This window comes from Rhinoraja longicauda, chromosome 5, assembly GCF_053455715.1.
Source record: "Rhinoraja longicauda isolate Sanriku21f chromosome 5, sRhiLon1.1, whole genome shotgun sequence".
NCBI classification, from domain to species: domain Eukaryota; kingdom Metazoa; phylum Chordata; class Chondrichthyes; order Rajiformes; family Arhynchobatidae; genus Rhinoraja; species Rhinoraja longicauda.
Genome location: NC_135957.1, coordinates 61420942 through 61565120, shown reverse-complemented (window position 1 = coordinate 61565120; position 144179 = coordinate 61420942). Strand labels below are relative to the sequence as shown.

The following is a 144179-nucleotide window of genomic DNA, read 5'->3' as shown; positions in this document are numbered from 1 at the left end:
CCAATCTGGTTTCCAAATTCTTCTTTACCTCAATCCTATTTATGTCCCTGTCTTCTTTATTCTCCTTTCAAATGTTTCATCCCCGACCACCGTTTCTAAAGATTTTATTCTGCTTAAATCCCTAAGTGTCTTATCTTCTCTACTAATGTATCCTATGACAAGTGGCTCACCAGCGTGGTCCACACTTCTTTCTGCCATCTCTACAAGCCATTAGACAGGAGAGTCATGGAAAAATTTCCAATTGCCTGGATGTACAACTCCACTGATTTGTAAAGGTTCAACACAATCCAGCATAAAGTAACCCAATAGACTGACACGCCAGTCACTATCCTAATTATTTACTCCCCCCAGTGTCATTCCCATTAAACTGCACTTACTTACCACGGCTTCTTCAGGTTCTTCCAAAACCTGCAACCTCTATCACCAAGGAAAAGATCAGCAGATATATCTGCAGGTTCTCTTCCATTGAGATGTAGAAATATATTGTCGTACCTTCATATTCTTTCATGCTAAATCCTGGAACTTCTAACCCTCCCTCCCAACTCTCTTTTGAAAAACATCTTCACTAAAGGCCTGCAATGGTTTAAGAGGTTGGCTTGTCATGATCTTTCAATTAACTAGGCTTGTCCAATTAATTCTTACCTTGTATACTATACAGGGTATAATATACCTTGTATACCCTATATACTAAAACTCTTGTTTGTTTGTTTGTTTGTTGCTGAACTACAGCGAAAACGGTACATGATAGTGCAACAATTTTAGGCCCACCTTACTCACCGTCGTCCCTTTTGTGCTAATGGAAGAAGTTTCATTGAAATCGGTGTTATATTTTTTAAGTTATTTGCTTTTAAAAGTTTAAATCTATCTCCTAGGGAGGGAGAGGGGAGGGAGGGGATGGAGGGAGGGGGAAGAGGGAGGATAAGGGGGGTTGAGAGGGATGGAGTGGGGGGAGGGGGGAGAGGGAAGGGGGGGGAGGAGAGGGTGCTGCACCAATGCAGGAAAGATTTGGGTCCCAACGGGTCCACTTGGTCTAGTAAATAAATAAAATCTTGCCTTTTTAATATCCTACAGCCTTCTTCAATGCCTTAACTTCACCCGAATTTTAATATCTGAACATTTGGTCATTAAGAATCCACTCCAAGAAAATCTTTACCAATTCCTCCTTATTTAAGCTGCTCATAATAATGTGTCCATTTGATCAGGTTTTAGTTTTTTTGCTTAATTTTCACTCTTTGGATCAGTGTCTGTAATTCTCATGTCCCCTCATTCCTTTTTAACATTAAAGAAGCTATATAAAGGGGGTAAAACATATTTTGCTGATTGACAAGCATTATATTCTGAAACTGATGACAGTAAGCATGTTTTCTGACGCTTCTTGTAATTCTTGCAAGCTGGTTGCATTCATTGAAAGACAAGAAATGTTTCAGTCATGCATTCTGTTTTCTTCTGTATCTGCAGCTCTATTCTTTGAAATGTCTCTCACCCAACCTCACTTGTCATTTAGTATCTATTATTATGTCTTCACTAACTGAATGAATGCTTGCTCACCACAAAAGATTTGTCTTCTGGCGCCATCACTTGGCCTTGAGAGAAAAGGCGTGCAGATTCTCTGGAGGTTTTGCAGTGACCAGCCAAATCAATAAAACTTTCCCTGGTGCCATCATTCAACGGCTTCTCAAATGATAAATGTTTTTTATTGCACCGTGTTCGATCAGATTTCTATTAGCCACACAAACAAATTCATGGAAAAAAAATCTTCTTTATTAGGATGTTCACACATGTCAAGTTGTTGATGAATCGCTGCTGCTTATCATTGTAAACAGAAAAATGGATAGCCAGAGAAGATTAAAAAATCCATAGTTTTTAATCTTCTAAATATTGGTCAAGACAATTGTTAAGGAAAAACTCACAATAGAAGACAGTTTCATATTGTAAATTAATCTGCAGTTCTCGTAAGGAGCACAATCTGAAAACGTAATGTTTTTCCTCCAGAATGATCATATTCAGAGAGGTCTATCAGTGTCAGATGATTTTGTGCTGGGAGATGGAATGATCTGGGCATCTTTACTTTTTACTGGTACAGAACTGATGGACTCAATGGTTTCTTTCCACATCGAATATTTTCCACAATGCACTGTTCTAAATTGACAGGGATCACACATTTTTGAACTGCTTCAATCTTGCTCTTGTTATTAATTTAATTTGTAGCTCCTTCCGAGTTGAATTTTCTGAGGAGGTAACATGGAAGGTGAAGCAAAGAGGAAGGGAATATTGAAACAAGGAGAATATCTGTGACAGGATGTCAGCTTGGGGAGGTAGTGATTTAAGCTGATCAGTCTGGAAAAGATGTATATTTGAGAACTGAGGAGAGAAGTGTTACTGTAGCTCTGATGCTCACAGTTCCAGGTATCTTGACTCAATGTTTGAAATTTGCTTTTCTTCCAATATGGATGTAACTATTTCCAAATATGTATAAAATAACCATCTAAATTTTGAGCATTTCTGTTATAAATGAGAGCCTGTACTATCCAGAATAAATGAAATCACAAAAGGTTATGTTAATAATGAAAGAGAGCAGCAAAATGCAAACCTTAAACTGGGAGAATCAATTGGATCTTCCTGATAGGAGAAAATTTGTCAATTACTGGCATATGTGACGATATCAAGAGAAAGACCTGGATTATTCTCTTCCCTTTGAAGAAGCATTATTTCAGAATTAGTATAATTTCTGCCCTAATGTTTTTTGATATTGTTGTCCAGAATTTTAGTGTTCTGGATCTGGATAAAGAGAAATATTGCAGCAGCAAGAGGGTGCCACCTTGTGGGAAGGATTACCACGTTCTATCTTATTGTGGAAGGAAACTACTGCCAACAAGCTGCCTTCGCTCACTGTTGAAACACGACGTGAATCAGACTTAACTTTTCTGGAATTAGTGCTGTGTACAAAGTTGGCTTAATCCTAAATGGTTGGATCCTGTGAGGCAGTGACATGTGCATGTGTCAGAACAAGCATGACCCTTGAAGTAGCTGAGAAGCATTTTGACTAAACAAAATGATTAAACTCAGGCTGCCTTTTGTTAAGATTATGAATGTCCCTGGCATTTAGAAACATTCCAAATCTATTAACAATCAATTAAAATAAAAGTTAAAGTTACAAAGGGAAAATAAAAATAAAGCAGTCATAGAATCATATTGTGTGGGAATAGGCTCTTCAGCCCAACCCCCATGCTGTCAAAGATACCCTGTCCAAGCTGGTCTAATTTGCTCACATTTGCCCAATATACTTTAATTTTTGATAAACTCCTTCACAATCACGTATTTTAGTGTCATCTGCAAACTTACTTACCATGCCTTTTACATCTTCATCCAAAATCGTGGCTTTAGTTGACAAATAACGATGCACTCAGCTCTGACTCCTGAGCCACACTTCATCGCAGGTTTGCAGTCTGAGAAACAACTTTCCACCATCGCACTATCATCAAGCCAATTATGTATTGTTAGTTATCTCTCTCAGGATTCCATGTGATTTAAACTTCCAGAGATGGTGGGGCCTCTGCCACCCTCACCACTGCTCCCCGACAGATTCTCCCCCTCAACCCCCCAGGTCCACTTCATCTGCCCTTTCTTTGTCGCGCCTTACCATCAAGGCTGAGCAGGTGAGGAAGGAGCTGAGCAGACTCTAATCAGGCAAAGTCACAGGGTCCCGATGGTGTCAGCCCTAGGGTACTCAAGGCGTGTGCCAGCCAGTTGTGCGGAGTACAGCATATCTTCAACCTCAGCCTGAGCCTGGAGGGTTCCTGTGATGTCGGAAACATCCTGCCTGGTTCCTGTAGCAAAGAGGATGCGCCCCAGCTCCTCCAATGACTACAGACTTTGGCGCTGATTCACACATCATGAAGTCCCTGGAGAGGCTGGTGCTCACTCACCTGCAACCCCTGGTTAAACCCTACCTGGACCCCGTGCAGTTCGCCTACCAAGCAAAGATGGGGGCTGAGGACACCATCATCCACCTGCTCCATCATTCCTATGCTCACCAGGATAAGCCGGGAAGCATTGTGAGAGTCATGTTTTTTTACTTCTCCAGTGCTTTTAACACGATCCGGCCTGCACTGCAAGGGAGCAAACTGACGAAGATGCGGGTGGATGCTCCATTGGTGTCCTGGATCACTAACTACCCGACTGGACAACCATAATATGTCAGGCTACAGAATTGTGTCTCGGACATGGTGGTGAGCAGCACAGGGGCCCCACAGGGACGGTCCTCTCTCTCTTCCTACTTACCAATTGCACCTCAGACTTCAAATATAACTCTGTCTCCTTCCACCTGCAGAAGTTTTCAGTTGACTCTGCAATTAGAGGCATAGAATCATAGAGTGATACATTGTGGACCAGGCCCTTCAGCCCAAATTGCCCACACCGGCCAACATGTCCCAGCTACACTAGCCCCACCTGCCTGCGCTTGATCCATATCCCTCCAAACCTGTCCTATGCATGTACCTGTCAAACTGTTTCTTAAACAATGGGATAGTCCCAGCCTCAACTACCTCCTCTGGCAGCTTGTTCCATACATCCACCATCCTTTGTGTGAAAAAGGTTACCCCTCGGATTCCTATGAAATCTTTTCCCCTTCACATTGAACCTATATCCTCTGTTCCTCGATTCCCCTACTCTGGGCAAGTGACTCTGTGCATACACCCGATCTATTCCTCTCATGATTTTGTACATCTCTATAAGATCACCCCTCATCCTCCTATGCTCCAAGGAATAGAGACCCTGCCTACTCAACCTCTTCCTATAGCTCACACCCTCTAGACCTGGCAACATCCTCGTAAATCTTTTCTGAACCCTTTCAAGCTTAACAATATCTTTCCTATAACCGAATACAATATTCTAAATGTGGTCTCACCAACGTCTTATACAACTGCAACATGACCTCCCAACTTTGATACTCAATACTCTGACTGATGAAGGCCAAAAGCCTTTTTGACCACATCATCTACCTGCGACTCAACCTTTAAGGAACCATGCACCTGCACTCCTAGATCCCTCTGCTCTACAACACTCCCCAGAAGCCTACCATTCACTGTGTAGGTCCTGCCCTTGTTAGACGTCCCAAAATGTAACACCTCACACTTCTCTGTAGGCTGCATCAGTTGAGGGGAGGGAAGCTGAATACAGAGGTGTAGTCAACGACTTTGTTGAATGGTATGGGCTGAATCACCTGCAGCTCAACACCGACAAGACTAAGGAATTAGTGGTGGACTTTAGGTGGCAAGGAGCACCCCGTCCCCTGTCTCCATCAATGGTGTGGATATGCAGTTTACCAGGGCGTACAAGTACCATGGAGTATGCCTGGACAGAACTGGACTGGCCCAGGAACGCTGAGGCCCTGTACAAGAAGGGACAGAGCCAGCTATACTTTTTGAGACGGCTCCGCTCCTTCAACTTCTGCAGTAAAATGCTGCAGATGTTCTACCAATCAGTGGTAGCCAGTGCCATCATCTTCGCTGCCATGTGCTGGGGCAGCAGGGCGAAGGCTGCGGACGCCAATAGGATCAACAAACTCACCAGGATGGCTGGCTCTGTCCTGGGGGGTGGAGTTCGATTTCGTGGGAGGTGGTCTTGATGGGGAGGATGCTCTTTAAACTGCGGAGCATTTTGAACAATACAGCTCACCGCCTCCAAGATGCAGGACAGAACGCCACAGGAGATCCTTCTTCCCTATCAAACTTTACAACCCCTCCCCCTTCTCTCGTGGGGTAGACTGAGACTGACTCCCCTCCCCCATCCCCCCAATCTTTGCACATCACCCAAGCCTTTCCACTCATCACTTTAATTTCATGTTTCATGTATTTTGTGTTTTTATGACTGATGGCAGATTAATTTCCCTCCTGGAATAAATAAGGTTCTATCGTATCGTATCGTATCGTAGAAGCCTACCACGTGGAACCTGAAAGGCCATGCTGAAGCACATCTACTTCACTGCCTTCATAGACCTTCTTATTGCATCTTCAAAAAACTGAATCAAATTCATAAGACATGATCTCCCACATACGAAGCCAAGTTGAATACCATTCACCCTCAGATTTTCTTTAAACCTACTACCTCTCACCTTTAACCTATACATTCTAATTTTAGACACCCTTACCATGGGAAACAGATTCCTGCCCTAGCTTACACTACAGATTTTCTCTTGCACCTCTTTCTTCCAGTGTCAACCAGAAATGCACAAAACTCTCCAAGTGCAGCTTAGCCAACGTTTTGTGTGATTATAACATAACATAGCAACTTTTTATTCAATGCTCAGTCTATGGAGGGAAATATTTTTACCATCCTGTCTTGCCATTATCAGGGTACAATATACTTATACCCCAAGGTATGTGCGTGTGTGTGTGTTGGTGTGTGTGTGTTGAACGACATACCCAGGACCATTCCATTCACAGAATGTGTTCTACTCTAGTTTCACTTTTCAAAATGCATTATTTACATTTGTCCGAGTTACATTTCAAATGTCAATCCCTTCCGCACTTTCCCAGTTGATCTAAATCCTGTTGAACAGGCAACCTCACTATCCATTTGTTTTATTCTCATCGGCAAACATACTAATCATTCTCATCCAAATAATTAATGTATATGACAAATAACAAAAGGATCAATCCATGACCACAGGCCTTCAATCTGAAAATTTACCTTACACTACCATCCACTGCCGATGACCAGCTAACCAATTGACCATCTCACCTGGGATCCCATGTGAACTAGCTTACCATTAGTAATCTTGTCAAAGACCTTGCTGGAGGTCACATCATTCCTCTTGGTCACCTCTTCAAAATAATCAAATTTCTAACACACAATTTCTCACGCAATGACTATCCCTCATCTTTCCTTCCCTTTTCAAATGCACACATGCTGTCACTCGGAGACCTTTCCAAATAACTTTCCCAAAATGGAAGAAAACATCTTCAAACCGAACCAAAAATCAAGAAATTTAAGTATTTTATTTATTCTTGATTGTTGCACTAATTGTTCTCCTCCGGATCACCGGCACTCTCTGCTGCAGTGAGGGATTGCAAAGGAAAGGCTCAGGTGAATATACATACAAGGTCCAGAATTGATGTCCTAACATCCATGCTGGTTCCAACATTAAAACAAGCACAGGCAAAAATGTCACAGCAGCACTAAAAGAGGCCACTGGAAGGTTCATCCACTGACGCAATATGGATAGAGCTCAAAAGTAAAAAAGCTTCATCCCCAGGGCCACAGCTGCTATGAACCGGTCCTGTTGAGCCGGATGGTCACATTGCACAGTGAACCGGCACAGATCTACTTGCACTTTATTCTGTTTTAAAACTGTTACAATTTGTTTCATTGGGTTGTTTAAATTAATACTGACTAGCTAATTAATTTATTGAATCGTATGGAAGGCGCATTCCCAATCTCGTTGTACCCCTGTACAATGACAATAAAGATATATTGTATTGTATTGTATTGTATTGTAAGGTGCGATCACTCTAATGGCATTATAGTATGGGCCTCCAATTGCCAGCTGAAGATGGAGGAACAAATATGTCGGCAGATTACAAAACGATGTAATAGCAATAGGGTTGTCGTGGTGGATGACCTTAACTTACATAGAACAGTACAACACAGGAACAAGTCCTAGGCCCTGTGCGCCAACATGTTGCCAAGACCAACTCTTATCTACCTGCTCACAATTATATCCCCCTCATCCCTGCATAGCCATGTGTTTATCCAAAGTCTTTTAAACTATCAAATCTGCCTCTAACCCCTGTAGCGCGTTCCAGGCAATCACCATCCTCTGTGTAATAAAGTAGAAACATGGAACTGCAGATGCAGGGGGTTTACAAAAAGATACAAATTGCTGGAACTCTTGTGTAAAAAAACTTGCCACACACATCACCTTTGAACTTTATCCCTCTCACCTTAAAGCTATGCCTTCTAGTGCTTGATATTTCCATCCTGAGAATTAGGTTCTGTCTACCCTCTCATGATTACACATCTATCAGGTCACCACGCAACCTCCAGCGTTCCAGAGAAAACAATCCAAGCCTGTACAACCCCTCTCTGTAGCTGGGTAGGAAAAATGACTGCAGATGCTGCTTTAAATCGAAGGTAGACACAAAATGCCGGAGTAACTCAGCGGGTCAGGCAACATCTCTGGAGAGAAGGAATGGGTGAAGTTTCGGGTCGAGAAGAAGGGTCTCGACCAGAAACGTTGCCCATTCCCTCTCTCCAGGGATGCTGCCTGACCTGCTGAGTTACTCCAGCATTTTGTATCTACCCTCCCTGTAGCTAATACCCTCTAATCCAGGCATCATTCTGGTGGAGCTCCTCAGCATTCTTTCCAAAGGCTCCACATCCATCCTGTCATGGGGTGCCAAAAACTGCAAACAATACTCAAAATGTGGCCTAAAAAAAGTCCTATAGAGCTGTATCATGACTTACTGACTCTTATACTATGTCCTGAACAATGAAGGCAAGCATACCAAATGCCTTCTTAACCGCTGTATCCACTTGTGTTGCCTCTTTCAGGGAGTTATGGACTTAGAGCCCAAGATTGCTCTGTACATAAATGCTGTTAAGGATCATGCCATCAATTACATATTTCCCCCTTTATTCAACCTCCCTTTGACATCCTTCCTCACAGTTCGTGACCATAGCAATCTTGGAGTCATCTATATATTACAAACCAGCACAGATCTCTGCGGAACTCCACTAGTCACAGTTGTTTTGCTTGATTAGAGAAAAGATGATCCAGAAAAACTATAAACTGGTGAGCCTCATGTCAGTGGCAGGGAAGCTACTGGGGAAAAAAATCTTCAGGATAGGAATCACTAGTATTTCAAAGAGAATGGAGCAATCAGGAACAGAAAGGACTGCAGCAGGTCATGTCTTGCTAACTTGAGGGTTTTTTATGCTGATGAAAGTGATTGTCTAGGGTATGGCAGTGGATGTTGTCTAAATGGGTTTTAGTAAGGCATTTGACAAGGTTCCTCTTAGGCTGATCTAGAAAACTAAGATGCATGGGATTCACAGTGATTTGGTAGCTTGAATGTAGAACTACCTTCATTAGAAAGTGGAACCTTCTGGCTCGTGGTCAGCGACTTGTGGTGTTCTCCAGGGATCTGTGTCAGGACCTCTGTTATATGTGATCTCTATATAAACTCTTTGGATGTAAAAGAGGATGGTTGGTTAATAAATTCGCAGATTACACCAACATTGGTGGAATGGCAGAATAAGGAAGGCTTACAGTTATGGGCAGAAAAATAGCAGATGGAGTTTAATCCAAGCATGTGTTTTGCACTTTGAGAGTGCAAATTCAAGGGGAAAGTATACAGATAATGGCAAGAACCTCAGTGTACAGAGGGATCTTGGGAGTCCAAATTCTTAGCTACCTGACAGTGGCAACACAAGTAGATAAAGAAGGTTGCATTCATCAGTCCAGGGAGTATACGAGAAGTCATTTTGCAACTTTAAAGGACTGTCTGTTGGCTGCACTTGGAGTATTGTGTGCAGTCCTCGATTGTTCAACAGTGCTTTATTTGCCACATATGCAACTGCAAAAATTCTTTTTGCAAATATTATACATGCAAGCGCCTGAAAAAGGGTCTCGACCCAAAACGTCGCCCATTCCTTCTCTCCCGAGATGCTGCCTGACCTGCTGAGTTACTCCAGCATTTTGTGAATAAATACCTGCCATTTTTGGAGCCATCATTCAAAGTCCAAAGTCCGGTTGGCCCGCGCGCTCGATGTACTGGAGGAGTTCCTGTGAACCGATGTCCCTCTCCTCTCCCAGCCATCCTTGTATCCCAGGGGCACCTCCTACAGCTAGAAGCATTACCCCGGTTCATCCTCCTTCCAGCCCGTTCCTCGTGTCCTACATCTCCAGTTCCTTCCCAGTCCCGCCGACTGACGAGCCTTTGGACGGGTCCACGGTTGCGCCAACCGACGGGCCTTCTGCCGAGGCCCCGACGACCGACGAGATGGCGGAGAAGAGATTAACGAAATTGATGCCTAGAGGGTATTAATTATAAGGAGAGGTTGGACAAACCTGGATTGTTTTCCCTGGAGTGTCGAAGGTTGAGGAGCAACCTGATGGAGGACGTAAAATAATGAGAAGCATACATAGGGTAGACAATCAGGAAAGGATCACCTTCCACCCCACCAGCCAGCGGATCCAACATATCATCCACCAACATTTCCCTCACCTACAACGGGACCCCACCACTGGCCATATCTTCCCATCCCCTCTCCTCTCTGCGTTCCGCAGAGACCGTTCCCTCCGTAACTCCCTGGTCCACTCGTCCCTTCCTACCCAAACCACCCCAACCCCGGGCACTTTCCCTTGCAACCGCACGAGATGCAACACCTGTCCCTTTACCTCCCCCCTCAACTCCATCAAAGGACCCAAACAGTCTTTCCAGGTGAGACAGAGGTTCACCTGCACCTCCTCCAACCTCATCTATTGCATCCGCTGCTCTAGATGTCAACTTATTTATATCGGCGAAACCAAGTGCAGGCTCGGCGATCGCTTCGCTGAACACCTGCGCTCGGTCCGCATTAACGCAACTGATCTCCCGGTGGCCCAGCACTTTAACTCCCCCTCCCATTCCCAGTCTGACCTCTCTGTCATGGGCCTCCTCCAGTGCCATAGTGAGGCCCGCCGGAAATTGGAGGAGCAGCACCTCATATTTCGCCTGGGCAGTTTGCAGCCCGGTGGTATGAACGTCGACTTCTCCAACTTCAGATAGCTCCTCTGTCCCTCCCTTCCCCTCCTCCTTCCCAGATCTCCCTCTATCTTCCTGTCTCCACCTATATCCTTCCTTTGTCCCACCCCCGACATCAGTCTGAAGAAGGGTCTCGACCCGAAACGTCACCCATTCCTTCTCTCCCGAGATGCTGCCTGACCTGCTGAGTTACTCCAGCATTTTGTGAACAAAAGGATTGTCAAAGGATGGAATTGTCAAAGACTAGAGGGCAGAGCTTTAAAGTCAATGGGGGAAAAGTTTAAAGGAGAGGAGCAGGCACATTTTTTTACTCCGAGACAGATGGGTGCCTGGAACGCACTGCCAAGGGTGGTGACGGAGGCAGAGATGATAGTAGCATTTAATAGGCTTTTTAGATAGGTACATAGATATGCAAGGAATGGCGGGTTATGGATCACATGTAGGCAGAGATTAGTTTAACTTGGCATCATGTCGGGCCATAGATATTGTGGCCTTGCTCCTGTGCTGTAACAATTTTTGACTGAGTCACGGCTTTGTACGCAGGCGCCCCCGCATTAGGAGGGATGGTGACCCTATTTCCCATTGAAATTGGAATTTACAACATGCACTTAAACTTGGTGGCCTTGTTACAGACATATTGAGAGTAAATAATATGGAAAAGGATTTCGGAGAGGGGGAGGGTTAATAAAACTGCTAGACAGAAAAAAGAACATATGACTCTTAAAACAAACAGTCAAAATAGCTGTCCATGTGCCAAGAAATACGAGTTGAATAAAATAAATGACAATTTGCCTTTTTTTTTTAATTAAGTTTTCCCCCAAAAGTTCTGCAAGTACAAATTTTATTTCATATCTCAGATTTTTGAGTACTGATTTGTGAAATTTCCATAAAGATGAATTGCCATAATCTGAATGGCTGTAATGTGAGGGTTGCACATGCTTCAACCATCCCAATTCTATGCCTGGACACCAGACTTGTTTTAAAAAAGCAAGCTGGGCTTAATTGAACTTTAAATAGAATGTACCACATAAATATTTTTATGAACCAGTATTACAATAATCATACTGGTGCCTTTCTGTCTTTGTTAAACTTTATCGGAAGAATCATAAATGGCTGAAATAAGATTAGGAGCCAATAAAACATTAAGTAAAAGAGATGTACCATGATGGCATGCCAATCATTTCAATTGCATTCTTTTATGCAGATTTTAGCAAGACCCAAACAGATCCAGCTTTAAAGTGTTTATTCCAGCAAAAGAGGTAATGCATGTCCTTCTTATTGATTGATGACTGCCATTTAATTTTGATATGAATATCTAGAATCCATCTACAAATTCTTCATCAAGGCAAAAACGAAATTGTTTCTCGTCTTTTTCAAGGAACGTTTGGGAAAACTGATCCCAAATTTCAGTCACATAGCTGCAGTGAGCTCTCATTGGATGTGACTGAGAAACCAGATTGTCTTCCAGTGTCTTTACACTGTATATCGTTATCGTTGTCTTTGTTATCGTTTAAATGTTTCTTTTGATTTATTTTTAACTCTGTATATGTGGGGGGTGGTGGGGGGGGTGGGGGAAACCTTTTTTTCCAATCTCCTCCTCAACGGAGATGCGACCTTTACCGTGTTGTGTCTCCATTCGTGCTACGGCCTAACACTGTGGAGTCAGCGGCCTCCAGCTGGGATCGACCTTGAAGACTCCGGTCGCAGGGCCTGGACTTACCATCTCGGAGGCTTCGGCCGTGGGCCCTGCAGACCGCAACATCTGGAGTTCACAGGTCCCTGGCTGGCGACCGGCTTTCGGGAGCTCCAGCCGTAGCAGCTTCGACCGCCCCGAAGCGCGAGGTTTGATCGACCCGCTCGCAGGCCCCTCATCGCCCTGCGTGGCCTGGCCGCGGCACTTTCCATCGCCCGGTGGGGGCTCAGGACCTTCATCAGCCTGCTCGGCTCGGCCCTAGGACTTTCCATCGCCCGGTGGGGGCTTCAAAAGTCGGAAGCATCGATCGCCTCGTGGCACCACGGGAGAAGAATGAGGAGGAGATAAGACTTTTCTTTGCCTTCCATCACAGTGAGGGTGTGCCTGGAGCAATCACTGTGATGGCTGTTTGTGTTAAAAATTGTAATTGTGTGTCTTGTGTTCTTTATTGTCTACTGCCGGACCCTGACGTGAGAGGACGCTGGCGCTATTTGTTCACCGCTTCTCCATCAGGATAGTTTGTCTTGTTGTTTTTATGTCTTGACTGTTTTTGTAAAGCGTCTTTGAGCATTTGGAAAAGCGCTATAAAAAATAAATGTTTATTATTATTATTATTATTATTATTATTATAATGTTATTGATGGACAAACAGAAAGGTATCCAGGTCACATTGCTAATTTCTACAGAGAGATACAAGCAATCAACGTAAAACTACAATTCTCTCTCCACAGATTAAATGCTAATTCTAATATTTTTGTTAGAGGGAAGCAAGAATTGGTTTGATGAAGAAATCAATAGGCTAATAATATAAAGGTTTTAGATAAATAAGATCTAGCAGTCTGACGGATTCTCATAGCGGCACATGATTCACACTATCAATTACAAACCTCCTGTTAAAGCCTGTTTCACTCATGAGGAAGAAACCATGTGCTTGCTGAGCCGCTTCAACCCTCAACAGAAAAACATTTCTGATCCAGGGATCATATTTTACTGACTTGGGACTAATTCAACAATTCTCTGTTCAGCTCCTGGGCTCAATGAAAATTTGTGGTAGAGATAAAATTGGTTGTGTGACTCATTTGGTCTACGTCAGTGCACAGTGGTACCTCTTGGCAAACTACCTTGCTCTGGGCTTCTGACCTCCTGTTTTATGTCAACCATGCAGAGCATTTCAATCACTGTTTTAATAAGTGTAGAAATACCACCTGCCAGCTGCTTCTATAACATGCAAACTATTATTGCAGTTAGCTCACAAGGCATGAACATTCAATTTGCTCAAAACTGATATTGTTATGTAACATTCCCGACAGTCAAAAAGAAGCCATGCTCCTTTTTTTAAAGACCTTTCCAAAGCCAACAGAACAATGCAAATCAAAGGTAGATACAAAATTCTGGAGTAACTCAGAGGGACAAGCAGCATCTCGGGAGAGAAGGAATGGGTGACGTTTCGGGTCGAGAAGTCTTCAGTCTGAAGAAGGGTCTCGACCCAAAATGTCACTCATTCCTTCTCTCCCGAGATGCTGCCTGCTCCGCTGAGTTACTGCAGCATTTTGTATCTACCTTCGATTTAAACCAGCATCTGCAGTTTTTTTTCCAGAACAATGCACATGCTTTATTTTCAGTTCCACCCTTGCATTGTTACGTTCCAGTATATTTGGAAAGCCTTTGATCTTCCCAATTTTTGTATATTTTCTTTTTCTGATGTAATGCTCCCTCTCCCCACACCCCCTCCCTCCCAGTTTGCCACAGAAACCCCATTTGTACGTGTAAATGGGGATTTTGTTACAAAGATGTAATAGAGCAATGGAATCACTCACATAATTCATTTCACTCTTGTACTTCGAATACTTTAAATGGTTTGCCTAAATTACAGATGTAAATTCATATTTTATCTTTCACAACATTTGAGGAATCAGGGAAAGAAAATTGACTTTTGCACTGGTTTCTGAACAATACATCATCGATCTAGAGCAAGTCTGTGTCTAGTATTAGTATTTTAAGACAATTCTTAGATCCCATCTCATTTTCCCAAATAATCAGATGGTGGACTAATACAGAACCTTCTGATAAAGACCTATATTGGGAAGCCACATAGATAATATGATACACAAAAAATCAATAAATTAATAACCTTAAATGCAAAAATTGATCCATGAACAAAAAACATATGAACAAAAAACATATAGTAGCGTGATCAACATTACACACATTGTTAAATCTAATAATTTAATGAAGAGATAATCAGGTAAAGTACAAAAGAGGTTGTTAATTTGCTATCACCCAGTGTTATGCTACAGCCAAGACAAATGCCCATCTGAATTTTTCATTGGAAGAAACTAAAAAATCTCAAATCATGACGGGTAGAATACCTTTGCCTTCTCATTTAAATGACAAAATTATGATCCAAATGAATAAAGTAGGTCAGTTTCCTGCCACAAGTCATCCTTTTTTGAGTATAGATACAGCCAAATTAACATTGTCCTGGTTGGTGGGTACTGCAAAGCAATGCAAGATTAATTTATTCCCTTTCAATTTATGCTGAAATTTGTCCTTGTATCTGCTTGGAGTGCATGGACAATATGCTGATGGTCAATGGATAACTTCCAAGTGTACCTACACATTTATTAACCCGAGTCCTAAACAAACTGGTGAAATTATTCTTTTTTTGTGTGTGTAAAGCAAGTCAAGCATATCTGAAAAGGATAGCAGCAATCCGTATATTAAGGTTGGACTATTCCAAATTCTGTTGTTATCTGATAATACTGCATGGTTCTCAGCACAATATTCAGCTGGGATGCGCAATTCAAAGGCAAATATCTTTTGATAAGATCACAGCAGCACAGAAGGTGATCAGTCGTTTTATCAAGCCAGGGTAAGTGTTTCTTTGTATAATCTGTTCATCTGAATTATTCTATCCTTCCCATTTCTCATTCTCACACTCACTACTTGGCTAACTTTTGAAAGAATGTATAGACTTTGCAGCCAGAGTGGTTTATAACAGAATTCCACAATGTCCAACACTTTTGTTTAAATTAACTCTGTCATTTATTTTATTTTTGTGATTATTTATATTCCTGTTCTTTGGTTTACCATATTGCTGCATTATGGAAATAATTTATCACTACTGTAAATAATCTGTCACATGTTTGAAGATTTGTATCAGGACACCACTGACCTTCCCAACTCCATAAATGAAAGCACTAATTTCTCAAATCTTTTAATGGGAAACCCCTCCTTCCCAAAGTGAACATGTGTTACACACTTTTTTTTTAATACATGGAGTCATACAGCATGAAAACTATGCCAACCAAGATCCCCCATCTACACAAGTCCTAACTGGCCGCGTTTGGTCCATATCTCTCTAAACCTGTCCTACCTAAAAAGCAAAGGAAATGTTGAACTGCTGAACTGGGCTTTAACTGAAGTCTTCTGCAAGTCCAACATTGCTTTGCGTATTAATATGGAACACATCAACAATTTAATTTATCTTTTTCATGGCCTTTCATATTATAATGACCCAGAAAATGTTTTTTTTGTTGTTTTTTTTTTGACCCATGCATTTTTATTAATATGCTGTCACAAAATGCTGGAGTAACTCAGCAGGTCAGGCAGCATCTTGGAGAGAAGGAATGGGTGACGTTTCGGGTCGAGACCCTTCTTCAGACTGATGTGAAGGTTGGTGTGTGTATGGAACAAGCTGCCAGAGGAGGTAATTGAGGCTGGGACTATCCCATCATTTGAGAAAGAGTTAGACAGGTACATGGATAGGACGGGTTTGGAGAGATATTGTCCAAGCGGAGGCAAGTGGGACTAATGTTGCTGGGACATGTTGGCCGGTCCGGTGTGGGCAAGTTGGGCTGAAGGGCCCGTTTCCACACTGTGTCACTCTATGACACTATGACATGTGCAATATTATGATTTGGACATTTATGTGCCAAGTAACAAGTTTTGAAATTACCAACTCCAATGAAACAGTCTAACCACCTAGACTTGGTGAATGACAAGTGAATGACAAGTTTTCAAAGATCAACATCCTGAGACAATAGACAATAGGTGCGGGAGTAGGCCATTCGGCCCTTCGAGCCAGCACCACCATTCAATGTGATCATGGCTGATCATTCTCAATCAGTACCCCGTTCCTGTCTTCTCCCCATACCCCCTGACTCCGCTATCCTTAAAAGCTCTATCTATCTCTCTCTTGAAAGCATTCAGAGAACTGGCCTCCACTGCCTTCTGAGGCAGAGAATTCCACAGATTTATAACTCTCTGACTGAAAAAGTTTTTCCTCATCTCTGTTCTAAATGGCCTACCCCTTATTCTTAAACTGTGGCCCCTGGTTCTGGACTCCCCCAACATTGGGAACATGTTTCCTGCCTCTAACGTGTCCAACCCCTTAATAACCTTATATGTTTCAATAAGATCCCCTCTCATCCTTCTAAATTCCAGTGTATACAAGCCTAGTTGCTCCAGTCTTTCAACATACGACAGTCCCGCCATTCCGGGAATTAACCTAGTAAACCTACGCTGCACGCCCTCAATAGCAAGAATATCCTTCCTCAAATTTGGAGACCAAAACTGCACACAGTACTCCAGGTGTGGTCTCACTAGGGTCCTGTACAACTGTAGAAGGACCTCTTTGCTCCTATACTCAACTCCTCTTGTTATGAAGGCCAACATTCCATTGGCTTGCTTCCTTTCAGTTTATTCACAAAATGCTGGAGTAACTCAGCAGGTCAGGCAGCATCTCGGGAGAGAAGGAATGGGTGACGTTTCGGGTCGAGACCCTTCTTCAGACCTTTCTGAAGAAGGGTCTCGACCCGAAACATCACCATTCCTTCTCTCCCGAGATGCTGCCTGACCTGCTGAGTTACTGCAGCATTTTGTGAATAAATCGATTTGTACCAGCATCTGCAGTTATTTTCTTATGCTTCCTTTCAGTGACTGATGCACTAGGACACCCAGATCTCGTTGTACGAGGATCAATACTGACAAGCAACTTAACCAGAATAGACACAAAGTTGTATGGTGACAAAAGTTGATCAGAGACTCCACAGCTTTATGGCAAAAAGCCATTTTAAGATATGCAAATACAAGTCAGGAATATGATGCAAGGCCCTTCAAATGTTTGGATGAGCAGAGCACCAACAACATTCAAAGCGTAACACCATACAGCCCAAAACTCCCTGCTCAATCGTTTCATCGTAATAATTCACTCCCTCCACTAGCACCACATTGTTGATTGTAATGTATGCAATTTATAAGACAGATTTGTCCCTTATCTCATTCCAGTGTAGTTCTACCATGCAGTTATGTGCATTTCACAAAATCTTAAGTATAAGAAAATAACTGCAGATGCTGGTACAAATCGATTTATTCACAAAATGCTGAAGTAACTCAGCAGGTCAGGCAGCATCTCGGGAGAGAAGGAATGGGTGACGTTTCGGGTCGAGACCCTTCTTCATTTGTGTCTTCTCAAAACAATTCTTGCATAAGAATCCTGTGACCAGGTGATTGGAGATTGACTCTTTCAATTTAGTCACTATCAATCCTCTTGCTCATTCTCAGAATTTAACAGATCATTAACATCCTTGTAAGTGGCAACTTCCAAATGTCTGTTAAGGAATTATACACTGTCCACTCTTCTGCTCTGCGATGGCCGAGTTAAATCTGTCTGCCGTAAAATCTATATTGGTGGGCAATGAGAGGTTCTGGAGATAATCCTTTGCTGAATGTGGTTTGGACCAGGCTGAAGGAAATTGTCAGTTTATCAATGATGGGAGAATGGATGGAGGGGACAGACAGGTAAAGGCTGGCAATCTGACTTTTTATCCTACTGTTGCTATTCACCAAGTAAACCAATAGCAGTATAATCACCAATGGAAGGAACCATGCCTTTTGACGATGGACAGTGAGAAGAGCATCACAAGGCATTATTTTCCACCAAAGCACCCCAAATTAAATCAGTCAGTGTCGCAGCTGGCAAATGGTAAATACGCAACTAAATATTTCATGACAGAAATATGTACAAGTTCTCAAGTTACAGCCATTCTTGTTTGGAGAAAGAAAATAAAGATAACCCAATGACTGACGCACTGCATGTAACTGGGAGATGAGAGTTGCAAGAAAGCACTGTGATCTTTCTGCTTGTTCCAATTTATCCAATTTTGCCTCTTTACTAGTTAGAATTATACAGCATGGAAACAGGTCCTTTGGCCCAATTTGTCCACACTAATCAGTGGGCACCCTTCATATAAATCCCAACTCCCAATACTTGGTCCATAGCCCTCTATGCCTAGGCAATTCACGTGCTCATCTTGATACGTAACTGCAGTCAGTGATCCAGCTTTAGTCACACTTTCAGGCAGTGCAATCCAGGTACTTACCACTTATGGGTGATTAAGGTCCCCCACAGAACTCTAAATCTCTTCACTTTTACCTTAAAACCATGTCTAGTTTTACCTCTCTGACATAGGGAATTGTTTCTTGCAATGTACCATATTTATATCCTTCAATTTTATATACCTCATTCACATCCCCTTTTAACCTCCTCACTCCAAGGAAGACATACTAGCTTCTCCAAACTCTCTTCAGAACTGAACTGCTCCATCTCAAGCAACAACCTCGTAAATCTCCTCTGTACCCTCTCCAATAACATCACATCCATCCAGTACGTTGGTGATCAGGACTGCTGCAGTACTTCTGTTTTATAATAGGTTTTATAAACTTCGAACAGAACACTTTCTACTTCTGTATCAATGCCATGCCAAATGAAGGGCAGAATCCCATATGCCTTCCTAACCACATTATTTACCTGGCTTGCTACATTTAAAGATCTATAGACTTGTAATCCAAGGTCCCTTTGTTCTTCAATACTGTCTGAGACCCAGCCTTCATAATATTGTAGGTTTATTACTTTTCTGATTTTATTTGAGAGAAGTTTAGAAAGTGAGAGACATGGATTGGGTAGATTTATATAAAGGGTGGCTCAAGAAGGCATTTGCACCCAAAAGCAGCCACACCTCATGACTTTGACAGGGCACCTAAACCAGTTGTGGGAAGCCAATGGGTCTTAAACCCTTGGTGAGTTAGGGCATTGTTTACCCCAACATGCAAAGGCTGTCTGGCAGGCTGGGAAGAGGAAAATAACAGGGTGATGCAGTGATCATTAAGGCAGTTAATGTAGGCAGTTCTGCAATGCATGAAAGACGTGGCCATCTGCTGCAGACAGAGTTATGAGTCATAATGCTTTGTGTCATTGGACTTTGACCTCTGGGACCGAGAGGGTGGATTGCACATCCTCACCAATGAAGATTGCATAACTGACATCACCGATCTGGATGGTCAACTGAAAAATATGGTAGATAGTCGGAGTCTTTCTCCCGAACGATGAAAATACCACATAACAAGGGCCATAGCTTTAAAGTGAGCGGGGGAAGGCTTAAAGGATATCTATGAGGCAAGTTTTGTTTCTTTTTACAGAGTGGTTGGTGTGCACTGGTGAGGGGATTGGTACAAGCAGAAATCATAGTGATATTAATAAGGCATTACATTATGCAGGCACATGAGTATGCAGGGTTTCAGGGATATGGATCATGTGCGGACAGATGGGATTACTTTAGTTTGATATCATAGTGTAAGAAAATAACTGCAGATGCTGGTACAAATCGAAGGTATTTATTCACAAAATGCTGGAGTAACTCAGCAGGTCAGGCAGCATCTCAGGAGAGAAGGAATGGGCGACGTTTCGGGTCGAGACCCTTCTTCAGACTGATGTCGGGGGGCGGGACAAAGGAAGGATATAGGTGGAGACAGGAAGACAGTGGGAGATCTGGGAAGGGGAGGGGAAGAGAGGGAGAACGTTGGAGAAGTCAATGTTCATACCACTGGGCTGCAAGCTGCCCAGGCGAAATATGAGGTGCTGTTCCTCCAATTTCCGGTGGGCCTCACTATGGCACTGGAGGATGCCCATGACAGAAAGGTCAGACTGGGATCTGGAGGGGGAGTTGAAGTGCTCAGCCACCGGGAGATCAGATTGGTTAACGCGGACCGAGCGCAGGTGTTGATATCATAGTCAGCACAGACATGGTGGATCAAAGGGCCTTGCCTTGTACTGCATTATTCTCTGATCCTGTTATTTCTCCTTTGAATGTTTCCCACGGTGCAGATAGATGCTCCCAAGATTCCTTTGCCAACTCTCATTATATTGGCCTTCCCCGTTTGGCCTCCATTGCTTTTCCTTTGCCACTTAAATATAGTTATGGTCACTATCTCCAAAATGACCCACTCCTCCCCCATCTCCCCCCCCCCCCCCCCCCTACCCAACACTTCCTCGACTTGACCAGCTACACTCCAATCACATCCCTTGATGATCTACAAATTGTGTGAAAAAGCTCTCCTGGGCACAGTACAAAGATTCCACCCCTCTGAGAATTTAATGCTACGGCCGTCCCAATTAATATTTGCAAAATTGAAATGACCCTGTACAATAATCTTATTTTGATTGAATCATTCTCACGTCTGCTTACATAACTGTTTCTCTATCTCATATTGACTTTTGGAAGGCTGCTGTAGACCATCAAAGTGACAACACATTTTTTGTTTTTTTTAAGTCCACTCATATGGCTTAAAAGTATGTGTGGGGCAAGTTTTGTTTCTTTTTTCATAGAGGGCGGTTGGTGCAGTGGAGTGGGGGAGAAATGGTAGAAGTCGGTAGAAGATAAGAACATGCAGGGATGGAGGGATATGGATCACATGCAGACAGATGAGATACTTCCCTGAAAGTGATTTCACAGGTGGATAGGGTGATGAAGAAGGCTTTTGATATATTGGCTTTCAACAGTCAGGGTATTAAGTGTAGATGTTGGGATGTTACATTACACATTCGTACAACACTTTCGGAGTTGTACAACACTTTCGGAGTACTGTGTTCAGTTTTGGTCACCCTTTATAGGAACTATGTCATTAATCTGGAAAGATTACGAGAATTTTGCCACGACTTGAGGACCTGAGCTACATGGAGAGGTGGGGCAGGCTCGGACTTAATTCCCTGGAGCACAGCAGGCTGAGGAGTGCTCTTATAGAGATGTATAAAATCATGAGAGGATTAGATAGGGTGTTTCTGAGAATGTTGCCAGGACTTTCAGGAGAGATTGGGATTATATTCCTTAGAACATAGGAGTCAAAAGACAATAGACAATAGGTGCAGGAGTAGGCCATTCAGCCCTTCGAGCCAGCACCGCCATTCACCGTGATCATGGCTGATCATCCACAATCAGTACCCGTTCCTGCCTTCTCCCCATATTCCTTGACTCTGCTATCATTAAGAGCTCTATCTAACTCTCTCTTGAAAGCATCCAGGGAATTGGCCTCCACTGCCTTCTGAGGCAGCGAGTTCCACAGCTTCACAACTCTCTGAGTGAAAAAGTTTTTCCTCATATCCGTTCTAAATAGCCTACCCCTTATTCTTAAACTCTGGCCCCTGGTTCAGGACTCCCCCAACATCGGGAACATGTTTCCTGCCTCTAGCATGTCCAATCCCTTAATAATCTTAAATTTCAATAAGATCCCTTCTCATCCTTCTAAATTCAAGCCCAGTCGCTCCAGTCTTTCAACATACGACTGTCCCGCCATTCCGGGAATTAACCTCATGAACCTGCGCTGCACTCCCACAGTAGTAAGAATGTTCCTCAAATTTGGAGACCAAAACTGCACACAATACTCCAGGTGCGGTCTCACTAGGGCCCTGTACAACTGCAGAGGACCTCTTTGCTCCTGTGCTCAACTCCTCTCGTTATGAAGGCCAACATTCCATTGGCTTTCTTCATTGCCTGCTGTACCTGCATGCTTACTTTCAGTGACTGATGAACTAGGACACCCAGATCTCGTTGTACGTCCCCTTTCCCTAACTTGACATAATTCAGATAATAATCTGCCTTCCTGTTCTTACTAACAAACTGGCTAGGGGTGGGATGTGGAACAAGAAGTCTGAGGGGCGGATGTGGAACAAGATGTCTGAGGAAGAGGCAGGTACAATTAACATTTAAAAGATACTAGCCTGAGTGGACCCTTTTGGTGCCCAAACCTCTCCTGCATTGGTCTGGCACCCTCCCCTCCCACACTCCCCCTTCCACCCCCACCACTCACACACTCAATCCCCCTTATCCTCCCCTCCTCACCCACTGCATCCCCCCTCAACCCCTCCCCTGTCACCCACTCCATTCCCCCTCAACCACCCTTATCCCCCCCTCCCCCCACACTCATCCACTCCATTCCCCCCTCAAAGCTCGAGCCCAAACCTCTCCTGCAGGCCCGGCAACCCCCATTGGGTCCAAACCTCTCCTGGGGCGCGGCATCCCTCCCCCAACTGACGACACTCACCCACTCCATCCCCCCTCAGCCCCCCCCCCCTTAAAACTCGCCGGGGGCGGGTGAGGGGGAAGAGGAAAGGGGTGAGGAAGCCACTCACCCCAGGCCCGGGCGGCCATCGTGTCGGCCAGCAGCAGGAGAGCTCTCCTCCCTTAGTCCAGTGAGGTCCCCCAGTATCTTTGGAACACCAAGAACTCCTATGTTAGACTCCTGTCTATCAATTATAGCTCCACCTTCAACACAATAATCCCATCCAAACCTCTGGCCCCAGAAATCAGCATCTCCCTATGCCACTGGATAATCATATTTCGAATGCCAAAGACCACAATCAATAAGGATAGATGATAAGACCTCCTCCACAATCAAAACTATTGCTCCACAAGGATGTGTTCTCAGTTCCCTATTATACTCCCTATGCACTTGTGACTGTATGACCAAATTCCACTCCAATTACATTTACAAGTTCAATTACATTTACAAGTTCTGTGGTGGGCCAGACCATGAACAATAATGGTGAGACAGAGTGCAGGAAGGGATAGGGAACGGAGGAACATGGTGTCAGGACAATAATTTCTCCATCAATGTTAGCAAGTTGAAAAACCCAGTTCAGAAAGCCCCATTTAGCATCAATGGTGCCAAAGTGGAAATCGTTGAGAACTTCAAGTTCCTTAGCATTAATATTACCAACGGTCTGTTGTGGACCAACCACGTTGATGCAACAGCCAAGGAAGTACACCAACACTCACACTTGTTGAGGAGACTGAGAAAACTTGTGAAGTATCCAGTTTTTCTTACAAATCTCTGTGCCATAGAAAGCATACTGTTGGGCTGCATGAGAACTTGGTTTGGGAACAGCTCTTTAGTTGTCAAGGCTGTGAGAAATAGTCACTCTGCACAGGCGCCCGGCGCAGATGCACCAACCCCGCCTAGCGGCGCCATGCGCAAGCGCACCTCACTCAAGACTCCACACGCACCAGACTCCACTCCGCCGGCAGCCGGCGCACGCGCACCAACAAACCCCTGCCGGCATCCGTGCCGCGCCTCCCTCCCATCTGCCGTCAACCAACTCAGGCGCGTGCGTGCGCGCCTCCCTTCCACCTGCCGGCAACCAACTCAGGCGCGTGCGAGCGCGCCTCGGCCGGCCGGCAACCCGACGCAGGCGCATGCACACCCCGGCGATCTCCCTCGCTCTGCCACTGGTCCGACTTGTGCCCGAGCGAATCGCGTCAGTTCCGGCAGCCGGCGGCGGTGCCCGGATGTTTGCGGGCCGGATTAACCCCGGAAATGCCGGGTGAAGCCGGTGGGAGCGACCGCGACCGCAGGCGCAACGCTGCAGCAACTGCTATCCGGGGTCGACAACCTCCGCCACTCGCAGCGGCGCCGAGCCCGCGCAGCTGAGTGCGGTAGCACCAGGGGCAGGCAGGGCAGGGCGGGCGGCCTGCCTGCGCCCGGACCCGGTCCCCGTCTCCCCAAGCAGGGATGTCGGCCGAGATCATCGATACCCCGCAGGCGTTGCATTTCGAGGAGATCGACTACAATGAGATCGATGTGGAGGAGGTAAGAGAGGCAGGGGACAGAGTGAGGGCCACAGGCAGGCAGGCAACGGCGGTGGGCTGGGCAGGCCAGGCCAGGGAACCCCTGCCCTCCTGCACCTCCGTCCCAGCCCCTTGCCTGTCCTTTTGAGGAGAATAAGGAAACGGGTTAAAGTCCAGTGGTGAACATTTTAATCAGTTTGTAAACAGGTTGGAAAGGCACATCCTGCCCTGTGTAATGTTGTGTTGCTTGATCTGGTCATCTCATTCCAATACAGTGCACTGCAAGAGTTGGAAGAGTTTTATTGTATGGCTGGTGTTTTAAGCAGTGTTTTTGTTTTAATTATTGTTTTCATCCCCACTCCATTAATAATGTATAAGTATCTTTAAAATTGGAACTGGCCTGGTGGGACACACTTTATTTTACTGTATTTTCTTGTATACTTTTGATCACAAGGGAATCATTATCATTGTGTTCAAGTGTTTCCAATATGATTTCAAAATTATTTTGTAACTATTGGTTGTCCAAGCCAAAAGTTTATTTAGTAATGATGTGTTTTATGTGCGTTGTCATTAAGCTGTATGCAAGACAAAAGACTTGTCAAGAAGTGATAAACTTTAGTTTTAAAGTTAGATACATCCTAATAAGCTTTGTGGTATAAACTGTTAAATCAAATCATCTTACTAAAATGTTTACCTTGTTTATCTAATTGAAGAAGTAATATGTAAATATCTAAATTGTATGAAATAAAGCCCAAGAAGCCTTGACTTACTCAGGTCAAGCAGCTTCTATTGTGACAACCAGTGTCAATGTTTAGGGTCAGAACAAGTTGAGCAATAAGTCATCAACCCAATGCATTTAATTAGTATCTCTATCCTCCAATAGCATCTGACCTGTTGAGTATCTCCACCTCTCTGCTTTTATTTGAGGTTTTTAGCAGCTGCAAGTTTTTTAATTTTTAATGCTTTAAAGTTGGTTGTCCTTTTCATGTGATATTTTTATACTGTATTTGGAATGCAGTATAGTTTATTGAATGTGCAGTTAACAATTTATTATTGTTCTGATTAAGTTTGGTACTTGTAAATTAACGTTTATTTAATTCCTCCTGGGATAATGAGAGCATCAAGTTCACTTATCCTCTGTAAATTGCATATTTATTGTATGTTTAGAATGTATCAGCATGAGCCTCAGGCACTACATGTATTAATTAATTGGGTTAATTATATAAAATAAAATAAAGGAGGCATCAAACTGAATCCTGTTACTTTATCATCATTTGGTTGTAAAGATCAATACCAAATTTTGAACTATGCTTCAAGTTTTTTGCTGAGAACTGTCTATTGAGACTTATTGAAAATAATAGTGAAGGAAGGATGTGGCAATTGGAGAGAGTGCAGAAGAAGTTTATCAGAAAACTGCCTGGATTAGAGGGTATTAGTTATGGGGAGAGATTGGACAAACTTCGATTGTTTTTCCTGAAATGTCAAAATTGATGTACAAAAGGATCTTGGGGTCCAAGTCCATAGACAGTCAAAACCATTTTCCCCACAGTTGGGATGTCAAAGACTAGAGGGCAAGTTCAGAGGGTCAAAGCTTGAACAAGATTTGCAGGACATGTTTTTTTCACACGAGATATAGTAGGTGCCTGGAATGCACCACCAGGGGTGGTGGTGGAGGCAAATATGATTGTGACATTTGAGAGGCTTTTAGATAGAAATTTGGATTATACAGGGAATTGATCACGTGCAGACTGAGGAGTTTAGTTTAATTGGCATCATGTTGTGGCAAAGAGCCTGTTCCTGTGCTACACAGTTCTATGTTCTATATTTTTATGTGATAACAACTAGATAAAACCTAACTTATAATTGACCCAGTAAAAATATGAGAGCCAAAAAAATATCTAAAGATTCCAACAGTTTCAAATCTGAGATGAGGTGCCTTAATCTAAAAATTGGTATTGTTGCAATATATTACAAAGCCTAATCCAATGCTTATCTGATAAGGATTTCCAGTAGAGGTCTCTGCACTGCAATCGGGAAAAGGAGCCCTGGACTGTTTCACCTCCTATCCCTAATCCATTATCCTAGTTGATTCTGAAACCCTGACTCTCAATCAAACATCTGGTAAGATTAAACATTTAGTCTTTTTATACACAGGTATTCTTTTTTTTTAATGCATTTTAATGGCTTGATGTCCCATAAAACTGTACTTGTTTGAAAGGCCAATTTTCCCGTTTTTACCTTATGCCAAAAGCCAAGTGTATTTGGCTGAGTTAACATATAATCCTTAATATTTACCAAGAGAATATTAAAAGGGTCGCACCTCATTAATGTCTCATAACTGTTTGACCAAAGTAGACTTTTTATATAACGTTCCCTTTCTAGCATCATCCTAACATTCTGTTATAATGATGATATAAATGGGGAACTTTTCTTGAAACACAAGAGCTGCAGATGCTGGAAACTTGAGCAAAAAACAAAGCACTGAAAGAATTCCTCAAGTCATGCAGTATTTATGGTGGAGCGGGCAGATGATATTTTGGGTTGGAACGTTTCCTCAGACGAGGGTGTAGAGGGGGAAAGCTGGAAACAAGATGTGGAGGTTGTGCAAAGCCTGCCAAGTTATTCATAGTCATAAAGTCCTGCAGCATGGAAATGGGCCCTTTGGCCCAACATGTCCATGCTGACCAAGATGCCTGCTGTAAGCTAATTCCATTTGCCTGAGTTTGGCCCATTGTCTTCAAAATCTTTTTTATACAGGTGATGCAGGGGAGGTGGGGTGTTCTTAGCAGATGGAGATAGTGACAAAGAGTAGATAAGAAAAGGAGACAAAAAGGTGGTAGACAAGGAAAGAAGAAGAGCGTGATGTAGAGACAGGGAGGGATATCCCGTAATTGTCCTAAGAGGAAAAATGAAAAAGATTGTGACTTTCGTTTCTGTAGTTTGGAAGAATGAGTGAGGATTTAATTGAAAAATAAGTTACTGGGGATAGTAGGTACAGCGAGGATGTTTCCTTTGGAGGGGAAAGTTAGAATTGAGGGGTATAGTCACAGGATTAAAAAGTTACCTAACCAATACTGAGATCTGGAGGCAATTCACTGAGGGTTCTGAATGTTTCCCCTTCTTAAGCGAGAGAGTTGTGAATGCTGAATCATTATGCATATTCATGGTTGAGGTAATTTTTTTAATTACAAGGGAATTGAAAATTACAGGGATTGGACGAGGAACTGAATTTGAGTCTGTCTTTTGAGTGATGGAGTCTGTTTAGGGGGCAATATGGCCTCATCATTGTGTTATTGTTGTCATATACTTTATTCTTCTACTTGACTGCAGAGAATCGAAGGGTAGAGTTTGTGCAATGTTACACAAACTATTCTCAGTATACAAAATATATATTAACCAATATTGATACTACTTTAAGTACAAGAGGAACTGCAATATACAAGAATAAAATCTCATCATTAATTTCAGAAAAGTCATACTGTATCTCAGAGCAAAATGAAATATGAATTGGTTCAAGAAAGTAATTATTTAATTCCTAATTTTCTTTTAATTCGATAGTAAATTTATATAACAAATTAGTGCCTGAAGTCGATTATCATGGTTCCGGAGCCGAAAAAAGCAAAGATCTCCAACCTGAACGACTACCGCCCAGTTGCCCTAACGCCGATAGTCATGAAGTGCTTTGAGAGGCTGGTCCTCTCACACATCAAATCCAGCATCCCTGACTCACTGGACCCACATCAATTTACATACAGGGCAAATAGATCCACAGAGGACGCCATCTCTCTGGCTCTTCACACTGTCCTGACTCACCTAGAGAGACAGGGCACGTACGTGAGGATGCTATTCATAGACTATAGCTCCGCCTTCAACACGGTCATCCCCACCAAGCTCATCACCAAACTCCACCAGCTAGGCCTCAGCTCGTCATTATGTGACTGGATCCTGGACTTCTGCTGGAACGACCGCAGGCAGTGAGAATGGGCCCGCACCTGTCCTCCACTATCACCCTGAGTACCGGCACACCACAGGGCTGTGTTCTGAGCCCCATGCTCTACTCCCTCTTCACACACGACTGTGTTCCTGCATTCGACACCAACACCATTGTCAAGTTTGCAGACGACACAACGGTGATCGGGCTTATCACCAACGGGGATGAAACAAACTATAGAGCGGAGGTGCAGAACCTGGCGGACTGGTGCTCGGATAACAACCTGTCCCTAAATACCACCAAGACCAAGGAGCTGATCATCAACTTCCGTAGGTCACATAATGGGGAATATGCCCCGATCTCTATCAACGGGGACAGTGTGGAGAGAGTGTCCAGCTTCAAGTTTCTGGGCACTCACATTTCGGAGGACCTAACATGGTCCAATAACACTGCTGCGCTGGTCAAGAAGGCACAACAAAGACTGTTCTACTTAAGAACACTGAAAAAGTCTGGTCTACCCCAACAGCTGCTGACGACCTTCTACCGCTGCACCATAGAGAGCATCCTAACGCATGGCATCCCTGTGTGGTACCTCAGCTGCACGGAGGCAGAAAGGAAAGCTCTACAGCGGGTAGTCCATAGAGGGCCATCGGAACACAGCTACCAGACTTGGAGGGCATCTACAACACACGATGCCTCAGAAAAGCCACCAGCATCCACAAAGACTCTTCACACCCCTGCAACAGTCTGTTTGAACTCCTTCCATCGGGCAGACGATACAAGGCCTTCTACGCCCGCACCTCCAGACTCCGGAACAGCTTCATCCCCAGGGCCATAGCTGCTATGAACCGGTCCTGCTGAGCCGGATGGCCACAACGCATAGATCAACTTGCACTTTACCCTGTCTAAAAACTGTTACAATTGTTTCGTTTCGTTGGGTTGCTGTTAATTACTTAAATTATTGCATCGTATGGGAGGCGCATTCCCAATCTCGTTGTACCCCTGGGTACAATGACAATAAAGATATATTGTATTGTATTGTATGTTTATAAAGTTTATGTTGATTAAATATATACAAAATGCACAAAGAATCCAATGTCAGAAAAACATGGTCTACTACAGCATAAGACTACTTTGATTCCCATGTACTTTTATCCGTCTAGATGTTAAAATTTGCACAGTAGAACAGAAGAGGAGCAAAATAACCTGTATGAGTAAATTAATTTAAGACAGCCAGTAGTTTCCACGTGTATATTGTACCATTTCAGATGATAATAATGTTCCAGAACAGAGGCTGAGTTTGAGTATCATTTCCTAAAGTAAAATGCGACTAATTTGAAGTAGAATAGATCTTAGTAAGACTTAAGACGTCTTTATTGTGACTAAAATACAAAGTGCTGCAGGAATTCAGCAGATCAGGCAGCATCTGTGAAGGGAGTTCTTTCAGTATTTGTGTTTTGCTGAAGATTCCAGCATCTGCTGTTCCTTTCCAAGTTCATCAGTCACTGAAAGTATGCATGCAGGTACAGCTGGCAGTGAAGAAAGCTAATGGAATGTTGGCCTTCATAACAAGAGGAGTTGAGGAAAGGAGGTAAGAGGTCCTTCTGAAGTTGTACAGGGCCCTAGTGAGACCACACCTGGAGTATTGCGTGCAGTTTTGGTCTCCACATTTGAGGAAGGACATTCTTACTATTGAGGGAGTGCAGTGTAGGTTCACTAGGTTAATTCCCGGAATGGCGGGACTGTCGTATGTTGAAAGACTGGGGCGTCTGGACTTGTATACTCTGGAATTTAGAAGGATGAGAGGGGATCTTATTGAAACATATAAGATTATTAAGGGATTGTATATACTAGAGGCAGAAAACATCTTCCCGATGTTGGGGGAGTCCCGAACTAGGGGCCACAGTTTAAGAATAAGGGGTAAGCCATTTAGAACGGAGATGAGGAGAAACTTTTTCACAGAGATGTGAAGCTGTGAAACTCTCTGCCTTAGAAGGCAGTGGAGGCCAATTCCCTGGATGCTTTCAAGAGAGAGTTAGATAGAGCTCTAAATGATAGCGGAGTCAAGGGATATGGGCAGAAGGCAGGAATGGGGTACTGGTTGTGGATGATCAGCTAGGATCACGGTGAATGGCAGTGCTGGCTCGAAGGGCCGAATGGCCTACTCATGCACCTATTGTCTATTGTCTATTCTTCCATGTCTGTTGACTTTCTCTATTCAATACCATTTAAACCATGTAGGAGATTCTGTTACCATATTGATATTGTTCTTTTAAAATTACACAATTTGAATGCGAAGAAGTCGGGAATAGGGTATTTTTTATTCATAATATTGTCAATTGATTACAAAAAGTATCTTATTTGTGACCACTTTGTACTTTTAGCCAAAAGCCATGAATTTCCACCAGTGCCAATTCATAATCTTTTTTTCCATGGGGTCAATGTGTTCAGATTGTCTTTGAGGTCATTCCAAAATTGCAATCTATTAAAGTCAATGGACAGGTTAAGATGCATAAAGAAAACAGTCATCTGTTTACATGGAAAATTAAGTTTTTCAATTGAAATTTATCTTTGATTACATTTAAACAAAGCTAAATATTAACCAAAAAATATAAACCAAGTAATATTTTTTTAAACCTCTGTCCCCTTTAAGCAAGTATATTCTTTAGAAAAAAACTAAACTTTTGTAAACTTTTCTCAGGATGCATCACAGCTCCATCCAAAACCGCAAGGAATTGCAGCAAATTGTGGACGCAGCCCAGACCATCACCCAAACCAACCTCCCTTGTATTGACTCCATTTATACCTCGCGCTGCCTCGGCAAGGCCAGCGCGTAATTAAGGATGAGTCGAACCCACTCATTCTTCTCCCCTCTCCCATCAGACAAAGGGTAAAGAAGTGTGAAAATGCGCACCTCCAGATTCAAGGACAGTTTCTTCCCAGCTGTTACCAAGCAGCTGAATCATCCTACCACAACCAGAGAGCAGTGCTGAACTACTATCTACCTCATTGGTGACCCTTGGACTATCCTTGATTGGACTTTGCTGGCTTTACCTTGCACTAAATATTATTCCCTTATCATGTATCTAAACACTGTAAATGGCTCGATTGTAATCATGTCTTGTCTTTCTGCTGACTGGTTAGCATGCAACAAAAGCTTTTCAAAACCTCGATACAAATGCCAATAAACTAAACTAAATTAACCCTTAAGCCACTTGTTTATGACGTTATTGGTCTATTTCCAATGTACAGTAATCAAAAAGTGACTTTCAATCATTCTTCAATATTATGACACTTGTGTTGGTATTTGTCCAAATATAATTTTATGTTTGCCCTGTTTTATTTTTGATCTTACTTGAGCAGCTCTGTCACTTTTTAAAACATTGTGCATAATGTCTAAAACGTATACTTGTTTTTTTGGGGGGGGTTTTCTCTGGCTTTTAATCAAATTAGCTAAAGAATGGTGGATCTCAAATATGCTGCATTTTAGAGAAGTTGAACATAATCTCCCCCCCCCCCCCCCCCCCTCCTAGATTTATGACGTGATTGACTGAAGGGTGAATTTCCTCTTCAGTTGGACCGAGGGTGATGGAGGAACTGAAGAAAATTCACATTAGTCAGGAAATGGTGTTGGGTAGACTGATGGGACTGAAGGTTGATAAGTCCTCAGGGCCTAATGGTCTGCATCCCAGGGTACTCAAGGGGGTCGCTCTAGAAATCGTGGATGCATTGGTGATCATTTTCCAATGTTCTATAGATTCAGAATCAGTTCCTGTGGATTGGAGGGTAGCTAATGTTATCCCACTTTTGAAGAAAGGAGGGAGAGAGAAAGCAGGGAATTATATACCAGTTAGCCTGGCATCAGTGGTGGGGAAGATGCTGGTCGATTATCAAAGATGTAATAGCATTTGGATAGCAGTAACAGGATCGGTCCAAGTCAGCATGGATTTATGAAGGGGAAATCATGCTTGCCAAATCTTCTGGAATTCTTTGAGGATGTAACAAGTAAAATGAACAAGGGAGAGCCAGTGGATGTAGTGTACCTGGACTTTCAGAAAGCCTTTGATAAGGTCCCACACAGGAGATTAGTGGGCAAAATTAGAGCACATGGTATTGACATGGATAGAAAATTGGTTGGCAGACATGAAACAAAGAGTAGGGATTAACTGGTCCCTTTCAGAATGGCAGGCAGTGACTAGAGGGGTGCTGCAAGGCTCGGTGCTGGGACCGCAGCTATTTACAATATATATTGATGCCTGGATGTCCTTGTGCATCAGTTGCTGAAAGTAAGCATCCAGGACTTTACGGCCCATCTGGACGGCGCCACGATTTTTTTCAAAAATCAACCTGATACGTGACTACCATCAAATTCCAGTCCACCCGGACGACATCCCCAAGACGGCTATCATCACCCCCTTTGGGCTCTTTGAGTTCCTGCAGATTCCTTTCGGCCTCAAGAACGCAGCTCAGGCATTCCAATGGTTTATGGACATGGTAGGCCTCGCTCGGGCTGGATTTCCTGTTCATTTACCTTGACGACATCCTCATCTCCAGGAGCACCGCGCACACCTCCGGCTGCTCTGCCAGCGGCTCAGCGAGCATGGCCTGGCCATTAACCTTGCTAAGTGTCAGTTTGGCCTCCCTTCGATCAGTTTCCTCGGCCACCACATCAATCGGCACGGCGTGTTCCCGCTCCCGACCAAAGTTGAGACCATTCGCCAGTTTCCCAAACCCTCTATGGTGAGGGGACTCCCATGAGTTCGTCGGCATGGTGAATTTCTATCATCGTTTCGTGCCGGCAGCCGCCGGGGCACACGCGGGTGAGCGACGGAACTGTATTGTTAATGATTAAACAGAGGGTTTGCACGACCTGTGGACCTCCTCAATCGTCCCTTATCCTCCTACGCTCCAAGGAATAGTGTCTCAGCCTATTCAACCTCTCCCTGTAGCTCAGACCCTCTAGCCCTGGCAACATCCTTTTAAATCTTCTCTGTACCCTTTCCTGCTTGATAACATCTTTCCTGTAACATGGTGCCCAGAACTGAATACGATACTCTAAATGCACCTCACCAACATCTGATACAACTGCAACATGACCACACAACTTCTACACTCAATACTCTGACCGATGAAGGCCAATGTGCCAAATGCATTTTTAGCACCCTATCTACCTGCAACTCCACCTTCAAGGAACGATGCACGTGCATTCCTAGATCCCTCTGCTCTACAACATTCCCCAGAGCCCTGCCATTCACTGTATAGGTCCTGCCCATGTTAGACTTCCCAAAATGCAGTACCTCAGATTTTTCTGTATTAAATTCCATCAACCATTCCTCAGCCCACCTAGCCAATCGATCAAGATCCCGCTGCAATTTTTCACAACCATCTTCACTATCTGCGAACTACCCACTTTTGTATCATCAGCAAACTTGCTAATCTTGCCATGTATGTTCTAATCCAGGTCATTGATAGAGATGACAAACAGTAATGGGCCCAGCACCGAACCCTGAGGCACACCACTAGTCGCAGGCCTCCAGTCCGAGAAGCAAACTTCCTCTACGCTTCCTTCCAAGCAGCCAGTTTTCTATCCGTTCGGCTGTATCTCCTTGGATCACATGCGATCTAATCTTCCAGAGCAGCCTACCATGTGGAACCTTGTCGAATGCTTTGCTGAAGTCCATGCATACAACATCTACTGCTCTGCCCTCATCGACCTCTTTGGTCACGTCTTCAAAAAAACTAATACAGAAAAATCTGAGGTGCTGCATTTTGGGAAGTCTAACATGGGCAGGACCTATACAGTGAATGGCAGGGCTCTGGGGAATGTTGTAGAACAGAGGGATCTAGGAATGCACGTGCATCGTTCCTTGAAGGTGGAGTTGCAGGTAGATAGGGTGCTAAAAATGCATTTGGCACATTGGCCTTCATCGGTCAGTATTGAGTGTAGAAGTTGTGTGGTCATGTTGCAGTTGTATCAGATGTTGGTGAGGTGCATTTAGAGTATCGTATTCTGTAAGACACATCCTCCCACGTACAAACTCATGTTGACTATCCCTAATCAACCCTTGCTCATCCAAATGCCTGTATATACTATCCCTCGCAATACTCTTGAGTAACTTTCCAACTACAGATGTTAAGCTCACTGGCCTATAGTTTCTAGCATTTTCCCTGCAGCCCTTCTTGAATAGAGGCACAACATTTGGCACCCTCCAGTCTTCCGGCACCCCTACTTTATTTAAAGACGATTTGTAAATTTCAACCAGGGCTCCCACAATTTCCTCTCTGGTTTCCCACAATGTCTTCAGAGATTTGTCTACCCTCATGCACGATAGTACTTTAAGCACTTCTTCGACCGTAACACTGACTGCACACAAGACACTTCCAATGACTGCACCGTTCCTCAGTTGTCCTGTCTTTCTCCTCGGTAAATGCAGAGGAGAAATACGCATTGAGGACCTTGCTCATCTCCTGTGGCTCCACATATAGTTGACCACTTTGATTCCTGAGGGGTCCCACTCTCTCTAGTTACCCTTTTCCCCCTTATGTATTTATAAAATGTCTTGGGATTGCCCTTAATACTATCTGCCAGAGCTATCTCCTGGCCCCTTTTTGCCCTTCTGATTTCTTTTTTTACTTTGCTCCCTAGTTCCCAAAAATCCTCTAGGGATACACTTAATGCCAACTGCCTATATCTGTCCCATGCGTCCTTATTCTTGACCAATTTCTCTCGTCAGCCAAGCTTCCTTACGTTTGCCTGCCTTGCCCTTCACTCTAAAAGGGGCATGCATATCCTGAGCTTTTGTCCGCACACTTTTAAAAACATCCCATTTGGCTGATCCACCGTTCCCGTAAAACAACCTTCCCCAGTCAACTTGTGTGAGACTTTCTCTTATACCCTCAACGTTGGCCTTACCCCAATTTAGCATTTTAACACGTGCTTATCTATAACGAGTTTTTAACACGTGCTCTGTCCTTATCTATAACCATCTTAAACCTAATCGAGCAGTGATAAAGGTCTCAAAAGGCCCCTCCACGAACACTTAATTCACTTACCTTTCCCAATTTCCCAAGACTAGATCAAGTGTTGCCATCTCATGCGTAGGGCCTTCTACATATTGCTGTAGAAAACTCTCCTAAACACCTCTGAACTAATCTTATGAACTAATTTTATCTATTAGTTAATCTATAAATCTGTGGCTGTTTTGGGACAACATTCAATAAATTGGAAAACTGTGGCAATCGGAATGAATTAAATGTTGCTGGGCTTTATTATTATTTATATGATGTAGGTGTCATTGGCAAGGCCAGTACTTAATGCTCTCCCTAATTATCCTTGATGATTTATGGTTGTCTTCTACAAATACCACAGTCTCGTGGCTATAGAGTTGTACAATGCTGAAATGGACCCTTCAGCCCACCATGTCCATTGCGCACCTGTCCCATTTGTTCTCTCTATCCTTGCATATTTACTTGTGTGTTTTAATGTATTTTGTATTTAATTCCATCCACAATGGTGGTGGGTACAGAATGTGATCGCGCAGGAGAAATGGTGCTATATGTCCAGATGACTTAATCTGACGTCTGTGGTTCTTGGTGTTTCCATGCCCTTTGATTTCATAAGTCATATACTTTGATGACGCTATTGAAGAAGGCATAGCAAGTTGCAGCAGCGTATTTTTTGTGGCTTTAGATAGCACCCACAATATCTTGGGGCAGTGGGAATAAGTAATTAAGATGGTGTGTCGGGCATCAGTTGAAATGGGCTGTCTCATTCTTTGTGATGTGAAGCTTTGAGTTGTATTTCGAGTTGCACTTTTCCAAGCAAGTAGTAAGTATTCCATTACATTCCTAATCTGTGCACAATGGAAAGGCTTTGTGCAATGAGATTAGTCACTTACCGCAAAATATTTGGCCTCTACTTGCTCTTTTAGATTTTTAGCCAGCCTTGTTAACTGAGTATTGATCAAACTGTTGAATGTCAAAAGTAAATGGCCACAATCACATTGGTCATTGCCTAGCATTTTCTGAGCAGATGTAAATTTGATATGTGACATACCATCACCGTTGTTTTTAGTACCTGAAGAGTTGCAAATAGCAATATTCTTTCAGATCCCCAATGTATGGTTTCTTAAAATTCAAATCGTGAAAGGAATTTTTTCTTTGTTTTCTACAAAAATATTAAAACAATTTCAGCCAGCAAATCAGTATCAGCTTGGAGTAGCTAATCTCTATCGCATGTAAGTATTACTTCTAAGAGATATTTTAGGAGGCTCTATATTTTGTTTGTATTTCATTCATCCATTCCCACAGCTCATTATCCCCTTCAACCAAGTGATGTCAGCATTTGCGTCTGATACATGCATAATTTAAAAATAACGAAGGTGATTGTGGGTGATAAGAGTGAGAAGAAGTAGGGTGTTGTGGAGGAATAAACATTTTAGTTTAGAGACACAGCATGGGAACAGGCCCTTCGCCCCACTGACTTCATGCTGACCATCAATAACCCGTTCACACTGGTTCTATGTTATTCCAGTTTTTTATCCACTCCCAGCACATTAGGGGCAATTTGTAGAGGCCAATTGACCTACAAACTCGCACGTCTTTGCGATGTGGAAGGAAACCGCAGCACCTCAATGAAACTCACGGAGTCATAGAGACCGCGTGCAAACTCCACACAGACAGCACCCGAGGTCGGGACCAAACCAGGGTCTCTGGCGTTGTGAGGCAGCGCTATACCAGCTGTGCCAAAAGCCCGATCCTGTTTCTGTCCTGAAATTTTTGTTTGTAGGGTTGTATAAGTTGGGAGCCTCGATCACCTCGATCACCTCGTGGCACCACGGGAGAAGAATGAGGAGGAGATAAGACTTTGCCTTCCATCACAGTGAGGGTATGCCTGGAGCAATCACTGTGATGGCTGTTTTGTGTAAAAAATTATATCTGTGTGTCTTGTGTTTTTTAATGTCTACTGCCGGACCCTGACGTTGTGTATTCGCCGCTTTTCCGTCAGGATAGTTTGTCTGTTTGTTTCTGTGTTAATTGTTTTTGTAAAGCGCTTTGAGCATGCGATAAGGCGCTATATAAAATAAATGGATTATTATTATTATTATTATTTTCTTCACTCTCGTTGTTGCCAAACTTTCTTTATTGATGTGGCTTCACCACTTGGATGAAATAGGCCATGCTACTAGGCTGAGCTACTTGAACAAAGTGAAGTGAGGTTAACGATTCATCTGGCAATGTAATGGCATTAACCTATTTAAAGTAGGTATATGTTAATATTTGTAAATCAGTGGACAAATATTTAATTCAAATGTTCAAATAGATCAATTTCATAACAAATAATTCAAATAACTATCATGATCAGATGTGAAGAAAGAGTATTTAACTGAGTAATTGTATAATTCTTGCACATTATTCATGGACAAGTCCTGTTTTTAGTGCTGCGTTGTCTTGTAATTTGTTAGCCATATTCCTTCAGAATCAGGTGAATGGTGTCTGCCTTGTGCTAATAGTTGACTTTTTACAGTCTGGATTTATTTTTGAGTACTTCAATGTTCTCTGTAGGGTATATTGTTTTTAGAGTGATTCATATACAAGTGAGTAGGTTATGCTGTGTCATTCCAAAGCCAAAATGAAAATTGCTCTGTACTGTAGAAACAAACCGATATGGGTCCTGTTTTGTTTTGGGCATTTTATACCAGTTCATATTACTGACGAAGGAAATAAATGAGAAAAAATTACTGATGTAATTTTTAGTTGCTTTAAGTAAAACCTAACGAACATAATCCCTTTCCTCATTACCTTTGTAATCTATGATGCTGTTCAACAACTATGGGAAAAAAGCTGATCTTTAGACTTATCGTAAGTTTGAATTGAAATATTTTGGCATCACAATGCATTATGGTCAATCCTTCATGCTGATTTCAAATCAGCTCCACAAAACAATCCTTTCTATTTATTTTTAATCAAGTCTCAGTAAGTTTGGTATTGTCCAAACTTGTATATGACCATGCTGCAATATTAAAAAAGGTAAAATATGAATGTCTTTTGTGCAGAATTTCAAGTCTAATTTTAATTGGAATGGTAAATTTCCCAAAATAGTTCCCTGCTGTTATTTTGTATTTTTAGACAATAGCAATAAGTGCAGGAGTAGGCCATTCGGTGGTGTTTTTGTGGTGTTTTTGAATGGGGAAAACAATCTTGCACATGTACTTGCTTTGAAGACTTGGGAGTAGGCAGAAGTGGCTTAGGACAAATTAATGTGTGTATATTTTATGGTATTCGATTAAAGTACTTGCGTAAAAGAGCCAATGGAGATGGGGAATGACAAATTAGCATTGATAATGGACTGGTTGACGATCACAAAAAAGTACAAATAAATATAGGTTTTTAATTTTGACTGCTGAGAAACCAAAGATTAATTCTCAGAACCTCACAGTATATATTAATGACCTAGATGGAAACATAGAATAAATATATTGGGAGCACTTGACCTTTAAGTATTAATATAGATAATAATAGATAGTAGATAATTAAGGGCCAATTAAGTCAAGTCACTTCATTGATAACATCTTTTCAAAACAGTAAAGACACACCTTTTTTCCGATTATCAAGCTGCTATGCGATAACTAGTCCATCCATGTTAACACACTACCCAACATCATGAACCTTTAGCTAATGCATCAGCTTTTTTTACGAGCCAACTCATCAAATTCTTTCTGGAAATCCAAAAGCAGTAGTATATCCCTGCTTTTGCCTTGTTTTTCTCCTCAAAGACTTTAAGCAAATTTGTCAAATTTTATTTTCCTTGCACTTAATTTGATTGTGGTAAGCTTTTCTAAATAATTAGCAATTTCTTCCTAGATTATGTACTCCAGAATTTTTTTAACAACAAATATTAAGCTAACTGTCCGATCGTTCCCAGGTTTTTGTTTTTCTTTTTGCCTCCCTCTCTTCTTGAAGAAGGGAACCATGTTTATAGTTTTCCCTTCCGCCGCTGTGCACACGGAACTCGGTGAGTTTTGAAAAGCTTCAGCCAATGGCTTTACTGTCTCTGCAGCCACTTCTTTTAAAACCTTCGTTGCAAACCATCAGATCCTAGCAAATGTCAAAGATTGGAAGTTTTCCCACTCCAATCAGGCCACCTAGGTCTCTTGTGTTTTTTTGAGTGCAAAAGAACAAAACCTATGACACACAAGGAATCAAGATGAGGTTGGAAACTCGGTTTAAGATCAGATAGATGATTAAGCTAGTTAACAGTTTGTGATCAAATGAGAGGCTAGAGAATGGAGTTTCTGGTGTAGTTTAAATACAATGGTAGCAATTGTGCTAATCTTGTGAGGGAAGTGTGGTCACTGCAGGACTGAATGTTGGACATCAGTCTGAGCAAAGTGGTTCCAGGTATTTGGAATCCTTATCTGTTTAATGATATCCCTCAGCAATAAGAATAGGCCAAGGATAAAATCTTGGGTGACTACAGACATTTACAGATGTACATATAAATTCCCCTTTGACCCTAACCTTCACCCTGTGTTATGTTTTCACCATCTCCTCTGACCTCCCTCTTTCAGGTACAGAATAGTCGTTCGTCAACAGAGGCTTTGCATTTGTATATTGCACCTGCCATTCCTATTTTCTACCTCTAATGTACTGGTAAGCCTTTGCACGAGGTTCTCTGGTTACAACTTGTTAGGTAGCAGTGAATCCAGCACTGTGCACTCTGTACTGGACCACTTGGACATTAAAAACACATACGTCAGACTGTTGTTTATAGACTACAGCTCGGTGTTCAATACCATCATCCCCTCCAAGATGGTTACCAAGCTCACAGAACTGGGTCTCTGCATATCCCTCCGCAATTGGATCCTTGACCCTCATCAACAGACCACAGTCTGTTTGAATTGGCATAAACACTTCTTCCTCAATAACAATCAGTACGGGAACACCTCAAGGCCGTGTGCTCAGCTCCCTGCTCTACTCACTCTATACTCACGACTGTCAAGTCAAGTCAAGTCAATTTTATTTGTATAGCACATTTAAAAACAACCCACGTTGACCAAAGTGCTGTACATCTGATTAGGTACTAAGGAAAAAATGAAACATACAGTAGCACGCAAACATAACAGCACATACAAAACAGTTCACAGCGCCTCCTCAATGAGCCTCAAACGCTAGGGAGTAGAAATAGGTTTTGAGCCTGGACTTAAAGGAGTCGATGGAGGGGGCAGTTTTGATGGGGAGAGGGATGCTGTTCCACAGTCTAGGAGCTGCAACCGCAAAAGCGCGGTCACCCCTGAACTTAAGCCTAGACCGCGGGATAGTGAGTAGCCCCAAGTCGGCCGACCTGAGGGACCTGGAGTTAGAGAGGTGGGTTAGAAGATTTTTGATGTAGCGGGGGGGGGGGGGGGGGTGTCCATTTAGGGCTTTATACGTGAATAGGAGGAGCTTGAAGTTGATTCTGTACCGTACAGGGAGCCAGTGGAGAGAGGCCAGAATCGGTGCGATGTGGTCCCTTTTACGGGTACCCGTCAGGAGTCTCGCTGCGGCGTTTTGGACCAGTTGCAGGCGGGACAGGGAAGATTGGCTGAACCCAGTGTATAGGGAGTTGCAGTAGTCTAGGCGGGAGGAAATGAAAGCGTGAATGATTTTTTCAGTGTCTTCGAATTGGAGGAAAGGTTTGATTTTAGCTATGGTACGAAGTTGGAAGAAGCTGGCTTTTACCACAGCGTTGACTTGCTTGTCAAATTTTAATGCAGAGTCAAATATCACGCCGAGGTTTTTGACATGCGGTTTGACTAGGCAGGATAGGTTTCCAAGACTGCCTGTTATCGATTTGATGGAGTCGGGGGGGGGGGGCTGGCCAATAGGATGACCTCAGACTTGCTCTCGTTTAATTGGAGGAAGTTCTGTGCCATCCAACATTTTATGTCCTCGAGGCAGTGTAAGAGGCTGTTTAAATTTGACTGGTTGTTGGGTTTCAGGGGGAGGTAAAGCTGAGTGTCATCGGCATAGCAGTGGAAAGAAATGCCGTGCCTTTGAATGATTTGACACTACACTGTGTCCGACTGTGTAGCCGGACACAGTACAAACTCCGTCTTCAATTTTGCCGACGACACCACTGTTGTTGGACACATTACAGATGGTGATATCAGGGTATAGAAGTGAAATCAATCGATTGACCAAATTATATTGCCAGCACGACAACCTGGCTCTCAATATCAGTAACACCAATGAACTGATTGTGGACTTTGGAAGAGGAAGGATGAGGACTCACTATCCTGTTTATATCAACGGGACTATGGTGAAGAGAGCCAAAAATGTCAAATTCCTGGGCGTGCATATTTCCGAATAGCTTTCCTGGACTCAGCACACTGATGCAATTCTAAAGAAATGTTCCTGAGGAGATTACGGAGATTTGGTATGTCAGAGAGGATTCTCCTGAACTTCTACAGGTGTATAGTAGAGAGCATATTGACTGGTTGCATCGTGGCCTGGTTCGGCAACTTGAACGCCCAGGAGTGAAGAAGACTCCAACAAGTTTTGAACACTGCCCAATCCATCACCAGCTCTGACCTCCCAACCATCGAATGGCTTTACCAGAGTCACTGCCTCAAAAAGGCAGCCAACATAATCAGAGACCCACACCACCCTGGCCACACACTCATTTCACCCCTGCCATCGGGAAGAAGGTACAGGAGCCTGGTCCAGGTTCAGGAACAGCTTCTTTCCTACAGCCATTCAGCTATTAAACACTACTACTTCAAATAAGCTCTGAACTACATAGACTATTGTTGTGTAGGAATGAACTGCAGATGCTGGTTTAAATCGAAGGTAGGCACAAAATGCTGGAGTAACTCAGTGGGACAGGTAGCATCTCTGGAGAGAAGGAATGGGTGACGTTTCAGGTCGAGACCCTTCTTCAGACTGATGTCAGGTCATTGAGCGGGACAGACACTTTTTGTGCTATGTTTAGTAACTTATTAACTTTATTTATATGCTGTAACTGTAATTCTTTTTGTGCACAACCCGCAGGCATTGCCACTTTCATTTCACTGCACATCGAGTATGTGTATGTGACAAATAAATTTGACTTGACTTGACTTGACAGCTAGAATGTAGTCGGAGACAATAAGGCTGGTGGGAGAACTGGGAAGGGGAGGAGATGGACAAAGAGGGAAAGCAAAGCCTATATGAAGTTAGAGAAGTCAATGTTCATTCCGCTGGGGTGTAAGCTACCGAAGCAAAAGCTTTTCCTCCAATTTGCACTGGGCCCCACTCTGACAATGGAGGAGGCCCAGGACAGAAAGGTCAGATTGGGAATGGGAGGGGGAGTTAAAGTGTTGAGCAACTGGGAGATCAGGTAGATTAAGACAGACTGAGCGGAGGTGTTCAGCGAAAGGATCGTCAAGCCTGCGCTTGGTCTCGCCGATATGCAGGAGTTGACACCTGGATCAGCGGATACAGTAGATGAGGTTGGAGGAGGTGCAAGTGAACCTCTGCCTCACCTGAAAAGACTGTCTGGGTCTTTGGATGGAGTCGAGGGGGAAGGTCAAGGGACAGGTGTTGCATCTCCTTCGGTTGCAGGGGAAAGTACCTGGGGAGCTGGGGAGGGGGTGGTTTGGGAGGGAAGCGACGAGTTGACCAGGTAGTTGCGGAGGGAACGGTCTCTGCAGAATGCAGAAGGGGGTGGAGATGGGAAGATGTGGCCAGTAGTGGGATCCCGTTGGATTATTATTATTGTACTTATTGTTTTTGTGTGTGTGCGCGCGCATGCGCGTGCGATTTCATATATATATATATATATATATATATATATAGTAGACCGTTGACCCGTTAGGCCCAAACCTCTCCTGCATTGGTGCAGCACCCTCCTCCTCCCCTCCTACCCTCTCTCCCCCCCCCCCCCCTAACGGAGGGAGCGAGGGGGGGAAGAGTCCTGTCCCGTCCCAGCGGGGATGTTCAGTGCGGTAGATAGATTGCGGCGGCAGCCCTCCCACTGTTGCTGTGCCGATGCCGCTGGACTCTGGGCAGCGTGGGGAAGGCACTGAGCTGGCCAGGGAGAGGAGGGGGGATGGTGGAGCTGAGGGCAGGCCCAAGCCTCCGCCTCCACCAACGCCCGGCCTCACCGCCATTGATGTTGCTGCCGCCTTTCCCCTTGGCCCACCTCAGAATCGCCGTTACCCGGTCACATCCAGGCCCAGGCTCCGGCTGCTTCCCCCTGCACCAGGCCTGGCTCTCCCGCCACCACGGAGCTGGCAAGCCCACCCCCAAGAGACAGGCGGCCGAGCCCTGCTCGTACCCGAAATCAACGGGCCCCAACTGCGCAGGCGCGGACGCGTTTGTTCTGCGCATGTGCGGATGTGGCAGCCATTTTATATAAGTACCAGATCAACGGCGCCCCAACTGCGCATACGTGGTTTTTTTAACTTTAAGCTGTGAATAACTTTAAAAATATAACTTCATATGAAACTTCATCCATAGCAAGGTGAGTAAGGTGGGCCTAAAATTGTTGCGCTATCGTGTACCATTTTGGCTGTAGTTCAGGAACAAACAAACAAACAAACAAGAGTTTTTATATGTTTGTATTTGTATTGGTCTTGGGAAGAGCAGTTACCAAATCAAGCTACGAGGCTTTTATCAGAACTTGAAGCGAGTAGGATGCTTTCTATAGTACACCTGTAGAAATTGTTAAAAGTCATTAGGGATGTTCCAAATTCCCTTGGTCTTATAGGACATATCGGTTACATTGGCTACCATCAATATGCTTACATCAGAACAAATTGTTGGTGATAATAACTTCTAGGAACTTGAAACTCTCATCTATCATGCTTCAGCACCATTGATGCCGACCACGATGTGTACTCCACATTGCTTCTGGAACTAAATAACTGGCTCCATCGTATTGCTGACGTTGAGTGAGACGTTATTGTCTTGATGCCATGCTACTAAGCTGTCTGTCTCCTTCCTGTACTCCATTGCTTCATTGTTTGAGATCGAGCCCACTATGGCGCTATCATCTGCAATTTGTAAATGGAGTTAGAACGGAATTTGGTCGCACAGTTGTAAGTATAAAGACAGTTTTGGAAGGATGCAGTATCACGGAGAGTGCCATGAGAAGTATTGTGGAGGGATTTGTCACCTATCCTTGCTGATTGCAGTCTATGGGTAGAAGGTCAAGAATCCAGTTCCAGGGGAGTGTGCTGAGTACTAGATTCAGGAATTGGGGATGAGTTTGATTAGAATTGGGGTGTTGAAAGTAGTGCGATGGTCAATAAATGGGGGTTTGATGTATCTATTTTTCTTATCCAGATGCTACAAATTTGTACGTTTTTATCAGAACTGATCATCTGCAGTATTTTTCTTTTTGATTATTGCCCGTGTAAGGGAGATGGAGTACAAGAGAAAATAAGTCTTGATACTACTGTACAGAAACCACATTCGAGAACTTCGTGCTGTTTTCATCCTTTTTTAAGGAAAATATATTTCCCATTTAAGGGAATATAGCTCAGGTTTACTAAATTGATTTGTGAGATGATGGGCTTTCTTAACCAACTCAATCTTTTCTGAAATCTGAAATATTCTGAGATCTAAGTACATTAAGTACTTAGTAAAGTACATTACCTTAATGTACCTTAATGTACTTAAGTACATTACCCGAGTGCCAAACGGTACTTTGGATCTTATCATATCATATCATATATATACAGCCGGAAACAGGCCTTTTCGGCCCTCCAAGTCCGTGCCGCCCAGCGATCCCTGTACATTAACACTATCCTACACCCGCTAGGGACAATTTTTACATTTACCCAGCCAATTAACCTACATACCTGTACGTCTTTGGAGTGTGGGAGGAAACCGAAGATCTCGGAGAAAACCCACGCAGGTCACGGGGAGAACGTACAAACTCCTTACAGTGCAGCACCCGTAGTCAGGATCGAACCTGAGTCTCCGGCGCTGCATTCGCTGTAAAGCAGCAACTCTACCGCTGCGCCACCGTGCCTAAGGAAGACAAACAATCTCCCAGATGCACTCATGGATAGAGGTCCTAGGGTAACGGAAGAACTGAAGGAAATTCTCATTAGGCAGGAAATTGTGTTGGATAGACTGTTGGGACTGAAGGCTGATAAATCCCCAGGGCCTGATGGTCTGCATCCCAGGGTACAAAGGAATTGGCTCTAGAAATCGTGGACGCATTGGTGATCATTTTCCCATGTTCTATAGATTCGGGATCAGTTCCTGTGGAGTGGAGGGTAGCTAATGTTATCCTACTTTTTAAGAAAGGAGCGAGAAAGAAAACGGTAAATTATAGATCAGTTAGCCTGACATCAGTGGTGGGGAAGATGCTGGAGTCAATTATAAAAGAAGAAATTGCGGAACATTTGGATAGCAGTAACAGGATTGTTCCGAGTCAGCATGGATTTACAAAGGGGAAACAAAGAGTAGGGATTAACTTGTCCCTTTCAGAATGGCAGGCAGTGACTAGTGGGGTACTGCAAGGCCCGGTGCTGGGACCGCAGCTATTTACAATATACATAAATGACTTAGATGAAGGGATTAAAAGTAACATTAGCAAATTTGCAGATGACACACAGCTGGATGGCAGTGTAAACTGAGGAGGATGCTATGAGTATGCAGGGTGACTTGGACAGGTTGTGTGAGTGGGCGGATGCATGGCTGATGCAGTTTAATGTGGGTAAATGTGACATTATCCACTTTGGTAATAGGAACAGGAAGGCAGATTATTATCTGAATGGTGTCGTTAGGAAATGGGGAAGTACAAAGAGATCTGGGTGTCCTTGTACATCAGTCACTGAAAGTAAGCTTGCAGGTACAGCAGACAGTGAAGAAATCTAATGGCATGTTGACCTTCATGATAAGAGGAGTTGAGTATAGAAGCAGAGGTCCTTCTGCAGTTGTATGGGGCCCTAGTGAGACCACACCTGGAGTACTGTGTGCAGATTTGGTCTCCAAATTTGATGAAGGACATTCGTGCTATTGAGGGAGTGCATCGTAGGTTCACTAGGTTAATTCCCGGAATGGCAGGATTGTCATATGTTGAAACGCTGGAGCGACTGGGCTTGCATACACTGGAATTTAGAAGGATGAGAGGGGATCTTATTGAAACATAAGATTGGACACGCTAGAGGCAGGAAACATGTTCCCAATGTTGGGGGAGTCCAGAACCAGGGGCCACAGTTTAAGAATAAGGGGTAGCCCATTTAGAACGGAGATGAGGAAAAACTTTTTCAGTCAGAGAGTTGTAAATCTGTGGAATTATCTGCCTCAGAAGGCAGTGAAGGTCAATTCTCTAGATACTTTCAAGAGAGAGTTAGATAGAGCTCTTGATGATAGCGGAGTCAGGGGGTATGGGGAGAGGGCAGGAACTGATTGTGGATAATCTGCCATGATCACATTGAATATAGGTGCTGGCTCGAACGGCCGAATGGCCTACTCCTGCACCTATTGTCTATCTGGTATCTCAGATTGATGTTATATCCTGAGGCAAGGTGACAAGATGGATGCTAGGTATTTCTTGGTCGGAGAACGTGGCATTTCTTCTCCTGCGGGCTGAAACCTTCAGAATTCCCTGCCCCAATTATTGATATGGATATTGAGCCATTAAGCACATGCAATGCTGAGAGAGTTTTCTTTTGGACCACAGGGGTATCAAGGGATCAAGCAGGAAAGTGTCAAAGATCACTCTTGTACTCCATTCCCCTTGCACAGGTAAGCTGTCTAACAGTATTTTCTGCATCACTGCAACTGTTCCAGGCATTCTATTCATACACGCGCTGGATGTGTGAACTTCCTCTATTGGAAATATTTCTATTGAAGAGCATGTGAGTGTAATTTAGATATTAACATTTATGAAAGTCTTATGAGGAAATTTGTACTGGGATTTTCCCTTACTGGAGGTATTTACACATACAGCCTTTATGGTTTTAAGGCTTTCCATGAGCACACACGTTTATGTTCATTTTTGATCCATTAGATATCAGCAAGGGATTGAAATGTGAGATGATTTTGAAACTGAACACCTTACTGTAAAACTGTAAAATTGTCTCTTCCGAACGGAGACGCGGCCTTTGTTTTCTGGGCCGTGTCTCCGTTCCCGCTGCGGCCTACCATCAGCCAAACACCTGGAGCTGGCAGCCTCCACCTAGGACCACCTAGGCTCTGGTTCGCAGAACCCGTGGACCGGACTCGCCATCTGCAGCGCTGGCTGCCTTCGGATGCTGCGGAAGCGGCTGTGACTCGTCTCCGGAGGCTACTTCGGCCGCGAGCCGCGTGGATATTGGTCTTATTGAATGACTGCGGGTAATCTTTCATTTCACTGCACATTTATGTGTATGTGACAAATAAATTGACTATTGACTACTATTGACTTGCACATATTTTCTTAGCAAAGTCACTGGAAAATAATTGGACAAAAGTACTATAGATCTTTCTGCTGCATAATCAGAACCCTGAAGAAAAACAGAGTTCATGTTATTGTCTTCCAGCTCTGGTCAGCTCTTTTTTCACTAGTAAACAGTATGCATATATTCTGTGAAGATTACCTCTTTAAAGGAGGAAAAAGGCAGCAACAGTTCACCATGTCTGAAATGATGGGTAGAGGAGAATCAATGGATTATCCAATGAGAAAGGCTTGGCCTTTGTTCTGTGGAGTTTAGAAAATAAAGAGGTGATTTTTTTTTTAACACTATGTTGGAGTAATTCAGCAGATCAGGCAGCATCTCTGGAGAAATGGAATAGTTAACATTTTGGGTCGATGCCCCTTTTGTCAGGAATGACAAACTACATGGAGAAATATTGTTTCCTCCGGCTGGGGTGTCTAAAACCAGTGATCACAGTCTCAGAATAACGAGTTAGCCATTCAGGATTGCAATGAGACAAAATTTGTGCAAAGTGTAGTGAAATTCTTTTGAATTCCTTCCTTTAAAGAACTGTAGGCACTCCTGGACCAGAAATGTGAATTCTCTTTCTGCAGATGCTGCCTGATGTTCTGGTTATTTGTAGCGTTTTTGTCACAGAAGTTCAGCCGTTCTCTTAATGGACGATGAAGCAGTCATGTGGCACTGAATGGGTAACTCCTGCTTCTATTTCTTACATTCTTAATACATGTCAAGATATTTTAAACCAGCCTCAAAAATAGCTAAATCATTAGAATAATTGTTTTACTATTTCATAAGAATCAGTTGTAGAGGGGTTAAGATTTTATCTGCCATCTATTCTTCTCAATGAAAATAAAATGAAAGTTGCTGCAGTTCTCTTTGATACAATTTCTCATCATGCAATGCAGACAGAATGCTTGGTCAAAGTTATTTAATGAACAAATATATGAAACACTTAATCAAGATATATTATTTTATTTGCGGAAAGTGGCTTAAGATGTTGTAGGTAATTTTTATTTAATCTTGTGCAGTAACTGGCCATCATACTGTTCTCCTTTATTATACATTTATGGCAGTGATCATATTTACTGTAAAGGGAGTCAAAGCCAAGTTGTCAGTTCTGCTACCTTGTAGTATGCAGACGATCAGATGACTCTTATTGCTGCTTTCATTATATTCAAGCTTGTCTAGTTGGTATTGCTCAGAAATTGACATTTTCACTGCCACCAGAACTGCTTTCTTGGGTAGAAATCTGTAGAATTCAAACTGTTGGGATCAATTGCTGTGTGTTTAGTTTCTGTTTTCCTTCTTGCTGCTATTGTACTTCCATGAATATTATTGCAAAACATTTAAAGCTGATATATTACTAAACTATTTTTAAAAAACTGTACCAACTATTCAAAAGTTTGGATTAGAAGATTATGAACATGCCCCTCTGCAGAGTTTGAAGACACGGTTTAGGGTGATGTTGGCTGCTGCACGAAACAAAACTGTGGTGCCCCACATAGATGTGTTCTCAGTCCCCTTCTTTACTCCTTGTATACCCACGACTGTGCAACCAAATACAAAAACTACTCAATTTACAGATGACACCACTGTAATGGGCCGGATATCAAATAATGACGAGGCAGAGTACAAGAAGGAGATTGAAAACCTTGTAATCTGCTGCCAAGACAACAACCTTTCCCTCAATGTCAGCACGATAAAGGAGATTGTGATCGACTTCAGGAAGCTACACTGCTATATATTGGTGGCATCAAAGTAGAGATGTTTGAGAGCTTCAAGTCCCTTACACTAGCAACTTGTCCTGGACCAGCCATATTGAAGCAATGGTCAAGAAAGCACAGGTTCGCCTCTACATTCGTAGAAGACTTAGGAGGTTCGACATGTTCCAAACAATTCTCACCAACTTCCACAAATGTGCTGCATGAAGCCTTTTATCAGGACACGTCACAGCATGGTTTGGGAACAGTTCCATCCAAGACCGCAAGAAATTGCAGAGAATTGTGGACGCAGCCCAGGTCATCACACAACCCAACCTCCCTTCAAATGACTCCATCCAAACTGCACGCTGCCTCGGCAAGCCCACCAGCATAATCAAGGACAAGTCTCATTCCGGACACTCCCTATTCAGCCCTCTCCAATCAGGCAAGAGGTACAGAAGTTTCTTGAAAATGCATGTCTCTAGTTCCAGGGAGAGTTTCTTCCCAGCTGTTATCAGGCAACTGAACCATCCCATCCTATCACCAATTAGAGAATGGTCCTGACCTATCATATATCTCATTGGAAACCCTCAGACCATCTTTAATTGGACTTTACTACGCACTAAACATTATTCCCTTTATCTTGTATCTGTGCACTGTGGACGGTTTAAGTCTAATCATGAATAGTCTTTCAGCTGACTGGATAGCAAGCAACAAAAAAAGTTTTCACTGTACCTCAGTACACGTGACAAATAGACTAAATAAACTACTTTTTTGTGGGGGCGAGAGACGGCTTTCAGATGAGCTATTTAAATTAAGTGTATCTTTGCTTTCTCTGATTTAGGAATATGGGGTGTTGCAGGATGTTAAATTGGACATTGCAATAGAGAGTGATGGAGTTCAAATGGTCACGGGTACCAATCACAGAGATAGGATGTGAGGTAAAACTTTTGCCTCTCTAGACTTGTGCAATAAAGGTACTTGGTTTGTAGAGATTCAGCCCTTTTCATCTTTTTATTAAAATTTCCATGCAGAAATAGCAGATGGCAAATAGCTGCAAAATATCTTATCAGAAATTATCATAAATTTGAATGTTCTAATGGAGGACCTTAAAGACTATACCTTTAGGCAGGGAAAAGGGCAGTATAAAATATACCAATTATTTTTATGATGTTTCATTCATTAAATTATTTGTCACAAATCATAACTTGAATTGAACTCTTGTCATTTAAATTAAGACTAATTAGTCAAATGAGATGGCACGTAGCCTTTTAATGAGATTTTGGGGCACGTACACCTCTGTTAAAAACTGAAGTGGAAGTTTTTTGTTAACTTGGGAATTTAAATAAAATCAATTTAATCTGTTTTGGGGTGAAATAATTTCCATAGCCCCAATATTCAGCAATTTGTTTCGTGAAGAATATGGGTATGTAAAATATTTTTTTAAACTAAAGTAATTTTTTTTAAAATGTGATGTACATTTCTTCGTTTGACAATATCTATATACTAAAACTCTCGTTTGTTATCTTGTTTGTGACTGAACTTCAGCCAAAACGGTACACGATAGCGCGACAATTTTAGGCCCACCTTACTCACCATTGTCACTTTAGTGATACTGTAAGTACTTTTATTGAAATCGGTGTTATATTTTTTGTTATTCACATTTTTAAGTTTAAAAGGAGGGAGAGGGGAGGAGGGAGAGGGGAGGGGGGAAGGGGGGAGTGGAGGAGGGGGGGGAGTGGAGGAGAGGGGAGGAGGGGTTGAGGAGAGAGGGGAGGGGGTGAGGACAGGGTGCTGCACCAATGCAGGAGAAGTTTGGGCCCAACGGGTCCACTTTGTCTAGTTAACAATTAAAGGCGGTGTATTAAATTTGACGATAGCTGATTAAAAGCTATATCTTTCCATATCCTGGAATAGAAAGTGCTGATAAACATGAATTAAGATGGTTTGTTCACTCATTCAGAAGTGCGGGGTGATTGCTGATCGGAATGGACTCGGTGGGCCAAGGGGCCTGTTTCCACGCTATATCTCTAATGTCTGGTCTATAATTGTTCTGTATATTCCTAGCATCACAGAGCGGCTAGACATAAATTATGATGCCATATGTCAAATGTAAACCTTTTTTTTGAACATAGCAAATATAACTGAATTATATGTACCTTTCCAGTACTCGTTGACATTTACTAAGATACTAAAAATCTGAGTATCATGAATTGCAAGGTTATTTTTTTTCAATTGCTCCTCGTGCTTAAGTATAAATATAGTTGACAGTGTTGTTACCTGTAGCTATTTCATTTCCCACACATCTGTTATCTCAGAACCACAATTGCTGTTGTCCTCATCTTTCACCCTAACAGACTCTGCATTCAATTATCTCTATAATCTTGTAAACTTATGCCAACAGTTTTCTTCAGCTGGCGAGATCATGCTTTGGTGCACTGAAAACAAGAGTGAATTTTATCTGTCAAGTTATTTCTGAGGGTATCCTGTTTTTAAAAAAAAGTAGTTAATTAGCTTCTGGTTTTCTGAGTAATCCTTATCACCAGTTGTGGTTCTTTCTGGTACAGAGGCCACGGTTTCTATACAAATGTTAATTATGGTGGTCTTCAGGACAATCCAGTTGTTGGGGATGTTTTGTGGCTCCTGTTAGCTGGGAGTTGCCAGGTTATCTCCAAGACCCTATCTAAGAAGAATGATCTTTACCGGAACCATGAGAGCTTTTAACATTGGGAATTTTTCGGCAAGCACGTTCCATGCTACGGGTTCTGTGGTAGCATGGGAGCTTTTTTTTTAGCGGCCTATGTGAATGGTACGGCACCAGGTATGGAACGTCGCTCCGTAAGATGGTGAAGAGGATCGAGATCAGTCAACACGCCAAGTATACCTGCTCATTCTGTGGGAAGACCCAGATGAAGAGGCGAGCTGTTGGTATTTGGCATTGTGGATCCTGCATGAAGACTGGCCAGAGCAGCCTGGGCCTGAAACACTACCTCGCTGTCGTGGTGAAGTACAGCTGTCACGGTGAAGTCTGCCATCCGTCGCCTCCGGTAGTTGAAGGATTAGTGAACACTGGGAATCTCATGTGTACGTCATCAAAGTAGTAAATTAATGTTTAACAAAACGACATTAAAAAAGTAGGAGAGGGGTAATGCCTCCAGCACTGGATGTTCTGGAGCGGCTCCCGATCCAGGTGTGCCCCAGGCTGCTGCAGGGCCTCCTCCGTCGCCCTCGACTGGCTCGGCCCATCGATCGAGGTCCCTCTCCTCGCCCGACCGACCGCCTGTGTCCCGGGGGAAATGCCTTCTGCAGCCGAGCTTGCAGGTGCTGGGGGCATTACCCCTCCCCTACTAGCCCACTCATCGTGTCCGTCGCCGCCAGCGGCTCCCTACTTGGTTCTCCGGTCTTCAGGGCTGATCTTGGCGGCAGTTTTGCGAACTTACACGTCAGGTAGGCTATCAAGTTGAATATTCGTATGCAGCTGCCGACTTAATAATAATTTTACATTTTAATGATTTCTTAGTGGAGTGCCCACCCGTGAGTCTCTGCGATGGTGACACATGTGGTCATTCTGCCATTATATATGATATTTCTATACTATCTGCATGCCCACTGGTGGCCACTATTTTTTTTCTGTTTTATAAATAATTGTATACCTACGGTATAATATATATTCCAATATTTCAAGCTCTTTTAAAAATTGAATATTATTTATTTGTTGGCATAGAAACCTCATTAAATTTATAAAACTGATATTTCTTTATTTTTTCCTACGGCCTGCAAAAATGTGCCAAATATATAATCATATCATATCATATCATATATCTACAGCCGGAAACAGGCCTTTTCGGCCCTCCAAGTCCGTGCCGCCCAGTGATCCCCGTACATTAACACTATCCTACACCCACTAGGGACAATTTTTACATTTACCCAGCCAATTAACCTACATACCTGTACGTCTTTGGAGTGTGGGAGGAAACCGAAGATCTCGGAGAAAACCCACGCAGGTCACGGGGAGAACGTACAAACTCCTTACAGTGCAGCACCCGTAGTCAGGATCGAACCTGAGTCTCCGGCGCTGCATTCGCTGTAAAGCAGCAACTCTACCGCTGCGCTACCGTGCCGCCATAATGCCATAATGTGGCCCTCATGCTGAAAAGTTTGGAGGCCCCTGCTATAGACTATAGAGGGCATAGTTTTAAGTTGAGAGGAGTGAATTTTGAAGGAGATGTTCTGGGCAAGGTTTTTTTTTCGCAGAGAATGGTGGATGTCTGGAACGTGCTGCCAGGGCTGATGGTTGAGGCAGATAAGGTAGTGCATTTAAGAGGTTTGTTGATAGGCTGTGGATATGGTGGACATTGATGCCTAAAGGGCCTCTTCCTGTGTTGTGTTCTATGGATGTTTATGTTAACTTTTATGTAGTTGTGCGTCTTGTTGCTTTTTTGGTATGGCTGTCTGGTAATTCGCATATCACTATCTTAATTGGTACTCGTGACAATAAAAGACCTTTGAAACCTTTGATAAATTAAATCCCAAACAAAAAAAAGATGAGGATTGATTAAGAAAACTTGTGCAAACTTACTTTTTTTTTCTTTGTTGTATCCTGCAGGTTGTTGGGAGAGGAGCCTTTGGAGTTGTTTGCAAAGCAAAATGGCGTGGAAAAGATATAGCTATAAAGCAAATTGAAAGTGAATCGGAGCGAAAAGCATTCATTGTGGAGGTAATTTCTTATCTTGGAACTAATCACAGATTTTCAGACAATAATTTATCTGAATACTACGTGCAGTCTGGCACATTTGGGAATGTACTTTGCCAAGGCATAGAAGGCTACATACCAAGTGTGGTAAATGGGATTAGTATAGATTGATACTGGAAAGTCATCAAAGGCATGGTGGACCGAAGGGCCGATTACTGTGCTGTACGTTAGTTACACTGAAAGCACATAACCAGTGATATTTGCTTTTCTATGCCAGTAAATGGTTAAAGGAGAGTTTAAATAGCAAAGATGTAGACACATATGGATGCCTGTCTTTTTGAGAACTGGTTACAAAGCCGCAAATCTAGGGTGGCACAGTAGCAGAAGTACCAGTAGAACTGCTGCCCTCAAAGTACCGGAGACCCGCTTTCAATCCAGACTTCTGGTACAGTCCAATGTTTGGGACAAAGACCTATCATTTATTTATTTGCCTCTGTACTCCACAATTTGAGATTTGTAATAGAAAAAAATCACATGTGGTTAAAGTGCACATTGTCAGATTTTAATAAAGGATATTTTTATACATTTTGGTTTCACCATGTAGAAATTCCAGCAGTGTTTATACATAGTCCCCCCATTTCAGGGCACCACAATGTTTGGACACAGCAATGTCATGTAAATGAAAGTAGTCATGTTTAGTATTTTGTTGCATATCCTTTGCAGGCAATGACTGCTTGAAGTCTGCGATTCATGGACATCACCAGTTGCTGGGTGTCTTCTCTGGTGATGCTCTGCCAGGCCTGTATTGCAGCCATCTTTAGTTTATGCTTGTTTTGGGGGCTAGTCCCCTTCAGTTTTCTCTTCAGCATATAAAAGGCATGCTCAATTGGGTACAGATCAGGTGATTGACTTTGCCACTCAAGAATTGACCATTTTTTAGCTTTGAAAATCTCCTTTGTTGCTTTAGCAGTATGTTTGGGACCATTGTCTTGATGTAGAATGAACCTCCAGCCAATGAGTTTTTAGGCATTTGTTTAAACTTGAGCAGATAGGATGTGTCTATGCACTTCAGAATTTATTATGCTACTACTATCAGCTGTTGTATCATCAATGAAGATAAGTGAGTCAGTACCTTCAGCAGCCATACATGCCTAGGCCATAACACCCCCACCACTGCTTCACAGATGAGGTTGGATGCTTTGGATCTTGAGCAGTTCCTTCTCTCCTCCATACTTTGCTCTTGCCATCACTCTGATATAAGTTAATCTTCGTCTCATCTGTCCACAAGACCTTTTTCCAGAACTGTGGTTGCTCTTTTAAGTACTTCTTGGCAAACTGTAACCTGGCCATCCTATTTTTGCGGCTAACCAGCGGTTTGCATCTTGCAGTCTAGCCTCTGTATTTCTGTTCATGAAGTCTTCATGAGTGGTCATTGACAAATCAACACCTGACTCCTGAAGAGTGTTTCTGATCTGTCGGACAGGTGTTTGGGATTTTTCTTTATTATAGAGAGAATTCTTCTGTCATCAGCTGTGGATGTCTTCCTTGGCCCGCCAGTCCCTTTGAGGATAGGATAGTAAGCTCACCAGTGCTCTCTTTCTTCTGAATGATATTCCAAGTAGTTGATTTTGGTAAGCCTATGGTTTGGCTGATGTCTCCAACAGTTTTATTCTAGTTTCTCAGTCTAACAATGGCTTATTTGACTTTCATTGGCACAACTTTGGTCCTCGTGTTGATTAACAGCAATAAAAGTTTCCAAAGGTGATGGAAAGACTAGGTGCTGAGAGCTCTCTTGTACCTGCATTAAGGAGGCAATTAAACACACCGAGCAATTACAAACACATGTGAAGCCATGTGTCCCAAACATTATGGTGCTCTGAAATGGGGGGACTATGTATAAACATGGTGAAACCAAAATGTATAAAAATGGCCTTGAATAAAATTTGACAATGTGCACTTTAACCACGTGATTTTTTTTCTATTACAAATCTCAAATTGTGGAGTACAGAGGCAAATAAATAAATGATAGTTCTTTGTCCCAAACATTATGGAGGGCACTTTAAAAGTTAACTTTGTTAGGATTTCTGGTAATAACATAATAACAAGTAAATTATAAACAGTTCTCCAGTGTACAAAATTCTGTCGATATGAAATTCTTCCAGAATTTCTATCAACGTGCTTTGTCAAAATCTGCCATTTATGACCATGTGATAGAGGAGATCTGTTGTTTTGAGAATGGCATAAAACCAAAGTACCAGTTGGGATCGCCAATGAAGAGTGAATTTAGCGCAACATGTATTTTGTTCATCTATTTTAAAACATTAGATGTTTTGTATCATGCACCTGATCCTGTTTTGTAGGAGCATTTATCTGCTACTTTTTTTTTCCAACTTGTGGTAGTGTTTCCTCAAATTGCAGCCAAACAAAGGCAGTTTTATTGTGTAGTTTTATCCAGAACATTTAAATAATATTTTTATCACTGTTTTTCTCTTTTTTGTTGCAGCTTCGTCAACTGTCACGTGTGACGCACCCGAATATTGTGAAACTCTATGGAGCCTGTTTAAATCCAGTATGTAGATTGATTTTAATGGACATATTTTAGGCTATGCAACCTAATTGCACATTCCTAGTGTTTGATCAAGTGAGAATGCTGAATATTTCTGAGAAATGGTATTGTTCCATATAAAGAGGACTTAACTCGTAACTGGGTTAACTCATAACAACATGCTCCAATTTTTAGAACATTCCATTAACTTCTTGTTTGGTGAGATTATTCTGGCAAGCAAAAATAAATTATTTTGCTCACATTATCAGCTACGACTCATTAAAATAAATATAGCATTGAAGCGTTTCAAGCCTCCTTCCAGAGGATAGAAGATTCTAAACATGGCTTCAAAGAGAGGAAACAATAAGGCTTAGAAAGGGAAATATAGCAGAGTATAGCACTTAAGATTGCTTTTGAAGATCACTATTCTTGGATGATAAATTGCTATAGTCAGAGAAGCAGAGGACTTGGGTTATATGGTAAATTTATCTGGACACAAACAAAATTAAGCATCAATAACAGAAAATAGAGTTTATCAGGAGATGGCTTTTGTGAATGACATTTAAGCATATCTATGATTGGATGTTGGCAGCAATTTGACAGTATGGAGGCAGAAGAGGGATTGACAAATTTGAGAAGGTTCTCAGTATGCATAAGGAGAATGCATCCCAGATCTCTAGAAACATTTGCCAGACTCCAGCATGGAGATAAAAAGGAGGCATTTGAGATTTTGAGGAACCACATAGTTTGCCAGAGATGCTACAAACATTTTTGCATCGTTGAAATGCAGAACCAGGTGAATAAAGTACCAGAGGTTGGACAGTGGAACAACTTAGATATTGATGGCCTATTTAACTGTTTTAAAACTTTTGGACGTGGTAACGTTTTGCAGAGAGGAAAGCAAAGAGGAAAATTGTTTTGGCTTGCTGCAATGGCAGGGTTAGTGTGATGATTAAATTTATTTTGGGCATGTAAAACAACAGAATTAGGACATTCATGAAGTGTAGTTGCTTTCAACATTTCTGTTGATAGGTGATAATTTGAACCAAAAGCAAAATTGGGATCAAGGATATGGTACTTTTCAAGTAGATAAATCGCGAAAGGTAGAATAATTCTGATTTTTCAATGTACTTTTTTTTGTCATAAACTGATACATAGACCTAATATTTTTGAAATAGTGACTGCTCATTGACTAAAGTGTGGATACATGTGCCTACAAATTGTCCTTTGGTGTTTTTGGTGCATTAACTCAATAGTGTGCATCACTTTAATGTAGGTCCAAAATCAGAAAAAAAATCTCAATCTGGGTATACCAATAAATTATCATGGTGGGAGGATGTAAATATTTTGTGTAACCTCACTGTAATGCTTTAATTCCAGGTATGCCTTGTTATGGAATATGCAGAGGGAGGCTCTCTTTATAATGGTAAGTTAAAATTACGGTCAGTGAGTGTCCCAAAAGGAGTGCAAAATTTCCACATGCATCACAAAAATAAGTATACATGGTTTGTGAAAAGTGTTGACAGAATTATAAAGTGTTAGATAAAGACTAGAACAGATTTGTATCGTAATGCAGATCAGTTATTAACTGGGTGATACTGTTAAAGCAGACCAGTTGAATGAAGTGCCAAAGATTGCTTGGCACTCACGGACTCAAGTAGTATCTACTTGATGTGTTAAATAATCTATGTTGCATTTTGGTGTGACAATGCAAGGTAGAGATGGTAATTAAGGTAAATAAAAATGGTATCAATGGAAAAGAGGTTACTTGATACCTTAAGCCTTTCATAACGCACATTCATAAAATCGACCACATATTTGATTTATGTAGTGAAAGTTTAACCTTTGAAGTTCTGTATAAATGTTGACATGAAACTCAAAGATGAACATTCCCAAAGATGAATATTAGCATTGATGAACCAAGTTGGGAAAGATTGTGTTTAGAAAGTATGAAAAATACTATTAATGTGAGATATAGTTTAGTACAATATAATTTTTTACATCAATTATATTTAACTCCAAAAAAATTAAACAATTTAAATCCAAATTTACCTGAAATTTGTTTTAGATGCAACCAGGATGTGGGTACTTTTTTACACTCCACATGGGCATGTCCGAAGGTAATTCTTTTTTGGAAAGACCTAAAGAACTTTTTGGAACAATTGATGAATAAGACCATACCATTGGATTCAAGGTTGTTTTTATTGGGCGATACTAAAGGAATATTACCAAGGTTAATTTTAGATAAATATCAGGAAAGATTTCTCAAAATAGCAATAGCAATAGCAAAAAAATGTGTAGCGGTCACTTGGAAAGATCACAATGAAATAAGAACTGAAAGATGGTATGCAGAAATGCGTAGTTGTATCCCATTAGAAAAAGCTACTTATAATCTGAGAAATAGATATGATTTATTTTTGAAACTTTGGAACCCATTCACTTTAAAACTAGGATTAAGAATTGGAAATATTTAATTTCAGGATTGTTTTGATACCCTTAAAAAGAATTTAATAAGAAATTAGCCGGAAGTGTTTCCTTCTTGTCTCCAGGTTTCCTTCTTTCTTTCTTTCTTTCTTTCTTTTTTTTCTTTCTTTCTTCTCCTTTTTCCTCTTTTTTCTAACTGGGGGGTGGGGGTGAGGGGGGTTGTGGGTGGGGAGATAATACAGAACAATACATGTATAATCGAATTTATAATGTATAATCGAATTTATAATGTAGGTATCATTGGGTACTATGAGTTGTAACATGTATGGGTTTTGTTAAAATTTAAATAAAATTAATAATAAAAAAAATAATTTAAAAAAAAAACATTCCCATCATTTGCCTTCAGTGTTCAAACCAGATTTGTTCAAACACATCAATTAAATTCTCCCACTTGACTCCTCTCTGGTCCTCCAACACTGCAGCATTGGAGTCAAACCACCTTTGTAATATTGATTGTAATTCATTACTATTCCAAGGGATAAAGTCCTGATTGAACCATTTTTAACCAGCTAAATGTCAATAAAGTCCCTCACAGCTACATGATTGAATTTGGGTTTGCATTTCTGCTTCATTTGGAGCAAAGGTTCCTTTTCATTTCTAGTAGATTTAAGGTTGTTCAATCTTATTAATTATATTTAGAGTCAAATGATATCAATATCATTGTGATCCTTTATCGGCGTTTCACAGGTTGCTTTTCGGATGAAAAGGATGAGCAATTATTAGATATTTGAGACATATTGCTGCGCTCATGTGCTCATTGAAGTGATGTTTTGTGTCAAGCTATCCAGGTTATAGAATGAATGTGCGTAAGCCAATTTTAAGTTTTGTATTTTATCTGCACTGTATTTATTAAAGCAACTAAATTACTCTCGTTCTGGTTATGACCAGCAATCTGATTTTTTTAAATTCTACCATTGAGAACAAGGAATACCTGTCAAATGTCTCTCCTACAGGCAAGAATCATGATATCTGGTGCTTCCCACACCTTAACAACTACATGTAAACTGAGAGAGGCAACAAAACAAAACTATGGATACAAGGAACTGCAGATGCTAGTTTATGGGGGGGGTAAAGTACAAGGGTGGCTGAGTGGATCGGGCATAATCTCCAGTGAACCTACAGAGCTTGTGTTTTGTGTCAGGAACCTTCTTCAGGCTGATTGTGGGGGGGGCGGGGAAAGAAAACTGGAAGAGAAGAGGGGCAGGACAAAGCCCGGCAGGTAATAGGTTGATACAGGTGAAGGGGGGAGGTTGATAGACAGAGGGTTTGACAAAGGCCAGAGATGAAACGATGGATGTTGTGTGAGAAAAAAATTGAAGAATTGCGAATTGTGAAACTAGAGAATGGAATGTATGTGGAAGAGGAGGAGAGAAATGTATGAGGCCTGGTGGGGGACAGGGAGGTTGGGAGTGGGGGGGGGGGGGGGGGTTGGTGGTAATGTGGAAGATGGGGGAAGGTTTTTGTAGTGAACTAAATTTAGAAAATTCAATGTCGATACTGTTGGGTTGTAAATTGCCCAACCGGAATATGAGGTGATGTTCTTCCACTTTTTTTTAACGGGACAAAACTGTTATATAGAGTCATAGAGTGATACAGTGTGGAAACAGGCCCTTTGGCCCAACTTGCCCACACCGGCCAGCATGTCCCAGCTACACTAGTTCCACCTGCCAGCATTTAGTCCAGATCCCTCCAAACCTGTCCTATCCATGTTGTAGTGCCACTCCCCATAAAATAATTGTTTATTTTAAGAGAATTATCTAATTCTCTTAAAATAAAATGATATAATCTATTTTAACAGATAAACAGGTTCTATTACATTTGAATGAAAATGATTTGCCACCAATTCTTCAAATTGCTCAGAATGAATTCCAGGAGAACTGTTAAGATAAATTACATAGTAATTAGGTCTCTAATTTCCTTGTAACAGATTCATTCTTGAAAATTTACTGTATATCCTCTCTGACTTCCAAAGTTCTGACATTCTAAAGTGTCCAGAATTGAACTCGTGGAGGCAAAATTCTGTCCCTTTCTTCTTTTGGCACTTTATACTTCTTTGTATTTAGCTCTTTGTTGTGCTGCTTTTCATAATGTTTTCGGGCACAGTTCACGGTTCATGTGATATATTGATATGGCGAATTTGCAGGCTAATTGGGACAAAGAGGTGGCATGCATTTGTTTCTTTCATGTTGGCAAGATAATACAAGCAGTGTGCCATAGTACAGGAAAACTGTACTGAGGTGCTATTTCAACCATCATCTTAATGAATGGTGAAACTAACTTGATGGGATGAATGACCAATTCCTCTTTCTACTCGCTTTGTTTATTATGTGTTTATGATTATTTGTGAATGTCTTGGGCGATGAGCTGACTTTTGAAATGAATCAGCAAGCTATTCCGTTGTCTTGGCATCGTGTTCCCAAAAGGTTAAAACGTTGTGCATCAAGAGAGTATACTCGTATCAAATGAGTATAGAATATACAGGGATGACATTAAAAGGAAATCGAGAAAGCAAAGAGGCTGTGAAAAAAATATTGGCAAATAAAGGGAAATTGAAAGATGTTTTGTAAATGCATTAAGAGCAAATAGGTAATATCAAAGATATCAAAAGTCTTTTATTGTCATGTGTACCAATTAAGGTACAGTGATATTCGTATTACCACACAGCCATACTAAAAAAAGGCGACAAGACACACAACTACATAAAAGTTAACATAAACATCCACCACAGCTGATTCCCCACTTCCTCACTGTGATGGAAAGCAATACAGTCTAATCTTTTTCCCTCATTTTTCACCCGTGGTCGGGGCAGTCAAAACATCCACAGTCAGGGTGATCGACACTCCCGCAGCCAGCAGTCGAAGCTCCTGCGGCATGGAGCTCCCAAAGTCGGTCTCCAACCAGGGAACGCGAGCTCCACGATGTTAAAGACCGCAGGCTCCTGCAGTTGGAGCTCCTAGGTCGCTCCCCGACAGGATCGCGAGCTCCACAATGGTAAGTCCGCAGGCTCCTGCGGCTGGAGATGCCGAAGTCGGTCTCCAGCAAAGGCCTCCAGCTCTTTGATGTTAGGCTGCATTGCAGATGGAGATACAATACGGAAAAAAATTGCATCTCTGTCAAGGTAAGAGATTTTTAAAAAGTTTCCCCAATCCCCCACACCCCCCACATAAAACAAGTTAAAGAACACTAAAAACATCCATTTAACACATACTAAAAAAACAACGAAGAAGGAAGGGGACAGACAGACTGTTGGCGAGACAGCCATTGCTGGTGCCACCCAGCGTGGCGGGCCTAAGTGTGAGATTCCTCCGGGTGCCCTGCTTCCTCTCGCTTCCCAAAGGCATGCTGATTAGTAGGTTAATTGCAATTACCCCGAATGTGTGGATGAATGAAAATCTGAGGTTGAGGGGTAGTTGAGAGAAACAAATGGATTAGTATAGATGGGAGACAGGCACTTGATTGTGCATGCAGACTCAGTAGGCCAAAGGATACTCAGTAGGCCATAGTTACTGTGCTTTCTGCATACTCCTGCCAAAGCTGTTATTGCCACTGCTTGGAATATGACAGTCTGATTAAGCAAGAAGTTGACCGAGGTGACAGGAAAATAGTTGAAACTGGATTCATAACTAAATCTCTGAAGGCTCTGGTCAATAATTGAAGGTCAAATATGTACAGGTCCATGGGAAAGAGCTGAGGGTGTAGGCTTCATTGAAATTTCTGTCTAAGAGCTAGCACAGACATACTAGGCTGAAATTGGCGTGTCAAAAATGTAATGCTACTGTGGTTATGGGAGATTTCAACATGCAGGTAGACTGGGAGAATCAGGTTGGAAATGGACCCCAGGAAAGAGAGTTTGTAGAGTGCCTTCGAGATGGATTCTTAGAACAGCTTGTACTGGAGCCTACCAGGGAGAAGGCAATTCTGGATTTAGTGTTGTGTAATGATCCTGATCTGATAAGGGGACTAGAGGTAAAAGAGCCATTAGGAGGCAGTGATCACAACATGATAAGTTTTACTCTGCAAATGGAAAGGCAGAAGGGAAAATCGGAAGTGTCGGTATTACAGTATAGCAAAGGGGATTACAGAGGCATGAGGCGGGAGCTGGCCAAAATTGATTGGAAGGAGGCCCTAGCAGGGAAGACGGTAGAACAGCAATGGCAGGTATTCCTGGGAATAATGCAGAGGTTGCAGGATCAATTTATTCCAAAGAGGTGGAAAGACTCTAAGGGGAGTAAGAGACACCTGTGGCTGACGAGGGAAGTCAGGGACAGCATAAAAATTAAGGAGAGGAAGTATAACATAGCAAAGAAGAGTGGGAAGACAGAGGATTGGGACTCTTTTAAAGAGCAACAAAAGTTAACTAAAAAGGCAATACGGGGAGAAAAGATGAGGTACGAGGGTAAACTAGCCAATAATATAAAGGAGGATAGCAAAAGTTTTTTTAGGTACGTGAAGAGGAAAAAAATAGTCAAGGCAAATGTGGGTCCCTTGAAGACAGAAGCAGGGGAATTTATTATGGGGAACAAAGAAATGGCAGACGAGTTAAACCGTTACTTTGGATCTGTCTTCACTGAGGAAGATACACACAATCTCCCAAATGTTCTAGGGGCCGGAGAACCTAGGGTGATGGAGGAACTGAAGGAAATCCACATTAGGCAGGAAATGGTTTTGGGTAGACTGATGGGACTGAAGGCTGATAAATCCCCAGGGCCTGATGGTCTGCATCCCAGAGTACTTAAGGAGGTGGCTCTAGAAATAGTGGAAGCATTGGAGATCATTTTTCAATGTTCTATAGATTCAGGATCAGTTCCTGTGGATTGGAGGATAGCAAATGTTATCCCACTTTTTAAGAAAGGAGGGAGAGAGAAAACAGGGAATTATAGACCAGTTAGTCTGACATCAGTGGTGGGGAAGATGCTGGAGTCAATTATAAAAGACGAAATTGCTGAGCATTTGGATAGCAGTAACGGGATCATTCCGAGTCAGCATGGATTTACGAAGGGGAAATCATGCTTGACAAATCTACTGGAATTTTTTGAGGATGTAACTAGGAAAATTGACAAGGGAGAGTCAGTGGATGTGGTGTACCTCGACTTTCAGAAAGCCTTCGACAAGGTCCCACATAGGAGATTAGTGGGCAAAATTAGGGCACATGGTATTGGGGGTAGGGTACTGACATGGATAGAAAATTGGTTGACAGACAGAAAGCAAAGAGTGGGGATAAATGGGTCCCTTTCGGAATGGCAGGCAGTGACCAGTGGGGTACCGCAAGGTTCGGTGCTGGGACCCCAGCTATTTACGATATACATTAATGACTTAGACGAAGGGATTAAAAGTACCATTAGCAAATTTGCAGATGATACTAAGTTGGGGGGTAGTGTGAATTGTGAGGAAGATGCAATAAGGCTGCAGGGTGACTTGGACAGGTTGTGTGAGTGGGCGGATACATGGCAGATGCAGTTTAATGTAGATAAGTGTGAGGTTATTCACTTTGGAAGTAAGAATAGAAAGGCAGATTATTATCTGAATGGTGTCAAGTTAGGAGGAGGGGGAGTTCAACGAGATCTGGGTGTCCTAGTGCATCAGTCAATGAAAGGAAGCATGCAGGTACAGCAGGCAGTGAAGAAAGCCAATGGAATGTTGGCCTTCGTAACAAGAGGAGTTGAGTATAGGAGCAAAGAGGTCCTTCTACAGTTGTACCGGGCCCTGGTGAGACCGCACCTGGAGTACTGTGTGCAGTTTTGGTCTCCAAATTTGAGGAAGGATATTCTTGCTATGGAGGGCGTGCAGCGTAGGTTCACTAGGTTAATTCCCGGAATGGCGGGACTGTCGTATGTTGAAAGGCTGGAGCGATTGGGCTTGTATACACTGGAATTTAGAAGGATGAGGGGGGATCTTATTGAAACATATAAGATAATTAGGGGATTGGACACATTAGAGGCAGATAACATGTTCCCAATGTTAGGGGAGTCCAGAACAAGGGGCCACAGTTTGAGAATAAGGGGTAGGCCATTTAGAACGGAGATGAGGAAGAACTTTTTCAGTCAGAGGGTGGTGAAGGTGTGGAATTCTCTGCCTCAGAAGGCAGTGGAGGCCAGTTCGTTGGATGCTTTCAAGAGAGAGCTGGATAGAGCTCTTGAGGATAGCGGAGTGAGGGGGTATGGGGAGAAGGCAGGAACGGGGTACTGATTGAGTGATCAGCCATGATCGCATTGAATGGCGGTGCTGGCTCGAAGGGCTGAATGGCCTACTCCTGCACCTATTGTCTATTGTCTATTGTCTAAGAAGGGAAGCATTGTTTTTGTTTCTCACTCTATATATATGCTGCCTGACCTGCTGAGCATTTCCAACATTCTGCTTTTATTCCAGATTTGTAACATCTGCATTTTCTCTGCCACAGAAGACAGTGGAGGCCAATACATTGGATGTTTTCAAGAGAGAGTTAGATTTAGCTCTTGGGGCTAAAGGAATCAAGGGCTATGGGGAAAAGGCAGGAACGGGGTACTGATTATAGATGATCAGCCATGATCATATTGATCTCGAAGGGCCGAATGGTCTACTCATGCACCTATTTTTCTATATCTCTATATTTTATTTTATTTTTAAACCCCTGACAGTGGAAGGAAATACACATTCCACAAAGGTTAGCATTTTTGCCACAGCAAGACAAACCTTGGAAGGTCTTGTTTCAACATTTGGTTTCAAGGTTAAAATCAGTGGCTTGTAGATACATAGGCAATAGGTGTAGGAGTAGGCCATTCGGCCCTTCAAACCAGCACTGCTATTCAATGTGACCATGGCTGATCATCCATAACCAGTACCCCGTTCCTGCCTTCTCCCCATTTCCCTTGATTCCGCTAGCCCTAAGAGCTCTATCTAACTCTCTTGAATGCATCCAGTGAGGCAGAGAATTCCACAAATTCACAACTCTCTGGGTGAAAAAGTGTTTCCTCATCTCAGTTCTAAATGGCCTACCCTTTATTCCTAAACTGTGGCCCCTGGTTCTGGACTTCCCCCAACATCGGGGACATGTTTCCTGCATCTAGCGTGTCCAGTCCCTTAATATTTTTATATGTTTCCATAAGTTCCCCTCTCATTCTTCTAAATTCCAGGAATACAAATCCAGTCGCTCCATTCTTTCATCATATGACAGCCTGGGAATTAACCTCGTGAACTCTCTCAATAGCAAGAATGTCCTTCCTCAAATTAGGAGACCAAAACTGCACACAATACTCCAGGTGTGGTCTCACCAGGTCCCTGTACAACAGCAGAAGGACCTCTTTGCTCCTCTACTCAACTCCTCTCGTTATGAAAGCCAACATGACATAGCCAACTTTACATCGCTGGTGCGGCTCGGCTGCGGGACTTAACATCGCCCGGTGCGGCTCGGCCGCGGGGCTTTACATCGCCCGGTGCGGCTCGGCTGCGGGACTTTTCACCGCTGGTGCGGCTCGGCTGCGGGACTTGACATCGCCCGGTGCGGCTCGACCACGGGACTTAGCTGCGCAAGGCTTGGTCGCGGGCCTTTCATCGCCCGGTTCGGCCGCGGGACGTTTCAGCGCCCGGTGCGGGGACTGTGCGGGTCGGTCGGGGACGAGTTGTCTGTCCGTGGGCGTGGGGAAGAGAGTGGAAGTTTTGTTGCCTCCATCACAGTGAGGGGGTGTTTGGAGTCACTGTGATGGACGTTTGTGTTGGGGCTATGTGTCTTGTGTTCTTTTTTTTTTTTTTTTCTATGACTGCTATGTAGTTTCGTTCGGTACTTCGGTACCGAACGACAAATAAAGCTCTGTTATATAAACTCTGCTGTAAGTTCTACATGGTGAAACCAAAATGTATAAAAATGGGCTTTATTAAAATCTGACAATGTGCACTTTAACCACATGTGATTTTTTTTCTATTACAAATCTCAAATTGTGAAGTACAGAGGCAAATAAATAAATGATGGGTCTTTGTCCCAAACATTATGGAGGGCACTGTATATCCAAACTACTGTTTGGGGGCCTGCAGATAACTCCCATTAGGGTCTTTTTTACCCTTTTTACCCTAATTTCTATCCACAATGACTACATCCTCGGATTCGATGTCACTCCTCGTAAGAGACTGAATTTCATTCCTTACCAACAGAAGAGCTACCCCACCCCCTCTGCCGACTTGTCTGTCTTTTCGATAGGATGTATAGGATTATAGAAACGTACAAAATTCTTAAGAGGTTGGACAGGCTAGATGCAGGAAGATTGTTCCCGATGTTGGGGAAGTCCAGAACAAGGGGTCACAGTTTAAGGATAAGGGGGAAGTCTTTTAGGACCGAGATGAGAGAGGTTTTTTTCACACAGAGAGTGGTGAATCTGGAATTCTCTGCCACAGAAGGTAGTTGAGGCCAGTTCATTGGCTATATTTAAGAGGGAGTTAGATGTGGCCTTTGTGGCTAAAGGGATCAGGGGGTATGGAGAGAAGGCAGGTATGGGATACTGAGTTGGATGATCAGCCATGATCATATTGAATGGCGGTGCAGGCTCGAAGGGCTGAATGGCCTACTCCTGCACCTATTCTCTATGTTTCTATACCCCTGAATATTCAATTCCCAGCTCTGAACCTCTTGCAGCCATGTCTCTGTAATTTCCACATCATCATACTTACCAATCTCTAACTGAGACTCAAGCTCATCCACTTTATTTCTTATACTTCGTGCATTCTTATATAACACTTTAAATTTGGTATTCACCTCCCCTCTCACACCAGTTCCTATTTCACCTGACCGTACTATCTTATTGTGTGTGTAGATTATGTTGCTAAAATTCCAAAATACTGAAATGGTGTTGATGGACTGTTGCATTAAAGGTGAAGGAATATTGGAAAATGTGGAAGAAGCAAATACAATTATAATGTTTAAAAGACATTTGGACAGATATATGCATAAAAAGGGTTCCAGGTATATGGGCCAAATGCCAACGTGACCTGCATGTACAAGGTGGGAAAAAGGGCCTGTTTCCATGCTGTGTAGCTCTATAACTCTAATAGCTGCAATACTGTCTTATTTATTAGGACAATAATATAAATCACCACTAGGTGGACCAAATGAAAAGGAAATGTTTCCATGAAGTGACATGTTTTCACTTTTCAAATAAAAGTCTTATCTTCAGAATAACATTCTTTAACATTCCATAGAATACTGTTAAAATTGTATTTTTTTCTGTTTACTAATAGTTTTTGGAGCATTACAAATTTGTGTTGTTCTTGATTTAGCCACTTGTAATTTTTAATGAAACTTCAGGTGCTGTCCGTGTGGAGTTTGCACATTCTCTTAGTGAATGCATGAGTTTCAATAATAGTTGTTGATTCACAGAGTGATATGGCACAGAAACTGTGATTTTGGCCTACAAATCAACCACTGCAGAAAGGGTTTTTCCAGGATGTTTCCTATTTTAGTTGTAAGGAGAAGTTGGACAAACTTGCGTTGTTTTCTCTGTAGCATTGAAGGCTGAGGGGAAACCCGATAAAAGTTTGTAAATTTATGAGAGGCAAATGTTGGGTAGACAGATCCATTATCCTCGGGATAACATTTCAGAAAATAGAGGGCACGTCTGTAAGTTCAGGGGGAGGATTTTTAAAGGAGATGTGCAAGAGCAAGTTTTTTTTTTAGTGTTCATAAGTGATAGGTGAAGAATTAGGCCATTTGGCCCATCAAGTCTACTCCGCCATTCAATCATGGCTGATCTATCTCTCCCTCCGAACCCCATTCTCCTTCCTTCTCCCCATAACCTCTGAGTGTTGGGTGTCTGGAAAGTGCTGCCACTGGTTGTGGTGAAGCAGATATGATAGTGACGTTTAAGAGGCTTCTAGATTGACGTGAATATGCATGGAATGGAGGGATATGAAACACAAGGGATTAGTTTAAATAGATATCATGTTCAATATCGTGGGGCGTAAAGACTGTTCCTTAGTTGTACTGTTTTATATACACTACTCCTACCTTAATCTCATCTTTATTTCAGCAAATTCTTATTAACTCTCTATTCAGATTCTAATCTAAATGCAACTCTGAGGAAAACAAAACATCTGGAGGAAATGCACACCCAATCATAGGGAGAAAAGTGAGATTGAACTCGGATCTCTGGCTCTGCGAGACAGTGGTTCTACCAGCCACCTTACTCTGCCACTCTAAGCTCCATTCCCTCCCATGTATCAAAGTTGCACCAGCTTATGGATTAATTTGTTACGGTAAAATGCATTTGCCGCAGAGGAATTGTCATGGGAGGGGAGGTGGAAATAAAGGCATTAAATTGAGTTTATCTTTGCCAAATACCTTGGCCTGTTTGTTTGTATTCTGGTCAACCTGTTCCAGAACATCAATGCTGTAAAATATGTTTATATTCTAGTATTGCTTTTGGGATCATCTTAAACTTCTGTCCATTTTTGGTCTCCTCAAGCTCCTTGTGCTGACAATATATAACCTGGCAGATTTCTATTATAACCTGTTGGAAGAAGGAGGAGATAACCCACTTTTAACATTGATTTTCAGCTACAAATATATATGTGAATATTCCCACTCAAAACAACGTTTTAAAATGGAATAATGAATCTGAATGAGTAATAATAATAAATTTGTTAACTGAAACCAGGAGTGGATATTTTGTGGTAATCAGGTGTTAATAAAAATTCTGTGTTATGTTGGTCTATGTTATGTCGGATTAGCAAACATGTTTGCTGCAGGGAAACAGGATAGGAAACTGAAAATGTGGAACTATGTGAAAATAGAGGAAAGATGATTTTCATTCTACTCTTCTGTAACAAGCATGCTCCCTTTCAGATGATTTTTCTGCTTTCTAAATTTTCCAAAAGCATCCTGATTATGTCTTGAATTTTTGTAATATTTGACCGAATTAAAATCCATGGAAAATTATGAAGATAGTCACAAAATGCTGGAATAACTCAGCGGGACAGGCAGCAACCCTGGGGAGAAGGAATGGGTGACGTTTCGAGTCGAGACCCTTCTGAAGGTCTCACACAGTTGCATCTAGACTTCAAAGGTAGTCTGCCATTCCTTCTCTCAAGAGATGCTGTCTGTCCTGCTGATTTACTCCAGCATTTTTCGTCTATCTTCGATTGAAACCAGCATTTGCAGTTCCTTCTGACACACAATGGAAAATTATTTCTGACACATAATGGAAAATTATTATAAATATCAAATTAGTTCCTTAAGCATGCAAACATAACAGTGTTGAAGGAACTCAGTGGGTAAGGCAGCCACTGTGGAGGGAAGTGGACATTTTCCTCTATAGATGCTGCCTGACCTGAGTTCCTAAAGATTCCAACGTACAGTTCCTTGTGTCTCCTCCTTACAGGTGTAGTAATGGTTTGGGTGTTCTGAACATAAAAGACTACCTTTGAAGTCTAGATGCAACTGTGTGTAGCTAAAGGAACCAATTTCAATTTGTAGTAATGTATTCTTGACTTGCTTTATGCTATTTTGACACATTTCAAATATTGATTGAAGTTAATGGTTTAAAAGAATATCTTTTGATAATGTTGATCCTTTGATTTACAGTGCTACATGGAGCTGAGCCCTTACCGCAATACACTGCTGCCCATGCAATGAATTGGTGTTTACAGTGTGCACAAGGAGTGGCATACCTACATGGCATGAAACCCAAGGCTTTAATCCACAGGGACCTCAAACCACCAAAGTAAGTTATTTTTTACAGATAAAAGAGTACCGGCTAATATAGATCTATCCAGTTAGTCTTACATCAGTGGTGGGGAAGATGCTGGAGTCAATTATAAAAGACGAAATTGCGGAGCATTTGGATAGTAGTAACAGGATCGTTCCGAGTCAGCATGGATTTACGAAGGGGAAATCATGCTTGACTAATCTGGAATTCTTTGAGGATGTAACTAGGAAACTTGACAGGGGAGAGCCAGTGGATGTGGTGAACCTCGACTTTCAGAAAGCCTTCGACAAGGTTCCACATAGGAGATTTGTGGGCAAAATTAGAACACATGGTATTGGAGGTAGGGTACTGACATGGATAGAAAATTGGTTGACAGACAGAAAGCAAAGAGTGGGGATAAATGGGTCCCTTTCAGAATGGCAGGCAGTAACTAGTGGGATACCGCAAGGCTCGGTGCTGGGACCGCAGCTATTTACAATATACATTAATGACTTGGATGAAGGGATTAAAAGTGCCATTAGCAAATTTGCAGATGATACAAAGCTGGGTGGTAGTGTGAACTGTGAGGAAGATGCTATGAGGCTGCAGGGTGACTTGGACAGGTTGTGTGAGTGGGCAGATGCAGTTTAATGTTGATAAGTGCGAGGTTATCCACTTTGGTGGTAAGAATAGGAAGGCAGAGTATTATCTGAATGGTGTCAAGTTAGGAAAAGGGGACGTACAACGAGATTTGGGTGTCCTAGTGCATCAGTCACTGAAAGGAAGCATGCAGGTACAGCAGGCAGTGAAGAAAGCCAATGGAATGTTGGCCTTCATAACAAGAGGAGTTGCGTATGGGAGCAAAGAGGTCCTTCTGCAGTTGTACAGGGCCCTAGTGAGACCGCACCTGGAGTACTGTGTGCAGTTTTGGTCTCCAAATTTGAGGAAGGATATTCTTGCTATTGAGGGCGTGCAGCGTAGGTTTACTAGGTTAATTCCCGGAATGGCGGGACTGTCATATGTTGAAAGACTGGAGCGGCTAGGCTTGTATACACTGGAATTTAGAATGATGAGAGGAGATCTTATCGAAACGTATAAGATTATTAAGGGGTTGGACACGTTAGAGGCAGGAAACATGTTCCCAATGTTGGGGGAGTCCAGAACAAGCAGCCACAGTTTAAGAATAAGGCGTAGGCCATTTAGAACAGAGATGAGGAAAAACGTTTTCAGTCAGAGAGTTGTGAATCTGGAATTCTCTGCCTCAGAAGGCAGTGGAGGCCAATTTTCTGAATGCATTCAAGAGAGAGCTAGATGGAGCTCTTAAGGATAGCGGAGTCAGGTGGTATGGGGAGAAGGCAGGAAAGGGGTACTGATTGAGAATGATCAGCCATGATCATATTGAATGGCGGTGCTGGCTCGAAGTCCCGAATGTCCTACTGCACCTATTGTCTATCAATGAAAACATTATGGTTTGCATAAGGTGAATTTTGGCTGAATTTAAGTTTGAACTTAATATATATTAGAGAGCTCTTATTCACTATATAGCTTATCATTCACATTTGTGAAAATAATGAATTGAGTTTAGTTTAGAGCCACAGCACAGAAACGAGCCTTTCAGCCAACCGAGTCCGCGGCAACCAATGATCTCCGTACACTAACACTGCTCACACTGTCCATCGCACTAGGAACAATTTACAATTTTACCGAAGCTAATTACTGTACGTCTTTGGAATGTGGGAGGAAACCGGAGCAGGTGGAGAAAACCCACGCAGTCACAAGGAGAACGAACAAACTCCGCATGGACAGCACCCATAGTCAGGATCAAACCCGGGACTTTGGCATTAGACTTTGGACTTCGGCAGCAACACTACTGCGCCACCACCATGTCCCCTTGTTATTAATAGTGATTCTAAATCTTGAAATTGAGCAGTGTTCCATTCGCCGCCTTGTGGAAAGCAAAGAATGATCCGAGTTAGGGAAAAATTCAGTCCAAACAGTGAAATCACTTTCCTACTCAAATCCATGTCCCTCGACTCTCTTAGTATCTAAACAAAATTATCAGTGTCTGTCTAGAGTAAATTCAGTAACAGCTTTCACAGCCCTTTTGGCCAGAGAATTCCATAGAGTCGCTACCTTCTGAGTGAAGAAATGCCCTCTCCCCTCTGTCCTGAATGGCACAGTTTATTTTGTGACTGTGGTCTAGGTTGTAGACACCCCATTGAGTGGAACATCATTCACGAATCTACCTTCCCAGGCTCCTTTAAATAACATTGCATATTTTAACCAGATCATTTGCTGTTCTCATAAACTCAGGAGGTTATACACCCAGTCTACTTAATCTCTCATGTGACTAACCCAAACCATTGCAAGAATAACTTTACTGAGTCTACATTGTGCTCCCTCTATTTTGCGTGTATCCTTGCTTCGATAGGAAGACGAGACCTATACACAATATTCTAGCTCTCTGGTCTCACCAGATTCTTAAATAACTGGAGTAAGACCAGATGGCACAGTGGTGCAGCTGGTGGATATGCTATATGGATACGCAACAATTGCAACCCGGGTTTAATATCTACCTGGTGTCACCCAAGATTGAAGATCGCTGTCTAAAAGCAGCCGATCATCCATCTCACTTTTGTTTATGTGGATTATGTGGATTCTGCATCTGTTTAGTGGTTAAGGTGGCACAGTGGTGCAGAGGTAGAGTTCCTGCCGTATGGTGCCAAATGCTGGGATTCGATCCTGACTATGGGTGCTGTCTGTATGGAGCTTCGACGTTCTCCCTTTAACTGTGTGGGTTTTCTCCGGGTGCTCTGGTTTCCTCCCATATTCCAAAGACGTGTATGCTTGATTAGCTTCTGTTAATTGTCCCTAGTGTGTGTAAGATAGGACTAGTGCACGTGTAATCTTTCATCAGCGTGGACTCAGTGGGCCGAAGGGCCTGTTTCCACACTGTATCTCTAAACTAAAATAAACCCTGTTTGCCAGTGTACTTGTGATTGGATTTCTATGTGACATCATGAGGAGCGAACTTTGGGTTTTTTTGTGAACGATGCAGACTATCATGTACATTGTGTAATTTTCATGTACTGAATGCTGAAAAGACAGTTAAGAATCCCTCAAAATAGATTGCTAATGTTTTCGTTTTGTTTTCACGATGAAGCTTGCTGCTGGTTGCTGGTGGGACAGTTCTGAAGATCTGTGACTTTGGCACGGCCTGTGATATTCAAACTCACATGACCAACAACAAGGGGAGTGCTGCTTGGATGGCTCCAGAAGTTTTTGAAGGTAAACAAATGAGTTTGAGATTTGCTGAGACATAATTTTAATTTCTCCATTTAGTCAAATGAGTAAAAGCATAACATGTTGTAATATGGCATGCAAAAAATCCTCGCCTCCTCATAAAGTATGAACAATCTGTTCATCTAGAAATGCCTAGATCCTAAGATTCCTGACATGCTGCATGTCCAGATAGATCTTTGGCCACTTTTCATGTGTAAGCAATCCAACATGGAGTATTACCATAAGGAGAGGAAGAAATAATATCAAAACCAAGCAGTACTAGTTTAGTAGTAGGCTGTCATTATGGATTCTCCCTAAATAGATCTAGTGAGTCAGAAATGAATTCTGCAATTGTGGTAAAGCAAACTTTGTTGAATAGGGTAGAAACGTATGCGACATGCCACATGATCACGGGGTTTCTTATAATTTAATAGATCGGATCAGTTTTTTAAACTTAATTTGAAATTTTTGAAAACTATCTCACTATGCTAGTCTTCAGATTTAATTCAAGTTAATCCAAGTGATTCTGGATTTACACCACCACTTCAGTCATAGCAAAATGTTTAAATAGATTCCAATTCTGCTGTCTATGCACAAGTCCATATTTAACAAGGTAAATCAGATCTCGGTCCTTTATTGGACTGCTTGAGAGAGTTACAAGGTTTCAAGGTCAGTTTATTGTCACATATACCAATTAGGTACAGTGAAATTCGAATTACCAGACAGCCATACTAAAAAAAAGCAACAAGACACACGACTACATAAAAGTTAACATAAACATCCACCACAGCGGATTCCCTACGTTCCTCACTGTGATGGAAGGCAATAAAGTCCAAACTTCTTCCTCTTTTACTCTCCCCCTGTCGGGGCAGTCAAACCATCCGCAGTCGGGGCGATTGAAGCTCCCGCAGCCTGCGGTTGAAGCCCCCGCGGTGGAGGTCTCAAAGTTGGTCTCCAGCAAAGACCGCCAACTCCTCGATGTTAGGCCGCAGTGCAGATGGAGATACGATACGTATCTCCGTCGAGGTAAGAGATTAGAAAAAAGTTTCCCCCAACTCCCCCCCCCCATCTCCCACATAAAACAAGCTAAATAACACTAAAAACATACATTTAACACATACAATCAAACAACAAAAGAAGGAAGGGACAGACAGACTGTTGGCACGGCAGCCATTGCTGGTGCCACCCGGTTTGGATTGGTACAAAGATTATATTTTTTAATTCTTTTTTATTGATGGTAACATGCTGTGTCCTGTTTAAAGATTTTTTTTTTTTAAAGTTGAACTTTTTTGAAACTCCAGTTGAACGTGGAAAATTGAGCCATGTGTGTAGTGTTAAGAGGGGCAGTATACAGTAAATGTATTACTAATTCAAAGATTTTCCATGGATTGATACATATTTAAAACGTCTAAGTATTTGACTTTACTTGCTTGTCACAGGAAGTAATTATAGTGAAAAGTGCGATGTGTTCAGCTGGGGCATTATTCTATGGGAGGTAATAACTCGCCGAAAACCCTTTGATGAGATTGGAGGTCCTGCATTTCGCATCATGTGGGCTGTCCATAATGGTAAGTTCTTGGAAAATATTCTCCTAGCAGTAATTTGGTAATTATGACTCAACTTTCTTTAGTACCATATGCAGTGCCCTTGAGTGCTGCATGCATGTGAATTTACCGCGTTTTTAAAATCTATTTTCCGTGCTTTTTGCAAGATTTCCGCATTTTTCACTTTGCCAAATAAACTGAGAAACCGGATCAAAAAAAAGAAAGGGAAAAAAATGATGTACAGACTTGTAATGAACACTAGGGTGCTGCTAGGGGTTCCGCGAGAAATCCCCCGCACGTGGAAGTCTCCCCGAAAATGTGGCACCGAGGCTGGGCAAGACAGCCAATCTCGGCCTCATCGGGACTTCCACAGCCGATCGGTGGGTTGAATTTGCAACCTGTGGCCGGGGCTCTTGATCTCCAGCCCAGCTGGAGCCAGCAAATCTCTGGACTTCCTTGGCCTGCTGGATAAACCAGCAAAGCTCTGGAATCAAGAGTGCCTGAAAATCAGTGGTGGAACTGTAATGAGTAAATATTAAATTTAAGTGCAAGATTATATAACTAAATTAATTAAGACAGGGTTAAAATATAAAACACAGCAGAAAAGAAAATTACCACCCTTTATAGACAATAGACAATAGGTGCAGGAGTAGGCCATTCGGCCCTTCGAGCCAGCACCGCCATTCAATGTGATCATGGCTGATCATTCTCAATCAGTACCCTGTTCCTGCTTTCTCCCCATACCCCCTGACTCCGCTATCCTTAAGAGCTCTATCTAGCTCTCTCTTGAATGTATTCAGAGAATTGGCCTCCACTGCCCTCTGAGGCAGAGAATTCCACAGATTCACTAAAAAAGATTCACTCTGACTAAAAAAGTTTTTCCTCATCTCTGTTCTAAATGGCCTACCCCTTATTCTTAAACTGTGGCCCCTGGTTCTGGACTCCCCCAACATTGGGAACATGTTTCCTGCCTCTAACATGTCCAACCCCTTAATAATCTTATACATTTCGATAAGATCCCCTCTCATCCTTCTAAATTCCAGTGTATACAAACCTAGTCGCTCCAGTCTTTCAACATATGACAGTCCCGCCATTCTGGGAATTAACCTAGTAAACCTATGCTGCACGCCCTCAATAGCAAGAATATCCTTCCTCAAATTTGGAGACCAAAACTGCACACAGTACTCCAGGTGCGGTCTCACTAGGGCCCTGTACAACTGCAGAAGGACCTCTTTGCTCCTATACTCAACTCCTCTTGTTATGAAGGCCAACATTCCATTGGGCTTTTGGGCTGATTATCAATTAATGTGCAAATTGACTTAAATATTATTAGTGTACAGTGACATATATTATTTTGTAATGTCTGTTTTTACTTTGAAATGCACAAAAAGAGGCTTGAAACTGGTAATTTTGTGTGTAAATTTTCAAAAATGTTCCAATTTTTTGATCCCCGTTGTACGCCTCACGCAGGCCCTTGGCTCATTTCCTCTTTTTAAACTCACTTACATGCCTGGTGCAGTGTCTACAGATTTTAGACTACAGTGAGTAAGTGCTGATTTAGCTTTGTATTATTTGTTTAATATAGTTTTACTGTTAGATTTTCTTAAATCAGTAGTTTTATTTACAGTGGCAAGCAAGAAGTTTGCAAGACTCGTTAATTATGCATTCAGGTAGAACTGGTTGCCTGAGGTTGCTATGAGCTGATCCAGAATTGGTAACAATGTGAATATAACCCAATGGGGTATACTGGAACACAGTTTCATCATGGTGTACAGTATGCACTGGAGGATTGACAACTCTCATGAAGCAAGTCCAAAGTTTCAGCTTACTGTCAATTAAAACACGACAAGTTAAAATTATCTTTGTTTATTTTTAGTTTGATGAGTTAAACTGATGGTGAATCCGTCCTAATCTCTGGGTGAGATTTAAGTTTCTTGTATGCATTTTATAGGGGTCCCCGCCAAACAAATCTGGCTACCTATGTTTAACAGGGGTGTCTTGAAACTAGATTGATGATTAAACAAAATTGTAGTCGACAGGAATAAATAGTCAATTGATAATTGTATTTAATTAGTTAAAAAGAAGACGAGCATGGTAGGGCAGATAAAGTGAAGGAGCTGTAACATGTAAGAGATAATGAAAACCACTGAGGTCCCTGACAATCACAATGTAGCAAGAGCATGCAGCTTGAAGTTGGCTTAGAATTGATGTTAGAGTCTAAACTTTGAATTTTGGCGTATGACAGAGTGCGAATGCTATCTTATCACTTGCTCTTTGATTCAAATGCTATTTGATTAAATGTAACATCTCCAAGTTTGCGGATGCCACAAAGCTGGGTGGCAGTGTGAGCTGCGAGGACGATGCTATGAGACTACAGGGTGACTTGGATAGGTTGGGTGAGTGGGCAGATGCATGGCAGATGCAGTATAATGTGGATGAATGTCGGGTTATCCACTTTGGTGGCAAGAACAAGAAGGCAGATTATTATCTGAATGGTGTCACATTAGGAAAAGGGGAGGTGCAACGAGACCTGGGTGTCCTTGTACATCACTCTCTGAAAGTAAGCGTGCAGGTAAAGCCAGCAGTGAAGAAAGCAAATGGCAAATAGGGTGGTTATCTCCGGTTTGCTTCCAGTTCCTCGTGCTGGCGAGAGCAGAAACAGGGAGATGCAGGACCTGAATATGTGGCTGTGGAAATGGTGCAGGGGGCAGGGATTTAGATTCTTAGATCACTGAGATCTGTTTTGGGGTAAGGGGGAATTGTACAAAAGGGACGATTGCACCTTAACAGGGGAGATCAGTATTCTGGCGGGCAGGTTTGCCACTGCTACACGGGTGGTTTTAAACTAAATAAGGGGGGGGGGGAGGGAGAGGGTGTCAAATGGGATAGACAAGGATAGAGTTCAAGGGGGAAGAGAGTAAAGGGATGGTTAATTACCCCCAGAATTAACAGGAAAGAAAGCTCACAAAGGGATAGGAGAGTATGGCTGTGTAATAGGGATCGATGTGAAGGGTGAGATCAGTATGGAATTAAAACTATTGTATATGAATGCGCGAAGTATAAGAAGTAAAGTAGATGAGCTTGAGGCTCAGTTAAAGTTGGTAGATATGACATTGTGGGGATTACAGAAACGTGGCTGCAGGAGGATCGGGCCTGGGAACTTAACATTCAGGGTTATACATCCTATTGAAAGGACACTATTGAAAGGTGGGCAGAGGCGGTGGGATAGTTCTGCTGGTGAGGGATGAAATTCAGTCCCTTGCGAGGGAAGACATAGGGACTGACGAGGCAGAGTCACTGTGGATGGAGTTGAGGAATTGTAAAGGCAAGAAGACACTAATTGGTGTTAATCTACAGACCCCCAAATAGTAGCCCGGCTGTGGGGTGTAAGATGCAGCAGGAGTTAAAACTGGCATGTAAGAAAGGTAATGCCACTGTGGTGATGGGCGATTTCAATATGCAGGTAGACTGGGAAAATCAGGTTGGTTCTGGACCCCAAGAAAGAGAGTTTGTAGAGTGCCTCCGAGATGGATTCTTAGAGCAGCTTGTAATAGAGCCTGCCAGAGAAAAGGCAATTCTGGATTTAGTCCTGTCCAATGAACCAGATTTGATAAGAGAACTCAAGGTAAAGGAACCGCTTGGAGGTAGTGATCATAATATGATTAGTTTTAATCTGCAATTTGAGAAGGAGAAGGTTAAATCGGAAGTGTCAGTGTTGCAGTTGAACAAAGGGGACTATGAAGGCATGAGAGAGGAGCTGGCCAAGGTAGACTGGAAAGGGATCCTAGCAGGAATGACGGTGGAACAGCAATGGCAGGAATTTCTGGGCATAATCCGGAAGACGCAGGATCATTTCATTGACAAAAAGGAAGAAAGATTCTAAGGGGAGTAGGAGGCAACCGTGGCTGACAAGGGAAGCTAGGGATGGAATAAAACTAAAAGAAAAGATGTATAACACAGCAAAGAGTAGCCGGAAGCAAGAGGATTGGGAAACTTTCATAGGACAACAGAAGGTAACAAAACGGGCAATACAGGCTGAAAAGATGAAGTACGAGGGGAAGATGGCCAAGAATATAAAGAAGGACAGTAAATCTTTAGATATGTTAAGAGAAAAAGAGTATCAAAGTCAAATGTGGGTCCCTTGAAGGCAGACACGGGTGAAATTATTATGGGTAGCAAGGAAATGGCAGAAGAGTTGAACAGGTACTTCGGACATGTCTTCAGTAAGGAAGACACAAACAATCTCCCAGATGTACTGGAGGACAGAGGATCTAGGGGGGTAGAGGAACTGAAGGAAATTTTCATTAGGCAAGAAATAGTATTGGGTAGACTAATGGGACTGAAGGATGATAAATCCCCTGGGCCTGATGGTCTGCATCCCAGGGTCCTCAGGGAGGTGGCTCTAGAAATAGTGGACGCATTGGTGATCATTTTCCAATGTTCAATAGATTCAGGATCAGTTCCTGTAGATTGGAGGATAGCTAATGTTATCCCACTTTTCAAGAAAGGAGCGAGAGAGAAAACGGGGAATTACAGACCAGTTAGCCTGACTTCGGTGCTGGGAAAGATGCTGGAGTCAATTATTAAAGAGGTAATAACGGTGCATTTGGATAGCAGTAAAAGGATAAGTCCAAGTCAGCATGGATTTATGAAAGGGAAATCATGCTTGACTAATCTTCTGGAATTTTTTGAAGACGTGACAAGTAAAATGGATGAAGGGGAGCCAGTGGATGTAATGTATCTAGACTTCCAGAAAGCCTTTGATAAGACCCCGCACGGGAGATTGGTGACTAGAGCTTAGAGCACATGGTATTAGGGGTAGGGTGTTGACATGGATAGGAAATTGGTTGGCAGACAGGAAGCAAAGGGTAGCAGTAAACGGGTCCTTTTCAGAATGGCAGGCAGTGGCGAGTGGAGTGCAGCAAGGCTCGGTGTTGGGGCCGCAACTGTTTACCATATATATTAATGATTTGGAAGAGGGAATTAGAAGCAACATTAGCAAGTTTGTGGATGACACAAAGCTGGGTGGCAGTGTGAACTGTGAAGAGGATGTTAGGAGGTTGCAGGGTGACCTGGACAGGTTGAGTGAGTGGGCAGATGCGTGGCAGATGCAGTATAATATAGATAAATGTGAGGTTATCCACTTTGGCAGCAGAAACAAGGAGGCAGATTATTATATCAATGGAGTTCGGTTAGGTAAGGGGGAGGTGCAGCGAGACCTTGTACACCAGTCACTGAAAGTAGGTACAGCAGGCAATGAAGAAAGCTAATGGAATGTTGGCCTTCATAACAAGAGGATTTCAGTATAGGAGTAAAGAGGTTCTTCTGCAGTTGTATGGGGCCCTGGTAAGACCACATCTGGAGTACTGTGTACAGTTTAGGTCTCCTAATTTGAGGAAGGACTTCCTTGTAATTGAGGCAGTGCTGCGTAGATTCACGAGGTTGATCCCTGGGATGGCGGGACTGACATATGAGGAAAGATTGAAAAGACTAGGCTTGTATTCACTGGAGTTTAGAAGGATGAGAGAGGATCTTGTATAAACCTATAAAATTATAAAAGGACTGGACAAGCAAGATGCAGGAAAAATGTTCCCAATGTTGGGTGAGTTCAGAACCAGGGGCCACAGTCTTAGAATAAAGGGGAGGCCATTTAAAACTGTGAGAAAAAACTTTTTCACCCAGAGAGTTGTAAATTTGTGGAATTCTGCCACGTGGGCAGTGGAAGCCAAATCACTGGATGGATTTAAGAGAGAGTTAGATAGAGCTCTCGGGGCTAGTGGAAGCGAGGGATATGGGGAGAAGGCAGGCACGGGTTATTGATTGGGGACGATCAGCCATGATCACAATGAATGGCACTGCTGGCTCGAAGGGCCGAATGGCCTCATCCTGCACCTATTTTCTATGTTACTATGTTTCTATGCATGTTGGCCTTCATAGCAAAGGGATTTGAGTATAGAAGCAAGGAGGTCCTTCTGCAGTTGTACAGGGCCCTGGTGAGACCACACCTGGAATATTGTGTGCAGTTTTGGTCTCCTAATTTGAGGAAGGACATTCTTGCTATTGAGGAAGTGCAGTGTAGGTCTGGCGGGACTGACATATGATGGAAGAATGGATTGACTGGGCTTATGTTCACTGGAATTTAGAAGGATGAGAGGGGATCTTATAGAAGCATATAAAATTCTTAAGGGGTTGGGCAGGCTTGATGCAGGAACAATGTTCACGATGATGGGAGAGTCCAAAACCATGGGTCACAGTTTAAGAATAAGGGGTAGGCCATTTACAACGGAGATGAGGAAATTCTTTTCACCCAGAGAGTTGAAAATCTGTGGAATTCTCTGCCACAGAAGGCAGTTAAGGCCAATTCACTAGATGTTTTCAAGAGAGATTTAGCTCTAAGGGCTAACTTAATCAAAGGATATGGGATGAAAGCAGGAATGGGATACTGATTTTGGATGATCAGCCGTGATCATATTGAATGGCGGTGCTGGCTCGAAGGGCCGAATGGCCTACACCTGCACCTATTTTCTATGATTCAGTACTGCAGAATTGATCAGTCAAGCAGTGTGAAAGAATATAACTATTGGTGAGAGAATTATCTGGATCCAGAAAGTACCATTGCTGATGGTTCAATTAATACAAATGTATTTCATGCTGCATGGACAAGAATGGAAAGTACAGGGAAGATGAGCAAATGTGGCAGGGGAAGGGTGAAGGAGAATGGTGTCGGGATAGTTGGACAGATATTTAATGTTCTGTGCAGCTGTGCATGTGAGCCTTGAAGGATATGCTGTCAGCCAAATGCCATTTTTAGGCTGGAAAAGGACCCTGTCATGGGAAAGACCAGTTGTTGTGGTCTTTATGTGTATCATTGCCATAAATAGGACTGAGGATTAGATTCTGCAGGAGTAGTGCGAGTAGCTCGAGTCCAAATTTAATGGCAGAATCACAAAGATAATCACCTCCGTGTCACTACCTAACCTATGTATAAATTGACATAGGATTAATAATATCAGAGTTGAATGCATGTCTGAAGGATTGGTTCAAGTTTTGATTTATGGGTCAAATGCACCTTCATGGGAATAGCCGGTGCTGTTCTTAATGGATACGCTACACAGAATGTCATATTAATCAGATCATCCGGCTATAGGCTTCAAAGTAAATACTGGGAGTGTGGGTTCTGGTACTTTGAAATCTAAAATATTAAAGAGAAAGAGTAAGTCAGTGGTAAAGGATAATTAAATCAATAGCGATAACCAGAAGAGTCCATCGGAACTGGAGGAGACAGATACTTCCAATCAGCCAGAATGGGAAAAAAAAGACAGAATAGCAGACCATATGTGAATGCGCAAAGCATTTATAACCAGACTGATGAATTAATGACACAAATAGAAATGAAGGGGGATGAGAATATGTTTGCCTATGACAAAGGTTAGAAATTAAATATTTCAGGATACTTTCTAAATAAAATAGTCAGAATGGATTAGGAGGAGGGGTAGCTCAGATGTTAAAGGTAGGATAAAGGCTGTTGGGAAATGACCTTGTCTCTGAAAATAAAGAAGTGGTATGAATTTGACAGGAACGAAGAAACAACAAGGTGAAGGAAACATTGCTGTTTGGAGGCATGTAATTGGAAGCCGCCTTTTTTCTCCATCTTTCAAAATTTAGTCTATTGGCCGTCATTATCCATTATCACCTCTGCTTCATACAAATTTTAAAAAAGCAAACCATTTTGTCAAACATGATTTCCATTGCACAAATCCATATTGACTTCGCAATCAGATAATTAATTTCCAAGTAGCCTGTTACCACCTCCTTAATGATAGATGCAAGTATTAAATTAGTAGTGATAACCAGGCAAAATGCATTATTATTATTACTGTATTATCCTGTTGCATAACACTCCATAAAAAAAATTATGCTTGACCAGTCTTGATTGAAAGGATGTGAACATTTTAAAGATAAACATTTTTCTTCAATTAAAGTTAATGGTTGAACTTATTTCCCCAAATCAATAATGATGCATTTTCTTAAGGAAGGTTAAAGTAAACCACAAATCAGAATGATGGAAAGTAAGTACTATAATGTCAGGCTTTGTTTTATATATATAATAATATATATTCCTTTATTTGTCCCACACCGGGGAAATTTACAGTGTTACAGCAGCAAAGTGGATAGCAAGAGAGCAAGAGATCATTCATTATAAATAAAAGATACATAAATTGTCATCAGTTTTCTGTGTGTTCTTAGCTGTTATTGTTGACTCGTCTGCTGGGAGCAGTGCTGGTTGTGCAGTCTTACAGCAGCGGAAAGGAAGGACCTCCTATATCCTTCACACACTTGGGGTGAAGGAGTCTGTTACTGAAGGAGCTACTCAGTGCAGTGACAGTATCCTGCATGAGGTGGGAGTCGTTGTCCAGCAGCGATGTTAGTTTTGCCATCATCCTCCTCTCTCCCACCACCTGCACAGGGTGAACAAGAATGGCTGTTCCCTGCAGAACCCCAGTGCTGCAGACCACCCTGTCCGAGACCAGGTCCTTTGTCCTCACATACTGTGGTCGGTTGGTGAGGTAGTCCAGAATCCAGGATGTGAGGTGGTGATCCACTCCTGTCCGCTCCATTTTGCCCCCCAGAAGCCCCGGCTGGATGGTGTTGAATGCACTGGAGAAATCAAAGAACATGATTCTCACAGTGCTATCCGACTTCTCCAGGTGTGAAAGAGCTCTGTTCCGCAGGTAGATGATGGCGTCCTCCACCCTGATGCGAGTCTGGTAGGCGAACTGCAGCGGATCCATTGATGGTCTCACCAGGGGGCGGAGATGGGCGAGGACCAGATGCTCCAGTGTCGTCTTCAGGTGGTGATGTCAGTGCCACCGGCCTGTAGCTGTTGAGTTCCTTCGGGTGCGGCATCTTTGGTACCGGTACCACGCAGGATGTTTTCTACATCTGTGGAACTCTCCCCAGTTTCAGGCTCAGATTCAAGACATACTCCACTATTCCGCACAGCTGGTCTGCACAGGACTTGAGAAGCCTCGAACTGGTGCCATCCGGACCAACCGCCTTCCACGCATTGATCTTCCTGAGCTCATTTCTCACCTGGTCTATGGAGAAAGACAGATTGGAGCACAGGGGCTGGGTGCTCAAGGGTGTGAGAGGAGGAGGGGGTGTGGGGGGGGGGGTGGTGTGGGGGTGGTGGGGTTGGGGCAGGAGAAGCAGAAGCAGTGGGTGGTAACTGTGACCCATGTGCTGTGGGAGGGGAGGTAGAGCAGTGTACTGGACGTGCAAATAAGGGGGGCTGCAGCAGGGGTGACTGGACCGGGGGAGGGGTAGGTGACTGATCGAACCTGTTGAAGAAAAGGTTCAGATCGTTCACCCACTTCTGGTCCCCCACGGCCCGGGGGTCTGGTTCCGTGTACCCAGAGATGGTTTTCTCTCGTACTCCAAGAAGATACCAATTCAGATCAGATGAAAAGAGTTAGCGAGAATTGGAGACATGCTCTGACAAACCCCTCTTGCACCTTCTAGTGGCCATTTATAATGCAACATGGACACTGGCTTGACAACATGATTCTTCCCTCCAAAGATAAAACAAAATGGTGTTTGCGGCAAATTGTTATTTACAGTTGGCCTGTATGATGGAAGCTTGACCGTACAGCTGTATGTTGCTGAGGTGGAATTGATATTTTTAGCTTGAAGTGTTGGTTCAAGTCAGTGTGCCAGCTGTTCGGAGGTCTATATGGAGATGGATTTGCTGGCTGCTGTGGGGTTGCAAGATCAGGATCGAGCAAGGTGTTTCCCCAGGCAATGCCAGGCATCTCCAGGTAAGGGGATAAATGGGGATGGATTTGTTGGCTTTTGAGCGGCTGCAGACATCTGTTGGTCACACAGGGCATTTCCACATAACTTCTCATTACAATAGACAATAGGTGCAGGAGTAGGCCATTCAGCCCTTCGAGCCAGCACCGACATTCAATGCGATCATGGCTGATCACTCTCAATCAGTACCCCGTTCCTGCCTTCTCCCCATACCCCCTCACTCCGCTATCCTTAAGAGCTCTATCCAGCTCTCTCTTGAAAGCATCCAACGAACTGGCCTCCACTGCCTTCTGAGGCAGAGAATTCCACACCTTCACCACTCTCTGACTGAAAAAGTTCTTCCTCATCTCCGTTCTAAATGGCCTACCCCTTATTCTTAAACTGTGGCCCCTTGTTCTGGACTCCCCCAACATTGGGAACATGTTTCCTGCCTCTAATGTGTCCAATCCCCTAATTATCTTATATGTTTCAATAAGATCCCCCCTCATCCTTCTAAATTCCAGTGTATACAAGCCCAATCGCTCCAGCCTTTCAACATACGACAGTCCCGCCATTCCGGGAATTAACCTAGTGAACCTACGCTGCACGCCCTCCATAGCAAGAATATCCTTCCTCAAATTTGGAGACCAAAACTGCACACAGTACTCCAGGTGCGGTCTCACCAGGACCCGGTACAACTGTAGAAGGACCTCTTTGCTCCTATACTCAACTCCTCTTGTTACGAAGGCCAACATTCCATTGGCATTCTTCACTGCCTGCTGTACCTGCATGCTTCCTTTCATTGACTGATGCACTAGGACACCCAGATCTCGTTGAACTCCCCCTCCTCCTAACTTGACACCATTCAGATAATAATCTGCCTTTCTATTCTTACTTCCAAAGTGAATAACCTCACACTTATCTACATTAAACTGCATCTGCCATGTATCCGCCCACTCACACAACCTGCCCAAGTCACCCTGCAGCCTTATTGCATCTTCCTCACAATTCACACTACCCCCCAGCTTAGTATCATCTGCAAATTTGCTAATGGTACTTTTAATCCCTTTGTCTAAGTCATTAATGTATATCGTAAATAGCTGGGGTCCCAGCACCGAACCTTGCGGTACCCCACTGGTCACTGCCTGCCATTCCGAAAGGGACCCATTTATCCCCACTCTTTGCTTTCTGTCTGTCAACCAATTTTCTATCCATGTCAGTACCCTACCCCCAATACCATGTGCCCTAATTTTGCCCACTAATCTCCTATGTGGGACCTTGTCGAAGGCTTTCTGAAAGTCGAGGTACACCACATCCACTGACTCCCCTCTGTCAATTTTCCTAGTTATATCCTCAAAAAATTCCAGTAGATTTGTCAAGCATGATTTCCCCTTCGTAAATCCATGCTGACTCGGAATGATCCCGTTACTGCTATCCAAATGCTCAGCAATTTCGTCTTTTATAATTGACTCCAGCATCTTCCCCACCACTGATGTCAGACTAACTGGTCTATAGTTACCCGTTTTCTCTCTCCCTCCTTTCTTAAAAAGTGGGATAACATTTGCTATCCTCCAATCCACAGGAACTGATCCTGAATCTATAGAACATTGAAAAATGATCTCCAATGCTTCCACTATTTCTAGAGCCACCTCCTTAAGTATCCTGGGATGCAGACCATCAGGCCCTGGGGATTTATCAGCCTTCAGTCCCATCAGTCTACCCAAAACCATTTCCTGCCTAATGTGGATTTCCTTCAGTTCCTCCATCACCCTAGGTTCTCCGGCCCCTAGAACATTTGGGAGATTGTGTGTATCTTCCTCAGTGAAGACATGCCCAACACATTCCACCACACCATACTCCCAACCATCCCCCTCTCCCACAAGCCACAACAATTGGGTCGGATGGAGCAGAGCTGGAAGTGCTGAGCAGTCTTGCTCACTCACTCCATCTGCTCGGCCAGCACCAACTCGATCTCCTTTCACAGCTGTGTCTGTGATCCTCTCCCAAACACTTTTTGTTCATTTCTGACTCGCAAAAACGGGTTCCGCTCAGGTCTCAGGAACAGAACCCTGTCGCAACCTGAGATCTACCTGTATTTGAGTACATTCAACACTTTTTTAAGCAGTATTTTCACATCTTATTTAGAAATGGGATATTTTTTCTGCCCTGGAGTTAGTCCAACTCTATTGTATCTGACAACTGTTTATCAACATTGTGACGCTAACCTATTTTGAACCATTTACGAGGATGTTGCCAGGATTAGAAGGTCTGAGCTATAGGGTGAAGTTGAGTAAGCTGAGTCTCTATTCGTTGGAGCGCAGGAGGATGAGGGGTGAACTTATAAAGGTCTATAAAATCATGAGAGGAATAAATCGGGTAGATGCACAGAATCTCTTGCCTAGAGTGGAGGAATTGAGGACCAGAGAACATAGGTTCAAGGTAAAGGGGAAAAGATTTAATAGGAATCTGAGGGATAATTTTTTCTACACAAAGGGTGGTGGGTGTATGGAACAAGCTGCCAGAGGAGGTAGTTGAGGCAGGGACTATTCCAACATTTAAGAAACAGTTAGACAGGTACATGGTCAGGACAAGTTTGGAGGGATATGGACCAAACGCAGGCAGGTCGGACTAGTGTAGCTGGGCAAGTTGGGCCTGTTTCCACACTATCACTCTATGACTATGACTCAAAGTTGATTCATACCTGTGCTTGTTGCAGCACAGGTGGCATTATTATTATTTAAGGTAAGATTAGGTTATGTTCTTGTATTAATCTGCATTTTTTTCCAAGTTCATGGCGACTCCTTTTTCAATTATATAGTTTCACAGGGAATTTTTAGGGTGGGGATCAATAACACATAATTTATAGCAAGTACATTTTGTATCCTTCAACTATCCTGATTAATGTTGAACTCATTTGAAATGTTACAGTGAAGAATACATCCATCTACTCATTGTTAGAAAATTGTATTTTTATGATGAATTATTGTGTTGTTTAAATTGATGAAATGGTGAATTTGAAGACCGTTAGGACATCAGATTTTTTTCCTATCTATCTTTTCTGTATTTATTTTAGGTACTCGACCACCTTTAATCAAAAATCTACCCAAACCAATTGAGAGTTTAATGACCCGTTGTTGGTCTAAAGATCCTGCACAGCGCCCCTCAATGGAGGAGATAATGAGAATAATGACTCATTTAATGAAGGTAGGTTGCTACATTTAACATCGAGATCAGTTTCCAGTAACCGACGTTCAAACACAGCTGATGTTTTGTTTTTATTTTAATGTAGTCATGTTACAACAATGGTTACGTCATAGAAGCAGGATGAGCATGCTTTCGCACCTGAAAGTGAAGTATGAATCCACAATCTATGACTAATTCTAAAAATGGCATCCACAAAACTAAATTGTGCCTTCGGTGATCCATTGTGCCCTTTGAAAAGGATTTTTGAGAAAAACAGTTGGATGGTTCATTATCAAAATTCCTCAGCTTTCGTTACATCCTCAATGCTGAATTTGCAGACAGGATTAAGATATCAAGGAGCACATCAACCCTGCAGTGCAAAGATTTATTAAGTGTAATTTTGTCTAATTGCAATGTGTAGATTGTGATGGAGTTATGAACTTTTCAACCAAAGCTGTTCGTTTTGCTTGTGTTTAGTATTTCCCTGGAGCTGAAGAACCTCTTCAGTACCCATGCCACTACTCCGATGTGAGCCCGAGCAACTCTGCAACAAGCACAGGTATGAATCATAGTGGTTATTTTTTCATAAAGGGAATCAGTAGTTTTAAGCTGAAGATGAAGGATAACGTTACATTCAAGATGTTGTTTTTGGCAAAATTACAGTATGCAATTATACAATATAATTTAAAGAGTATCTTTCACGACATGGTGGAATATCAGCGGTGATGAAATTGCGTCTTTTAAATATGTAAATCAACAGAATAGGCTCCTTTGCTTTAGGTATGGAACTTGTAAGTCTAATATCAAACCTGGTCAGTGTGGTTTTATGAAAGGAAAATCCCATTTAACAAATCTGCCAGAGCTCTCTGGGGATATATATCAAGCAGAATCAATAGAGAGGAACCTGAATATATTGCATACTTAGATTTCCAGAAGGTATTTAATTAAGATGCTACATAAAGGGCTAGTGCACAATAAGAACCAACAGTAATGGGGGCTATTGATAATACTGGTTATCACAAAATAGGGAGAACACAATTTTTCAAGTCTTTTTCAGACCAGAAAGACTTAAATAATTGAGTGTCCAAAGGATTGGTTCTTGTTATTCATTATTTCTATCAATAAGCTGGAGGAAGGGCAGGTTCTAAAATATCGAATTTTGCTGACAGTACAGAGGTGAGAAGACATGCTACATTGAGGATATTTGGACTCGGCAACAAGATACAGATGGGATGAGTGAATGGGAAAAATAAAATTTCATACAGGAAAGTATAAGGTCATGCAGCTCTGGAGAAGGAATCAAAAAGAATGTTTGCATCTAAGTGGAATAATTACAAATTACTCATTGAACCAGAGGTTGTTGACTTGATTTTGCAATTCCCAATCTTGTTTTTAAAGATTCTGGAATTCCCTCCCAGTGTCTCTCTGCTTCTCTACCATTTCTCGATTAAGATACCAAAAATCTGCCCAAATAAACCTAAGGTGGATTCAATGTTCATTTTTTTTATTGTTCCTGTGGAACTGTCTCAGGTTATTTGTGACATTGAGGTTGTAGGAGCCATTTATGCTTAATTCAGTTATTGTCATTGTGTTATGGCTATGTTTTAATATTTCTAGTTTATGTCTTTTTTGCCTGCTTGTGGGTGTGACTTAATGCGTAATTGGGAGTGTCTAGATGGGAGGTGGCTAGTGTGTTCGACAGAGGTTGTGGGTCAGTTTAAACTCGGGGGATGGTGAGCATACAGTTCTTTACCATGCGCTCGCACCAGTTATATTTGTAAGAACCATACGGTAATAACTGCAAGAATTTCTAGATATTGTTTGAAGAAACAGTTGATAAAGTACGGAAACTGATGAATTACTCTATGATTTGTGCTACTTTAATAAAACCAATTAATGAAGAAAAGGAGTTTGGAAGATTCGTTTTGTCATATCAGGGTGCGACGTGTGCGTAAGCTATAACTATATTTCATCCCCGAGAAGTAATGGCTATCGAAGTGGGGTTTCGAGATGGTATAGAAACTGCCATTACAGAGGTTCTACATAGTATCTTTTCATGGAGATAGGCTGAATCAATTTGAACCTGTTTAAAACAAAGTTACAACATTGATATTTTTCCACTTACCTTCCAAAGTAACTATTTTCATGGTCAATGCAATAACTCACTGATGGGCTTCTATTCTTGCCCCCACCCCCATTTTGTCAAATGACTGCTCATTGTGTATTGTCAATACAATGAAATCAAATGTATTCTACTGGTAAACTATGTTATCTATTTACTAGGATCTTTCTTGGAAATTACCTCAACAAATACCAGTAACAAGAGTGATGCCAATGTTGAACCTAGTGACTTGCATGCAAATGCTACCAACGACACAATCAAACGTTTAGAAACAAAGCTGGCCCAGTCACTTAAACTCACATCCAAGCAATCGGTGAGTAACCTGTGCTATGCATGATTTCATCCAAATTGAATGATCCCCATTTGTTTGAATATCATTTTCTTTAATTTTATTATTTTAAATCTTAATATATGTTGTGGAGCCATTTGTTAGCTTTGAGTCGTACGGTTGTACAGTTTTTAACAGTTTAGTTTAACAAAAATTTAAGATTAAATGTGGTATATAGCACAGAAACCAGCCTTTCATCTCGAATCCATGCTAGTGCATAGTCTCAACGTGTCTTCTCCCATTTTTTTCTCATTAAAAAAAAATCATTGTAAACCGTCCAGCCCCTTCTCCCTCGAATGCTTGATAGGTCTCCCCATAAATACATCAATTTTTTGCGATTTGCGAATTCCACATTCTCTCCAGCCCTCAGATTTAATTTTTTTTTAATCAGAAATCCCTGCTAAGTTTCTCCGTCACCATCTTATGTTGAGTCAGGTGGGTTCTTCCCCGCAGGTGAAAACGTCCTTTATATCCAATCGGTCAAAACTTTCATGTTAAAGACCTTATTGGGTGAACACTGACTGAGGCTTCGTTTCTCAAGAGTAAAGTCTAAGTTTCTTTCTCTGATTAAAAAGAATGCTAAAGAATCTGTGCAATTTTTATTACATTGTACAGAATCTTAAAACTGAGTAAAATTTGTTTCTTTATATCAAACATTTGCATTCCTTTAAATTTAATAGATATCCTCCTCCAAACTGGGGAAAGTCATGTGGGGAAGCAGTAATCTATCAGAAAACGGGAAGAATTGACCAAAAGGGGAGGAGTACAGGCACTCCCTGACTCACGTAATGGTTACGTTCCATGAACCCTTGTGTTAGTCACATTTATCAGAATCAGCATCCCTATCCCCTGCACAAAATAACTGAGTATTATTAACTGTCTCTGCTGGGCTCAGGGCATTTTCTGGGGCATGTAAAATTCAGGGTATGCACCACCGCCATTGCCTGCTTGAGTTCCATCTCGCTATGGGAGCACTTTCTGCGGCACAAAGCCTTCTGGTAAGTACCACTTTCCATTGCCGGCTTGTTTCCAGTGTCCATTGAGTGATTGTATAGTATTGTGGAAATTACAAACTGCCTTGATTGCACGAGGGACTGAGTACAGAATTGGTTATGTAAGTGCGAGTTTACGCAAGTTGCCTACTGCGTGTCAGGGAGTGTTTGTATACAGAATGAAAGAAACTTGGCTCAGTTTCTGAAGATCCGCTTATTTTATGTGGACACCTGTGATGGTAGTTTTGCATTGGATGTCACTTGTAATGTTTTTGCAAATGGCTTCCTCACTGTCAATGCAAAGATGTGTCACTCTTGAAGTCTGTACATGGCGGAAGCACAGTGCACTTTTGCACCCCGTTCTAATGTAGTTGTTCTAACAGGGTGACTCTGCAAGATTAAATCTGCCGCTGTCTCGTGGGAGCAGTGTGGAGAGCCTTTCTGGAGGGCGAACACAATCGGGTGCTACTACTCTAGAGGGAAAGAGATTGAGTGCTGACCTCAGCAATTATTCTGAATTGGAGGCCAGAATCATGAATGCTACTACAGGTAAAGGTCTACAATAAAGTGTTGGAGATGGAGAAAATAACAACTTAGTGATCAATTATAGAAATTCTGGTTGATTGGAAAAAGCATTTAGTTATTGATTTTTAAACCTAAGTATTTTCATTCCATCAGGCTAAAACTAATTAATCCTGTATGTGCTAGATTTTGGTTGGCAATCAGTTGTACCTTTTTTACATTAGTTATTGATGTGCCTGGAATATGTTTACTTAAGTCACACGCAATTTACAAATAATACATGGCAGCAACCAAATGGTGTCTCCAAAACTCGACAAAACATTTGGGAGAAGTGTCGGGGAGATGCAACCCTTCACACCATAGGAAACATTTTATGTGCAATCTTGTTCCATCACATTTGATTCCATTCCTAACCATATCAATAGTTAATTTTGCACTGCACAATTACTGTTTAAACTTTGCTATTTGAATTCAGCATTTTAGAGGTGTGTGAATATATGATGATGTGCCTTCTGCTTTTCAAAGGCTTATTCAGTAAAACATTTTATGAACTGCAAAACTGGCTGTTCTGTGCTTTAAATGTGCTTTTCTTGTGTCTGGGTAAGGTGTAACATTTTTGCTTTTGCATGGTTGCCTAATGTTGTGCATGAAGTGGACCCATGTAAAAACTTTTGTTTCTGTGAGGAGAATGGCATTGTTCCAAGTTGTAACGTGCTGGATAACCGTGTGAGCTATTTGTTGCATGCGTACCTGTGTGTGTGTATTTTTGCAGCCCGTCCAAAGCCAAAACGAGGCCATCGTAAAACTGCTTCATTTGGTAACATACTGGATGTTCCGCAGATCGTCATATCAGGTACCAGTTCTAACTACTGGTCTGGCTAGCTAACTGACTAACTGCTGATAAAATTGGTGTTCAATTACTACTTCTTGCTCCATAAGTCCAGCGTTTGCATGTACGCACTTTGAGCTGACTCATGGAGGGTAGCCACTTGGATTTAATACCAGCATAAGATTGGAGACCCAAAGATTCGAACAATAATTCGGCCTGTGAAATGGGAAATCCCATCTTACTTTTTGGTTTTATTTACTTGTTTAGGCCTTAAATGGTTTTTATGTAATTATCAATCTTTTAAGTCTGAAGAAGGGTTTCGGCCCAAAACGTCACCCATTCCTTCTCTTCAGAGATGCTGCCTGTTACTCCAGCATTTTGTGTCTATCAATCTTTTAACTTTGTTTTACATTTTGGCATGTTTTCATCATTCTTTGATGTCAGACATTTAAAGACTTGTTGAATCCCTTGACAGTTTAGACAGGAGGTAAATCCGTGTGTGTGGATGTACCATATTTTCTTCCCCCAATCTCACCACCTCCCCACTCCTCCTCCCCACTCCTCCTCCTCTCCACCCACAACCAGATTTTCTTTCTGTTGGAGCTCATCGGCTTGTTTCCTTGTCCCTTGACACATGCTGGTCATGCCCAGGATCCAGAAATTTTACCACTACATCCATACCAAGTAAATGTGGACAGATGGTGGCTCTGATCTTGGAAAGTGGCCACATTATGGAGGATGCAAAGAGCTTAGATAGATATAAACAATTCAATTTTTGAATATGTGCAGTGAGAATTAAGTCGAAATTATAATTTATTGGCCATTTCCTACTTCAGTACACAAATTGAAGTTTCCTTTCTTTGCCTCAAATCTAAAAAAAAGTACTGAAATCTGACTTCCACAGCTGAATAAACATAGATGGACTGATAGAATGCTTTTTCTGCCCTTGTCCAAATTGTGTTTGAAAGAGGCATGAAAATTGCAAAAAGGAAACTTGCATTTTTATTCCTTGGCAAAATATGTTGATTCCAACCTGTTCCATCCAACTTCATTAACATTAAATGTGAAAAAAACAAGACCTTCTTAAAGTTTCAATATTGAACATTATAGTGAGGGAATCCTTGAGAAATTTGTAACAAACCTGATTTGACCTTTTGTGCCACTAGAATTCAATTAGGGAAATAGCAAACAGGAAATTGAGGAGATCCTTTAATAGACAATAGGTGCAGGAGTAGGCCATTCGGCCCTTCGAGCATTCAATGTGATCATGGCAGATCATTCTCAATCAGTACCCCGTTCCTGCCTTCTCCCCATACCCACTGACTCCGCTATCCTTAAGAGCTATATCTAGCTCTCTCTTGAATGCATTCAGAGACCCCACTGCCTTCTGAGGCAGTGAATTCCACAGATTTCCAACCCTCTGGCTGAAAACGTTTTTCCTCATCTCCGCCTTATTCTTAAACTGTGGCCCCTGGTTCTGGACTCCCCCAACATTGGGAACATGTTTCCTGCCTCTAACGTGTCCAACCCCTTAATAATCTTATATGTTTCGATAAGATCCCCTCTCATACTTCTAAATTCCAGTGTATACAAGCCTAGCCGCTCCAGTTTTTCAACATACGACAGTCCGCCATTCCGGGAATTAACCTAGTAAACCTACGCTGCACGTCCTCAATAGCAAGAATATCCTTCCTCAAATTTGGAGACCAAAACTGCACACAGTACTCCAGGTGCGGTCTCACTAGGGCCTTATACAACTGCAGAAGGACCTCTTTAGTGTGAATGTTAGTGTGGCCATCATGCCACTTATCCTGAGCAGCATTTTAACTGGGTTTTAAGTTCCTATATAAAGCCTTGGGAAACTTTAACTTAAAGATGGATGATGTGCATAAAATTGATTGTAAATTAATTTAGATGGAATCATATTCTTCCAGAAGATTTTTCTAAAATTGTTAATGCGTTTTATAGTTTTCATAGCTATGTAACCCAAGGCATTGCAAGATTAAATCTACAAATCCTAACTTTAACCTCAGGATAGATGATGTGCATAGAATAAATTGCATATTAATTTAGATGGAATCATACTTTTCCAGATTTCTTATAATTGTTAATGTTCTTCATAGTTTTCATAGCTATGTAGCCAATTGCAAGATAAAAAATCTACAAGGCCCAAGTCAAACACTTCACTCACCTGGATATGTACAGGTCCGACACTCTAATTGTTACCACATCTACCACCTAAGACATTTGTTCCCTCTAACCCCCACACTTAGTTGTGGTATACACTTTTTTTTCAGAATTCACTACTTTTACTTGCATGTGACAGCACCTTTAGTTTAGCTTAGAGATACAGTGCGGAAACAGGCCCTTCGCTCCACCGAGTCTGCACCAACCAGCGTTCCCAGTACACTAGCACTATCCTACACATACTGGGGACAGTTTTTACATTTACACCAAGCCAATTAACCTACATACCTGCATGTCTTTGGAGTATGGGAGGAAACCGAAGATCTAGGAGAAAACCCACGCACTTCACATACATAGAAAAACATAGTAAACTAGGTGCAGGAGTAGGCCTTCGAGCCAGCACTGTCATTCAATATGATCATGGCTGGATCATCTAAAATCAGTACCCCGTTCCTGCTTTTTCTCAATATCCCTTGATTCCTTTAGCCCTACGAGCTAAATCTAACTCTCTCTTGAAAAGATCCAGTGAATTGGCCTCCACTGCCTTCTGTGGCAGAGAATTCTACAGATTCACAACTCCCTAGGTGCAAAAGTTTTTCCTCATCTCAGTCCGAATTGGCCTTCCCCTTATTCTTAAACTGTGACCCTCCCTGGTTCTGGACTCCCCCAACATCCGGAACATTTTTTTCTGCATCTCACCTGTTCAATCTTTTAAGAATTTTATATGTTTCTATAAGATCCCTTCTCATCCTTCTAAATTCCAATGAATACAAGCCCAGTCGACCCATTCTTTCATCAGATGTCAGTCCCGCCGTCCTGGGAATCAACCTGGTGAACCTACGCTGCACTCCCTCAATAGCCAGAATGTCCTTCCTCAAATTAGGAGACCAAAACTGCAAACAATATATATATGTTTTTAAATAGGTGCAGGATTAGGCCATTCGGCTCTTTGAGCCAGCACCGCCATTCAATGTGATCATGGCTGATCATCCACAATCAGTACATTCCAAAAAATCCTTCACCTCAGCGCTGCTACCAATTTGGTTGACCCAATCTATATGTAGATTAAAGTCACCCATGATAACTGCTGTACCTTAGCTACACACATCCCTAATTTCCTGCTTGATGCTATCCCCAACCTCCCTCTTACTGTTTGGTGGTCTGTATACAAGTCCAACAAGTGTTTTCTGCCCTTGACTATTTCACAGTTCTACTCATACCAATTCCATAGCATCCAAACTAATGTCTCTCCTTACTCTCTTACTGCATTAATCTCTTTAAACAGCAGTGCCGACCCACCTCCTATTCCTTTCTGTCTATCCTTCCTGAATATTGTTTAGCTGTCACCCTGGAGCCATGTCTCCGTAATCCCAAATGTATATTCCTTAACTACTAACTGCACATTCAATTCACCCACCTTATTATGAATGAGATAATACCGATAATTAATGTCTTCACCAAGGAAGACAATACAGGCAAGCACCCATAGTCAGGATTGAACCTGGGTCTCTAGGGTGCTCTCAGACAGTAGTTCTACCGCTACGCCACCATGCCGCTCAAAACTACCCACCCCCCAAAACTATTGTCTTTACTACTAAAGAGGACGACAGTAGCTGGCCTATGGTATTTATTCACAAAATGCTGGAGTAACTCAGCAGGTCAGGCAGCATCTCAGGAGAGAAGGAATGGGTGACGTTTCGGGTCGAGACCCTTCTGGGATCACCTACACATGAAGAAGTCCCAACAAATATCACATCATCCTCAATTGGAAATGTATCACCATTCCTTCAATGTTCCTGGATGTAAATCCTGGAATGCTTTAAGTAATTTAAGAGAGTTACTCGCCACTGCTTTCTCAAAATCAATTAGGAATGAACATTAAATACTGGCCTTGCCATTGACACGCAGATATCATTTTTTTTTTAAAAGAAATATCTGATTCAAACAAAGTAATGTCAGTTCTAACTGTTTAAAGTATAGATCCCATGAATTATTTAAGCCATGATTCTGTTCTGTGATATTCTGGAGCAAGAAGTATTTTCCTTCACCTTAATTATGCTCTTTGACATTTGATAATTGAGCTTTTGCTTCCTGTCAGAGCTTGTTCCCTAGTCAACACTACGGCCTCACTGGACATGTCCAGGATCCAGAGGCCCAGTGAGATAGCACCTCTGCTTCTGCTTGCTTGTATAATCAAACTATTTGATGTGCGTGTGTGTGTTTGTTCTAATTGCATGACTTTTATGTTTTATCTTTTGTGCTTTTTGTTGCTATACTGTGAATTACATTGAGGCTTTATGTATAGAAACCAAGATATGTATTCTGTATATGTATACAGAAATGTTAAATGGTTGAGCTGGCTTGAATACTGCAATAGCATTTCTATATTTATCCAAAGACAAGTTTTGTTTCTTGCTTTTTAACAAATTTTGCAAGATACATATGACAAATGTATAAATGCTTTCAGTGCCTACGTTTAAATTTTTGTATCACAATTTGCTGCCTTTCAAAAGAAACGATGACCATCCTACTTGTGAAGCTAACTTATTACTGAGATAATTGTGCAATACTGGCTTTGAGGACACAGAATTATTTTATGTGTGAGCAGTGATCTCTGTCTAGGTATATTACTCAGATTCCACATACGTGATTTCCATGTTTTAAAACCTGACTGATGAGTTAATATTTCTGAGTAGACTATGGATATTTTTTCATTGATTATCTTTTGAATACAATTGTAATTGGATTTTATTGATGCGAATCACTTTTGAGAAAGTTATTAATATGTGTACTATAGCTACAGTTTTTAATTTTCCTTTTCAATCTACCTACAAAGAACATAATGCACTTTTAGTGTTGAAGGTAATTTATTCAAACATGCTGTGGATTATCCTTTCAAATGATGTCGCTGTTCTAACTCCCTTGCAGTGGTATGCAATCTAAAATTGAAGGGCTTGGTTTTGCAAAATTCCTAGACATAATGGAAAGCGTGTAGCTGGGAAGTAGGATGAAAAATAAAATACATTTTGTGACTTGATGGGCAAAAGTGGTGTCCCTGCAGAGTATTTAGAGTAGATAGGAAAATAGAAATTCAGGAGTTTACGTACATAATCATTAGACATGTCATTTGAGTTTAGTGGTATTAGAATAATGGCCTTTATGACAAGAGGGATAGAAAATAAATGTATTGATGTCCAAGCCCCATGAAAGGTCCAGCGGCACTTCAGTCACAAGATGCCTGATACAATGAAGTGTCTAACCTATGATAAAATATTAGGCATACTCAAGTTTCATCATTTTAAATTAGGAATGGTACAATGAGCTAAATGACTGTCAGGGTCCCTGGTACCACGCAGCTCCGCCCTTGCCCCCCTCCCCCATGTCACATAGTCCTTGCCTTTCACCCCATCAGCCGTCGCGTACAACACAATTCTCCGACATTTCCACCACCTCAAATGGGATCCCAACACTAGTCACATCTTCCCAACTCCACACCTTTCCACCTTCTGCAGAGACCGTTCCCTCTGCAACTCCCTGGTTAACTCATCCCTTCCCACCCAAACCACCCCATCCCCAGTTACCTTCCACAGCAACTGCAGGAGATGCAACACCTATCCGTATACCTCCTCCCTCGACTCTGTCCAGGGACCCCGACAATCTTTTCAGGTAAGGCAGAGATTCACTTTCACCTACTCCAACATCATCTACTGTATCTGTTGTTGAAGATGTGGACTCTTATACATCGGCGAGACAAAACATAGACTGGGCGATTGTTTCTCTGAACACCTTTGCTCAGTCTGCCTGGACCTACCTGATCTCCCAGTTGCTAAACACTTTAATTCTCCTTCCCATTCCCACACTGACCTTTCTGCCCTCGGTCTCCTCCATTGTCAGAGTGAGGCTAAATGCAAATTGGAGGAACAGCATCTCATATTTTGCTTGGGCAGCTTACAGCCCAGTGGTATGAATATTGATTTCTCTAACTTCAAGTAACCATGGCATTCCCTCTCTGTCTATCCGTCCCCCACCAAAGTCACACCAGCTTCTCATTTTCAGCTAACAATGGCCTGTTTATCATCGTTAATTTTTTGCATATCTTTCATTCATTGCTCTTTATCTCTCCACATCATCGTCTATATCTCCCTTTCCCCTGACTAGTCTGAAGAAGGATCTCGACCCAAATCGTCACCCGTTCCTTCTCCAGAGATGCTGCTTATCCCGCTGAGTTACTCCAGTTTTTGGTGTCTATATACAAATTTATATTTTTGCTTTTAAAACATTTGCTGAATACATAATTGGAATAGCCCTGACATCTCCAAGCTATAGTTGTACAATAGATAATGCGGCCATTCTGAGTGGTGGAAGGGGAGAGGCCCAAGCGGCTACATATCAACATGATTTGTTGTTTATACTAATGTGAATCTCTACTCAGCACCAGCCTACACTGGTTAAATTTAATTGATTGCAATGAACCTTTGGTAGACTTTTTTACCATGTACCTCTTGGACTTTTAGTTGATCTTGCAGCAATTCACCAGTGTTACACAAGTGTAAATTTATAGTAGAAGATATATTCTCTTGAATATATCAGCATATGATATGAATAGGCCGTGCAGCCCTTTGAGTCCATTTTTACAGTCATTCAGGTATAATGAGTGAAAGTTTATAAATTATGAAGATTTCAAACTAAGAAATGTAAAATAAATATTAAAGCATTGCCAATTCCAGGACCAGGTGAGCTCCATCTCATGATGTTAAAATAATTAAATGAGAAAATTGTGGATGGGCTAATTATAACCTTCCATGGACTCTTGATTCAGAACAGATCCTTTAGATTAGAAAAATTAATCATGTTGCTTATTTCTAAAAGGAAACTGGTGAATTATACGTTTGTTTCCTTTGTTTTTGTTTTGTTGGGAAGATTAATTACTGGAGAACATAATTAAGAAAAGTGTGAAAATGTTTAAACTTTTCAGCTACTCAAATAGAAAACCAGCATAGGAACAGGAATGTAATGTCAAGCCTCTGTGATATTTTGGGAAGGTGGCTAAAATAAAAGGTACAGCAGTGGATGTGCAGGAGACATTTAATAACTGACTAACCATATCTTGAGGAACTGAGGACAAATTATTCATTCTGTTGAAATCGGTGTGTAAATGAGAACCGAAGATGGGTTCTTTTGGAATCTGTAGCCCGACAGATATCCATATTTATAACTTGTTTGAACAGGAGGGTAGATAATCATATACACATTGTTGTTCAGTCAAAAGCACATGACATTGTAAGCAGTATAGGTAGAAATGTTAAATTACAAATCAATATTAATATGTTAAGCAAGTGAACACAACAAGCAAATGCCAGTTATTGGTCATTTATCTCATTGCTATTTACAGGATTCAGCTACATATTTAATCTACGCAAGAATAATGATAATACTTGAAAATGAAAATCATTGGGTGTGAAGTGTTACAGGTATATTGCAGATATATTTATATAAAGTGCTCTATAGCATGAAAGATATGCTGTTGAAATTTTACATCGTAAAGCAGGGAAACGGCCACTTGGCTGGTTATGTCAACTGCCCATCTGTGCTCATCCCATTTACCACCACGTGCTGCCTTCCATGACGAGTGCTGATCTAGATACTTTTTAAATGTTGCAGAAGTACTTCCATTCATTACCCACTCAGCCTTCTGCCCTTGGGGCCCACATTAATAGAATCGACCTGATATGGTGGTGGTGCTGCTTGGAAGGAGTAGAAATAGTGCCACTTTTTAAATCTGTAAGGAATTAAATAATATAACAACATTATCTAAAATGCAATCTATTAAGATAAAGTCACATTGAACGTGAAAGGTACAATTCTCTTTATTTATTGAACATTCTGCCCTTAAAGATGAGAGAGTGAACCAATTTCAACTCTCCTTTTTACATCCAGTTGCTATGTATTTTTTTCAGTTCTTCTCATTGGACACGTTAGCTGTTTCTAAATCTGATTAGCATTTTAACTGCCGATGGATATATTTGTAATGAGAACCAAAATAACATTGCCTCATCATCACACGTTTTGCTGCCAGAGAAAGTGGTTGAGGCAGGTGCAATAAAAACATTTAAAAGACATTCGGACAGGTACATGGGTAAGAAAGGTTTGTATTGGATATATGGGTTTCACAGACAAATGGGACTAGCTTAGATGGGCGGTATGAACGAGTTGGGCCAAAGGGCCTGTTTCCATGCTGTACGACTCTGCTTAACTCCCAGAATAGCTAATCACAAGTGCTATACTGAAAGTATAGCAGAGAATTAAATATATTTCAAGTGGCAAGAGTGTTTGATTGACATATGTACCGTCAACAGAACAATGAAATTCTTACTTGCTACACCTTAAAAGGCCCATTAATGAAATAACACACAAAGTTAAATATACGATAATAACATAATCAATTAATAATTGGTAACACCAGATGACTAGACTATAAGAGTGCAAAATCAAAGAACCCAATGCAACCAAAAACGAACTCCACAGCATATCATAGTTGCTAAGATAGTGGTTAGTGTTGTGTAGTCTTCGAGAACTTGATGATTGCTCAGAAGAAGCTGTTCTTCAATATACGTTTTTCCCAAGACTCGAGTGAAATGCGAGCATCACCTTGATGGTGTGGGTCTTTGACATGAGCTGCCTTGTTGAGGCAGCACCTCTTGTAGATCCCTTCAGTGGTGGGGAAGTCAGTTCACCCATGATGGACCAGACAATGTCTGCTGCTCCCTGAAGTCTCCTTCATTTCCTGCCATTTGATTTGCCAAACCAGCCCATGATGCAACCAGTCTATATCAGTATTGTCTCAATCATCCACCTGTAGAAGTTCAATAGAATATTGGGTAGCATACTGAATCTCATAAATCTTCGAAGGAAATAGAGACATTTAGGTGCTTTCTTTGTGATAGCATTGATGTGTTGAGCACACAGCAGACAATAGACAACAGACCTTCAGAGATGTGCACACCCAGGAATTTGAATCTGGCGACTCCATCCACCACCATCCCATCGAAGAGGATGGGTTTGTGGAACTCCGACTTTCCCTTCCTGAAGTCAACAATCAACTCCTTGGGTCTTGCTAACACTGAGAACAAGATTGTTGTTCTCTCACCATTCAATCAAATGTTCAATCTCTCTCCCGTACTCTGACTCGTTATTATCCATTAGTGATATTGTCAGCGACTTTAAAGGTGGCGTTGGAGTTGCGTTTGGTTACACAGTCATGAATATAGAAAGAGTAGTGCAGGGAACTGAGCACGCTGCCTTAAGGTGTGCCAATGTTGATGGTTATTGAGGAGGAAATGTTGCCAATTCATACTGATTGTCGTCTGCTGATGAGGACTTCAAGGTTCCAATTGGAGCAGTGATCCCATTTTCTGAATTTGATAATAAGTTTGGAATGGATGATGTTGTACACTGGGTTGTGGTCCGTTCATCACAGCCTGTGGTCAGTATTGGGAAAAATATTTTAATACTTCAAGATGTAGAAGTGAGTCCAATGTATTTTGTGTGATAGTACATCTGAATTCTAGCTGGCCTTGAATGGCTGAGTATTTATTATACATGTGCAGCTTACTTTACTGGTAGGTGTTATTGCATTAGTTATGAGTTGGCTGTTACTGATGTTCATAAGAAATATCATTATTTTTATATGGCATGGTGCCTTTTTAAATCAGTATGATTTAAAGAAAATAGCGCAAATACAGAATTTCAAGCCATGAAAACAGGGTTTATTTTCCTTAATCCAAAGTAAAAATACCAAGAGCGTGTTAAATGCACCCCCTCCTCTAAACCTACAGTTCAGTAATTTATAAAGTTACTGAAATCCCTCATGGATTCAAGAACTTTAAGGTTTCTAGTGAATCAAGTTGACACCCATCTGGTACTCTGTTAAGTTTGTTTATCAATTTAAACCTTTGAGCCCTGAGATGATTTCTGATATTCATATACCACGAGAGAATCTAGTATCGGCAGGTTGTTTGGCCACCTGCTTATTGATCTGAAGGTATTGTGACCTGACCGAGCAAAGTGAAATAACTTTGTGGCTTTTGTTTTAGTCCATGAATTGTATTAAATATTCTGGTATGCAAGATTTAGTTTCGGTGAGAACTGTTGGTTGTTTAAAAGATGATCAATTCTTTAAAAAAATAATTACACAAGATTAACATGAAATTGCTTTTGATGATTGCAGCTACTTGATTTACAAGAAAAATGTGCTATTTGGTTCAATTAATTGATGTTAAGATAAGACATAATTTTTGGGGGATGGAACATTAATAGAGGTATTCTGCTTAGACTGGAGGATTTTTTTGTTGGATAATATTTGCTAGTCAATCTGCAGAAGAATTATATTGGTCTCGCCTTTCTACTGTGGGGAAAATGTAACAAGGTCAGAAGGCTATGGGAGAAGATCTCAGCATTAAGAAGCAAACCTTAACACAGCAAGGGACTAATGTCAGCAGTCCTGTTCTTGCACACCATCACGTAAGAGTCCTTAAATAGTTGCCGTCATCAGCTCTAGTCTCCTACATATGGTCTCTTGGAACATATGACCAAAAAAATGGCGAAGAGACTGAAGTTGCTATTCATGTGGTAGGAGTGGTCACTGGATTAAGTTTTAGTTATGTTGACGAGACTGTGTGTTCCTAGTTAGATCATTGCAGCTGCTGCTTCTCTCTCTCTCTCTCTCTCTCTTTTTTTTTCTCTCTCTCTCTTCCTCTCTCCTCCTCTCTCCCCTCTCTCCCCTCTCTCCCCTCTCTCTCCTCTCTCTCCTCTCTCTCCTCTCTCTCCCCTCTCTCTCCTCTCTCCCCTCTCTCCCCTCTCTCTTTCCCTCCACTCTTTCATCTCTTTCTCTCATCTCGTCTCTCTCTCTCTCCTCTCTTTCTCTTTCTCTCTCACTCTTTTTATGAAGACATTCTGAAATCCAGCTGCAACTGCTGTGCTTGTATTATTTTGTTGTCGGGACTATTATCGCCTGTTTTCTTTGCTCAGCAGGCAGTGAACAGCAAAGACGCAGGTCGATTCAAGACTTGACAATTGTTGGAACGGAATCTAATCAGGTAAGACTTGTTCATTTTTTTTAAAAGTCCGTCCAACAGCATTTCTAAGGCCAACAAAACAGTAAAATTGTTAAGTCTGAAGAAGGGTCTCGACCCGAAACGTCACCCATTCCTTCTCTCCAGAGATGCTGCCTGTCCCACTGAGTTACTCCAACATTTTGTGTCTACCTTCCAATAAAATTATTAAATTGCATTAAACTATTAAAAGCTTTTTGAAATGACAGACAATGAATTAAAAAAGGTTATTTTGTGTATTAAAAAGGAACATGGTAGAAAAATGTTAACTTGATTATCTGCATTTTCAATAGATGTTTGATTGGCATCAAATTATTAAGACCTACAGATTTCATACTCCCATACTTCACTAGGACCATGAGATGGAGATCTTGGCATCAGGAGAGAAATAGTGAATGTTTTTAAGCAGAGGCGGATGTATGACAATGGACCAATGGCAGTTCTTCATCAATCCAGTTCCTCATTGCCCCCATTGCAGTTTTCAGTTCTACCCTTCATTATTCTACATGAAGTCTTGAAGACTTAACGATTTAAAATTTTAATTCTATTTTCCCATATTGCATTTATCATTCCTCGTCTAGTTTTTCCCATGCATTTATTTTAACATTTAGCTTTCACTTAAATGCTGCCGGTTTAATTTGTTATTTTACAGTTTTACCTTAACTGCACTGTTCTGTACTTTTAATGTGCTTTGATTCTTCTTCTCCGACAGCAAATGCACTTTTAGAGTTTTAGGAAACTAATGTCACGGAAAGACGCAAAAAAAAGATTGAATCAGATGATATCCTTGCAACACCTGTGGTGCATGATAACAGTGCTTTTTAAAGTTGTTTGGCATATTTGTTGGCACAGTGTATACTTCTGCTATACATTGTGCTTGTTTTTTTCTAACACAATATACTTGTTGCAAAACTGCTCAAATAATTTAAATTTTTGATAAATAGGAAAAACAGATTTCAAGTTCATGGAAAATGAGAAGTTTTTTTTCAAACTCATTTTTCTTAAAAGTAGTCATTTCACACACAAAAGATGCACTTATGTAAATAGTCATTATCAAAATTACTAACTGCTTTACTGAAGAATTTAGATTTAATTTATTTGAGAAGCCTGCCAAGATTTCAACACAATTTTAATAACGTGTTCCATGATTCTGCACATTTTCCTATGAAACTATACAACTACTTTGATCATTATCCATGTGTTCCAAGGAGTTAATAGACATTTAGTATTGGACAAACATAACCAGACCAAATTTTGTCGTCCTCTGCTGCTGACATATCTGTATCCAGCAGAGGTCACTAGATAGCTATTCGGAACAAAAGACCTTGCTAAATTTATTTATTACTGAGATATTGTGGTTAATTGTTGCATTTTTCCTTCCTCTACTCCGTCGTCTGTCCAAAGGAGAAAAAAGAATTTAATAGGAATATATTGAGTTACAGCCTTCTTAGCTTGTATGAATTTAAATTATTTTAAATTAATTTTCTCAGCAAAATGTATATAGAGAATTACATAGAATTAATTGCTGAAAAGTTGTGAAATATAAACAGTGCTATTATTTTGCTCAATTTGTTATTTGCCTCTGCACAATCTGTGGTGGAGTGAATTTAAATATTTGAATTCAAAACTAATTGGTTTTTTTAAGTAATGAATCAATTCAGAATTTATTTTTTTCTGCATCTTTTGGAATAGCTAAAATATGTTTGTAAAACAATTTTAATTCAATTCTATTGGACATTCATTTAAAGAGCACCAATATGTCAATGTACTAATTTGATTATCTGATGCCAATCATTGCTTCTCCATTTTATAATGTAAAACAAATTATAGAAAATATTAATTCAAACAAAATGATCATAAAGCATTTAAGCCGAATTATTTTGTTCGCATATTCAGGGCAGCAGAAATAGCAGCCGTTCGTCTAGTCCGAGTATGAGGATGCTCCCTGCCACGGGAACTCCTTCTGAGAAAACAACTCGCATCTATGCATGGACACCAGATGAATTAACAGGTTTGTTACGGGCTTTTGATTTAAACAGTTCAATTGATGGGAATGAATTCTCCTGAGTGATTGATCGAGTTGTTGGGAAAACAACTGGCAATTAGCGTTTAGCGTGGGAAAGTGTGAGAGCAATTGAAAGGCAAATTCTTATCTACAAAGTCATACAGCACGGAAACAGGCCTTTCGGTCCAATTTGCCCATGTCAACCAAGATGCTCCATCTACACTAGTCTCACCTGCCAACATTTGGCCCATATCCCTCTAAATCTTTCCTATCTGTGTACCAGTCCAATTGTACCTGCCTCAACCACATCCTCTGACAGCTCGTTCCATATACCCACAACTCTCCACTCAAGTTTTTATTAAATCTTTCTCCTCTCAACTTAAACCTACATTCCCTCGTTCTTGACACCCCCACTCTGGGTAAAATCCTCTGTCCATTTGCCCTAATGATCTTGTACACGTCCATAAGATTACCTCTCAACCTTCCAAAGAATGAAAGTCCTGATGCCAGGATTTGAGGGGCTGAGCTAAAGGGAGAGGTTGGGCAGGCTACAACTGTGTTCCTTGGAGCTTAGGAGGATGAGAGGTAATCTTTAGAGGTGTATAAGATCATGAGAGAAATAGAGAGGGTAGGTGCACACTTTCACCCAAAGGAGGGGAATTAAGAACCAGAGGACATATTTTCAGTTTAGTTTAATTTATTATTGTCACATCTACTAAGGTACAGTGAAAAGCTTTTTGCATGCTATCCAGTCATTAAAAGATTATACATGATTACAATCAATCCATCCACAGTTTAAGGTGAAAGGGTAATGATTTAATAGGAATCTGCGGGAGCAACTTTTTAACATAGAGGGTGGTAGGTATATGGATGAGCTGCTGGAGGAGGTAGTTGAAACAGAAACAACATTTAAAAGACATTTGGACAGGTACATGGATAGGAAAGATTTAGAGGGATATGGGCCAAACTTGGTTGCGGGGGAATAAGTGTAGAGGGGACAGCTTGGTTGGCATAGGCAAGCAGGGCAGAAGGGCCTGTTTCCATGATGTATAACTCTGACTCTCCCTACTGCTTAGGCCCTCAAGTCCTGGCCAACATCCCGTAAATCTTCACCCTGGTCGTTCCAGCTTAGCAACATCCTTTCTATAGAAGGGGGACAAAAACTGAATACAATATTCTAAATGTGGCATCATCAACGTCTTGAATCGCTGTAACATAACATCCCATCTTCTAAACCTAATATCCTGACTGATGAAGCCAATGTACCAAAATATTTTTTAACGTAGAACCACCCTATCTATGTGTGGTGCCACTTGAAAGGAATTATATACCTGCACTCATAGTTCCCTCTGCTGACAAACAACTCCCCTCTTCCCCCTCCCTTTTTTCTCCCTCACTTCCCAATGCCTCACCAGAATGTTCACCAATTTCTCCCTATCCTCTGCCTCCACATCCCTTCCACCTATATTCTTTCCTCTGGCTTCTCATTTTGAGAAGGTGGTCAAAGAATTCAATAGTCATTATAAAACAGGCCCTTCAGCCCAACTCGTCCATGCCAACCAAGATGCACCATCCAATCTAGTCTGTGTGCTCCTACTTGGCCCATATCCCACTTAACCTTTCCGATCCATGTATTGTTCAAAAATGTGTTCAATGTTGTAATTATACTTGCCTCACTTACTTCATCTGGCAGATTGTTCCATGTACCCACCATTCTCGATGGGAAATGTTGCCCTCTCATTTCCACCTGTACCTATGTTCTTGTGTTGATTTGTGAAAATAGCTTCAGTCATTAAGAATTGCCTTGTGTCTTGATTTTATTGACCTTACCAGTGTACTTCAATCAATCTATTATATGTTCTCTAATAAATTTGTGTTAGTTAGATTTTCATTATCTTCTGCATAAAATATCCATGCACCTAAGCAGGATTTGCATGTGGTTGGCAAAAATCCTTTGTAAAGTCACTCACCTCCATATTGCAGGTGAGTGACTTTATTTTCACTGTTTTGGGAACAGTGATAATTACTTCATACATTTTCTGATAATCATGGATAAGGATAAGACAGAATCTAGGCGTCCACGGTGGCGCAAGGACGGTACGGTGACGCAGCGGTAGAGCTGCTGCCTTACAGTGCTTGCAGCGGCAGAGACCAGGGTTTGATCCTGACTACGGGTGCTGTCCTTACGGAGTTTGTACGTTCTTCCCGTGACCGCGTGGGTTTTCTCTGAGATCTTGGGTTTCCTCTCACACTCCAAAGACGTTAGGGTATGTAGGTTACTTGACTTAGTGTATGTGTAAATTGTCCCTAGTGTGTGTAGGATAGTGTTAATGTGCAGGGATCACTGGTCAGTGCGGACTCGGTGGGCCGAAGAGCATGTTTCCGCGCTGTATTTCTAAATTAAAAACTCAACGTGGGGGTGGAGGGAAATGGTGTTTAATTGATGAAAGGCAACAGGGGTAGAGAGCACAGATTGGGAGCAGCTGTTCTTGGATGACCATATCCGATGTTGGGAGACATTAAAAGGACAGCTGGTCACAATTCAGGACCAACATCTTCCTAAGTAGAAGAAAGAGAAGGGTGGCAAAGTTCAGGAACCCTGGATGATGAAAGATGATGTAAATTTAGTCAAAAACAAAAAGGAAGCTTGTAAAAAAGGACACAGAGTTGGTGTAAAATAAAAGACAAAAAAAAGCTAGTGTACGGCTCATGAAGCTGAAATCAGACAGTGTCCTTGAGGAATGTGAATGAAACTGGAGAGTACTTAATCAGGGAATCAGGTGCGGTAAAGAGGCTTGAGAAATATTCCTGACAAATCGGATTAAAGAAAATTCCAAAGCATTTTGTACATTTAAAAACAAGGCTATTAATAGGGAGTGGGTAGGACCTTCTCAAGGAAAATTTGTGACTGATGCCAGAAGTAGTGAGTGGGATACTAAACAAGTAATTTACATTAGTATTCACCAAGAAAAATATGTAGGACAGCAAAACAAGGGAGGGGTATACTGATATTACAGGACACGTTGATATCAAGTAGAAGGTGGTTGAAAAACATGATGGAGAATAAGCAGCTAATGAAATCTATCCTAGTTTATTGAGAGGTAAGAAAGGAGATCTTTGTACCTGATTTAGCCACAGACTGAGTCCAAGAGGGCTGGAGAATAGCCAAAGCTGTTCAAAACATGAAGTGCCTGAAGAATTCAACAGGTCAAGTGGTACCTGAAGGAAATAAACAGTCAACGTTTCGGATCACAACCCTTCTTCAGACTGATCAAATTGGCAGAGTTGTGGATAGTGAGGAAGGTTGTCAAAGAATTCTTCTGTATATAGACCAGATGGAAATATGGATGGAGAAATGACAGAGTTTAATCTGGAAAAGTGTGACATATTGCGCTTTGGAGAAGTCAAATGAAAGAATACAGGACCCTCAGAGGCACTGATGTACAGTTGGATCTTGGGGTACAAACCCATAGCTCCCCGAAAATGGCAACACAAGTAGATTGGATGGCTAAGAAGAAATATAACACGCTTACCTTCATTGTTCAGGGTGATGATTGTAAAAGTCAGGAAGTCTTGTATAAAACTTTGGTTAGAGCATTTGGAATATTGTGTGCAACTCTGGTCACCACAGTGCAGGAAGGATATGGAGGTTTTGGAAAGAGTAGAGAAGAGGTTCACCTGGATGTTGTGTGGCTAAAAGTGTATTAGCTTTGAGAGGATGGGCAATCTTGGATTGTTTTCTCTGGGGTGTTGAAGGCTGAGAGCAACCTGCCAGAGAAGTATGAGACAATGAGAGGCATTAGTAGAGTAGTTAGTATGATTCTTTTTCCCTGGGCAAAATACCAGAGGACATGGTTTAAAGTAAGAGGGGAAAAGTTCAAAGGAGATTTATGTGGCAAGTTTTTCTACAGAGTGGTAGGTACCTTGGACACACTGCTATGCAAGGTACAACAGATGCAACTTCAATGCTTACAAGGCATTTAGGTAGTTATGTGGACAGGTAGCGAATAGAGGGATATCGACCATGTGCAGGCAGGTGGGATTAGATTAGATTGGTATTATGGTCAGCGCTGATGTGGTGGGCTCAAGGGCCTCTTGTATGCTGTATATTTTCCTGTTCCATTTAGTCAAGAATACATCTGTATTCTAATGCCAAGATTTTTGTTTGATAGCACTGCTGTGAAGTAACTTGGGATAGCCCATTATTTTGCTGTATAAACGCTCATTGTTGGTGCATTCATTGATAGTATTCAAACGATTATTGAAAAGTCTAAGGCTACAAGATTACTAAAGTAAACTAATTTGAATTTAAATTTTGTTGAAATAATTATTGCAGTTGATGGTAATCAAACTAATGAGTGCTTTAAACTAACTGCAGATCATAGCCCTGGCATATCTATGGCAGAGTGTTGACTGAATTTGAACTCATTTAAGGAGAATTTTGTTTGCATCAATGTACAAAATGGAGCTGAGCAAGACTTTGGCGACCCCTAATCAATGGTCATTAACAATGGCCACTTTGTTAATGTACCTGCATTTCAAAATCTAATGCAGTGCGGTAAATACTGTCAAGTGAGTGAAATCAGCAGCGACCCACCATGCCAACTGTTATTTTGTACCTCAATTATTCAGCTTTGAAATAGGGTAAATTTTCTTCATAGTGGGCTGTGAATCTTTGGAATTCACTATTGAAAAGAGATACAGAAGCCCAATCACTGAGTATACACAATATAGAGATTGATGGATTATTGAAGAAATCAAAGGTAATGATTGGGTATTGATGCTGAGGTAAAAGATCAACTGTGACCGTACTAAAAGAGTACACAGAAATAATCCACCAAATGGCTTCTTCCTGCTCCTATACCAATTTATTACTGCTTTGATCAAAATTACTTTTGGACGTTTAAAAAACTAAAGTAGCTGAGTATCAGTAGTGCTTAGTTAAATGTTTTTGTAGGTTCTTTAGTAAATATATATTTCTGACATTTGTGAAGTTAAATCAAAAGTTCAAATCTTTTGTACTTTTTAATATTGATACTTCCAATTGAGCTGCAAGGTTACCATGTGTGGGAGGGTGAGATATTTCAGAAGGATTTTGCTGCTTACTTGATTAAACTGATAATTGCAACTGATGCAGTGAGCTCTGTTGTGTGTGTACTGGAAATATTTATCAATAAACACCAGTTAACTAGTTATGAATGGGGCTGCTGGGTTTTTTAAAAAATCAACTATCCTATCATGTATCTGTCAACCCCCCCCTCCCCCCCTTCACTTGTATCTACCTATTGCTCATCCGGCTTGTATCTTGCCCCTCCTCTCTTCCAGCTTTCTCCTCCCCTATAAACAATGCCTGAAGAAGATTCCCGACCCAAAACCACTTATCCATGTTTTCCTGAGATGCAGCTTGGCCCACTGAGTTACTTCAACACTTTGTGCCTTTTTCTCATCTATCCATTTCAATTTCATAATTGGTTTCAATTTAGAAAACATTTGAGAAAATCTTTGTGAAGTGTAATAGATATGCTGCAAAATAATTATGTGCCAGTTTGTTTTTTTGTTGAATTAGGCTCCTGTTGATACACTGGTGCAGCAATTAAATTACTAGACCAACAATCAAAGTACACATCTCACCATGGAAACTGTGAAATTTAAATGTTCTTAATAAGTTGGCATTTAAAAAACTATATTATCCATGAGTGACGATGCATACATGTGAATTAGGAGCAGGCATAGGCCATTCAATAAAACCATGATAACCAAAACAGAATGAGTTGTTCAATGAGTCCTTCAATGAGTCCCAGAATGAGTCCTTCAGCTGGGGTGAGAATCAGCCATTCTTGCCTTGCCTTGCCTTGCCTGTACTGGACTCCATATTCACAAAGATGCTTGATTTTTTTAATGGCCTAGCAAAACTCTCAGTCCAAAGACTATTGGGACTATAATTAACTGGTCTTTCAAGTGAGACCCAGGTTCTGAAAAGTGAATGAAAAGTATAAATAATAATTTGTAAACGATCCAGAAGCTGAAACATAGAAAAGAGGTGCAGGAGCAGGCCCATTTGGCCCTTCGAGTCAGCACCACCATTCAATATGATCATGGCTGATCATCCAAAATCAGTACCACATTCCTGCTTTCTCCCCCTATCCATTGATTCCGTTAGCCCTAAGAGATAGATCTAACTCTCTCTTGAATAAATCCAATGAATTGGGCTCCACTGCCTTCTGTGGCAGAGAATTCCACAGATTCACAACTCTCTGGGTGAAAAGGCTTTTCCTTATCTCAGTCCTAAATGGCCTACCCCTTATTCTTAAACTGTGTTCTGGTTCTGGACTCCCCCAACATTGGGAACATTTTTCCTGCATCGAGCCTGTCCAAACCCTTAAGAATTTTATATGTTTCTATAAGATCCCCTCTCATTCTAAAGTCGAGTGAATATAAGCCCAGTCGATGCATTCTTTCATCATATGTCAGTCCCGCCATTCCAGGAATTAACCTGGTGAACCACTCCCTCAATAACAAGAGTGTCCTTCCTCAAATTAGGAGACCAAAATGCACACAATACTCCAGGTGTGGTCTCACCAAGGCCCTGTACAACTGCAGTAGGACCTCCATGTTTCTATACTCAAATCCTCTCGCTATGAAGGCCAACATGCCATTTGTTTTCTTCACTGCCTGCTCTACCTGCATGCTTACTTTCAGTGACTGATGTACAAGGATTCCCAGGTTCTCGTTGCACCTCCCCTTTTCCTTATCTGACACCATTCAGATAATAATCTGCCGCCTTGTTCTTTGTTTCAGTAGTTCAGATACTGATTACATCATTTGTTCTTGCTTGATCATGTTTGACTTTGGAATATGTTTAAGAAAGTGAAGAGAATATTGAATTGCACAGCCAAGATAATTATGTGGGAATCAATTCAAATAATTCTTTAATTCTATTGTAGGATAACTTTGACTTCCATACTGTGGCCAATATAGTTAATAAGATCAGAAAAGTGGGAATGAATTGAGGCAGTTTAAAAAAGAACTGGCACAAACCCAATGTGGAAACAATGAAATCATTTAAGAAGTAATCAAAGGTTGTTAACATATATTTTTACACACTATAAATATCGTCAATTATTTTCTTTCCAAAGTCCATAATGTAATGAACTGTTTAAAGGAAACAATGTGACCAATTATGATCTAAGGCGAGTTAGTGTGGGTATACAGAGTAAAAAGTGATGGCCCGATATTTTGATCACCTTCACTTATTCCCATTCCCTGCCCTGCAATTCATCATTGCTCCTGAATTGCCACCTTAAATCAAGGTCTTGCTCTGTGAGGCAATGACAGTAAATCTTGATTCCCCACCTCGGTGCAAAGGTTGCGAATCGTGACCTCCTGTTGTACCACCGTGATCTGTGCCTCTCTTCTCAAATATGAAGTTGTAAGGAAAACTAAAATAATGAAGAAAGAATCTCAGGAAAAATACACTCTCCCTTTCAGGCGGTATTGATGGCAGAAATCCACTTGAACAAACAGCTGGTCTGGTGAACTTATTTTATAAATGATGTTCTTCACCAGACCAAGCAACCAGCTGCCTCAGACAACTGGACTTTGACAAGATTTGAAGTCAGTTCCCATAAATAAACACTGTGAAATATATGCAACCTAATAATTTGAGCTAATGCTTTAACAATTATTTTCCAGATACCAATGGTTCTGATAACTCTATCCCAATGGCATATCTTACACTGGATCACCAGTTGCAGGTAAGAATTGTCAGTGCATACCTCAAATAGTTTTGGTTGATTATTTTAAATTCTGAGCACTAATTCATTGTGAAGCTTAATATATGGGTGGCTTGTGCTCATTTTTTGAATGATTTTCTCAAGCAAATAATTTCTACTAATTCATGCTATGAATATGCAGTTAGATAAATTGTAAGAAGGAACTGCAGATGCTGTTTTAAACTGAAATCGAAATTCTATAGCCACTGCAGTTAGATAAATGTTCTAATTAAATGAGTATACAGCATTACACTCTGTAAGTGGTCTATGATCATTAAGTTATAGGTGACTGAAGATAAAGGGAAATTCCTTGAGCATTTGTATCAGTTACCATATTGACAATAAGAACAGAAAACGCTGGAAATGCTCATATAGTCAGGCATTATCTGAGAGGATAGGATTCGAGTCAATCGAGTTTGTTTCAATGGAAATGCCTGATACTGGGAGCAGGATTATATATTTGTGGATTCATTGGGGGCAAGTGTCCAAAATACGTGAGGTTATCCTTATCCTTCCACATTATGACCTAGTGTCTTTTCCACATCTATGCCTGTGTACTAATGTCGTTAAGAATTGCATGTGGTCTTAAGAAATTAAAACGTAATTAAGTTTGACCCTGTCCTTATCCATTCTCCCACCATGAGCTTTGAATATAACTCCCCTATAAATGTGAAAGTCCATTGTTTCCTGATACAGCTGCGTATATATTTTTCCAACAGTGATTTTTAGATTAGCTTCTAAAAGTATGCTTTGTGACCATTTCATTTGTGACATTTGCATTTCTCTACAGCCACTAGCTCCATGCCCAAACTCCAAAGAATCCATGTCTGTATTTGAGCAGCATTGCAAAATGGCTCAGGAATACCTGAAAGTTCAAACTGAAATAGCATTATTACTACAGAGAAAGTAAGTGACGGTTATTTCCATTTCCCTTGTACGAGGAGTTTAAATTAAAATAGCATCAAACAAACATGCAAATTTTTATTGTTGCAAGATCTGAAAATGCTGCATTATTACAGAGCATCTCCAACAGAGTGGGAAAATTACTAATACATGTGTGTGCCAGGTTTTCTTTTCATCTTGGAATGGTAGCATCAAGGCCAATGAAAAGGAGATGGCAGACAAACCACAATGTTCAAGTAACAAGAGCAAGTGAGAGATTAAATATTCCAAACGGGAGCAAGCTTCTTGACCCCTCAAAGCCTACCTATTATCATTCCATCATAAATGAGGCCCTCCCTTGGATTTCCTGTATATATCGGGCAGCTCTGCTCTTGCTCTGTCTTCCCCCCAGTCGTAACAGGGACAGGGTCCCCCTAGTCCTCACTTTCCACCACATCAGCCGTCGCATACAGCACATAATCAACCAACATTTCCGCCACCTCTAACGGAATCCCACCACTAGCCGCATCTTCCCATCTCCACCACTTTCCGCCGACACCGTTTCCTCCGAAACCCCCTGGTCAACTCATCCCTTCCCACCCAAACCACCCCTTTCCCAGGTACTTTCCCCTGCAACCGCAGGAGATGCAACACCTGTCCCTGTACCTCTCCTCTCAGCTCCATCCAAGGACCCTGACAGTCTTTTCAGGTGAGGCAGAGGTTCACTTGCAACTCCTCCAACCTCATCTACTGTTCCAGGTGTGGACTCCTATTTATCGGTGAGATCAAGTGCAGGCTCGGCAATTGCTTCGCTGAACATCTCCGCTCAGTCCGCCTAAACTTACCTGATCTCTTGGTTGCTAAACACTTTAACTCCCCCTCCCATTCCCATACTGATCTTTCTGTCCTGGACCTCCTCCATTGTCAGAGTGAGGCTCAGTGCAAATTGGAGGAACAGCACCTCCTATTTCACTTGGGCAGCATACTCCCCATTGATATGAACATTGACTTCTCTAACTTACCCTTGTTACCCTTGCTTTTTCTCTCTCTCTCCCCATCCCTTCCCAGTTCTCCAACCAGTCTTACTGTCTCCTACATTTTATCTCTGCATTGTTGTTGCCTTCTCCCAGCTAACAATGATCTATTCTACATTTTTCTTGATCTCCATTCCCTTTGCCCTGTTTTCACATCGTCAAACCTCCATATCTATGTATTATCTCCCTCCCCCCTGGTCATTCTGAAGAAGGGTCTCAACCCAAAACGTCACCCATTCCTTCTCTCCAGAGATGCTGCCTGTCCCGCTAAATGACTCCAGCATTTTTTGTCTATCCTCACTATTATCAAGTAGGTTTAAATACAGATTTAGTTTAGTTTATTGTCATGTGTACTGAGGTACAGTGAAAAGCCTTTGTGTTGTGTGCTATCCAGTCAGCAGAAAGACTACACATAATTACAATCAAGTGTCCACTGAGAAATATTCTCACAGCTGTAGGCTTGACAAAACTAAAACATTTTGACATCGTCCAGATCTGTACAGAGAATTTGATTGCAATTTTAAATACCAGATTGAACATCCATCCTAGTGTTATTCCATGAACTCTGGAAATATAACCTTGGATAATGGATATGCATTCAGAGTTCTTGAAAGTTAATTCAGCTGCACATAACTTCTCACCAAGGCCAAAAATAGCAATTTTGAAAAGAAAATCATCATCCACCCCTTTAGCCTTCACCTCACCTATCGTGATGCTGCTCACACAACTGAGTTTCCCCAGGGATATGGACTCAGTAACCAAGGAATAGCAGTGACACGATTAAAGTTGCCATCTAAATTAAACATTTAAGTAAAAGCCTCTCCCTTTCGAGTGAATTTCAAATGGAGTGTTGTGCAAAGGAAGAGCTGAACAATTTTCTCTCCAATGTCCTGATCAAGAATCTCAGAGAGTCATAGAGTGATACAGTGTGGAAACAGGCCCTTCAGCACAACGTGCCCACACTGGCCAATATGTCCTAGCTACACTAGTCCCATCTGCCTGCGCTTGGTCCATATCCCTCCAAACCTGCCTATCCATGTACCCATCCAAATGTTTCTTAAAAGTTGGGTTAGTCCCAGCCTCAACTACTTATTCCACACACCCACCACCCTTTGTGTGAAAAAGTTAGCCCTTGGATTCCCATTAAATCTTTTCCCCTTCACCTTGAACCTATGTCCTCTGGTCCTCAATTCCCCTACTCTGGGCAAGACTCTGTGCATCTACCCGATCCATTCCTCTCATGATTTTGTACACCTCTATAAGATCGCCCCTCATCCTCCTGCGCTCCAAGGAATAGAGATCCAGCCTACTCAACCTCTCCCTACAGGTCACACCCTCTAGTCCTGGCAACATCCTCATGATAGGAGCAGAATTAGGCAATTTGGCCCATCAAGTCTACTCCACCATTCAATAATGGCTGATGTCTATCCCTCCTACCCAATTCTCCATCCTTCTCCCCATAGCCCCATACAAAGTGTATTAAATTGAAGAAGAAAACATGTAAGCTGTTGGGTCTGAAAAAGGGGATACATTCAGAATTAACCAAATAAGGACCACGAAAATAAGAAAGAGAAAATAAATATGAAGGCAAACTGGCAGGAAATATAAAAACTGCCCTCATCCTCCTACACTCCAAGGAATAGAGTCCTAGCCTACTCAACCTCTCCCTTTAGCTCAGACCCTCTAGTCCTGGCAACATCCTCTTATATCTTCTCTGTACCCTTAGTATAAGAAAATAACTGCAGATGCTGGTACAAATCGATTTATTCACAAAATGCTGGAGTAACTCAGCAGGTCAGGCAGCATCTCGGGAGAGAAGGAATGGGTGACGCTTCGGGTCGAGACCCTTCTTGGTCTGAAGAAGGGTCTCGACCCGAAGCGTCACCCATTCCTTCTCTCCCGAGATGCTGCCTGACCTGCTGAGTTACTCCAGCATTTTGTGAATAATTCTCTGTACCCTTTCCAGCTTGACAACATCTTTCCTATAACATGGTGCCCAGAACTGAACACAATACTAAATGCAGCCTCACCAGTGTCTTGTATAACTGCAACATGACCTCCCAACTTCTGTACTCAATACTCTGACTGATGAAGGCCATTGTGTCAAAAACCTTTTTGACCACCCGATATACCTGCGACTCCATCTTCAAGGAACCATGCACCTGCACTCCTTGATCCCTCTGCTCCACAACACTCCCCAGAGCCCTACCATTCACTGTTCATGTTAGACTTCCCAAAATGCAACATCTCACATTTCTCTGTATTAAATTCCATGCTCAGCCCACCTGGCATAACAAAATCCATATAACATCTCATAACAAACTTCACTAAAACCGATGTTCTGATCATTATTCATTGCACTTTGTTAGTTTTTTTTAATGTTACAAAGTCAGATTTTGTGATACTTGTATTTTAAAAAATACTATTGACTACTAAGCATTTTGCATTAATCTGAGGTAAGAAAGGTTTTCTATTATAAAATGGGATTAGTATAGGATTAGTCAAATGGGTGTTTGATGGTCAGACACAATAGGCCAAAAGTCATATGGTCAGACACAATAGGCATGTATCTTTCTATGATTGCATGTGAAGGGAAAGATACTGGGAGGAAAGTGGCATTTCAGATAAGAGAATAAACTGAGGCCGAAATTGAAATTGTATTGTTTCCATCTTCAGAAGTCTACCACTTGTATCCAAACTTAAAGTTCTGTTTGTGCTCCACCCTGAACTTGCTTACCTGGAAATACAACCCCTCAATTTTGAAATTCTTATCATAGTTTTTGAATCAGTTTATTACTGTCATGTGTACCGAGGTACAGTGAAAAGCATTGATTTTCATACTATTCAAATAAATCAGATAGACCTTGTCTCACTCCTGTGTGGGTATGTAGACTAGTATATTTTGCTGTGCCTACCTGCAATTCTGATTGTTCTCTCTGATGCTGAGATCTAAAACTCTAGAACTTTTTCTCTGCTGTTATTTTGAGTAAATTTCATCTGCATCCAATCTTATTTATTCAGAATTGTATTTTGTATTGATGTTGTTGACACACACAAGGTTCAGTAACTTTTTAAAAAATTGATTCCAAAATATAGGCAAGAATTAATAGCAGAACTGGACCAGGACGAAAAAGATCAACAGAATACCTCCCGGCTGGTTCAAGAACATAAGAAGCTTTTGGAAGAAAACAAAAGTTTATCTATGTACTATCAAGAATGTAAGAAGCGGCTAGAATACATAAGAGCCCAACAGCAAAAGCGACAAGGCACGTCCTGAGGCAGTGAAATATGTGGGCCCTTGTACCTATGCTACATGCCCGGGACTACTGCTTAGTCACACAAAGACTGATTTTATTGGGAGATGACCTGTTATGGATAATTTCATTCAGTGTTCGGGCCTCTCTGTTGTGTTCTGGAAGTGGATTTCTGTGCATCTCCATTGCAGCCTTGTACATCAGACAAACGTTGTCTTTAGTTGTTTTTTTTTTAATAGGTTAGTATTTAATTTCATTCCATGCATATTTTAGATCAATCACCAGTTAGATATGAGATGTTTTAGATTAAATTGTGGCAATAAATTATTTGTAAGAAACTGCAATTCAGTTCAGATGTTACAAGAAGGGAAGGGAATATCTAAACCAAAACAAACTGATTGTTAGGCCCCACTGATCATTCTTACATGTTATGGACTTTATTGCTCATAATTCTGGATGCTAATGTGCCTTGGAGGCCAGCAGTATTTTCCTTTGGTCACCATATGTTAACTATAATGTTCTTTAATTGGGACAGATCTGCAGTAATGGCAGCTGTCCACAGCTCTATGCTAATTTTAAAAAAAAGATCCTATGGCTGGATATTTTGGAAAGTTCTGAAAACATCCAGCAGTATTAATCTCTGAGCCATCTGAAACCTGAAATCAAATAGAGTGCATTGAGCATAGATATTCCAAACTCATATTGCACAGTTTGTCCTACAGAAGGAGAAACACTCTTTTTAAAAATAAATTCCAGAAGTTTTTACAAAGCAGCAACTTGATAGAAGTCTTCAATGCTGATACCACTACAGTAAAATTTAAAATAATTATATATAAAAAATTAACTTGGACATAGCAGTTATATTAGAGATATAAATCTGAAATAACTAAAAGTCATTCAAGAACAATGGGCTCATCCAGCATACAGGAAACAGTATTCACAATGCACTCAACCCAATAATCTTTTATTTTCTGTGATGTGTTTCCTGGGAATACTGGATCACAGAACCATCCTTGTACATTTTTATTTTATCTACTCTAAAGTTGAGCTCTCACATTTAACTGCAGCGAAATTACAGATTTGGCCATGAGATGATTACAGATTTGTGCATTGCTCTGAATAAGCTGTTCTAAAGCTTTATTTTATGGTATAATTAGCTTCCACAGAATAATACCCTTGAATTTTAGCAGAGTGGTATTTTCTTTTGGTAATCAGCTTTGAAAGTATGTCCACATAACATAATGGACCAGGATTGAAGACACCAAGGACAAATTGCACTTTATTTTTTTCTTAGCATGGAGCATGGATGAGCTTGTGAGACATGCAGCCGGGCCAGGTGGAGTTAACAGTACTGTAATTGTTTACATTCTCTAAATTAGCATTGGCAGAGGATCCAGAAAAGATGTATCAATGTGACATGTGTGAAATGTTGGTTGCTTTGGTAGATTCAACCTGAGCAGAATCTTGTGATTAGCTGCTCAGCCAGATATACTCTTATGGGAGATAGGTCATTTATAATTCTGGAAGTGGCAACCACAATTTCAAAGCATATTTTTGTTAGAGATGGTATCCTTTTTGAAGGATGTATATAAGCTGGATTAAAACAATTGGATAAGAACTCCTTTGAGCAGCCTGTTTTACTTGTTTGGATCAAAAGGGAGCTGATGTCTTTTTGTTTGAACGTATTCACTCCAGTGAAAGTATAGTCATTCAGTTATAGTCAGCTGTCTTGTTCAACAGTTGAATAAAACTTTAAGCCATTGGACCGTTTTGAGGACTGCAGAAACATATCTGCATCAAAATATGAGGATGAGTTCTCAAGTTCAGTTATTCCAATATGCTGTGAACAAACAAAAGTTTGTGGTTCTCTCATTTTCTATATCTCACTTTATTTTAATTAATGCGAGAAATTAGTGTTTGCTGATTTTATATGGAAAAAACCCCAACAGATTCTGTAAAACAACAACTGTATATACATATATATTTATTTGAAAGAGTGGCTTATTTTGAATGTTTTTTTTTGTAGGTCAAAACTTTTTTTTTCCCAAGGAGGTTTAGATTAAATTGTAATGTTTATTGGTCAACTGATTGGGGGATGCCAACTGTCATAGACATTTGAAATACCTCAACAGAATTACAGTGGAGTCTGCTTTTAGGCTATTTCTGCAGCCATCTGTTAAAATTCAAAACAATGACCGATCTTGTATTAACTTGTGCATGCTTTTTAATTGCTGGATTAGGTCCTTTCCCAGAGTATTTAGAAATTATGATTTTTCTCCTTGTATATCCTTCCACCTGGTTGTTTATTTTTACAGACACATTCTTGCCACCTTTTTAAACTAAAAGCACTTCATTTGTGGAAAAGTTCTCCAGGATAGCATGGTACCATGCTGAAAAGACCTGAAATCTTTGGTCTTATTTCCCTGACGTTCAGGGTTGCACTGGGGATGCTATAATTGGCCTTCTTGATTTGAGGCAAAGGAGAGAAATCATATTCCTGCAGCCTGTGCAGGAAGAAATAGTGTGTGGGTATTGAGTGAGAATGGGATTCTGATCAACAATGCTGCCTTCCCACATTTGGATTGCTAACTTGCAGCCTAAGATCTGACATGAAGAATGCCAATGCAGGTTACTATGTTGTGGACTGTTGGCATTTCTAGAGCTGTATACCAGCATTAATGTAGTGTTACCAGAAAAATAAGATTGATATATGGGAGGGGAAGGAATACGGGAGGCAAAGGGAGAGGGGCTTCTTTAGAAAATGGCTTTGTTTGAGATGTGGGTTGTGTATGCATTTAGGGATGAGGGTTGTGTTTTGAGACATGCTGTTATTGAATCTAAAAGGTGAGTCCTTGGAGGACTGCAATAGCATTTACAAAGAAAAATAAAGTCTAGAAGTTTTTCACTTACTTCAATGTCAGTTTAGAAATCTGATGTTGTGCCTTAGATTTAATTAAGGGTAAACTATTTTTACAGCTAAGATCCAATTTCAGTTTCAAGTATTGGACTACATCTTTTTTAAAAGAAGGGTCCAAATAGTACTTCAAATATTTTTGTCTAAAAGTATTATGAGGAGACAAGTTTGTTAAGTGATATAAAAGAGAATACGAATCATGTTACTTCACAATACCCCGGCTTTTGCAAAATTCTGAAGTCTTGCATATCAGATTAATAAAGGCCCACCCGGCAAAACAAATCTCTGTACAACAAGTCTCCCATGTTTCTTGAGTAGATTTAAAGAATTCTGAATAAAAATGAGTATTTGCCGTGCCTTTTGCATAGTAGCTTGCAGTGTTAAGTATAATTGCAACCTACATAATTCAGCTCTATACTCCATTTGAAAGGACTGAGATAACAATTTTAATCATTTGCCAAAATAGTTGTATATACTGTAGATATTTGTATTTTTGGTGCATCCAATAACTTGATTATTGATTGCTTGAATAATTTTCAATATTTGGTACATTTTATTTTGTATAGATAAAACATCAAAGCTTTCTGCCATTACTAGCAGCTGTATTAGTAAAAATTCTGTAGTCTCACTGACTCTACCCAGTTGCTGAATGCCCACAATACTTTTACCACAAATCTACTGACATGAGGACTACGACTGTAATTTGAGCAACATTAAGTAGCTTTCTTTAGACATTTCTGCACACAGATAAGGAGACTTGATGCACTACTGAAATTGGGCCTTGGGTTCATTTCCATTGAGCTGGCAAGCTGTGAAGATCAAAAGTTAACCCGCTGATGAAGCACAGTGGATGCTTGGACAACTACTTATTTCATAGCACTGCTTGGGTAAGTAAGGAGCACTTGAATCAAGAAGTAGACCTAGTTTAATCGAATGTAGCCAACTACCTCATCAAACCTACCCAGAGAAGGCCTCAAACATGAAACAGACCCTTTGCTAGTGCAATTAAGAGGCTTGCCTCCTTCAGGTGGGGTATTATGTGGAGGACTTCTATCAATATGTGAATGACACATTTCTGATTTACATTAAGATTGCACTTTCTAGTTCTGTACTGGAGGCATAGTGCCTAAAACAGCCCACTGCATGGTCAAATTTCTAGGCTGGCTCCAATAATAGAACAAGTACTGATGAGTTGATATATCCAAATTAATTAAATCCAGTGTTTGCAAACTTCTAGGAGAATTGCGTGGATTGCTATGTTAATACAACTTTTTCAGACATTTTTTTAAAGCCTCTAATTCAATTATCACATGAAGCAAGGCATGTGTCAATTGTGAACATTAACTCTCCCAACCAATCTCTAAGCTCGAAACAATTTCAAGTGTCACTGTTCAATACATATTATCATTATCAATGCAAATCTTTTGAAAGAGCTTTAATTATTATCCATGGTAGAGTTATATATTCATGAAGCCTGCATATTTGTTTCCTTTTTTTTACTAATATAAAGTAAGAATAAAGCTCATGGTTCCAATGTAAAGCATCAATTTTTTTTAATAATATGTTTTTTAGTTTAAATTGAGCTGAATAAAACACAGCATTTTGAAACTAGACCAGAATAATAATTCCATCAATCAACTAATAATTTCCAAATTCAAATTTAATTCTGAATTATCAAAGTAGTGCCAACAATTGCTTTGAGGTGTTTATAAAAATAATACTTTATGACTGCCAGAAGTTTGAACTTTTCACCAGAGTGAAATCAAGCAGTTGGTTAAAATGCTTTGACGTTTTTTGTATCTCTAACTATGGTTACACGACGCAATGATGTACTGCAACTGAGGTAAATCCTCAGAAGGAAGTAGTCTGATGAATAAACGAACACAAGCACAATTACAAACTGAGGGGGGGGAAAGCATGGGGACCATATGGGATGGCTTCTTGAAAAACATGATTTCTATGATTTGCAACAGAGCAAAGAAATTCTGTCCCTTTAAGAACTAAACCTCTAAGAAAATTTCAGTCGGTGTTCTGTCTCTTTTATCTTCCATACTACAGCTTACAAACATTGCCCAGGTACAGTAGACGTCAGGAAACTAGGTTTCATGATCAATGTATGCAAGGTTATTATACTTCATCGCTAATTCTGTTCTGGAACTAATGGAGCATTTGAGCTGATTTTTTTTTGTTAGTAGTGTGTTACGTGGTTGATCATTTTCCAACAAATTACCAAAAAAAATTGCCATAACTTCAATCCAATAATCTACTTATTTTAAACTTGCATGTTAGCTACAGCTTTGCACTGGAAGAGTGTGATCAAAGTCATAGAGAAATGTTAAACATGTTACATTTGACTCCAAATACCCTGTATGTTTTTCTATCCTATCACCAAGGCGTGAACACACCTGATTCTGGCTCCAGTCATGTGCTACATTTTACATACTCTCCAGCTTTGTATTATTTTTGTATACATGGGTGTGCACATGTTATTTGTCCTTTTCTTGAGGCAGAAGGGCCCCACATTCTGAAACTTACTTTCTTACTTTTTCTTTTGTTCCAATCTATAGTAGTCCTCCAGTTTGTTCGTGATCTTGAGTTTTCAATTTCTCGTTACCATGGAGAAATTATTTAAAAGAACCATTTTCAGTGCAAAAAGAAATTGTGTATCCAGTGCTTAAGACTCTAAATATGAAATGTCTGCCAGCTATTTCGGATAATAAATTTTCAATCTGATTTTGCAATAAACCATTTTAGTCATTTATGGTTCATTTTAAAATAATATAATAGATCCAGTGTGCAAAGCTTTGTGCTGGTGCTATTTTTATATTGTCTGAAAATATTCTGCTGTGTAAGATTAAGTGTTTTGTTTTGAAGTTTCAAAAAAAACTTATTTGTAAGAATTGAAATTTATCATGCAAAGGTGCATGATCAAGTTCAATCCTACTCAAGAGAATGCTCAAAGCGATGCTGTACATTCAACAATGAAAACTGATATTGTACTGGAGTGTGCAGCTGTTCTAAGTGTTTAGAGATGCCAATAGGTTGAGTTGCTCCAGCCTTCCATTAAAAACAATAGAGTAAATTAAGGAAGGAAATAAATTGATGTCTGCCAAAGAACTTCTATGATCATGCTTAAACCTGGCAATGAAAACCTGGAATCGATTGACCTGCTATAATTCTATTTATTTAACTGCTATTTTACTATTTTATGAAGGAAAATAAATCTTGGTTTAGAAAAGATACACCAGGTAAGATATACCACCATTTTAACTGTGGTCATGGTTGGTATAATTTTAGAGTCCACTAGACTGAGTCCACTAGACTGTTGGGTCCAAATCTCTCCTGCGGGCCTCTCCTGGGGCAACCCTTCCCCAACTGCCAATCTTGCGGGCCCCGGCAACTCCCTCTAACTGACTAAGCCCGTTGCCAGGCGAGGAGTGTTCCCCGGGGCCGTGGGCGGGCGAGGTGGGACAGGGAAGGGGAGAGGGAGCCACTCACCTCGGCCCAGAGCGAGCCGTGGACCCAAAGCCTCTCCTGCATTGGCCTAGCACCCTCCTCTCCCCCTCCCACTGTCGTCGTCCCCCACCTACTCACCCACTCCATCCCCCCCTCAACCGCCCCTGCTCCCCACCCACTCCAACCCCCCTTAAAACTCCCCCAAACCTCTCCTGCATTGGTCTAGCACCCTCTGCTCCCCACTCCACTCCCCGGCGTTTTTTTTTTGTGACATTTTTTTGTGTGAAATAAATGTAAATGAAAGTGGTGTTTTTTTTTAAAGGAATAAATCTTATCTGTAACGGCTTAGTAGCAGCGGCAGGCTCCGTTTTAAAAAAAAGGAAAAAAAAATCTTTAAAATAAAGCGTAGCCTCTTTAAAGTAAATGGCTTTAATATAAAGCGATTCTTCTTTAAATAGAACTCCCCCCACGTGGTACCCGGACCAATCGGGCTTTAATTGGAAGTCCCTCCATGTAGTACCCGGTCCAAAGGGGCAAGACGTATTAGATGAACAAGACGTATTAGATGAACAAGACCCAACTGCGAGCTCTTTGGGTATTTCCGTTACTTTGGCAGGTCCTGCCCCGGCAGTCATGGTGAGCCCCCCCACCCCCCTCATTGGTCGTCACCGAGTGCCCCCCCCCCCCCCCCCTCTCCCTTATTAGTGGTCACTCGGGCGGATCTCGTTGTGACGTCACACGCTGAACATGGCAAGCATTTAAGGTAATTTTAAAACTTTTTTACACTTTAAAATCACTCTAACTTGAAAAATATAAGAGCCATTTGAATGAAAGTTGGATTAATGTCTCCCCAGGATAATGGTGAGTATGGTGGGCCTAAAATTGTGTGGGTCGTGTACCGTTTTTTGGTGGATAATAAGGGCATACAGGAACAACGGGGTACAGAAATAACCGGAACAAACATACAAGATGAGAGTTTTAGTAATATACTAGACCAAGTGGACCCATTGGGCCCAAACCTCTCCTGCATTGGTGCAGCACCCTGTGACGCTAAAATTGCAGCGCTATCGTGTACTGTTTTGGCTGTAGCTCAATCACCAAATCTCAGATACACACGCTGAAGATGGTAAGAAATTGGTTTAAGAGGTCATTTTTAAACTTTAAAATCTCTCTAACTTTAAAAATATAACACCAATTTGAATGAAACTTGTTGTAAAGCGTCGCCAGGACAATGCTAATTAAGGTGATGGTAAATTTGTGGCGCTATCGTTTACCGTTTTGGCTGTAGTTCAGTCACCAAATCTCAGATCCATATAATATATATGGATATATATCTACACACACAAGATCAGAGTTTTAGTAAGATTGACTGACTGGACTGACTGACTGACCTGACCTGACCGAAACAAGTGGACCAGTTGCGTCCAAATCTCCTGGGGCAAACCTCCCCCAACTGACGATCCTGCAACCCTCTCCAACTGGCGAAGCCCGTTGCCAGGCGGAGAGTGTCTCCTGGGGCCGTGGGCGGGCAAAGGGGGACAGGGAAGGGGAGAATGTGCCACTCACCTCGGCCCCTTGCCGCCAGCGCTGCAGCCAGAACGAGCCGTGGACCCAAAGCCTCTCCTACATTGGTCTAGCACCCTCCCCTCCCCACTCCCTCTCCCATCCCCCACCCCTACTCCTCTCTCCACTACCCCTCTCCCCCTCCACTACCCCACTCACCCACCCCATGCCCTCAACATAAACGGGTCCCAACTGTGGAGGCGCGGGCCCGTTGGGGATCCGGCGGCCATCTCACGTATCAGATCAAGGGGGTGACGTCACACGCTGAACCTTGCCAAGCAGCAGATTAATATAAGCAATTTTTTTAACTTTAAAATCTGTCTAACTTTAAAAATATAAAATTAATTTGAATGAAACTTGGATGACAGGGTTCCCAGTGCAAAGGTGAGTAAGGTGGTCCTAAAATTGTCGCGCTACATGTGACGCTACGTGTGACGGGGCACAAATACGGTTACCAAACAAACAACCAACCTCAGCCAAACAAGATCCCTCACAGCGACACATAGTTTTAGTAATAGTTAGATAAATAGATTATTAAGGAGGGGATTTCAGAGTACTTGGAAGCACATGATAAAATAGGCAGAAGTCGGCATGGTTTTGTTAAGGGAGATCTTGCCTGACAAATCAATTGGAGTTTTCTTTTGAGACGGTAACCAGCAGGATAGACAAAGGAGAGTCAGTGGATGTTGTTTACTTAGATTTTTAGAATGCCTTTGATAGGTGCCTGATGAGGCCATTTGAGACTGTGGTGATGCTGAACTGGCAGATTTTCCAGACGATTGGATGATATTTTCATTCACTTTGAAAAATGGTGCACATTTCAGTCAAACTGGTAAGTTTAAACAAAATATCCAACAACCAGGTGAGTTGTCAGGGAACCGGAGCCTCGGTCAATGGACAGGGAATGTGGTAAGCATTATCTGGTGAGCCAGAAACTAAACCATCAGGATTTCAGAATGGTTAGATCGCGTATTAATGGGGCTTTATAGTACTAAGTCTTATGAAGGGTCTCGAACTGAAACAGCACCTATTCTGTTTTGCCAGAGATGCTGCCTGACCTGCTGAGTGACTCCAGCATTTTATGTCTATCTTCAGTGTAAACCAGCAACCGTGGTTCCTTCTTACGTACTTTGCATTAATAAGTTCTGTCAACAATTTACACTCCTTTCAGTAATAGAAGACCAAGTTTCAGAAGCAGTGAAGTTTGTTCTGTCCTGTGTCTATGTCCCTGCTACAGTCATAAAATGAGCTTCATAGCTTGGAAGCTTAATTAAAACTGATGGCAACATCTCAATAGATCTATCAGTGAAATATCAGTATTTCACCCAACAGGCACTTTTAATATGCAAAACCTGCAGTTAATATGTACTTGGCCACCAATTTCCTTCACGGAGATAGACACAAAAAGCTGGAGTAAGCAGGACAGGCAGCATCTCTGAAGAGAAGGAATGGGCGACATTTCAGATAGAAACCCTTCTTCAGTCATCTCTCCAGAGATGCTGCCTGTCCCGCTGAGTTGCTCCAGCTTTTTGTGTCTATCTTCGATTTAAACCAGCATCTGCAGTTCCTTCCTACACATCCTTCAAGGAGAGAAATGTTTAAAGCACGCATTGTGCAATCAGTTCCTCAATGCCACTGCTGAACAAAATCCATTAATTTGTTCTTAATTATTTTTGCAGGAATTGGATTTATCTGGAAATAACTTTCAAGCCCCTCAAGGTAATCTGCACAGCTGCCATCTTGTATTCATGAGGCATCTCTAAAAAGTAAAACATCACTAGGTGCTCCTTCAGAATAAGCAAAATTTGGCACCAAGCTAAAAGGCGAATATTGGGTCAGATCTTGGATGCCCCCGTCCATAGACGTGGTCCATGGTGCTAACAGAATCAAGGGATATGGGGAGAAAGCAGGAACGGGGTACTGAATCTGGATGATCAGCCATGATCATATTGAATGGTGATGCTGGCTCGAAGGGCCAAATGGCCTACTTCTGCACCTACTTTCTATGTTTCTATGAATTCCATTTGAACCCGTGCAAAGGATCGATCTCACGAAATCCTCCGTAACAGTGAGTTGCATAGCAATGTTCAGGCAGTGAGTAGGTATGTTTATTCAATGACATTTAAAAGCAGTTTAAAATGTTATAAAAATTAAAAACATTCAGAATTATTTTTTAATTAATCATCAAGAATCTTTAAAACCATTAAACGGGTAAGATAATTCCTTTCCACATTCCTCGGGTCTTTGAAGTAGATATTCCAGAGGTGATTGCCCAATAAGACCAGCCTCTGATGTTGGGCACAATAGGGGATCCATATGTCCTCAATCTATCTGAGTAACTAAATCCTGACAGTTTATTTTCGAACTACTGCTCGCTACCAGCAGCAGTTCAGTGCATTAGAGCAAAATGTGTAGGTTATAAAAGGATAATGAGCAGAGATAATTGGAAAGGAAATTCTGAGGCTGGGGGATGATCTTAGGAAAGTGTATAATATCACGAGGGTTTATAGATAGGGTGTATGCACAGATTCTTTTATCCAAGGTAAGAAAATCAAAAACAAGAGGACGTGTTTAACCTGAGAGGAAAAATTTGATACAAACCTGAGGGATGACATTTTTACTTAGAGGGTGGTGGATATATGGAACGAGCTGCCAAAGGAGGTAGTTGAGGCAAGTCCTATAACAGCATTTAGAAGACACTTGGATAGGTACATGGATAGGAACGGTTTAGAGAAACAAATGTGGACAACTAGCTTGAATGAGGCATATTGATCGGCATGGATGATTTGGGTGAAGGGCTTGTTTCCATGCTGTATAATTTGCTGCTGAGCTATTGGGGACATAGGCTGGTTATTGATGAAATTAGTCTATGTGCTGAGGTTTGATATTTATAGAGGAAAGGATAAGAAAGTGAATTTTAGATGGAAGATTCATCATGGTCTCAACGAATGATGAAGCCAGCGTGATAGAATCTGTCAACATAATGAAGTCCTCACAATGGTTTGTCTTTACCCCAGGCATGAGCAGTCTGGGTGGTAAAATCAAGTCTATTTTCTTACCACATAGTTCCAGATTGATGTACAGAGGGATCTTGGGGTGCAAGTGCATCCTGAAAGTAGCAACGCAAGTAGATAGAATCACAAAGAAAACATAAAGAATTGTTTCCTTCATTGATGCTGAGTATAAAAGTCAGGAAGTCATGTGCAAAACGTTGGTTGAGCCACACGGAGTATTGTGTGTAGTTCTGGTCACTGCATTATAGGAAGAATGCAGAGACTTTAAAGAGAGTGCAGAAGTTCACTGGGATGTTGGCTGGATTAGATACTCTTACATTTGAAAGTTTGGACAAACGTGGATTGTTTTTTCCTGGAGTGTTGGAGGCTGAGGAGTGACCTAATAGAAGTAGATAAAATTTAGAGGCATGGAAAAGGGTAGATGATCAGGTTCTTTTTCTCAAAATGGAAATTTCAAATACTAGAGGGCATAACTTTTAAGGTGTAATGTGGTAACACAAAGTGTGCTGACTGCTCAGAATGCACTCTCTGGGGAAGTGGTGGCAGCATTTGCAATAGCAGCTTTTAAGAGGCATTGAGGCAGACATGGACAGGCATTGATGGATATAGATCAAATGCAGGCTGATGTGCAGTTTAAATTGGTGTCATCGTTGGCACGATATGGTGGTCCATAGAAACAGAAAATAGGTGCAGGAGGAAGCCATTAGGCCCCTCGAGCCAGCACCGCCATTCATTGTGATCATGGCTGATCATCTACAATCAGTAACCTGTGCCTGCCTTCTCCCCATATCCCTTGATTCCATGAGCCCCTAGAGCTCTATGTAACTCTCTTAGATTCATACAGTGAATTGGTCTCCACTGCCTTCTGTGGCAGAATTCCACAGATTCACAACTGTCTGGGTGAAAACGTTTCTTCTCACCTCAGTTTTAAAAGGCCTCCCCTTTATTCTTACAATGTGGCCTCTGTGTTCTGGACTCCCCCAACATTGGGAACATTTTTCCTGCATTTAGCTTGTCCAGTCCTTTTATAAATGTATATGTCTCTATAAGATTCCCTTTCATCCTTCTAAACTCCAGTGAATACAAGCCCAGTCTTTTCAATCTTTCCTCATATGACAGTCCCACCATCCCAGGGATTAACCTCGTGAACCTACTCTGCACTGCCTCAATAGCAAGGATGTCCTTCCTCAAATTAGGAGACCAAAACTGCACACAATACTCCAGATGTGGTCTCACCAGGCTCTGTACAACTGCAGAAGGACCTCATTGCTCCTGTACTCAAATCCTCTTGTTATGAAGGCCAATATGCCATTAACTTTCTTCACTGCCTGCTGAACCTGCACGCTTACTTTCAGTGACTGGTGTACAAGGACACCCAGCTCTCGTTGCAATTCCCCTTTACCTAATCTGATGCCATTGAGATAATAATCTGCCTCTGTTTTTGCCGCCAAAGTGGATAACCTCACATTTATCGATATTATACTGCATCTGCCATGCATTTGCCCACTCAACCTGTCCAAGTCGCCATGCAACCTCCTAATATTCTCTTCGCAGTTCACACTGCCACCCAGCTTTGTATCATCTGCAAACTTGCCAGTGTTACTTCTAATTCCATCATCCAAATCATTAATATATATTGTAAATAGTTGAAGCCCCAGCACCGAGCCTTGCTCCACTCGCCACTGCCTGCCATTCTGAAAAGCACCTGTTTATTCCTATTCTTTGCTTCCTGTCTGCCAACCAATTCTCAATCCATGTCAATGCCCTACCCCCAATACCATGTGCTCTAATTTTGCTCACCAATCTCCCATGTGGGACCTTATTAAAGGCTTTCTGAAAGTCGAGATACACTACATCCACTGGCTCTCCTTCATCCATTTTACGTTGCATCCTCAAAAAATTCCAGAAGATTAGTCAAGCAGGATTTCCCCTTCATAAATCCATGCTGACATGGACCAATCCTTTTACCGCTATCCAAATGCGCCGTTATTACCTCTTTAATAATTGACTCCAGCATCTTCCCCACCACCGAAGTCAGGCTAATTGGTATATAATCTCCTGTTTTCTCTCACGCTCCTTTCTTGAAAAGTGGGATAACATTAGCTACCCTCCAATCCACAGGAACTGATCCTGAATCAATTGAACAATGGAAAATGATCACCAATGCGTCCACGATTTCTAGAGCCACCTCCTTGAGTACCATGGGATGCAGACCATCAGGCCCTGGGGATTTATCAGCATTCCGTCCCATCAGTCTACCCAATACTATTTCTTGCCTAATGCAAATTTCTTTCAGTTCCTCTGTCTCCCTAGATCCTCTGTCCTCTAGTACATCTGGGAGATTGTATGTGTCTTCCTCAGTGAAGACAGATCCGAAGTACCTGTTCAACTCTTCTGCCATTTCCTTGTTACCCATAATAATTTCACCCGTTTCTGCCTTCAAGGGACCCACATTTGTCTTTATTAATCTTTTTCTCTTAACATATCTAAAGAAGCTTTCACTGTCCTTTATATTCTTGGCCAGCTTCCCTTCGTACTTCATCTTTTCAGCCCGTATTGCCCGTTTTGTTACCTTCTGTTGTCCTTTGAAAGTTACCCAATCCTCTGGCTTCCTGCTACTCTTTGCTATCTTATATATCTTTTTTTTTAGATTTATTCCATCCCTAACTTCCTTTGTCAACCACGGTTGCCTCTTACTTCCCTTAGAATCTTCTTCTTTGGAATGAAATGATCCTACATCTTCTGGATTATGTTCAGAAATTCCTGCCATTACTGTTCCACCGTCATTCCTGCTAGGATCCTTTTCCAGTCGACCTTGGCCAGCTCCTTTTTCATGCCTTCATAGTCCCCTTTGTTCAACTGCAATACTGACACTTCTGATTTAACCTTCTCCCTCTCAAATTGCAGATTAAAACTAATCATATTATGGTCACTACCACCAAGCGGTTCCTTTACCTTGAGTTCCCTCATTAAATCTGGTTCACTGGACAACACAAAATCCAGAATTGCCTTCTCTCTGGTAGGCTCCAGTACAAGCTAAGAATAGCTTTAAGGTGAGAAGGGAAAAAGGAATAGCTTTAAGGTGAGAAGGGAAAAATTTAAAAGTGATGTGAGGGGGGGAGTTACTTTTATACAGAGAGTCGTAGGTGCCTGGAACACACTGCCAGGGATGGTAGTTGAGACAGATACGATAGTGACATTTTGGATAGGCACATGGATATGCTGGGAATGGAAGGATATGAATCTTGTGCAGGCATGTTTAACTTGGCATTGTGTTCGGCAAAGACTTTGCGGGCCAGAGGCCTTATTCCTGTGCTGTACCATTCTATGTTGGATGTTGTACATGTTTATTTTTAAACTTGGTCAGAAATTACGTTTCACAGTCTGTAATGATAAAAATTTGACTCACAACCTCTGGTTGCTAATTCACTAAGTTAATGAATTGTTTTGTTGTGTGAACTTGCACTCGTGGTTAGTCGAGGCTAGTCACATTGAAAGGTTAGTAATTGTGGTAGCAATTCATTTGATCAAAAAGTACTTTGTGGTTTAATAGTAGGAAGTTATAAATCTTCACGAAAACGATGCTGGGTGTCAGTGACCATAGTGAAAGTAATTGCACCATAACAATCAAGGAATGACCTTCTTAGTGGTTTATCAATAGCATAATCCCTGAAAATGAAAAAAAAGGTAATTATCTGATAAAGATCCGCCAGAGTGATTTCTTTTTTTTTATAATAAAGCCAAAGCCACATGATACTAACCATGAGGTTTCGTTTTTAGATTGGTGCTCAACTTTTGATTGCGAAAGATGCATTTAAATGGAAAAGCCCTTTGAATTTTGGCCACATTTTTCTTTGTTTGAGTCATAACGAAAATCTAAGTTGTGACTGCGTGCAAAGTACATGCAACACCAGAGGCTGTGGCTCATTTCGTCTCTTTTTTGGTCCTGTGCTCCAGATATAAAAAAATATACAACACTGCTGCAGCTATTGGGCCCAACTTGTCCACAATGGCAATTATGTGAACTCTTAGCAATAGCAAATTGAGAATGTTTTGCTAAGCATTTTCTGTTGACCACAATAAAATTATATTGATATAAACCTAAGACTTGATCATCTAACAAAAAAATAATTGGTGTTAAATACAACACTGAACATTGGCTTTCATGACACTACACCATGACTTTCCAGGAAACATTGAATTTTTCCCTATGTTGGCGGCCTCTCTTTGTTATTCTTCAGCTGCTCCTATCAATCCCACCTATCTGCTGGAATCTCAATAAGTTGCAGGGTACCATGGTGTAATTAAAGCTTTGATTTGTTGAGGTTCAACATTTCTATCCAATATTTGTGTGTGGTTTACTAATTTCTTTGATTATGCTACTTATGTCTCCTTGACCTGGCACAGAAATGGAAACACTTTTTCCACATCCACCCTACAGAAAGCAGCCAGATTTCCCTGGGATGTATTACTCTGAGGGAAAAATTGTCCCAAATGTGACAGTTTCTTCCTCTTGATCATTCTTTGAAATGTTTCTATTTTTTTTTTCCAAAAGCCCATTTTTAAAAGAAAAAGCAACATGGTGGAGGAACTGGGCAGGCCAGACAGAATAAAGAAGGGTCCCAGCCCAAAATGTTGTCTGTCCATTTCCCACATGCTGCCTGACTTGCTGAATTCCTCCTCTATTTTATTTTTTGCTCAACATTCTAGCATCTGCAGTCTCTTGTATCTCCATTTTAGAACAGCTGGCAGTACTCCAAATATGTCCAATCAGTATTTATCTAATTTTAGCAATGCCTTCCAATTTTTATATGGCCTTATCACTCTGTGAAATTATAACATTCACAGCTTTTGGTTTCTCTTTTCCACTTTATACCTTGCTATTCAAAGACTCAATCGTCTCCCAATTACGAACACACAGTTACTTGTATTGAAATTCATTTGCAATCATCCTTAACTTGCAAGCCTATTTGTGTACATATTGGTACAGCCTTGTTATTACCTTCAAGACTTCAATTTGCTTTAAGCAAATTTTGGCACCATTCCTTGACTTTGTAGCCTGATAATTTATGTACAAGGTGAATGACTGGTGAGATATCTCTGGGGCATCACTTTCTATTAATCCAAGAAACTCTATTACTATTTGCTGTTTTTTCTATTATTACAACCATTAGGTGACGTGTCCTAAAAAGACTTGTGCATTTCCTCTCAAGTATCGACTAAAATCCCATTTCAACCACATAAACAACATTACTTTTGATTTGAAGATAGGCACAAAAAGATGGAGTAACTCAGTGGGACAGGCAGCATCTCTGGAGAGAAGGAATGGGTGACGTTTCAAGTTGAGATCCTTTTTTTATGTCTATCTTTGGTTTTAAAAAGGGAGGGAGAGAGAAAACGGGGAATTATAGACCAGTTAGCCTAACATCGGTAGTGGGGAAAATGCTAGAGTCAGTTATTAAAGATGTGATAGCATTACATTTGGAAAGTGGTGAAATCATCGGACAAAGTCAGCATGGATTTACCAAAGGCAAATCATGTCTGACGAATCTTATAGAATTTTTCGAGGATGTAACTAGTAGAGTGGATAAGGGAGAACCAGTCGATGTGTTATATCTGGACTTTCAGAAGACCTTCGACAAGGTCCCACATAGGAGATTGGTGTACAAACTTAAAGCACACGGTATTGAGGGTTCAGTGTTGAGGTGGATAGAAAATTGGTTGGCGGACAGGAAGCAAAGAGTAGGAATAAACGGGTCCTTTTCGGAATGGCAGGCAGTGACTAGTGGGGTACCGCAAGGCTCAGTGCTGGGACCCCAGTTATTTACAGTGTATATTAATGATTTGGACGAGGGGGGATCTAAGTTTGCGGATGACACGAAGCTGGGTGGCAGTGTTAGCTGCGAGGAGGATGCTAGGAGGCTGCAGAGTGACTTGGATAGATTAGGCGAGTGGGCAAATGCATGGCAGATGCAATATAATGTGGATAAATGTGAGGTTATCCACTTTGGCGGCAAGAACAGGAAAGCCTGAATGGTGACCGATTGGGAGAAGGGGAGTATTACCTGAATGGTGACCGATTGGGAGAAGGGGAGATGCAACGTGACCTGGGTGTCATGGTGCACCAGTTATTGAAAGCAAGCATGCAGGTGCAGCAGGCAGTGAAGAAAGCGAATGGTATGTTGGCATTCATAGCAAGAGGATTTGAGTTTAGGAGCAGGGAGGTTCTGCTGCAGTTGTACAGGGCCTTGGTGAAACCGCACCTGGAGTACTGTGTGCAGTTTTGGTCTCCTAACCTGAGGAAAGACGTTCTTGCCTTAGAGGGAGTACAGAGAAGGTTCACCAGATTGATCCCTGGGATAGCGGGACTTACATATGAGGAAAGACTAGATAGACTGGACTTGTACTCGCTGGAATTTAGAAGACAGGGGGGATCTTATAGAAACATATAAAATTCTTAAGGGGTTGGAGAGGCTAGATGCGGGAAGATTGTTCCCGATGTTGGGGGAGTCCAGAACCAGGGGTCACAGCTTAAGGATAAGGGGGAAGTCTTTTAGGACCGAGATGAGAAAACATTTCTTCACACAGAGAGTGGTGAGTCTGTGGAATTCTCTGCCACAGACGGTAGTTGAGGCCAGTTCATTGGCTATATTTAAGAGGGAGTTAGATGTGGCCCTTTTTGCTAAAGGGATCAGGGGGTATGGAGAGAAGGCAGGTACAGGCTACTGAGCTGAATGATCAGCCATGATCATATTGAATGGCGGTGCAGGCTCGAAGGGCCGAATGGCCTACTCCTGCACCTATTTTCTATGTTTCTATGTTTAAACCAGCATCTGCAGTTCCTTCTTACACATTACTTTTGATTTACTTTTCTATTGCTACTTCTAAACTTTTACTTGTTGGTGGGATGTGCATATATCTGGCAAGGCCAATATTTAGGTACATTTAGGTACATCCCTAATTGCCTCCTGACATGAATGACTTAGCAAGCTATTTCAAAATCAAATGGTGGACCTGGAGTCAATGTGCAGGCATGGCAGATTTAAATTCCTACCAACTAACCAGTTATCCTCTTTAATGTATTCAATCGTTCAATGGTACTTTATTGTCACGTATGTTTAAGTACAGTTTTTATTTATTTACAGTTCGGTGACCATTGTACTATACATTAGACACTATCATACAATGTACAAGAATGTAAGATAGGCCACACTGAGTCAGTACACAAGAATCACCATGTTTTAGATGCCATTTTGTACCCTTCAAGTATGACATTTTTTCATACTTGAGACTTTTTTTGAAGTCTCAATAGAGACTTAGTCTTACCTTTGCCATCATGGCCTATTGTCCTAGTGGCAGCACTGGGTCAGAGTTGCAGGGGTCATCCTGGCCAGGCGTTACGTCAATGTCCTTTACTGCTTCTCTGCTGTTCAGTGCTGCTGTAGACAGTGGGTGTTTCATGCACTTGGCCACAGTGTGGTGACTGATCTAATGTAGACAGTGGGTGTTTCATGCACTTGGCCACAGTGTGGTGACTGATCTAATGTAGCCCAAGGCTGTTTCAGGGCCTCTAGCGCCCCATTACATCGACTCGTCCACATTTGGTGCCTCCATGATTTTGGTCCGTGAATCCTTCGTCCTTCACCTCCGGCCATTACTCTGAACACCTACGAGCGCCTTTAATGGCTACCTAGGCATCATTACTGACTATCTTTTCAATCTTTTATTTAAACTCAGACTATTTCTGGGAATGGAACTTATGACTCCTAATCATTAATCACACATATGACTTAACCACATGGTGTTGTACACACCCTGTTGAAAGAATTTAATAAATTTGATTAAAATCTTAGAAATCAAGGTTTCATTTCTACACCACTGCCATTGTTGGGAGTTGGCTGATCTTTCATAAGGATTTTAGTATCTTTCCTACCACCAACAGCTGCAATTTTCTTTATTCTGCTCTTTATTAATAATTATTCTACTGATCAGCATATTTTCCTCCTACAACGGTATATACAGCCATTTGCTAAAAAAAACACTATGTTGAGGGGGGCATTTTAACAATCTGGTAAAAGAGATTTGTCTTAATACCTTAATGTGAATGAGGAAGAATGTACTTCAAAAATGCTGATAATGGAACCAAATCTAATTACAAATAGACCATCAATGCATGATAGGTTTCTCAGTAATGTATAAAAGAGACTCGTATTCACAGCCTGTTCCATTTCATTTTAATTGAATTGCCAACTGACGGCTCTATTCTTGCAAGCATATCAACTGAAAAAACATTCTCTGATGTCAGTGCCCCTTTTTAATATTGTTTACATTGCGGTAGCAATCATCTGCCATGTTGAGCCAAAGCTGAGCCATCAATGTCTCAAAGTAGGGTCTGATGTGACTCTCCAGGTTATTTATAAGGTGCACCTTTTTATTTATAATATTATTTAAAACCGAGCAGTATCTGTATGGCACCACTTTAAAGAAATCTTTGTTAGATTGTCTCCAAAATAAAGCATATAGATAGGTAATTGAAATTAGGCATCATTGTTAGAATGATCCAAAGGTGGCATGTATTGGTGAATGTTACATGGTTAATCCAGAGTTCTGTTTGATAGTAGGAAAAATTGATATTTAAACAGTGCCGGTATCTGCGATTAAAATGTGGAAGATGAACAACAGGAAAACTCGCAGGTGAAGTGATTTGTTTCCCTCTTTCAGTTTAGATGTAAATGTCAAAAGAAAATTATGTCAATCTTTCACAATATCTGAAAAAAATCCCACTCTTATGCAAGCATCTCTCTTTGCTCATTAAGAAAAAAAACATTGTGTGCTGTTTTGTATCCACTGAATGAGAAAAGGCACATGATTAATGCAAAATATCCTAAATGTGCAATGAAAATGGGTTAATTTAGTTGATAGTTAATTGATAGTGAACTGAAGCAAAAGTGAGTCAAAAGTAAGCAATTCATCCTGTTACACAATGGTGACAATTACAATATCTCTGACATTTCCGGATATATCCTCATTTTCCCAAATGTGGTCAATGAGAGAGGATTGTTCTCTCTTACTTTTTCTCAACTACTTGTCAGTCAGTTAGAAAGAGTACATTGTTGTGAGATGTCTAGTGTGCTTAGTCCAGGGAGAGAACCATGGTTATGTCTTTGCAGTGTTCCTTTCAGCGAGCATTGACTGTCACTCTGTCGCCGATTGAATTCACCTCTATTTCTGGTTCTGGATGTGGGCTGGATCCTTGGCTGTTTGGCCCATGGTTGGCTTTGGCGGTATTGCTGAGCCTCTGACCACAATCCAACCTTTACGTTCTAGTTTCTTTGCTGGGGCTGTGTCTTCAGATGCCTATTGAGCTGATTATTTTCCTTTTGACGAATGGAGGAGTTTCCAGTCCAGGATCACCTTGCCTTTATAGTATTTCTTTTTTTTTCTGAGCATTCTTATCACTCCAGTCTTCCCCCTCCTTAGTAGAGGGGAATGTGCCAATTACGACAGACTTCAGGACAGCCCACAGACTGGGAACTTTGCAGCTCATGCAGTCTGATCTGAAGAATCTTCCAAATTCACTGGAAGAATAAGCAAACCAATGGCAATATCCTCTCCAAGGCCAACACCACCAGCATAGAGTCAAGTCAAGTCAAGTCAATTTTATTTGTATAGCACATTTAAAAACAACCCACGTTGACCAAAGTGCTGCACATCTGATTAGGAAAAAAAAAAGAAACATACAGTGGCCCAGTTACACTCGGCTTGAGCAGGCAACATTTTGGGCCAGGTCCCTCTGCAGACTCTTCAGGTTCATGTTCTCCAGAGAAGCTGCCTGACCCACTGGGTTACTCCAGCACTTTATCTTTTCTTTGGTAAACCGCCACCTGCAGTTCCATGTGTCGCATTTTATTATGGAAAGAGGTTGACAGGTGAACAGACGGAAGTATTCAAACACGTGATCAAAGAGATTTTGGGGGTGGGGAATGGGAATGCAACATCCCCACTAACTCCTGACAATCTCTGGTTTATGACCACCCGAAGTGAAGAGGTCCACTCAGGGTGATATTGAGAGCCTTAACTTGGTGCATCAGATCTGTGTCAGTGGCAGAGAAAGCACACCCTTTCAGAAACAACCCATCATCCACCCCATCTTCCACCTTCTGCACCATGTAGTTGCTACATTGCCTCAACACTCACCATAGAAGCACCTCAAAAGTTTACGATACGATATAATAGAACTTTATTCCCAGGAGGGAAATTGGTCTGCCAACAGTCATAAAACACAACTAGATACATGAAACATGAAATTAAAGTGATGAGTGGAAAGTCCAGGATTGGAGATGTGCAAAGATGGGTGGGGGGTGGGGGAGGGGGGGCAGCGGGAGGGGGAGGGGGGGAGGGAAGTCAATCTACCCCACGACAGAAGGGGGGGAGAGGGAGGTCAATCTACCCCACGACAGAAGGGGGGGGGGGGGAGTTGTACAGTTTGACAGCCACAGGGAAAAGGGATCTTCTGTGCTGCATCTTGGTGGAGCCAGTCTGTTGCTGAAGGTGCTCCTCAGGTTGACCAGTGTGTTATGGAGGGGGCGAGCTGTATTGTTCAAGATACTACGCAGTTTAAGGAGCATTCTCCCCTCCAAGACCACCTCCCATGAATCCAACTCCACTCCCAGGATGGAGCCAGCGTTTCTGTTGATCTTGTTGATTCTGTTGCTGTCAAGTCAAGTCAAGTCAAGTCAATTTTATTTGTATAGCACATTTAAAAACAACCCACGTTGACCAAAGTGCTGCACATCTAGATTAGGAAAAAAAAAAGAAACAACATACAGTGGCAGCCACGGCGTTTGCCCTGCTACCCCAGCACACGACAGCGAAGCAGATGGCACTGGCCACCACTGATTGATAGAACATCTGCAGCATCTTATTGCAGATGTTAAAAGAGCGGAGCCTTCTCAGAAAGTACAGGTGGCTCTGTCCCTTATACAGTGCATCAGCATTCCTGGACCAGTCCAGTTTACCAGTCCAGGTAAACTCCAAGGTACCTGTACTCCCTGGTAAACTGCACATCCACACCCTTGATGGAGACAGGGGACAGGGGTGTTCCTCTCCTCCTAAGAGAGGTTTGCCTGAGAAGAAGAGAATTTTACCAATTCATTGGTTTAAAAAAAAAGTTTAAATGACTTCCCTCACTTAAAATAATGTTAAATACCTATACAGTTTTGATAGACAATAAAGCAAAGTATGACTTTAAACATATCTCTACTTTATTTAAAATATTGAAAGGTAGTATTTGTCATTACCCCATTGGGTTTCTCTCTCACAGACCTTGTCACATACAAACTTGTTCAGCAAACTTTACATGATTGGATGGTTAGTTATGTATCAATTGGTCTACAGCACAGAAACAGGCCCTTTGTCCCAGAGAGTCCGTGCCAACATTTCAATATGGTTCTGCATTTCACTAAAATCAACCTACTCTTGAAGATGCCTTCTAAACTGCCACTGAGCACTCCTCATTAAATTCTTTGTTGCAAAATGTTTGTGAAGTATTTCATTCCATTTCATGGTATAAGCTATTATTACATCATAGTTTTGATTTACTGTTACCAAGCAGGGGCTTGTGGGATAGAATCTGCATTGGTCTGAAGAAGGATCTCGACCTGAAATGTCACCTATTCCTTTTCTCCCGAGATGCTACCTGACCCTCAGAACACCTCCACTCAGTCCGCCTAAACCTACCTGACCTCTCGATTGCTAAACACTAACTCCCCCTCCCACACTGACCTTTCTGTCCTGGGCCTCTTCCATTGTCAGAGTGAGGCCCAGTGCAAATTGGAGGAACGGCATTTCATATTTTGCTTGGGCAGCTTACACCCCAGTGGGATGAATATTGACTTCTCTAACTTCAAGTAACCCTTGCTTTCCCTCTCCATCCCTCCCCCTTCCCTGTTCTCCGGCCAGTCTGACCATATCCCTGATTACACTGTATTTCTGTTTGCTTTGTTGTCATCTCCTAACTAACAATGGTCTATTCTACATTTTCCTTGATCTACATCTCTTTTGATCTCTTGCACTTCCTTATTTCTGTAACTCCCTCTCTCCTGATGCTCAGTCTGAAGAAGTGACTCGACCCGAAACGTCACCCATTCCTTCTATCCAGAGATGCTGCCTGACCCGCTGAGTTACTCCAGCACTATCTTATGCATAGTGTCTATCTTATGCATTGATATTATTTAGTCAGGCATATTGGAGGAAACATTTTCCCAATGTTGGGAGAGTCCAGAACAAGGGGCCACAGTTTAAGAATAAGGGGTAGGCCATTTAGAACGGAGATGAGGAAGAACTTTTTCAGTCAGAGAGTGGTGAAGGTGTGGAATTCTCTGCCTCAGAAGGCAGTGGAGGCCAGTTCGTTGGATGCTTTCAAGAGAGAGCTGGATAGAGCTCTTAAGGATAGCGGAGTGAGGGGGTATGGGGAGAAGGCAGGAACGGGGTACTGATTGAGAGTGATCAGCCATGATCGCATTGAATGGCGGTGCTGGCTCGAAGGGCTGAATGGCCTACTGCACCTATTGTCTATATCAAAGATTATAATCTTCCAGATTTTGGTTTGGAGAAAGCTGCCCTGCAGTTTACATGCATGAATCTGATGAAGACATCTGTTTTTGAGGGAGAGAGATGCATGAAGATATAAGCTAAAATGGTAATTTACTGAAGATGTCTGTAATGAAAAATATCTTATTGTATTGATTCCAGTTTAGCTGAGTTCCATTTCAGTTTTAGACCATCATTAGTTATTTTGAGGTCATTATTCCTATGATGCATTTATCATACTCAAATGATTATGCAAACAGTTTGAGCATTAATTGTAAATTTGTCTGCATTTTCAGGACACTGAGCTCGGCTTCTTATCCACTAATCCAAGAATGAATAGAAAATAGAATGAATGTGGGTTATTTCTGGATGTCTAGCATTCAACAGTACTTAATAAATGTGCTTCAGGATAGAAACATAAATCAGCTTTAATGATGTGAAATTAAAAGTCTTTAATGGGAATTCTGAACCAGTCTTGATGCATATGTACAGAGAGCATGAATAGAATTAAACCGCACGGGACCAGTCTGTTCTTAATAACAATAAATATAGCTGGCAAAAAACAATTATATTGCAACTCAAGTATTCTCTATTTCTTATATTATGTAAATCTTATTTGTTATTAAAGTTTTTCTCCAAGATTTATTGAACTAAGGGCGGCATAGTGGCACAGTGGTAGACCTGGGAGAGAGAGAGGGAGAGTTTAAACCTCCAGTTTAAATTCCATTTGGAATATTTTGGAGGACCAAGAACCAAGAACCAAGAACCCACTGCCTTACAACGCCAGAGACCTGGGTTCAATCCTGACTACGGTTGGTTGCTTGTCTGTACAGAGTTCATACGTTCTCCCCATGACCTGTGTGGGTTTTCTCTGAGATCTTCGGTTTCTTCCCACACTCCAAAGATAAGACATACAGGTTTTTAGGTTAATTGGCTTGGTATAAATGTAAAATTGCCCCTAGTATGTGTAGGGCAGTGTTAGTGTGCGGGGATCGCTGTAAGCTAATTTCAACTATGTTGCTAGATTGTGATCATAAATTTGGATGCCTTCTCCAAGATAGTTGTCA

General features: G+C 41.6%; 1 protein-coding gene across 5 annotated transcripts; it reads left to right on the top strand.

Moving 5' to 3' along the window:
• The first annotated feature begins 24026 nt into the window (after window positions 1–24026).
• On the top strand, window positions 24027–125156 carry map3k7 (mitogen-activated protein kinase kinase kinase 7). 5 transcript variants are annotated; one of them, XM_078399668.1, is made up of 18 exons: window positions 24027–24363; window positions 26343–26462; window positions 53976–54086; window positions 56566–56631; window positions 57988–58033; window positions 70634–70772; window positions 73900–74024; window positions 75458–75586; window positions 88428–88558; window positions 89015–89096; window positions 90821–90972; window positions 92363–92528; window positions 93274–93354; window positions 104545–104612; window positions 106524–106638; window positions 114325–114386; window positions 115195–115310; window positions 119417–125156. In XM_078399668.1, exons 5-18 carry the CDS (start codon window positions 58000–58002, stop codon window positions 119595–119597), a joined length of 1581 nt encoding a protein of 526 aa, XP_078255794.1. In that variant the 5' UTR covers window positions 24027–24363; window positions 26343–26462; window positions 53976–54086; window positions 56566–56631; window positions 57988–57999; the 3' UTR covers window positions 119598–125156. The 5 variants fall into 5 exon arrangements, with proteins under 5 accessions (XP_078255794.1, XP_078255791.1, XP_078255790.1 ...); XM_078399665.1 differs by lacking the exon at window positions 26343–26462 and having other exon boundaries at window positions 104548–104612; XM_078399664.1 differs by lacking the exon at window positions 26343–26462.
• Window positions 125157–144179: the final 19023 nt, after the last annotated feature.

Bases quoted from the DNA above. Each gene is read 5' to 3' on its own strand.
- map3k7 (XM_078399664.1), top strand. From the start codon at position 24,286: ATGTCGGCCGAGATCATCGATACCCCGCAGGCGTTGCATTTCGAGGAG. The intron at 106,639-114,324 runs GTTTGTTACGGG...ATTATTTTCCAG, and splicing joins GACACCAGATGAATTAACAG to ATACCAATGGTTCTGATAAC. The intron at 114,387-115,194 runs GTAAGAATTGTC...ATTTCTCTACAG, and splicing joins CACTGGATCACCAGTTGCAG to CCACTAGCTCCATGCCCAAA.